This window comes from Anastrepha ludens, chromosome 2 (genome assembly GCF_028408465.1).
Source record: "Anastrepha ludens isolate Willacy chromosome 2, idAnaLude1.1, whole genome shotgun sequence".
In the NCBI taxonomy this organism is placed as follows: Eukaryota; Metazoa; Arthropoda; class Insecta; order Diptera; family Tephritidae; genus Anastrepha; species Anastrepha ludens.
The window spans coordinates 120,134,246-120,278,424 of record NC_071498.1 but is presented as its reverse complement, the minus strand read 5'-3'; the positions used below and the strand labels follow the sequence as shown (position 1 = coordinate 120,278,424).

Sequence of the window (144,179 nt, the reverse complement as noted above, 5' to 3'; positions counted from 1 at the left end):
ATGGAATAGGTCAAGTTAAATTTACACAAACGTGAAAAATGACGAAACATTTATCAAATTCATGAAAGATATGATCAATTTCGATTGTGCATCAGACGTTAATAAGTCAACAACACTTAGAGGCATCATCATCGGTTTGACTTTCTCAAGACACATTACACTTGAAACACTCCCTTTCATTTCCTATTTTTCCTATCATCGTTTATTCTCAACAGAGAATTGGTTCATTACCATGCACACAGGAAGAAGGCATATGCAAATACAAGTACAGTAGAAGCCCGATAAGTACAAATGGAAAATTTCAGCACTGATTGCACTTAGCGAAAAATTGCACTTTTGCGAATTTTCCTGTGGATCGAGGAATACCTAGGGAAAAATATTTTAACTCTATTCAATGCAATTAATGAGCTCAAAAGGTCGATATTCAAGAAAAATGAACACATATTTATTGAAATTAATACAAAGAGATCAATGCGGAAGGACATATGAGTGCATGCTCCAAAATTCAATTATTTTTTTTGGAAAAACTTTGTTATTTTCGATTGCGTTTTCTCGTAACATTTTTCAAGTGCTTTTGATCGGATATCATGCAAACAAGCGATCTGATTGAATGACAGCACATCGTTCTGTTCACCCCATTTCAAAATTGTATTGACACAGCCAAAAATCGATTCATGCTGGACTTTTTCGGTTGTTTCTTCTTGAGTAGTATCTTCGGGTTCATTGGCTTCACCATCACCTTCATCTATTCCTAATTCCAAATCCCAATTGCGGATTTCATCTGTGTCTGCTTCACCCACATAGTTTTGGCATATCGTCTGGATTAGATTCAATAATCGCGTCAACTGTTGGGCTTGTGCCCAATACGCTTTTCCAGCATTTAGCGATCGTTTCAGGGAGCAATTTCCCCCATGCTTGGCTCAACATGATCACGGCGGTTTTCAAATCAATTTTCTTCAATAGTTCATGTAATGAAGAATCTTTTTCACTAATTATGGTTTCCATTAGCAATGTTTTGTATTGAATTTTTGTCAAGTTAATAAAACCTTGATCCATTGGCTGTAAAATCGCTGTGCAATTGGCCGGAAAATACATCACTTCGATCTCACCACAAACTAATTCTTCTTCGGGCGGATGAGATGGGGCTTGATCCAGCAAGAGTAATGCTTTGGGTGGAACATCATTTTCTTTGGCGAATTTTTTCACTTATTCGACAAAATTATCAAAGAACCACTTTTTGAAAATATCCCGCGTCATCCAAGCAGTCTTGTTACTAGCATAATTCACCGGTAGACGAAAATTTTTAAAACAACGCGGATTCATAGATTTGCCGATCGTTAATGGTTTTATTTTGTGGCTGCCATCACCATTTGCACACAAAAGAACACTGATTTGATCTTTTGAAACTTTGTTGCCTGGAGCACTCTTTTCACCTTTCGAAACGTAGGTTTTATTTGGCAAAAGTTTCCAAAAGAGCCCCGTTTCATCAGCATTATATATTTATGATGTTACATATCCTTTTTCAGCGATTTTCGCCGTCAATTTTTCCTTAAATGGCTCAATGGCTTCTGGATCACAAGATAATGATTCACCAGTCACAGTCAAATAGCGAAGTCCGAAGCGTTTCTTGAATCGCGAAAACCATCCATCACTTGCATTGAATTGTTCTCCATCCTTTTTTATTTCAACAAATATTTTTAATGTTTTGCTTTTCAATATCAAGCTAGAAACAGGAGCATTTCGTCGCCGCTGATTCATGAAAAACTGGTACAAACGCTTCTCGAGCTCTGGATGATTGCCAAACCGCAAAGTTTTCCGTTTATTTCCAAGTGAAAATGAATTGTATGCATTTTCTTTTAATGAACGGGATTGTTTTTTTATTCGGCAAATCGTTGCGCAATCAACTTTGTATTCGAATGCAAGATCTCGTTGTTTAACGCCTTTTTCAATTTTTTGGAGAATCTCATCTCTTTCTTTCAATGTAAGAAAATGTAGATTCTTTTTCACTTTTCCCATGATTTTATTTGATGAGAGCAAAAAAAATGATTCAAACTCCGAACGATTGTTTTACTCTCAATAACCAGCTTGAAACTAACGCGTGTTGAATGTCACAAACGATTCGATGCCATATTTTATGATATCAGCGCTACAATTTTACAGTTATTTGTAAAAATCAAAAATCACAAAGTGTTCTCACGCTTTTTGTTCGCAATAATTCCGAGAACCATAACTGTGCATAGCTATAAAGCTGTGTCTTCGCGCGTGATGAACGCAAATACATTGCCGTATTAAGTAAAAAAGAGGTTGTCTGTAAAGTCGGTTTACTGACGATAGTTTAACGTGATAACGTCATAAGAAAATACTGATTGAATGGTTGCATTTTCAAAAGAAAATTTTAATTTTATTTGTTTGATAGATATTTTGTATGGATATAGAGAATAAGTTAACATTAACATAACATAATATACTTTAACATAACATAACATAACATAACATAACACAACACAACACAACACAACACAACACAACACAACACAACACAACACAACACAACACAACACAACACAACACAACATAACACAACACAACACAACACAACACAACACAACACAACACAACACAACACAACACAACACAACACAACACAACACAACACAACACAACACAACACAACACAACACAACACAACACAACACAACACAACACAACACAACACAACACAACACAACACAACACAACACAACACAACACAACACAACATAACATAACATAACATAACATAACATAACATAACATAACATAATATAACATAACATAACATAACATAACATAACATAACATAACATAACATAACATAACATAACATAACATAACATAACATAACATAACATAACATAACATAACATAACATAACATAACATAACATAACATAACATAACATAACATAACATAACATAACATAACATAACATAACATAACATAACATAACATAACATAACATAACATAACATAACATAACATAACATAACATAACATAACATAACATAACATAACATAGCATAACATAACATAACATTACATTACATTACATTACATAACATAACAAATTACCCCGTATTAAAGCACTTATCAACAGCTTTCATTTGATACCCATATTGTACATACACAACCAAAGGTTAGCCGGGTCCACGTTTTGACCTATACCTCGAGACCCCAGTCACGGAGCGGCATGAAAAATACTCTGTACTAAAGCATTCACCAACAGCTTTCATTTGATACCCATATTGTACATACACGTCCGAAGGTTACCCGGGTCCACGTTTTGACCTATATCTTGAGACCCTATCTACCAATAGGTATTCAAACTATACGGAAATCATCTTCAATACCTACTTAACAATGTGTGTAAGTTTGGTTTAATTAGGTTCAAAGACACGGCGGGCCCACGTTTTGGCATATATTTCGAGACCCTAGTTATCAATAGGTATGAAAACTACCCCGTATTAAAGCACTTATCAACAGCTTTCATTTGATACCCATATTGTACATACACAACCAAAGGTTACCCGGGTCCACGTTTTGACCTATATCTCGAGACCCCAGTCACGGAGCGGCATGAAAAATACTCTGTACTAAAGCATTCACCAACAGCTTCAATTTGATATCCATATTGTACAAACACATTCTAGGGTCCACGTTTTGGTCTCTATCTCGAGACCCTAGTCACGGAGCAGCATGAAAAATACTCTGGACTAAAGCATTCACCAACAGCTTCCATTTGATACCCATATTGTACATACACATCCGAAGGTTACCCGGGTCCACGTTTTGACCTATATCTCGAGCCCTATTTCCAAAATAAAATATAATCCATGTTACTCGTGGATGATGTAGCTTTCGAATGGTGAAAGAATTTTTAAAATCGGTCCAGTAGTTTTGAGCCTATTCATTACAAACAAACAAAGTTTTCCTCTTTATAATATTAGTATAGACAACATATCTTATAAGGTATATGGTAAACATTAAAATACATTTTTTCCTTCATATATAATAAAAAAATTAATAATTATAACATTAAAACAACAGGTATTATTAACAAACTTGGTTTTATTTTAAATTCTTCAAGTGAATCAAATTAATAATAATCAATAAGAAGGCATATGCAAATACAAATACGTGAATTTATAATGTACATTTGCGCATATACATACATACATATATACGCTCACTTAAGTAGGAGAGAGCAAGATGTCGAACGTTGCCGTTCGTTTGCTTTGTTTGCTTTGTCGTTCGTTCCGCCCTTTCGCTTGCAGTTCATTCAATGCAATGAGCAAGGTAACGGCAATGAGCAAGGTAACACTAATATGAGCAAGGTAACACTAATGAGCAAGGTAACACTAATATGAGCAAGGTAACACTAATGAGCAAGGTAACTACATATGAGCAAGGTAACGACACATTTTTTCGTGCGTGCAGCCTGTTAAATCGAATTATAAGACGTTATCACGTCAAAATTTCTTCGAACAAGAATTCTTTTGCGCCCGAAAATTGCAATTTTTTATTGCTCTTTTCGAGTTTTCTATGGACTCAAAATCGAATTGTACTTTCCGCGAAATTGCAGTTATCGGTATTGCACTTATCGGGCTTCTACTGTATGTGAATTTATACACCTACATATGCGCATATACATACATATATACGCTCACTTAAGTAGGAGAGAGCAGGATGTCGAACGTTGCCGTTCGTTTGCTTTGTTTGCTTTGTCGTTCGTTCCGCGCTTTCGCTTGCAGTTCATGCAATGCAATGAGCAAGGTAACGACAATGAGCAAGGTAACGACAAATTAGCCAGGTAACGACAAATGAGCAAGGTAACGACAAACGAGCAAGGTAACGACACATTTTTTCGTGCGTGCAGCCGGCTAAATCGAAATATAAGACGTTATCACGTCAAAAAAAATCGAATTTTTGAAACCTCTAAAGCAGGCTCCCCCCTTAATAGATTCGCCGAATTTTTACAAATTGGGAACAAAGTTCGAAACTTTACTTTATATGATTCTTGTTGTGGTAAAAAATAAAACTAAAATTACAAAATAAATAAATTATTAGTTAAAACTTGTAAATAATTGGTGTACACTTTATGTTGACGCTCTCGGTATTTATTCAAACAGCTAGTTCTCGAATTTGGCTTCGAAGCTCAAAAGTTATGCTGCATTAATGGTTTGATAAAGAAAAAAAATGTTAAAACCCTATGGAGGAACTCACTTTTCCGCAAGATGATTAAGCCAAATTCAACTGAAGTTTTATTTGATTCAACTCAACCACCTATCGTGCACTTCACTTCCAAAAAAGATGTTAAAAATTGTTTCTGCATTCATCACAAATATGTTTTTTTCTTTACATTTGCTTTTATTTTGGTATTACCAGAACTTCTTCACATATCCTTTCATTCAACACTTGTTGCCAAGCTGTACAAAATCCCATCATCATACATTCAATTAAGCCCGAAAGTGGGCTCAGAAGCATTTTGCCATTTCAAATTCATCGTCAATATTAGACACTTATGCACTTTTGAGTAACTAATCCTTGCCTGTTCTAAACCAAACTACAATTCCATACACATTTATTTATTCACCTGTGCTTGTATCGATAACCTAAAGGGAGTTCTCGATTCACACCACCCATTTTTGTTCTTGGTTTTCGTTTTTTTTGTGCAAATCACTCCATTTCGCTCCATAAACCTCGTACAAATAGTGTACATATGTATGGGAGTGAGTAAGTGCACACATGTTTACATGGCGGTGTTTGCATGTATGTGTGACTGACTACACTTTTGTGTCAAAGTAGCATATTTGCAATTCCCTTAAGTATATTTGTAAACGTGAGTACGCTAAAAATGCTAAAAACTGTAAATGCGCTTTCTTTGCTTGCATTTCTCATTCAAATGCCAGCATATATGCACTCACAGGGGACTTCTGTTTTTGTGTGCTATATTTAGATGCATAGGTACGTGCATGTAAGGCGTCGTTGAGTGAGTAAGACATGCACACAAATCATACTCACGTACTGTGTGCTTTGGCTCTTGTGCTCTTTCAAGTATTGTTTACTATCGCTCACAAGTCCCGGCAACATTATTTCCAGCCATTCCGTGCATCCATCCATTCATTCATGCATTCGTGTCGTCATTCATCCTTTTGCAATACAACAAGCGTCCACACATCAGTGTCATTTATCAACAGCTTGTACAATTTATTTATTTTAAATGAATTTACTATACTCGCAAGGATATTTATTTGTTGTTATGCTCCTGACACTTGAAATTGTATGTATTTTTATTATTGTAAGTAGTGGTAGAAGCGGTTGTACATACATACTTCTGCAGTTGCAACTAAACAAGTTCCAGTATATTTGTTGTAAATTTTATAGTTCCAATGGTACCAGTAAACGGCGAGAAAGCAATTTTTCTCCCATAGAATGAATAAAGATTTAGTGAAGGACTTTATGTCTGCTTTGAGTTTTGTGACAGTTTGAGTTTTTTTTTTGAAAAGGGGAACATATGGACATCTAAAAAAAAAAACCTTTTTATAAATAAAAATACAGCTACCTATGCTACTAAATTTGTATTCAAAAAAGAGAAGCGCGTGCATAGAAAGTAGAATTCGATCAATAAGACTTTCAGTGTCTTGAGTGATGTGCGATTTAAATTTTATAATTAGAAGACCATCCCAATAAACTTCCCCGAAATCTGCTTCTAAATGAAGGTCACACACGATTGAGAAAAAAAAAACATCTTCAAGTCTGCACTATTTTAATTATCTCATCTCACATGAGAGTTCGTCCCCGAAGGCAATGGAATCTCGGCAGTTCCGATTTCTACAGGCTGGGCCATATAGCGTTTGCTTTTTGAACCACCTATTTTTTGAGAATGGTAACACAAATGACATCTCAAATGAGTTCATAATTTACTTAAAGGTTTGACATTTACGAAATGGGACGCTATGCGCTTGAACCAAATTGGGAAATATTGAAAACCTATTTCCAAAGTGGTGAGTCCTCTTCTTCTTTTCTGATTTTCACATCGGTGGCTACGTCAATAAGCAAAATTGTCGGATTTGGGGCTCAGAAAATCCACACCTTACTGTAGAGAAGCAAATGTATCCACAACGAGTCACTGTTTAGTGCGGTTTTTGGTCTGGCGGCATCATCGGGCCATTTCTTTCGAAAATGAGCGAGGAGCCGCAGTTACAGTAAATGGCGAGCGTTACCGTGACATGCTCAACGAGTTGTTTCCAAAAATTGAAGAGGATGACATGGACGACATTTGGTTTCAACAGGACGGTGCAACTTGTCACACTGCCAAAGTTACACTCGAACTTTTGGCTACCGTTTTTGAAAACCGAATAATCAGCCGAAATTCCGATATCAATTGGCCGCCTCGGAGCTGTGATTTAAACCCGTTGCACAATTTTATTTTGGGGTGCCGTTAAGGACAAATGCTATACGAACCATCCACAGATGATTGATGTTTTAAAGCACGAAATCGAAGTTGCCATTCATGAAATTGGAGCCCAAACAATCGAAAATGTGCTTCAAAATTGGGTTGATCGAATGGCCTACTGTAAAGCCAGTCGTGGCAGTCATTTGAACGATATTCTTTTTCATTCATAAATGGCAATGTTCAATCTTCAAAATAAAAAAAAAAGTTTGAGAAAATATTGATTAGTTTTTTTATAGCCGATTCAAAAAGCAAATTTTACATGGCCCACCCTATAGTACGGCCTCATTGTCACTAATCGTCATTCTTCACTTCCATCACATTCACATCCGATTTAATCATATATGCACATATATATTTCAGCACTAGCACTTAAGATTTGTAAACTTATTGTTAGTTCCTTATACAAGAAATATATATATCAAAATTTATTTTGTTCTGCTTTTTGCTGCGTAATAGTCCCACTCAAGGGCTACGACGCTAGTGAAAATGTGTGGGGAATTATGAAAACGCAGGTTGCCGGAAAGCCAGTCCATGATTTAAACTAAAAACTTAAAACTAGTCCTCTTTGTCGAAGAACTACGCAGAAAAGCTGGTTCAAAGCATGCAGAGAAGATGCCAGGCAATACTCGACAACGATGGACACTACACGGCTTATTTAGTAATTGCAACTCGTAGTTTTGTACATGCTTTCATGTAAACCAAATTTAAATATATATAATATATATTTTATGCTTCATGAATAATAGTGGTTCTTTTTTTCTGAAAAAGACTGTATAAAAATACTTAGTCCTGCCATAAATTCTAGAAGTTAAGTCCGTTATAGATGGGAAACAGTACTAGTTTTTTCAATGAAGCTCGTCTTATTTAATCATGCAAATACTAAACAAAATAATTTAAATTTTCATTCGAATTGGTCACCCTTTTACCCAAGAATTCGAACGACTAGGCAATTCAGCTATTGCAGCACGTACGGTATCCATGGATATTTATGTCGCTACTCGTACCGAAGATTGTTTGTGACTCTCTAAATTTCTGTGAGGTCTTCGACAGCTCATGTTCTCCAATTCGGACCACAACCTGTAGTCCAATGGATTCAGGTCTACACTTCCAGACGGCCAATCTCCCGCGGCCACTGGTGGGTGGTTTTTGCCTTATGGCCTAGAGCGGAATCTTGCTGGAAGATCCAGCGCTCTTTATTAAAGGGTTAGGGGTAGTCAGGGGCCCGAAAAAATTATGACCTTCAATAATTTTTTTTGATAGTCTTTGATAGTATTTGACAAAAAATAAATCATAGCATTAATAGCATGCTTCAACTTGATTTAAGCAAAATCTCAGTGAAAAAAATTAATAATTGAAAAATTTATCGCGTTTGTGTGGAGCCCGTTTCTCCAGAAGTCCCTTGCGGTGATCATCACTAGTCCTTGGAGATTCATCTAAAATCAATTGGACAGGAGAAATTAGTTTTATTAATAGAGAATCTTGTGTCTAATCGAAGCTTTTTTGTTAAAAAATTAACAATATGGCGACCTCGGAAAATATTTTTCAGATCTTCGAGAAAAAGCCGACAATTAATTGTTTAAAAAAAATTAAAATTTTTGAAAAAATCCTTCGAGTTTTCCGTCTAAATTTTATTGAAACCTACCAAGCGATTTTCAAGTTACAGTGATCACCAGTTGAAAAAACATAGTTTTGAGAAAAACGCATTTAAAGTTTTGCTATCGATTTGTGTAGAATTCTACGAATTATTTAATTACTTACACTGTGTCATCTACTCCTGGGCCATATAATAGTTCTTCAGTCGTCATTGCAGTTTCAAAATATCGATTTGTTGTTGCCTACGTAGCATTTTACCTTCTCGAGTGCTATCGTTAGCGCGCTTATCTGCCACCTTCATACGTGCAACATTCTTTTTTTCAGCATATGAACGCTCCGCTTTAATTTTTTGAAAATTCTGACTACCACTAACCCCTTAAAGAGAATACTGTTCAACTGCTTTATAACGTCTTCTAAGACATCCTTCTGGTACACTTTTGTTGCGGTATTAAACCCTTTTTCGCAGAAACAAAGAGATGTAACGCCTTTAAGAGACACTCCCCATCAAACCATTATTTGTTTATTGAAAATTTCTTCAACAGTGAACATTTTCTCATCTGTGAAAAGAATATTTTCATGGCCGTTGACCGCGTGCCACCGAAGAACCTGCTTGCATCTATCGAGCATAATTTTCTTCAAACGCGTTGTGAAATAATGGCCAGTTGGGCGATGGCCAGTTTGTGGAACAACATCAAGACGCACCAAACAAATAGGAGGAGGAGCTCGGCCAAACACTTAACAGAAGTGTACCCGCCAATTATTTATTTTTTTTTTATTTGGGCGACGGAAGGCTTTTATGTGGGGATCATCTCTAATTAGTCTTGACATGGATCTGGTCGATACATTCATTTCCCTGGACATGAGTTTCCACTTTCTAAGGGGAATTATGCAAATTTTTTCTCGAACGGCTTTTATGGCTGCATTGGTTCGAACCTTCTTTTTCTATCTGTCCCATCAGACGTTTTCGAAAATGCGAAATTTGACACGAAACTGATTACAGTTTATGCGTTGACAATGCATACGAACAAAAGCAAAAATAAGGGAAGGTGTTTTTGGAAATTTGTTCTTATTTATGGCGTGCGTCTTGATTTTGTTCCACAAATGGAGGGATCTAATTATTTTGCCACTTCCGAATGGCAAAAAGTTTTTATGAAGAAATTTATCATGGCAGAAATATGTACAGTCGGTGGTTTGCCGAGGACTGACCGCTATTAGAAAAACTTTTTCTATTATTTGGGGTTTCATGCCCGGAAATTCGAACCCGCTCACTATCGAATGGTAATCATATGGTAATGACCACCCATTCTGCTACGGCGGCCGCAAATCGAACTACGTAAGAAAAAAATAGTGCCGTTTTGAGATGAACAATTTTTTGATTTTACCGCCCATTATTATTGATTAGACTTAAATTATTTTCACCTTGATATGGGTAGGGATATGTAAACGTATAACAGCCGAAAATAAAAACTAAGCTAAAACTAACTAAACTGAATCAACTTACATTTTATTGAATTTGCCACTTTAGTTTAGCTTTTAATTTTGAGCAAAGCTTTAAACTGATTTTTTGGTAACTATATTAAGAATGAACATTCTTTTGATTTTAATTAGGCAAAAAGTAGATTCATTTACTTTTATTTTTTATTTTATTTTAATTTTACTATTTTTTTTCGTTTTTTTTGTTTTTTTTTTTTTTGTTTGATTGTCCACACTTTTACTTTCTCCTGTAGGAGCAAAATAAATATACACAAGTACCAAAGTTATGTGATTATTTTCTTTTTCTCATAAAGAACATACGCTGATGTTTAATAAGTAGTGAGGTAACTTCAAAAAGGCGCAAAAGAGACTGCCGCAGAGAAAACAAATTCATGGACAAAGTTTCTTGACTTTTTTGCAGTAAAAGTGTAATAGACCAAACAAACATCGAAGAACAAAAAATTTCCATTCAAAGTATTTTAAGTTTTGCGTACCTGTCAGTGAGAGGGGTTGTGGCACTCACTAAACGTGGGTCAGTAAGCCTTAAAAGAAAGCACAAGGGCACCATTGGCTTTAAGTATACCGTGACAATGAGAAAAACTTTACTACTTACAAGTACAACAAATACGTACATACATACATATACAAGGCAAGGACCATGCACATACCGCATAAAATAAAAGAAACGTTGGTAAGAAAAGTAGAAAAGAAGTTAAACACGTATATAATTTCATGGCTTCCAAACAAACTAGGATTTTATTTAATAGAGTAGTATATGAATTCTCTTTGTTTTCATATGTATGTAATATATGTATATGTGCATATAGAAAAACATATTATTAATTATATTAGTTGTGAATTCAACTACCTCAAATAATATAAAAATATATAAGTTTTGATACTTTAGAACTGTACTCAAACTAAATACTTAAAATAAAAACTTTAGGCTATTACTTTTTGCGTTGACTCAAATAATAATCCAGTTGACGAGCCAAGTCACACAATTAGAAGAAGTACTGTACTAAGAGTGAATTGCTTGCCCTCCGTAGGTTTTTGCATATACCTTTTACTTTGGCCGCCTTTATAAAGGGCGGTTAAAGTTCAAGGGCCGATGTTGCATGTGAACCACACCTAAATGTTAGTTTTTTACCTACATTTTATTTGACATTTTTAAATCTCAGACTAACTCAATTTGAACCATGGAAAGATACATAATCGAGCAACGCGTTAAAGTTATTCAGCCTTAGTATGAAAACGGGCGTTCAAATCTAAATGCATTTCGCGCACTTAGTCTTCAGTGATGAGGCACATTTTCACCTCAGTGGATTCGTCAATAAGCAGAATTGCCGCTTTTGGGCGAATGGTAATCCAAGAGTGATTGCTAAAAAACTAATGCACCCACAAAGAGTGACTGTTTGGTGCGGTTTATGGGCTGGCGGCATCATTGGACCGTATTTTTTCCAAAATAAGGCCGGTCAGGCAGGTAATATGAATAATATTCGCTATCATGAGGTGATAACGAACTTTTTATGTTTCAACAGCACAGTACCACTTGTCACACAGCTAACGAAACAATGCCTCTTTTGCGCGAAATATTTGATGGCCGAATGATCTCACGTCACGGCGATGTCAATTGGCCGCCAAGATCATGTGATTTGACACCGTTGGACTTCTTTCATTGAGGCTCGATAAGCCACCAACAATTCAAGGGCTAAAGCATGAAATAATTCCGCACATTAACGGCATAGAACTTCAATTATGCCTCAGCGTCATCGAAAATTTCGACAATCGGATGGAGGTGTGCCGCCGAGGACGCGGCGGCCATTTGGCCAATATTTTGTTCCTTACGTAATTGAGCCGTACCAATATTATCATAATAAAGAGGAATGACAATAATTTCCTTAAAAAAATTGTATTTTATCCAAAATCAACACCAGCCCTTGAAACTTAACCACCCTTGTTGTGTATATAGAGGGTGTTTTTAATAATGTTAGGCCGGAATCAATTGTCACTACGTTAGATAGACTAGAAGCGGAAAGACCTAGGAACTGTAGGGAAGTTAATGCGATGGCAGGAGGGACTAAAGTCACCATATGTCTTCACAGAGAACGCGGCAGGGTGGTATTGTTTCGCCTCTTTTTTAGCTGGTATTGACGAAGTTCTGACTAAGTCAAATAAGGGCGAGGTTAAACTAGTAGCATACGCCGATGACTTGGTTCTAATGGTATCGGGATCGTTTCCCTCAGTCACGGTTAAGATCTTGGAAAAGTAATTGGCTGTACTCAGTCGCTGGGCTGCAAATCTCGGCTTCAGAGTCAACTCCAATGAAACGGAGCTTATGCTATTTACCAGAAAATAAAAGGGGTTTTCAATAAGGGCGGGTAGATGTTGAAATGGAATAAAATACGTTTGCTGTGTGGTACGTAGCGCCGTCCTGCTGGAACCACATGTCGTCTAGGTCCATATGATTCAGTATGGGCCATAAAAAATTGGAAGAGCCACCACGTCTACCGAAAAATGGGCGCAATGCGCGGAACGTTTGCGTTAATGAACACTCATTTTGATAATAAAGTTTTATCATTTGAACGTGCTGTTCAATCGTGTAACTTGCCATGATGATTTGGCATAAGCAACTGAATAATAAACAAAAGATTTGACAGATGTCACCAAAACAAAATGGCTGCCACAAGGCGCCAAAATCGACCCACGCCAATTGAAAATTTACAATTCCCCACATTTAGATGTCCCAGATTAAATAGCCACGTTCTTCCGCTTTCAACGGAAGTTAAATATCTTGGAGTGATACTTGACTACAAATTCCATTGGAAGCAACACATTGAAAATCGGGTAAAGAAGGTCAGCATAGCTTTCGAATCCTGTAAATCTATATTCGGCAAAAATGGGGACTCAAGGGAAGGGCTGTAATATCACTGAACTGTGTAGGGTGCAAAGGACTGCTTTTTATTGGCTTCACTAGGTGAAAGGAGGTCTTTTAAGGGTATGGTAGCATTTTTGGGCAATTAACACCATATTTCTCTGAAGTTTGAGGGTCGCGCCAAGGGCAACATTTCCAAGTAGGTAGGATTGGAACGAGGGAAAAGCCTGTATCGATGCTGGTACCTCTGTCTTCATTGACGATTCCAAGTAGGAATCGAGATTCTCTAAATTTGCCAATTTATCTATTTTCTTAAAACTACCGAAAACTGCAAGTGTCTGTGAGATCCTGCATGCATGAAGAATGCTTAGGGAACGTTGGAGCGAGGGAGATATCAATATTTTTTCTGATAGTCCAGCCGCGATAAAGGATCTGACGACGTCATGATGCAGAAAGAAAACTGGTCAACTACTGTTAGGAGGAAATTAACTCACATGGGTTTGCAACGAACATTTCTAAGATCTGGGTTCCAGAACATAGGAACATAGAAAGATATGAAATTGCTGATGAGCTTGTAAGGAATAGCTCGATTGAATTGGTATCAGAGACCTACTACCCGGCCATCGGCACCCCCTGACTATCGTTAAAGGTGAATGGCACAACTTATTTCTCAGAAAAGTGCAGAAGAGATGGAGCTTCATTTCTTCGTGTGCTATTTTCAAAACTCTATGACTCAAGTACAATAGACGCAGAACGCAGAAAATTCTGGAGACTCCTCGTCATTCAATTTACAAATTCATAGCTCTGTTTATCGGTTGTTGGACGACAGGCCCACACGCGGAAAAGCTATATTTACCAATTAATACCCGTTGCAATAGCTGTGGGGACGTTTCAAAGAAGAAGACTGTTGACAATTTCTCAATTTGGTATTGTGTTTGGCTGCTAGACGATTAAGGTCACTAGGTGCTTCTTTTCTCGACAGCCTGGACTAGTGATCCAAACTAAATCCCAGCAGCCTTCTCCATTACATCAGCAGATCTGTTGGCTATAGATATTTGCTCGTTGGTCTCGCAATGGTATCACAACGGCGCTTTAGTGCTACTGGGGGAGTATCGTACTGGTACTTCAATAATTTAACCTACTTACAAAGAATAATAAATCAAAATTGTGGGAGTAATTTTGGCTGCCACGTCATCGAGGACTCGGCAAGAAAATTCTGCGCTGTCTTTTCACGCGTCCAATCAGTCGTTGTTCAGACGGCAACGAAGTAGGATAAGCGCAGGCTGTTTTTTTCTTTTTGTGTATCCCCAACATAAGACGCCGTCATAACAGCGGCTGGTAGGTAGAGTCCCTGCAGCACTTCCTTTGAAAATACCTGGCACTTCGAGGAGTTTGCTCTTAATTTTTGAGAAACCATTTTACCTCGCTGGGAGGATTCGATGAGTTCGCTAATGACACCTTGTGGTATAAGAATGTGTAGAGAGTGCGCTGCAGAAATCTTTACTGGGTAAACTCTTTTAAAGAACAGACCGTCTGTCTTAATCTAACCTGTCCTACTTCTCAGATTCAGCTTTGTTGTGAAGTAAATTATGCACAGATGAAGTTTTTAAAGGCCCTCAATGAGTGACCAAAGCTGTGAAGTAAGCCGGATTATTTGTGAAATCCATCTTTGCGAAATTTTTTCAATGGCAAATCTCTGTTTCTATCATAAAAAAATTGCTCATAAAACCATTTACCATTGGGAAGTTGCGTAAAATTACAAGTCTATACATTTTTCGATAAAGCATCAAGACGCATAAAACAAAGGTGTAAACGCCAATTATATATACTTTATATATCGCCCGACTATATTACATCGGCTTAATTTACACTGTGGTGCTTCGCCCTACCTTTACAAATTCACCGAAATGTCAAATAATTTCAGCAATGCGGTCTGTTTAGCAAATTCAGTAAACCCAGCATCTACTTAATTTTCCTTAGCTTAAGCTAAATTGTATACCCCAAAAGGGTAATGGAGTTGTCAGTACTCTATTTATTATAACTCGCTTGCTATTTAATGATTCACGGAAGTAGAGTAATAATGAAAAATCTACTAAGGCGAAATTGACATTAGCTTCGCCTAATTGACAGTCAAGGTTCATCCAACTATGGATTTACTTTCAAGCGCAAATGTATGTATGTTTGCGTGTCTAGTTCGTCTAAACACTAGCATATAAAGATGTATCTCTGTACATGAAGACAGCAGCTAAACAATTTGTTGCAGTAGGTGGATGAGGACACGTGCACTAAATTTCCAATCATCCTTGATTCAATTACCCACAATTCAAAGAATGCTTTTGCTTACACACAATCGGGCATACATACATACATGTATACATACATAAATAAGTACATGTTAATAAATTATAAGATGGGAAGATGGGAAGACGGAAGCTGTCGAGCTATAGGGAAGTGTGCCTCAGTAAATCGTGCATAACGAGAACTACGTACGTGCCAAATATTCTAATTACCTTCCACTGCATAAGTAAATTTTACTTTAAATAGTTGCCGGCACTGAAAATAGCTTCACCTATCCACATAGTCGTATATTGTGTATATGTTTGCATGTTAGTAATTCAACTCAAACTGAAATGTTAAGATCGATTGTACATAACATAGCATGCATAGCACAGCCAGACATAAGTATCTACTTATACATACAGGATTTCCCTGCTTGTGTATTATAAGTAAAATAGTGTTATAATAAATGTAGTCAAACCAAGAATGACAGCGCACAAGATTGTTGTTTCGAAATTTCGGGATTCCATAAAAAATATCCATAAAAACTAAAAAGGGATCCCGATATTTCGAGTATAAATAAAAAATAACTCGAAAAATATCCACAAAAACTAAAGATGGATCCCGAAATGTCGGGATTACAGAATAAATATCCCGAAATATATCCATAAAAAATAAAAAAATGATTGCGAAACTTCGGGATTACATAGAAAACATCCCGAAAAATATCTGTAAAAAATAAAAAAGGGATTCCGCAATTTCGCGATTACATAAAAAACATCCCGGAAACTATCTATAAAAAAATAAAAAAGTGATCTCGAAATTTTGGCCCTCATTTTAATAAATACAATATATTTTTTGTTTTTTATATTAAAAACTTCTTAACAAATCACGCTTTAATACAATATTAAGTAAATTGCTGAAATTTATGACAAATAGGTTTTAATTATAGATAAACTAGCGAAAAACCGCCCGTTCCGCTGGTCGTCTTTAAAAAAATCTAGATTAATTAATTAAATTAAGCCGAAAAATACTGTGTGTATTTTATAAAAATTCTCGTAATGAAAGAAGTTTTAAATAGTAGTAGCAATTAAAAAACGTTTGATGTGATTTACTTTATTACTTTTTTTATTGTAATGCTCTTTGGCATACAATATTCTTCGTTTTTCCATGCGTTGTTGAATAAATGAACAATACCGATGGCTTACCAACTCTTGAGCATGAAACATAAAGTTGGCCATGAGAAAAACATGGGTATTCTAAATCAATACCACAAATTGATAAAGTTTGGCCTTGTGACTTATTAATAGTAATCGCGAATGCAAGGCGAACAGGAAATTGAAGACGTTTGAATTAAAACGGCATATCCGATGGTATCATTGGTATTCGTCTTCACCAGAGTATTTTCCATTCAAGTTTAGCATGCGTGGCGGTAATCCAGGTAAATCAAAGGAATTCAAAAATTCAGTGGGATAATTTACAATATCATCTTGATTTGTAACAGTGTCAATGAATCGATATGTTTGTTCTGGACTTGGTATGTTAGCCAAAATAGCCGCATTCATTTCATTCACATCTTTATTTTTGCCAGCCATGATGGCTCGTTCACTAAGTCAATCATGATTTTTGTAATTTTGAGGCAAATTTGGGAAAATACTTTGAATTAACTGTTCTTTCGTTTGACTTATTTGACAAAAGTTTGGTTGTAAAGACATTAAGCCCGTTAAATTATCGACATTATCTCTGCGAAAAAGCAGAGAAGGAGAAGAGAACTGTTCTATTCCCCCCCGCTTTAACCCAGCTATGTGTTCAGGTGCAAATGACTTTTTTGCGTGAAGTCTGATATAAAATAAGTTCTATTTACTCTTCTTAAATTTATATAAACTTTTCCAGGCGAAATAAAAAAACTGACCAAGGTAATACGTAAATATATGAATGATATAGGTAATATCTCATATTAGCATAACCTTTCTGCAAAAAATTAAGGAAACGATCACCAATCACGCCAGCAATGATACAATGAATTTTTCACTATAACTGATTAACTTTATATAATAAGCGTATATGTAACATTTTAAAATTTGTTTACAATTTTTTTTTTTAATTGTTAATAATAAGTGGTCTTCCTCTTCCTCTTCCTGTAGCTATTCCTTTTCCTCTTCCATCTCCAGCTCCATCTCCTTTCTTTATCCCGGAAACGGGCAGTAAAAATTACTTCACTTAAAAGCTTTCATCAACAGCTTCCATCTGATACCCATATTGTACAAACACATCCTAGGGTTACCCGGGTCCTCGTTTCGGCCTTCGGCAGCGCCACCTGGTGGTGAGTGGAATCAATAAGCATATTATACTAACCTTCACCGTGGAAAAATATATATATATACCAAATTTCATAATAATCGGTCCAGACACACACGACCAAAATGTATTCAATTCTAATGAATGCTATGTGCGGTACAAAAAAATACGTGCGGCAAATAGCAAAAACACACTCACTTAACCCTTTAATGTCAGAATTAAAGTGGGCGCGGTTAAAAATATTTTTACTACGTTAGGTTGATGTTAGAGTCCTAAATATGAACTGATATCAATTTCAAGGCTCTAGGACTTCTGGTTTTACAGTTATGAGAAGTTGCCTATAAGCAACATTTAGCCATAGTGGTATATTTCAAAACACAAAGGAATATTGATATTTTTTTATTACTTTTATTAACTTTTTATGTATGGTATGAAACAAAACAGTTTTTTTTGGGGGTTACAACATAAATGTACCTTACATTTTGAGCATTTGGATTTTGGAATCCCGTTATGGCATAACCTACACCTTCCCTTTGCTCACCATTCAACCCAATGACCGACTTGATCGAGGCGCGTGGATTTTGGAGGTTTAGATATATATGATCGTTTTGTAGATTGCGATGAACCTTGTGATGAAACGTTTGAAATATTTGGTGGTGCTGGAGACAACGGTAATGATGAATCTGAGACTATGCTTGAAAGATCTGCCAATGGGCGACTTCTTTTGCGTTGGTTTACTGGCTCCATATCAGACGCGTGTAAAAGCTCGTTTGATATTATCAGTTGAAAATTTAACAATGACATATGTTTCGTTTTCCCAGCTTGATTTTTTAGGTCCCTTCTATACATCAACCAGCTATTGACTACTGCTGTGCTAAGACACCAGTACACTATACGCATATACCACTTCTTGGAACGGTGGTTGATTTTATACAACTCTAGCAACATATCAGCTAGGTCTACGCCTCCCATATGCTTGTTATAACAGCCAACAATAGCAGGTCTAGCTATATTTATGTACTTTTTTTGCTTACGACACCAGCGTTTGCATTCTGAAACTGGATTTTCAGCTATATAGTTTGATACCAGTTGAATGCTCTTATTGTCGTACCAGCGGCAAGCAACTAAATTATATGTTGCTTTATATTTAAAATCATAAGAACCACGACCTTCTTTCATAAGTTCCTTTTCATCCGTAAGGCAACAGTTTTTCATCCGGTTGCTTCGTATTGGTGCTGCTGCTAATATACCTTTTTCCTTTAGCGCAATCATCAGGCTTATGGAAGCGAACCAATTATCAAAAAACAATTTCTAATTTTTATTTGAGGGAACAGTTGAGGCTAAATGCAATACTATATCTGATGATATCCCTAGTCCAAAAGATGGGCATGTTCCTTCTCCTACATAGAGAGCAAAATCATATACGATACCTGAAACTCCAGCTCTCGTAAACATTTTAAAGCCCCACTTATTGGGCTTCATTGGAAGGTATTGTTTCAAATTGTGACGTCCTTTATATTTGATCGTTTGTTCGTCAATACTTTGCCATTCCTCCTGGCATTCCTCTCAAATTTGGAACTTGTATAATGCCTAAATAAAGAAGTACCCCAAAGATTCGCCTAATTTCGAATGGTGAACAGTTTAGCTCTACTCCTTTAGTTTGCATTGAATACAGATTTGTTTCGTTGCAAACCTTGTTTATTATTTCATCATCGAAGAATTCATTTAAGTATTTGATTGGCACTTTGACTTCTCGACAAACTTGATCTTCTTTCCAAGCAGTTTCAAAAACGGTTAGGCCCGCGTTCCTCCATCTCAATTTCTCCAGATTGATTTTTTTATAACTTACCTCGGCGATATTTTCTGTGTCCGCAACATTTTCAACTTCTTCATACCGTCTATCAAATTTATTTCAACGTTTTCCCCTCTTTCCATTACTTTATCCATCTTTTCTTCAATGAATTTCTCCAGCTTCGAATCATATAACTCTTCTTCTTCTTCCTCATCTTCTCATCATCAGAATTATTCCAATCGAAGTTTATTATCTGTTTTATTTCTAGATCTGTAAGACCTTTTGGACGCATTTCTAAAATAATAAAATACAAAATATTATTGCTACTATGGCCAAATGTTGCCTATAAGCAACATTGTGTTCGCGAAATTCCTGACATAAAACAAAAAACTTTATTTTAGTTTTGTAAACTTTATTTGATTTTCTTACCTGTTATTTATAATAAAATTCACTTTTTATAAAAAAAATCTTACGTATTACGTTTTTATTTGAATTTTTATAGAACGATTATTTTCACTTTTTTTTGCACACGTCAGCACAACACTTCAACTAGCTCGCAAATGAACACCTGTTAAGCTTTTCTCAATATAAATTATCAAGAAAATGCCCACACACATCAGCTACTGTAAAAAAAAAAACCGTTAGCAAAAATAACAACAACTATAGAAACTACGCGTAGAAATATATATTGTTGCCTATAAGCAACATTTGACATTAAAGGGTTAACTGGCGCACCGCACACACACGCGTTATAGGATTTCAACCAAACTTCACAGAAACCTTTGCCAAAGCAACACCAACAATGTGTGAAACTTTCATTGTTTTCCTTACACGCGTTGCTGAGATAACCGGAGACAAATGCACACTTTTTTTCGGCTTAATTTTTATATATGTATATAGATGTGGACCCATACCTGCGTACAAGCAAAAAAATGCTCGGCGCCCACCTCTGAGTCTTAAGTTTGCTTGCAAAGTAATTTTATACTTTGGATAATATCTTCGGCATTTATAGTTGGTATTTAAAGTCCGAATGTCGAGCATTCGTTGTAAGAAGAAAATTCACCAAACCGAAGAAATTACCAAAAATCAATGCAGTTTTTGAGCCACTTACAGCTTGAGTTTTATTTTAACTAAACTCAATGGACTTATAAAACTACGTACCACAAAACTTTTTTACAAATTCTGAATAAAAAATGTAATGGTTAGGTTAGGTTGAACTCGTTGACTGGCAGTCACACATAGACCGGCTCAAGCCATAGCGATACCAAATGGAGTTCATTAGTTATGCGTTTTGAAATAGTCCACCCATAGCAACCATGTTTCTATTGCGAATTTAAAGAGCCATTTCCAACCCACTGCTGAGATATCTTCCAATCCGTCAAACTGTGGCGCCCTAGATGTTTTAGGCGTGTTTTGAATAACGCAGGACAGGCGCAAAGGATATGCGTTATAGTTTCCATTAAGCCCTGCTCCCTATATTTCCTGCATTCTTCGCTGTACCATACGCCTATCAAATAAGCATACGCTGCTACTGGACTATGTCCCGTTAAAACGTCTATCATAGTTCTACAATCTCTTTGTGTTAGTGGTAGTATTAATCGAGTACGACAACTCTACCATAGTATCTTGAATTTTCTGATCATGTTTTCGTCTAGTTCGTTGCATAATATTCGTATTGGCTTTGGTATTTCGCTGACAAAATCTGATCATTTTTCGCTACATCGTCTAGTATATTGTTCTTTTCAATGCCTGGATAATTTTATGACCTACAATTCAATAGAAATGTAGCTTAGAATTCGCTGCCAACCTTTCTACAGCCTCACTGCCCTGAAGAACGATATTGAACGTTATACTAAACGATGTAATTACTTTAATGGATGCCTGACCATCTATGTAAAATTTAACCTTGGAGTTCGTCCCAGTAATAACACAAGCTAAGTCTACTCCTTTTCCAACTGTGAAATCCTCAGCGAGGACTACACTGCTTTAATTTGGAAGCTTATACGATTTCTTTAGGTTTAACACTGAACAATATATCCCTGCGCCTACTCCACTAGCCATTTTAGAACCGTCCGTATAAAAGCTAAGTTTATTGCGAGTGGAGCTAAATCCTTATATGCTATCCTTCTCCTTTGATAGAAATCTTGAACCTTTCTCCGAATTTAAAAACCGGATCCATATAGTTTATATTCAAACTGGAACAATTCTTGAACTATATATGATCATAGGTGCTTTATGAGAGTTCGATTAGGGCTTTTAGCCTTCCTGCAGCTTTCGTGGCAAAGTTTTCTGCAAACAGATTAATCGGTGGTATGTCAAGTATGTATTCGAGGACCGCCGTTGGAGTTATTCTTAGCGCTCCCATAATGCATAAAGCAGCTAATCGCTGAACCATTGTCATAGGTACAATGTATGAAGGTTTTCTTGTCACGGTCCACCACACCAGAGTACCACAGCGAAGTATTGGTTTGACCATTGTTGTGTAGAACTAATGCATCAACGAGGGGGATATACCCGTCGAGCGTGCTAAAGTTTTTGTGAAAAAGAATTAATTCTTTTGCCCAAAGAATTATCAAAGATATTATCAAATAGATGCATACATACGACATCAAAATTAACTTTAATTCAACTATGTTCAACGACAAAATCGATCCAAAAACTGGGTTTTGTTAACTCTGATTATTTGATTGCGTGATGAGTTCTACTGGGAATGTTATCCTTCTGACCTCACAGCAAATAAGTAGTTTTATGTGCCATACAGGAGGTTTTGAGGATGATTATTCATCGACTGAGACTTTAGTTGTGGGGGCGAAACACAGGATTTCTTCAATACTGCTACCGCCACTACCAGCACTACCACCTCACACATTTTTTTTCTCTAAAAGCGCGAATATTCGACCAAAACAATGTTAGAACCGCTGCTCAAGCAAAGTACTGAGCTGGCAATGGCTCTTTGTGACTAAACTCTAAAACTCATAAGCACCGGCAAGTGCATATGTTATATAATAAGGAACCCCTGCAGGTTTGTCAGGGCAGAGATGATTCTCATAGTGCATTCGTTAATGTAAGCTCCTACTTGATTTGCAATTCGTTTCCGAATAAAAGCGATCGTGTATAAAATAAAATTTGTCGAATCCAAAGCATAGAACGAAAATGTATAAAATAAAATTGTTAAAAAAGAAGGTTTACAATAAAACGCGTAAATACAAAACTATAATTTTTTAAAATATTTGAAAAAATATGTCTGTGTCTGGCTAACACCAAAATATGACTAATATTTTCAACTCCAAATTATTGACGTATATTCGAAAGCCATACTAACTTCTTTCCTTCAATATCTCCTCTTCCTTCGATGTTCACTTATGGTATAGTTCCGGTATATACAGGGCCCGCCATCTATCGTTACGGATTTGAACTAGGTATTATTTGAAGAATGGTAACACTTAGCTGTCATCTGATTTGACAGAAAATTAGTTTTATTCTTCTGCTGAACGAAAATGGTTGTGTATACGCTCAAAGAACGCTGGGAATGTGGGGAAGCGTATGTGCGTTACTTTGCGAAAAAAGTAAAAGAAATTGGGTTGCTTATTGTCAAACCAACGCGTGACCGACCAAAAACCGTGCGTACACCTGAAATATTGCTGCTGTGGCCGAGAGTGTTCGTGAATCAACAGGAACATCAGTTCACCGTCGTTCTCAACAATTGGACATTTCGGAGACATCATTGAGACGAATTTTGCGTAAAGACGTTGGTATGACGCCGTAAAAAGTCCAAGCCAAGAGCCATATGAATAAAGTTGTATTCCATCATTAACTGGAAGGATTATACTTCAAAATAAAAAAATCAGTTTGGAAAAATATTGAGTAGTTTCATTTTTATAGCATTTTTAATTCCATAAAGTTATATGGCGGACCCTTTATATCCCAAGTAGGTTGTTTTTCTACGTCTAAGGCATCTTATAAGTTTTCTTTCGCTTCGAAGTTCGCATTTTCAGATTTAAATTGAAATTATGAATTCCTAGAACACTGCCATATTTATTAGTAAAACTCTACTCTAGCCATTTCTATGTGGGATTTAATTTCCATTAATTCATCGTGTTTATCATTAATAAAGCGGCCAAGGTATTTCAATTTATTAATTAAAGAAGGCGATGAAGACATGCTTGAGCAAATGAATTCGGACCCAACGTTTATCCAGCGCATGGTTGACATGGGTATACGAGTATGAGTTTGACATGCAAACCATTCACCAGGCGGTTGAATGGCGCTATCCACATGAGCCGAAACCCAAAAACCCACGTCAAAGTCGGTTAAAAGTGAACTTCATGTTACACGTTTTCTTTGATTGTCATGTTGTTGTACACTCGGAGTTCATTCCAAATGGTTCTACGGCAAATAAAGAATATTATTTGGAAGTTATATGACGTTTGAAAAAGAATGTGCACAGGACACGGTCCACTTTGTGTTAAGAAAACTCATGGATCTTGCACGATGATAACGCACCGTCTCACAAGTCGCATATTGGGAACACTTTTTTGTCCAAAAACTTGACAAACATCATCGAATTACCACGGAATTCACCGGATTTCACCCCCAGTGACTTTTTGCTTTTCCCAAAACTTAAATTGCCACTCCGCGGACGGTGCTTTGAGTCGATAAAGGCCATTAAGAAGAATTCGCTGAAGGAGCTGAAGAAGATCTGTTCAAACGCGTTTAAATGGTGCTTCGATGACTGGAGTAATCGTTGGCATATATGTATTGTTTCGAATGGTGCCTTTTTTTAGGCGACAAAATAAATTTTGATGATTAAACAATTATTTTACGTTTTATTGAACAATTCCCGCTACTTTTTTGACAGAATGTAGACATTCTTACGACTGATCGCATGAATTTTGTCTGTTGGCATTGATTTTTAAACCATATATTTGACTTTGGATTGTCACACTACCGACGAACCTTTGGAGTCCATCCAAGCTGTCTGATATTAAAGTTGTGTCATCGACGTTGTTGTTTATATATGCGCCATTAACTTTAATACCATCCTCAGTGCGAGCCAAGGCCTCTTGGGAAATTGCTTCTTAATAGATGTTAAATAGAACTGGAGATATAATACAACCTTGTCGTACACCTTTGGAAATAAGTACACCATTTCCTTTTTCACTGTCAATAACAATATGTGAGGTTTGATTCCAAAATAAATGTTTTATCACTTGCATGTCTTTTTCTTCAAGATTTAGTGACCTCTGAATGTTGAAGAGTTTTTAATACTGCACATTATGAGAGGCCTTTTCCTAATCATTAAAGCATAGAAAAACGTATTTTTGCACGTCCATGCAATTTTCTCCTAGCACATGAACAGAAACTAATACCTCTCTTGTGCCCATGGCATATCTGAAACCAAATTGTGCTTGTCCCATTGCTTACTCAAAATGTGTATACCATCTTTTATGAATCACTTTCAGAAATGTTTTTAACGAATGACTCATAGGATTCATAAGTCTATATTCGCTGCAGCGTTTTGCGTGTGATTCTTTTTTGGAAGAGTAATAAATGTTGACTTAAGCCAACCCAGTCTAATGCTATAAACATCAATGAAGAGTTGCACTAGAAGTTGAATGTTGGCATCATCAATTAGTTTTAAGGGGGAATACCACTGTCAACGCGTGAAAATTAAGTGATTTTCATGATTTTTTTTATAAGTAGGAATGATTATTTGAGGATCGAACAAATTATAATTTGTTTAACATATGTGACCTGGTCTATGAAAAGGTACCTTACGTGTCAGAAAATCATATTTCACTTTTTTGTTAATTCGAATAGTGTGTGAAAGGCTCTTTAAAATGGTGAAAACCCGAAAGTCATAATTTGCTTAAAAGTTTGTTAAAAGTAAAAAAAAAGAAAAGTAAAAATACGAAAAAGACAGATTTTTTTAGAAGTTTAAACTTTAACTGCTGTTTTCTCGAAAACTTGTTGTCGCACGTAAGGTTCCTTTTCGTAGACCAGGTCACATATATTCAACTGTACTGACACAAATTTTTATTACAAAATATTAAAAATTACAATTGTTTTTAATATTAATGCAATGAGATCTTAAAAAACCGATGCATCCTGCTGGCCACGATACAGCGGTGAAAAATCATCTGAAAGCAAAAAATTAAAAAAAATTCTTAATCTATACTTCAATGGTTATCGTCGTAGGTGGCGTTTTTTTTTTTTTAATTTGTTTGAAGAAAATGGTGCAGGTTTGAAAAATGAGTTTGTGTTTTTACCCTTTTTTTGTTTTCGAAAAGCTTAAAAAAATATTCATTTTTGGAATTTTTAAAAACGGCTATGCACGACTGTAGCCAATAAATGAACAAAAATTAAAAAAAAGAAATTAAAATCGGTTCATAAGTCTTCGAGATTTCGAGGCCACCGTGTTCAGAAAAGTCGTTTTGAGAAAAACGCGTTTAAAGTTTTCATTGGCCGTTGTAACTCACTACCTGCACTTATTGTATTGGGTATAACTTCGTCAATTTTCAAGATTTTAAGTTGAAATTTTTTTACATATTTTTGAATATATGTATATTATCTCCTTTAAGGTAATGCAAAATAAAAATCGTTTTTTTTTTTTTTGAAAAATCACAGTGATGTTCCCCTTAAGCTTTTAGCAGACACTTCATCCGGTCCTGCCGCTTTTCTTTCTTTCATGCTGTTGAGCGCATCTTTACTTACCAGTGTTCCGGATAATGTTTGCGTTCGTGCCAGCTTGCATGATCTGCTGTCGTCAGGAAAAACATCGGATGTGTATTTCTCCCAAATCCTCTATTTTGCATTTGTGGCAAAGATTGTTTCATTATTCGCGTTAACAAGAAAGGAATTATTTGGTTCTTTTCATTAATGGCTAAGTAAAACGGAAACTTGTGCTTTAAGATGACTGTTTTTTGCTCTTTTGATTGAGTCACTAGACTAATTATGGCACCGTATTTGAATTCAGCATATCGCACACCTTCGGAAAAATATACTTTGGTTGTTGGTAAAATATTTTCGCTTAATTTTGTGGCACTTTGTTATTGAACCTCATTCGTTGCATTGAAAATTGTAGAGTACGTTTTGAAGAGAAGTTGCGGTACATCTCCATTTATAAGCCCATATAAATCTTATCTCAATTTAGTACATTTCAATTTGCTCCAAAAGCATTCATAAATGCCTCTAACTGCTGTCCACATGTGTGTGTGCGTACATAGCTGCCACATCTTATTCCGTGTGTCTAGCAAATAAAAAGCAAAATAGTTAAATAAATAAAAATGTTAAAATTCCAATGAATTATACTATCAAAAAGTCAACTGAATGCATACATTATTTTCCCTCTCCCTTTCTATTGCACTTTCACTCTACCTTTGCTGGATAGAGCAGAGTAATAGCGATAATGTGCCCTGCATCGAAACACGATTTCAACGTCGCTGTTGCCGTAACGCCACGGGATGCCCACACACCCCGCTGTGACAGTGACCGCCTTTCATTCGACGGCATTCCCTACATCTTGTGCATTGCCAACATCATCAACAGTAATTGTCGCCGCCGCGTCAGACATTCTTATTTTATACCTGTTCATTATTTTTTAATTTTTTCACTCACTCTCTTTTTTGTTCGCCTTTCGTCTATTGTTTACTCAACAGCAACGTGTTAATTTAGGGTATTTACGCTGCTAAGCGAAGAAAAATATAGAGGCACACAAACACACGCATACATGTATGTATGTAATTACATAGATGTATATGCAGCAGAGATGTGTATGCGCACACACAGTAAATTTTTCCAATCTGTAAAAGTCGGAAAATGTGCTGGACGTGCTCCACAGGTTTAACAAGCGCACGTACACACACATACATAAGTAGGTATGCATGCTTGTGTGTATGGGTGTGTGTATTTCTTGGAGAACTTCGACTTAGACCCACCACGTTAAAATTTGTCCATGTGCGTTTTCTTGTAAGTAAAGTGCAAGTGCAAACACACACATCCTTACATCCTATACATGTTAGTGCATACTAAGGTTACCGCTATTAGCGGAAAATTTTGGTGTCGGGATTTTGGGACATTTTTAGACCAGTCCCGGAATATCGGGACTCATTTAAAGTTTAACTTCGGAAGTAATCGTGGGAAATAACTTTTTTTAATATGAGTAAAAATTTAATAACCGAAACCATTTAAACATAGCTTGAAATAAAACCTTTATCCCATGTCTGGCTGACCTGTCGAGTCTACACTGCAGCTGTCTAGTTCACAAGTGCAAAATATGATTGAAATTCGACATCATTTGCAAAAATTATAAATCTTCCGTTAGGCTGGTCAATTTTACACCCGTGTATATCTTAGCATCTGTCATATTTCTGTTTTGACCTTTTCCGATTTTCTCATATTTCTATCTTAATATTTCAATTTCAAAATGGCATCAAGCAAATCAGTTCGCAGTTACGCCCTTGCAAGTTGGGTACCTGGTCACAGTGGCTTTGCTGGAAACTGCGAAGCCGACGAGCTGGCCAGACAAGGGATCTATTAGGTAGTGTGCCCGCGAAAGGACAGGATCGGGATCCCCTTGACAACCTGCGCTCTACTCCTGGAAGGATGGGCTTTGCACCAACTCAGCGAGCGCTGGGCAAGTACACGAACGTCTAAGGTGGCGAAGTCCTTCTGGCCACGTTTGGATAGGAGGCATCGTGGGCATCCTCACGGGGCACTATCCGCGGGGTATACATGCCGTGAGACTCGGAATTACTCCGAGTCCTTTTTGCGTCAGCTGTATGAAGGATGAGGTGGAATCATCTCAGCACCTGCTCCTTAGCTGCCCAGCTCTGTCGGGACTAAGATTCAAGCATCTTGGTTCTCACTTCTTTTCTGCGCCTGCTGATATAGCAGGTCTTGATAACAAATATCTGATGAACTTCATCAGCAGCATAAAGAGGTTAACACAACCGCAGACTAGTCACCGTTCATAGTCCACAAACACTCAACCCTCCCCATCCCTCTCCCTTTCGTCCCTTTTCCCTTAACCTCTTTTCCCCCTCTTGCAATGGTATCACAAAGGATGAACCAAACTTATTTCGTCCAAGTGGGCCCACTCTCTGGGCAACCATTACTACCTAACCTAGCCTACGCCCTTGCAAAGTGAAAATTTAGTTGCAAAACTACGAAATGGCAGCTGATGTTAAGACAGCGATGACAAAAAAATTCGGTAAGGTGGATATGATTCGCGATCCTCAGAGTTTCGGTTTTAACAGCGATTACTTTTTACCGTAATCTGTAGAAGCTTTAAGAAGATGGGTAAAAAAATACACGCAAATTGTATATAAAAAACCACGAGGTTCAGGAACGGTGACATCAGAAATACACAAAAAAAAATAAGAACAGTGTCGGATAAATTATTATTATTTTTTATCTTGTTCACTCCACTCGGGAGCATAGGGCCTCTACAAGACTCAGTGTTGCGTTGGTTTCGTTAATCTATTTTGCTTTCTGGCAGGGTAGAGGATTGCCAGTCCTAAGTAGTGGAAATACCCACCTGTCGTTGCTTAAGAACAACGCCTTCCCTCTGTTTAGAGCGTCATCTGTGTTTCCCATTTTTCTGTCAGAAAGATCACACACATGGTTGAGGACTTCGCTAAATTTTGGTATGTCTGCACTATTACCGCGATTGCCCGCTTCCTCTTGCTGGCGCCACTGATGCAATGTGTAACTGTATCCTTTTCTTTTTCTTCTTGTTTTTTTTTTGAACTATATTAGGAAAATAGGTACGTTTGGAAAAGTGCGAGAACCGTGCCTTACGTGGGATTCAAACCCACAACGTCTGGGAAGGCAGGCTAGCGCACTTACGCTAGACTACCGAGGCTAAATTATAAGATTTTTAATTTATTGAAGTTTGCTTAGATCGATTTAATAATTTGTGTAACAACAAATCCACGGGAGCTGATGGACTGCCGGCTGAGCTATTCAAACATGGCGGCGAGGAGCGGGTAAGGTGCATGAATCCACTCCCATGCAAAATTTGGTCTGCTAAAAGCATGGCTGCCGATTGGAATTTAAGTGTGCTCTGCCCAATCCACAGGAAGGGTGATACTGCAATCGGTGCCAATTACCGCAGGATTAGTCTATTAAATATCGCCTATAAGGTTATAGCGAGCGCATTGTGTAACTTCAGCCTTTTACACAATACGCTCGCTTTAATCTTATAGCCATCAACCAACTGATTGGACCTTATCAGCGTGGCTTTAGACTGGAAAGTCCACCATCGATCAGATATTCAAAATACGCCAAGTCTTGGAAAATACGCATGAAGGGAGAATCGACACACACCATCTTTTCGTCGACTTCAAAGCTGCATTCGACAGTACGAAAAGGAGTTACTGGAGGAAAATTTGTGAATTTGGTATCCCTGTAAAACTAATATGGCTATGCATAATGACGTTGCTAATTGCCACCAATGCCGTCAGCGTTGGGAAGGACCTCCCCGAGCCGTTTGATGCCAAACGAGGCTTCAGACAGGTGACTCGCTTTCGTGTGACTTCTTAAACCTGATATTGGAAAGGATCGTGCGAGCCGCAGAACTTAATCGCTCAGGCATAATTTTCAATAAAATGATGATTCCAACAAGTGCTACTTTGGACTAAGTAGGCAATTGAGTAGTAAAGTTCTCCCTCTACGAACAAAACTAACATTTTATAAGGCCCTCATCATGCCCGTCCTAGCGTATGGCGCTGAAGCTTCGATGATGGCAAGATTTTTGGACCGTTGCACTTTGGCGAAGACGAGTATCGGAGGCGATGGAACGATGAGCTTTACGACGACATAGACATAGCGTAGCGAATAAAGATCTAGCGGCTGCGCTGGCTGGGTCATGTCGTCCGAATGGATACAAACGCTCCGGCACTGAAAGTACTCGATGTCATACCAGCTGGTGGTAGCAGAGGAAGAGGAAGGGCTCATCTGCGTTGGAAAGATCAGATGGAGAAGGGCTTGGCTTCACCTGGTGTATCCAACTGGCGCCGGTTAGCATGAGAAAGAAACGTCTGGCGCGCTTTGTTACACAAAATCGCGTAAGCGGTTATCGCTAGCATCAGGAAGAAGAAGAGTTAACTTTTCATTAAAACTTCAACTTTCGTTTACATTAGTAACACTTTAAGTAAATTCATATAAATCGCGTTCACAAAAGGCCTCTGGTTGTAATTTAAGTACCTCTTTCTTAAAAGTCGACAAAGATGGTATTGCACAAAAATCGTACTTCAGCTTATGTAGATTAATATTTTGTTTGGATTCGGTAATATATAATAATTTGACGCTGTTTAATGCTTACAATAATTGTATAAATAAATTAAGGGGTCTGAAAAAAATGAATTTTTCAGAACTTTTTCTGCGAAGACATTTAAATTAATTGATCTAAACACTTGTACACTATTATGATATCTGCATTTTAAGGCTTAGAATTAGTAAAAATATTTATTTGAAAAGGCGCTACAGCTGATCTCCGGGAGCTCCTCACAAAAAAGACGTTTTGCGGGTTCCACTATATCTCTGAACTGGATCTTCTGAAATAAAAACCAAACAGATTTCGTTAAAGTAATGTTAAATCTAGTATTTAATCGGAGGAATAAGCAAAATACTACTGACAAAATGGCAGTTCCCCAAAAAAAAATCTGTTTTTGACCAAAATTTCGGCCTTAAATTGTTTATAAAAAAAATATTTATAGGAGACAAAAAATCTTCGATTTATTACTAAAACATATATTTAAGGAGCTCGTGTTAAAATTTGAGACGGTTCAGCCGTTTTCGAGTAATTTTGGTCACCTACTTTGAAAACACCATTTTGAGAAAAACGCGCTGCCGCTTCGGCCTTGTAATAGGACTATGAATAAGTTCGTGCGGTTTTTTTCGAAATTTGAAACTTTATTGACGTAAAATGGTTACAAATTTAATATTCAAAATATTGTCCATCGCTTACTACTACTTTTTCCCATCTTTCTGGCAATTCACGGATTCCCTTTGTGAAAAATTCGGTCGGTTTTGCCGCAATCCACGAATCGATCCATTTTTTGACTTCATCGTAATTACGGAAGTGCTGGTCAGCCAGGCCATGTTGCATCGATCGGAAGAGATAGTAATCGGATGGCGCAAGGTCTGGACTATACGGCGGGTGGGGTAGGACATCCCATTTGAGCGTTTCTAAGTATGTTTTGACCACTTGTGCAACATGTGGCCGAGCATTGTCATGTTGCAAAATAACTTTGTCGTGTCTATCGGCGTATTGCGGCCGTTTTTCTCGCAGTGCTCGGCTCAAACGCATCAATTGTCGTCGGTAGACATCCCCCGTAATCGTTTCATTCGGTTTCAGTACCTCATAATACACAACACCCAGCTGGTCCCACCAGATACACAGCATAACCTTCAGGCCATGAATATTCTGCGCCGACGTCGATGTTGAAGCATGGCCAGGGTATCCATACGTTGCCCGACGTTTTGGATTGTCGTAATGGACCCACTTTTCATCGCCAGTCACAATTCGATGCAAAAAACCCTTTCTTTTGTGCCGTTGAAGCAGTTGTTCGCATGCCATAAAACGGCGTTCAACGTCTCTTGGCTTCAATTCATACGGCACCCAATGGCCTACCTTTCAGATCATTCCCATGGCTTTTAAACGTTTGGAAATGGTTGATTGATCAACTCCCAAAGTTTTTGCAACCTCTTCTTGCGTTTGAGCCGGATCTTGATCGAGCAATTCCTCCAATTCGGTATCCATGAACTTTGGCGGCGCACCCTCGCGTTCTTCGTCTTCCAAGCCAAAATCACCACTTTTAAAGCGTGCAAACCACTTCTGGCACGTTCGCTCAGATAGAGCATGCTCACCATAAACTTCCACCAAGATACGATGACTTTCGGCTGCTTTTTTCTTCATATTAAAATAATGAAGAAGAATTTCCCGCAAAAACACATTATTTGGCACGAAATTCGACATTTTCAAGTGTGGTAAAAATATTGTTGTTTACGCTTCAAATAAAAAACTTATACTGACGTTTGTGCCTTACGACAGTAGCTCTCCAATGAATGTTTGGAAATGTGGATCGATGGAATAATAATCAAGTTACGCCATCTGTTGTAAAACCGCACGAACTTATAAATAGACCTATTACTTTCAAGCACTCTGAAACGCCTTTTCAAATTTGCATGTAACTCCGAAAATATTCACCTGTGTGTATTCTTAAATATATGTACATTAAGAAAAAAAATCCAAAAAAAATAAAAATTGCAGTCTAACGGTTAGACGCGGTAGAAGTGAAACCTTCCGTAAAACAAACTGAGAGAGAATGAGAGGAAACCAGCATTAGGAGCGGGATAATTATAGGTTCATTATAATATTGCTATAAAGTTCATATTTTACTTTCTTCATTTTATTATTATTCATCCTCAATCTTTTCAATTTCAACAAATGATACGAGTGGCTTATGATAGCTAAAATATGATACAAATGCTTTGGTTTCGATGTTGTCAACATATCTTTGAAATACCGCGTCAATTGTTGTTTTTGATCATGTTGTCGATTCAGTGCGATTGTTACACATTTTTAAATTGAATGTTGTATTGAGAAAGTCAATTAAAGGAACCGCTGTGTCCAATACAAAATTTACGTTAAAATCGCCACCTAAAATCATTGGAACTTTATCGTAATCATTTCTAAGTATCCGCGATACTTCTGGTCTATACTTTATTAAATTTTCGTGAATGAATTCCGCGATGATATTTATTGATTGATTCGGTGAAATATAAATTGCCACAATTAAAACTGTTTTTCCATTGCTCAATCTCGTTTCGCATGCACATATTTCTCCCACTTTAGAGAGCTGAACAGACAGTGATTCTAGTTGCTGTGCATTCAGATCTATCTGTGGAGTTACAATACGAGCACCGTCATTTTGATTGTATTAGTATTAGGTACACGTATTAGGTAGTGTAGTATAGGTATACATAGTGCCTTCTCGCTCACCGTGGCTCCGTAATACGCAGGCGCGCACACATACGTACTAGCATACATACAAACATACATACGTATGACGCTTGAACTAAACACCAAAGCAAGTAATAGGCAGTGTAGTATACATACTACAATACTCACTATACTAGCGTGGCTCAGCAGTACACAGCCACACACATATACGTATATCAACATATAACGCTTCGTAGTGTCGCTTTTTCGTTTCATCGACGCTCAAATCACTCCCAACGATTCTAAAGAAGTTTTCACTTCAAAAATCGATTTTTTGAGAATTCGAACTGTATATAACCCCTTAAAACAAGTTTCTTGGAAATGGAGAAGATTTAATTTTAATCAAATTTTTTTAACAATCCAGTTTTTATTTCTTTCAATTCGATATTCAAAATATTTCGGGATAGCGAGATTTTCGGGATTTTCATCTCTATCACTTGCATGTGCATATTGCTGTCGGCGTCCATCCGTTTTGAATTTGCGTGGGAAATGTAAATTTCCGCCAAAAGCAGCAACCAGCAACAGTTCGAATGCCACAGTACAAATACAATTACTTGCATGCATATGTATGTGTGTATGTGTATATATGTATGTCAGTGCGTATGTGTGTAAGTATGTTCCTAAGTATGCACAAGCAAACTACTTTTTCGGATATTCTCTACAGAATTACAAACTGCATAATTCACTATTTCAATTGTGCACACCTGTACAGACACACGCACACACATGCATATCCTCTTCTGTATGCGTACATATGCGCTTGGATGTATGCACACTTTTGAACTCTACCTTTTACTCAATATTTCTGCTCCCACAACTGTTGAGTAATTTAATACTGTATTTTCTTTTGGGCATTCTGCGTCGATCATTGACAGTTTATTTGTTTGAATGTCAAAAATGGATCTTTATTGACTTTACACCGCACGATAAAAGGTAAACGAAAAATATGTTTATATACGTGATGCTTCTAGGCAACTTGTGTGTGTTTGCTAAGCGTATTCTTGCATAATTTAACAAATAAAAAATTCGACACATTTGTCATCTATTACCTGTAGTCAAGGATTGATTTGGGTTTATTTATTTTACCTAATCTCATTTTCGTGACGAAAAGTAAATACCGCGAAGAATTTTTTTACATTTTGATGCTTAGAAATCATTAGGAGACGCTCACCTTTTTTATCGCATCGCTGCCAGGCGCGCTGATGTCACCAGTCGTCATTGTAAAACTCATCTAACAGTAGGTTCAAGAAGCATGCTGTGTTGAAGAGGTGGACCCAAAGGCAGATGGATGATAGGAGATGCTCCCATCGTTTTTGCTTAGTTTAAGATATCTTAATTGCGGGTACTATTACTTTTCCAATATTAAATGATTGAATCACCATTTAGCTCGGGTTTTAAAACTGTATGTCTTTACTAAAGAACATTTTGGAACATTTTTGAATGTACGTGTGGCAAAATATGTTTGTTTTAGTTAATTTCAGATTTTGAGTGTTCACAAAATACACCACCGTAAATGCATCGGTTCGTAAATAAGATTTTTTGAAGTATTTTCGCTGCAGCGCACAATGGGGATTTTTTGACACATTTTGTTCAAATTCGTTCGAATGCTCGTAACTGATTTTACATGATATTGTCTGCGGCTGAATTTAAATTTTTTTAAGTAACCAAACCAGTATGGGCATGAATGCATGGACGAGGCTGTCTATTGTCCATTGACAATCAGTATTACTTTAAAATCAGAAACAAACTTGAAAGAGATACAAGGAGAAGTCTAAAGTGAACAAGACTGAGCTAAAACATAAACGATATTAGCTTTGTTCTGATAACTTCGAGTTTATTTATTCAGAATAGTCCCCTCTGGCCTCGATACACTGTTTTACGCGATCTAAAAGCTTTTCGAAAGAGTTTTTCAGGACATTGACGGAAATGTCCTTCAGTATGTCGGTACAAACCTTTTGGATGGCCTCTACGAACACGAAATATTTTTCCTTTCATGGTAAAATGCAATTTTCCGAACGAATAGAAGTTGGGGCCATATCAGGCAAATATGCTGAGTGATTGATGATTAAAATGCGATTTCTAGTCAAAAAATCAGTCACAAGAGTGGATCGATGAGATGGTGCGTGGACATTATGCTTAAACAAGAGTCAAATTATCGACTTGATATCTAACGAGAACAAATCTTCTTGGTGACCAAATGTAATATTGAATGCAATGTCAGTAGTTCATTGGCTAATTCTGGTGCTTCAAAACCAAAAGTCGAAGTAAGGTGATCAGTGCATTACTGTCTGGATAACTCACGCTAAAAATTGTAATCTATCGTCGCACAAAAATACTAGGTCAGTCCATAAGTTTGTGCGTATTTTACTGATAATTTCACTTTTGTACAATTTTTGCATACAAAAAATTATTCGCGGGATATAACGGAACTATTTATATTTTCTGTGATATATTCTGCATTCACCAAGTGGTTTTAATCGCGGATAGAAGCACGTGTTGTTAAAAAATAAAATGTAATCTTCGAACGCTTATTAGAGGCATATTTTGTATTTTTTTTATAAAAGTGGTAAAAATGCAACAACTGCTGCTGCAGAAAAAAACACTGTTCACGGAAAGGATACCTTGAGTGTAAGGACTGCGCAAAAGTAGTTTTTAAAACTCCGAAGTGGTAACTGCGACATGAGGATGCCCCGCGCGCTGGTCGTCCTGAAGTCTTTAACTCCGACGCCTTGCTCGAATTCGTAGAAGATGAGCCAAATTTGACAATCGATATGATAGCTCAGAGGTTAAATTCATCGCATGGAACAGTTTACAGGCTGCTGGTTCAGTTGGGAAAGGTTTCAAAGCTGAAAAAATGGGTCTCGAATGGATTTTCCTTCGCCAACCTTCAGCAAAGAGTGAATGTGTGTTCTCAGCTGCTGCAACGGCTTGAGAATGAAAGTTTTTTGAACCGTATCGTTACTGGTGATCCAAAATGAGTCCTTTAAAATAATCTTGTTCGCAAACGCCAATGGTTAGATAAATATCACCAAAGAACACCAGAACCAACCCCTAGAGATGAACTTCACCCAAGAAGATTCTCCTGTCTATTTGGTGGGATATGGCCGGTATTGTTTATTATGAACTTCTGGAACCAAACCAGGTGATAACTGCTGATTATTACTTCCATCAGCTATCAAACCTGAATGAGGCATTTAACAAAAATCGACCGTCTTTAGTGAATAGACTCAAAGTTTTGTTTCACCACGACAACGCAAGACCTCATACCGCAAGGCAAACATTAGGCAAGCTGAACGAGCTCGAATGGGAGCTAATGCCGCATCCACCATACTCTCCGGATATTGCACCTTGTGAAAAGGGGTATCGAAGCGTATTTTGGCTCCAAGGACAAACAATTTTTTGAGCAGGGAAATAAAAATTTGCCTAACCGTTGGGAAGACATTGTAAATAATGAAGGAAAATATATTTTTGATTACTAAATACTTTCAACATATTTTTTATTAATTTAAATTAAAAAAATAATTTAAAACCCTTTAAAAAACGCACGAACTTATGGACTGACCTGATATTACTCATACCATAAGTTCTGTTACAAATTAAGTCCGTTATAGATAAGAAACTGTAATAGTTTTTTGAATGAAGTTAGTTTTATTTAATTAGCTAAGTATTAACAGAAAAACATTTAAATTTTCATTCGAAATGGTCACCATTTACTTCTACAAAGCCTTCAAACGATTAGGCCATTCAGCTTTTACAGCACGCATGGTTTCCATTGATTTTGACGTCGCTGCTCGAACCAAATATTGCTTGAGACTCTTCAAATTTCTGTGAGACCTTTGACAGGCCATGTTCTCCAATTCTGACCACAAGCTTTAGTCCAATGGATTCAGATCTAGACTTCCAAACGGCCACTATCCCGCGGCTATGAACCTTAGAATTTTGTTTTTAAGCCAATGCAGGTTGGTTTTCGCCTTATGGGCTGGAACGGTATCTTGCTGGAAGATCGAACGCTGTTTATTAAAGAGAGTACTGCTCAACTGCTCCTACACGCCTTCTAAGATATCCTCCTGGTACACTTTCGCCCCGGTCTTAAGTCCCTTTTCGCAGAAATGAAGAGATGTAACGCGTTTCCAGGACGCTCTAAACCAAACCATTATGGAGGATAGATGGTGGACACGGTAAACACTTGAAACAACATTTTTTGCGTCTTTAGAAGTTTTAGCATGAATTTTGTCCTTTTGTTTATTAAAATTTCTTCATCAGTAGAAATTTTCTCATCTGTGACCGCGTGCCACCGAAGGAGCTGTTTGCATTTATCGAGTCTAATTTTCTTCAAGCGCGTTGTCAAAAGATGACCAATTGAACGACGGAAAGCTTTTATGTGGGGATCACCTCTAATTAGTCTTGACATGGATCTGCTCGATATTCATTATCCTGGACATGATTTTCTGCTATCTAACGGATTTCTGCGAATTCTTTCTCGAACGGCTTTTACGGCTACACTGGAGCGAACCACGCCAGGACGACCACTTATCTTTCTGTCGGTCAATTCAGACATTTGGGTCGAACGACTGATCGTGCGGTAAACAAACATAATCGGAATATTAAGTTTCCGACAATTCGTAAATCTCACTACACCTAAGTAATGCAATCACTGCAATGCGATGTTCCTTAGCTCCCCACTCCATTGTTATCAAGCGAAATTTGCCACGAAACTGAATATAATTTATAAGTAAAACAATGCTTACTAGCAAATGTAAAAATAACGGAACTTTTTCTGCAAATTTGTTCGCGCCGTATGCATTGTAAAATTTGTCACAGAACTTATGGCGAGACCGGTGCGAAGAGCCAAATATTAACCGATTACAGCATTGCTTTTATTTTCTTTAAGGGAAATTTTTCCATTGCAACCTTTACTTATTCGAAATTTCTCTTGTTCTTAAGATTATAAGCCAATCTATTCAAAAACCTGAAAGCAATAACTGTAAAGGGTGTGTGAGGAAAATCTCCCATGAAAGCACAAAAGCCGACCAAACCATTTCTTCAAAGTAGCGGGAGCTTCGATGGGTGTAACATATTAAGGAAGTTTTGTTTATTTGAATAAAATGTAAACGGAAATTATTTTATAACCTTCAGCACACACACACACACCCGCACAGCTGCGCTCATTAAGGCACGTCATGTATGTGTCTGAGACCTGCACATCCGGAAAAAAGTTGTCTACGTGCACACGCATATCTACCAGGTTTACATATACATATGCACGCACATACAAGTATAGCTCCTTGTGATACATATTAGCCCTTTTGCCGGTCGATGCTGGCGCATAGCAAAAGTTTCCTAACCGCACTTTAGTTTGTAAACAAACATCGAGAGGTGATTGCACTTCGCTACCAAAAACAAAAAAGGCGGCTAGAAACAACCCATTCTAACCTATTCATTCGCACCAGCCCAAACAATAGCAGCAAACACATGTAGCCTACACCAACAAACGCTACCCACCACCACCAATTGAGCACACACACACTTACAAACTCGCAGAGCAATGCAATCGTCGCATCAGAAATTTGTGTGCTATCTTTGCTTTTGGGAAAACAATCATTAAACTTGCGATTGTTGTTATTCTTGCTTTTGCTCTACTCATACGCATTGTTGTTGCTTTTTATTTTTGATTATACCTACATAGTTTTTGTGCTAGGCGCACTTTTGATTTTATACTCGTACTCAACGTGCTTTTTCTTGCGTTTTCTCTATTTTTGTTCTTGTTTTTGTTTTTACATTTTGGTTTTACCTTTTATTAAATTTTATTTGATGCCGTTTTTTGTTTTGAAAATACAGATTTAACCGACTAAAAAACTTTCGGCAAACCCTGTGCATTGGTGTGAGTGTCCAAGTTTGTTGTAGATTTGTGAAGGTTTTTGAGTAGCCGGAGTGCACGAGTGTGCTAGATGTACGAAGTAAGCTGAGAGTTTCAAGCGGGCGCATGCGTGTAAATGTTCGCTTCATGCTGTTGTTTTAGTCTCGTTTAGCCACTTTCGCGAGCATCGATGCGCGAAGCACATCAACGAAATTTGTTGCACCAGTTGCAAAACGATTTTCGCACGCAATGGTTGGCTAGCGGTTGGCTATTGCTGTTATACGGTTACCTTTATTGGCGTATTCAGTAGTAGCAATAAGTTGAATTTTTTCGCAAGTCGTCTTTTAAAGCAAGCAAACACTTTAGAGGCCAGCAGGGTCACAATTGGCTAACGAACTGGGACTGAGTGTTGGGAAATTAATTGAAATTGCATTGCATTAATTAATTGGTGCATGAGGAAACAGTCTAAAGTATGCAATGTAGACTGCAGTCAGGGGCTAGTCAGCTCATGAGTCGTGGAATGCAATGGTAGAGGTCTGCGGTGTTTATTGCTTTGTTATTGCATTGGAGTAGATTATAAAAAATTAAAAATTTATTTAAATGCTGTTGCAATAAATTAAATATATTTTCGAAGTCAATGGAAATAAAGTTTCTCAACAACAAATAATTTCACTTAGCGAATGTTGCGTTAATACTTAAAACTATTATTAATACAGACTTGTTGTTTTCAGAAGCATATTTGTTGTTGTTTTCTATTAACAATTCATTGTATCTACTGAAATAGTACTTTGTTCTTAATTTTGATGAACAAATTAAGTAATTATTCGCAAAGTTTTTGGTCAAGGTGAAGGCTAACTAAAATATCACTCCGATTTACCTCCTCTCTATTTGAAGCGTTTAAATTCACTTAACTTCAGAATTATATTAAAGCATTGAATATTCTTCAAAATAGGACCCTTGAGCGTCAATACACCGCTGGTAGCGGTCCTTCCACAGCAGGAAACATTTTTTAAACTCATCCACCGGAATCGCGTTCAATTCGGCTGTCACAGTTTTTTAGATCGCCTCGATGAAGTCGAAACGCCTCCCCTTCAGCTTTCTTTTCAGGCGCGGGAACAAGAAGAAGTCCGAAGGGGACAGGTATGGGCTGTAGGGAGGGTAGGGAGGGTTGGGAAGCACCGGAACCCCCATCTTGGCCAATGCAGTCAAAACCTTTGGAACCACTTTGGCACACACTTTGCGCATTTCAAGTTTTCCGGTCACGATTTCCCGCACATTGTAATAAGTTAAATTTAACTCTTCACTGATCTCACGTAGCCTAGCACGACGGTGAATGTTCAAAAATTAACGAACCCGGTTCACATCTTCGTCTGTTTGCATTGTCGAAGGCCTTCCAGATCTCTGTTCGTCTTTGACGTCCTCCCGCCCTTCCTTGAACGACTTGTGCGACCCTTTTTTCCTGGGCACTGGACAGAGATTGGTCCCCGTAAGCCTGCTTGAGTAGCCCAATGGTTTCGGTACTCGTTTTGTTTAGCTTTACGCAAAATTTAATCGAGTAACGTTGCTCCAACGATCGCTGCATTTTCGCTACAGCAAAATCCTAACACACTTTTAAAACAACTTTCACGCGCGGAGCGATGTTGACTGCACTGCTGTTGCCAGCGAACTGGGACCGGTTTCTAGTGGAAGGGGAAGGTCCAACGAGCATTTTCCCGCACCCACCCGATTCGGTTGATCGCTTGGCAGACGCTCCGCGCGGGAAGGCTCATTACTTTTCAATCAAACCCTGCAGTAACCGTCGCTACTACGTGTGTGGTGATTCCACTAAATATATTATATTTCTCATTTTCTCTTGGATTTTTCCCTACACCCCGGGACTGCTTCCGCATTGCTTTGAGGTAGAGGGCCAAGACGGCGTCCTAAGAAGGACACTTACTTACTCACCCCGCGTCCAGGGTCGCCAGTTTTGAGAAACCTACGCTCAATGCTCTTCAGCATAACTTTACATTTCACGCTTCTTTTTTCGGATAATATCCTCCACAAAATTTGCGACGGATTTCCATTTGTCTTCGCTTATCATCATTTTCTCGATCACTTCTTCAGGTGTAAATACACCAATACCTCGTTGCAGAGCTGTTCTCTCTATGTTCCACCACTCGCATTTAAAGAAGGTGTGCTCCGCATCATCATACTCAGTATCTCCGTATATGCAGTTTGGTAGGCTCTCTTTTCCCATTCGCCAAAAGTACTTGGGAAAGGACCCATGTCCGGACAAAAACTGTGTGAGGTTATAATTAACCTCACCTCTTTCTACCCACTTTTTTAGATCGGGCTTTAGTCTCGCTGTCCATCTGGCGCAACGTTCAGAATTCCATCTTGCCTGCCAAAGTATGAGCGTTCACAATCGAATTCATGGAAATAAATTTAGTTTAATTTATTAAAAATGCAGTTTGGAATTAATTTAGTTTAATTTATTAAAAATGCAGTTTGGAATTAATTTAGTTTAATTTAAAGAAATTACTGAGAATTAATGCTGAGAATTTTGTTTTATTGAAATAAAATTAAATTTTTAGCCTATCTCTTTTCACATATTTTCTAGTTTCGATTAAATTTAATTTATTTTTATTTATATAAAATAAAATTTATAGCTTAATTTATTTACTTTAAATCTAATTTTTGGATCATTTTCAAATAAATTTTTATTTTTAAATAATTTTAATTTATGTGAATTTAAGTAAAATTAAATGTTTAATTTATTTTATTTTATTTCAACCTAATTTTTAAATAATTTTCGTGTAATTTCTGTTATTTGATATAAATTAAATTTTAAGCTTGTTTTACCTACTTTTATATAATTTTTAGTTTTTTCTTTAATCTAATTTATTTTGATTCAAATAAAATAAAATTTTTAGCTGAATTTATTTAATTGGAAACTATTTTTTAGTAATTTAGTAGTTTTTAGTTAGCAATTTTATTTAAGGGGGTATTCTAGTCTAGAAATTTGAAAAAATCGAAAATTTTTTTTTTTCAAAATTCGATAGTTTAAATATTCAAAAATATCTCCCTAAAAGGATTTTTCAAAGTTCGAATTATTTTCGAAGTTACAACTATGTTAGTGACGCGACAGCTAGACTGGTTTGAGCGGACGGCGAACTTTAAACGTGTTTTTCTCGAAACTACTTCTTTCGATATGGTCGTCACGATATCTCAAGTTCTAATCAACCGATTTGCTTGAAGCTTATCATGAGTATTCTTTAAATATATCTTTATCGGATGAAGCACGAAAAACTGGGAATTTAAGTTTTTAATATGTGTAAACAACTCGAGAAAGCTTAAAAATTAGGGGAATATCGAGTTCAATTTTTGAGTAGCCGCCATTTAATGGAAAAAATATTTTCCCTTTTTCTCTGCGTCATACGATAATGACATTCATATTAATTAAGAATTTGTCATCGTTTTTTTTTCAGATGAGCACAAGGGTAGAAATCGTGACGACGAAGACACTGCCTTTTGTTTTCCCCTTCCACATAATTCCATGAATTTTTTTTGTTTTAATTCATTTCGTGTGCTCTTAATATATAAATAAATAAATGATAATAAAAATGGATAGTAAAAATAGCAATAGGTTTTTTTTTATTCACCGTCAAAAAATGCTCGCAGTTCGGGCCTTTAGACTAGAATACCCCCTTAATTTAGCTTAATTTAAATATATTTGAATTTTAAATATAACTAATTTTTACACAAAATTTTGGTTTACCCTATTTATTTTCAAACTCATTTTTATATACTTTTCAAGTAATTTCTAGTTTAATATAATTTTTAAAGTGGTTTAATTTAAATATAATTAAATTTCTGGCTGAATTAATTTATTTCCAAATTCACTTCATTTATTTTATTTTTATTTTATTTTATTTGAGCTTAATTCATCTCGGCTATTGCCGGAGATTACACATCCCGGATAAAATTTTCAAGGGATTGTGCTCTGGTGGAGCGTAGTCCAAGTTCTACGCCCATGCGATTATTATTGCTTAAATACAGGGTGGCTGATGAATTTTGCTACATTAAGAAACTCAAATAACTTTTTTTAGTGTATGGAATTCATTTATTTTTTTTTTCAAGTTGAAGGTCATTAAATTTTATTAAATGTAGCTTAACTATATTAGTTTTAAAAATAATTGAATTTAAATGCCCCCCATGCTCGTTGACACAAGTGCGGCATCTTAGTAAAAAGTTGTTCATTGCTGCTTTGAGAGTTGCGACAGGAATAGCCGCAATTGCTGCCCGAATGGATTGTTTTAGTTCATCCAAATTTGTTGGCTTTGTTTTATAAACTTCTTGTTTACATAAACCCCACAAGAAAAAGTCAGGTACAGTAAGGTCAGGCGACCTGGGGGGCCAACGAAATTCGGAGTTTCTTGAAATCAGTTTATTGGGAAATTTTCGTCGCAACTCTGTCATAACAGTCTGGGCTATGTGAGACGTTGCCCCATCTTGTTGAAACCACACAGAGTTGAAAGGAATTCTCTTTCGGCGTAGTTCTGGATAGAAAAATTCTTTCAGCATTTTCAAATAACGGTCTCCAGTAACCGTAACGGTGTGACCATTTTCTTCAAAAAAATAAGGCCCGACAATACAGCGTGAAGAAACCGCACACCACACTGTCACGCGAAGAGGATGCAATTCCGTCTCGTGGAGTATCTGTGGGTTAGAAGTACTCCATATTCGACAATTTTGTTTGTTCACATTGCCGTTTAAATCGAAATGGGCCTCATCAGACATGAAAAGGCAGTTTAACATGTTTTGGTCTTCTTCCACCATTTGCAGGATCTTCTGGCAAAATTCCAAGCGAATCGGCAAGTCTGCTGCATTCAGTTTGTTAACGATTTGAATTTTGTAGGGAAATAAGTCTAAATCTTTGTGCATTATTGTTTGCAAAGACTGTCGGCTGACACCAAGTTGAGCAGATAAGCTTCTTGTTGGAACCCTTGGATTGCTTTGTATAGCTGCAGCTACAGCAGCGATCGTTTCCTCCGTCCGAACTGGTGGGTTTCGATGATAAGGCCTTCTTGCGACTGTTCCTTGCTCAGCAAAATTATTCACCAGTCTCATTATGGTCCATCTGCTCGGGGGATCGCCGCCAAACATCCGCCTGTACTCTCTCTGTACCAAAATTACGGACTCCAGTGCGTGATAGCGGCGGACTATCCAAATTCTTGTTTGCGTGTCCCAGTTATCCATTTTAATAAATTTTAAAGATCAATCTGCAAACTAAAACAAAAATGGAACAGATAACTTAAAAAGAAAAAAAGTTATTCAATTTTTTTTTGGTAGCGGCTTTCATCAGCCACCCTGTATTTAAAAATCTACGAACTATTGCACATGTGTCCAGTATGGTCGACTTCTGCATGTCTTCTAAGAGGTGCTGGCAGTCATACTTCTTCAAGTTTTTTATTAAATGCTTAGGCACTAATCCAGTGGAAGATATAATTATTGGTACTATATTTACTTTCCTCGCTTTGTACATCCGTTTAAGTTCTATGGCCAAAGCTGCATACTTCGATACTTTGGTGGAGTATGTGCTTTGGATGTTGCGATTAAGGGGCACCGCTATATCGGTTACTTCGATCGTTTTATTTGTCTTGTCGAACAAGATAATGTCAGGTTTGTTGGCAGCTGCTATTTGATCTGTGGATATAAATCTATCCCAGTGCAGTTTAAAACTCGCATTTTCCAATATTGCCTTTGGTTCATATTTAAAATGTAAGACTTCTGCTTGTAAGAGACCGTGTTTTATCGCAAAGTGTTGGTGGAGGATCTTTGCTATATTGTTATGTCTCATATTGGCTTTGGAACTTTTTTATTATATATAATATATTATTATATATTATATATATTTTATTTTATTTTATTTTACTTTACTTTTTTATATCATTTTATTTTATTTTAAATAAGTTTGTTTAATTTTACTTTTGCTTAATTTAATTTACTTTATTTGAATTAAGTTTTACCTGAATTTTTAGTATAAATAATTTCCAGATAATTTTCATGTCCATTTTGGTTTTTAATTTCATTAATATTTTTCATTCTATTTTATTGTCTTATAAAACATTTTATTTCGTTTTAATACATTATGTTCTTTTAATTTAATTTATTTAAAATTTATTTTATTTTATTTAGTTTTATTTTATTTGAATTTGTTTGATTTCACTTTTTTCTAATTTAATTTAAGGTGCTGTAATTTAGTTAAATTTTATTATGTTTGTATATTGTAATTTGTTTAAGTCTATCTTACTATATTTTTGTTTTATTACCTATTATATATATATATATATTTTTTAAATTTATTTTAATGTAATTTATTTCACATTAATTTAATTTTATTCAATGCTGTTATATTTTATTTTATTTAATTTTGTGCCAATTCTTTTACCTGTTTTGTAATTTAAGTTACCGCATTTTATTTGATATAAACTGACTTTTTAGTTGGTTTAATTTTATTTAGTTTGATTTAACTCGATTGTGATGTCGTTTGGTTTATTTTAAGTTACTGCAATGTAATTCACTTTAACATTTTTTTTTTGAGTTAATTTCATTTTTTTTTAGTTCATTTCTTATTTTATGTTAGTTTATTTTATATTTTTTTTATCTTATTTATGTTTTTTCATTATATATTGCTTAATATTAGTGAATTTTACTACTTTAATTTTATTTAATTTACGCCATTTTATTATATTTTAGTTAATTTTATTTAATTTTTCTTTAATTCATTTAATTTTATTTTACATTTTTTTTTTTCAAATAATTTTTTTCTCACTTTATTTAATTTTTCGTTAATTCATTTAATTTGGGCTTTTATGTGATTTTCATATAATTTTTTTCTTATTTTATTTAATTTTTCTTAAATTAATTCCATTTTAGTTTTTTATTTTAATTTCATTTAATTTTTTTTTCATTTTATTTAAATTTATTTACGTTTCTTACTTATCAGAGCGACAAAGTTAAAGCATATCCTCACACCAATTCAAGTCCATATGCTCTGCAATATTTTTTTTATTTTTTTTTCAAATAATTTTTTCTCACTTTATTTAATTTTTCTTTAATTCATTTAATTTGGGCTTTTATGTGATTTTCATATAATATTTTTCTTATTTTATTTAATTTTTCTTAAATTAATTCCATTTTAGTTTTTTATTTTAATTTCATTTAATTTTTTTTTTCATTTTATTTAATTTTATTTACGTTTCTTACTTATCAGAGCGACAAAGTTAAAGCATATCCTCACACCAATGCAAGTCCATATGCTCTGCAATATTTCCCAAAAACAAAGGTAAACAAACTCTCTGCATAGCCTTTGCACCGAGCAATCATATTTACTTTGCACCAGCGCTCCAACAATATTTCTATCGCATGCGATAAAAAACTTAGTAGAGCGCTAAATGGGCTTGCTGCAATACACTCTCTTTACTAACAACCATACATGCATGCGCACACATGCTCACGAGAATCGCCTGCCTCAACACAGATACAACTCCAAACGATTGAAAACGAGTAGATCGGTACGTTGGCAACCACGTCAAAAATTGTCTTCTTTTACTTTGCCATATTTTGTTGTGTTTGGCGCTCTGGATGGCGCATTCGTTCGTTTATCAACTGACTTACTGGTCGGTGTATTATTATTTGGTTTGTCGCCGTTTCAGTTGCCTATGAGACGTCGTTGCGGTAATGTTTGTAGGCGGATTATTTTAATCGGTAGTGAAATTAAATTTACTTGAATTTTCGCTCACGGTATTGGCTCTAAATATTCGACGCGTGCTTTTTTAACATGTTTTGGATGGCGCGGATTGTAAACGTGTAATAAAATAACACAAAACAAAGCGCGTGAAATGAAAAAAAGTGCTAATAATTTAGACGGGAAAGTGTTTTGAAATTTTAGGGGTTTTTACCAAAATATTTACACGCGAAGTGTAGTTAAAGAAATATATTTATATGTGCACATTTGTTTGTGTATTTGTGCGAGTCAAAGTGAAGTGTGAAAATAAAGTGAAGTAAGGTGAATAGCTAGCGAATAACTGGCATGCAAACAACGGCTAAGCCATACGCAAAATGAAATAAAACGAAAGGAAAAAAAAATACAACGTCAAAACGTCAGCGTAGTGTTTATTTTTCGTTTTATTAGGACGAGTTGAAGTGTGGCCTGCACGAATGCGAAAATATCAAACTAAAATTGAAGATTGAATTTAATAATTCTACTGCTGTTGCTAGGAAAAGTTGCTGCAAATATCGCCACAAATCTGCTTGACAATTGGTAATAATATTACAGACATACATCTGTACAAAGTATGGGTTTTACACGTCTCAGCTGCACTTGTGCACATTTTCTTTTGGCAGTAGCTTAATTTGTGTGGGTGTGTATGTGTGCTTGTTTTTGTGTAGTCATGTGCGTGTATCGGCATCGGTTTGTCCCGCTTCAGCTTATGTTGTAAAGCGAGTTCACACTTATTTGCCAAACGCAGCTCAAAAGCTGAGCTTAAAATGCGTTCTCCTGCCTTGCCAGGCCCCGCATCCAGTAGCTATGATTGTGCGCGCTTAAATTTGTTTAGCCGCTAGAGACGTTGTGCGGTATTACGCGATGTTAAATGGCTTTTGTTTTTACAATTGTTTATACCACTAGTCAACAAAGAGATAATACATTTTTCTGTGAAAGGCAATTCTCGAATTGAAAACAATTTATTTTGGCACCAATGCTGACCATTGAATAAGAGGTTTCATGAAAATGAGCGATGAAATTTGAATTAAAAAAAATTAAATATGTATTTGTATATACAAAAAGGGCCCATCAAAACAAATTTAAAGCGATTTTCAACAATGATAAGTCGGATAATATTAAGAAAATTCGTTGTCAAGAAAGGTTGTGGTCTTTTTTCTTAAAATTTTGTTTTTCGGGCTTGCCGTGCTCTACTTCAGCGGTACAATCCAGCCAATATTTCTATTTTTTATTTTTTTTTTTTTTGTTCTTTATATTTTTATATTTTTTTGATTTTTTTTTTTTTTGACACCGCGCTCCACTTCAGCAGAAAACCCCAGTAAATATATTTTTTTTTATTTCTATTTTTAGTATTTTATATTTTCATTCTTTTATATTTTTTATTTTTATTCATTTTTATTTTTTTTCCGCGCTCCACTTCAGCAGTACAATTCAGCAAATTTTTATATTTTTTTATTTCTATTTTTAGTATTTGGTATTTTCATTCTTTTATAGTTTTAATATTTTTATTTTTATTTTTTTTTTTTTACCGCGCTCTACTTCAGCAGGAAAATTTAACAAACATATTTTTAAAAATTGTTTGTAATATTTTTTATTTATTTCTCCTTTTTGTTTATTTATTTATTTTTTTCGTACTTTACTTCAGCTGCACAATCCAGCAAATATTCTGTAAATAATTCAAAGTTTCCCCAACACAACTCCTGCGCAACGGGAATAACTGCCAAAATGCGGGCGTAGCCATCCCCTATCAATGCACTTTCACCTTGTCTGCCTTTCTGACTGTCGATCTGTCGCCATTCTATGAAATAATATTCCATTTGACCCTTCACGTTGGTATTTGCCGTTCATTGTTTGCAGTCATCGTCGTTGTTTTCGTTGTTTTTATTGTTGTGCAACCAGTGACAATCACATTTTGTGCTTTCGCAAATGACGATATCGGCGACAGAGAAAACACAATACTGCTATGTAAAAGTAGAGTGCAGCAGCAACTGAGCAGCAGCATCCAGCACAAAAGTGGCTGGAGAACAAAAAAGCATCAGTAACTGCAACTGAGATCGTCCAGCAGTCTAACCTTATCTAAACCGGTTTTCATAAGCTTTGTTTTTTCTCGCAATACATTTCTATAAATCAGCTTCGTTATTTGTTTTTGTTTTTGTTTTATTTGTTATTATTTCTTTTTAATAATTTTTTTTGTACTTTATTTTCTGTATTTATTTTGCTCTTTAATTTTAATCCATCCATTCGGTAATACGCATTTAAATTCTCCAAAGCTTTGTCTGCTACTCTTCTTCTTCTTTGACTTTGGGTGTTTGCCTTTTATTTTTGCTTACTGCTTGTTGTTACTGTTTGCAATTTTACTACAATTTTTCGCGTTTTGTTCGACGGCCTGTTGCTTTCCGTTTCCGTTCTTCGTCGCGTTCGCTTCGTTGAGTGCACATTTAAATTTGATATTTTGCTTTCAATTTGATAAGAATATATTTTTCTTCATGCCCTTCGACGATGTCTCGCTTAAAGTGATTTAATTAAATCGAAAATAAATTACAAAATTAAATTTGTATATGACTTTATTGCTAGCGAAGAGGGCAGTTGATAAGCCACTCACAGCCAATCATCGAACAAATGGTATTGCATATACAAGGTGGCGTAAAATTAATAATTTTAATAAATACTTGTGTGAGGCGTAAACGCTGGAGGTGGTAGAGAGTTAGTGGCGCAGGTGGCGCAAAATTAATCATCCGTTTTTGTTTTTAATAACTTTTTTAATAAATAAAAAAAAAGTTTTTTCCAATGATGGAAATCTTTGTTTTGGCCTTTAGGCACTGCATTGCTTGGCTGTTCTTATACTGAAGGTGTATAGTTCACAAGTGTCAAATAGAAAAAAAAAATAAAAATTTTTAGTTAGTCTATTATTAGTTTGGGGGAAAATAAATCCATCCAAATAAGTAGAATTTTTGCACAATTGGTTAAAACTGTTTTCTAGTCGATCTTTAACTGCTTTGCGATGCTACGACTATTAATATGCCGGTCAACTTCGATTATTTCTGTGATTTTCTCGACATTTTCCCTATTACCAACATGTTTTTATCATAAAAAATGCCTGAAAGTAATCGGCGAAACGAAAATTACGACCTGGCTTGCATTTTCGCCTCTATCAAAAAAACACTGTAAAATTTACCGAATTTTCTTTTTGTTGATTTCCATTGTTGGCGCCCTGTAACTCACAACTGGATTGAGTAAACAGAAAACGCCAAACGATTTCTTTATAGTATGAAATGTCACCTTGACAACGAGCATAAACTTTAAATTGTTTGAACGGTACTTTACGAAATATCGATCACTGCAGCCATCTACCGAGAAAATAATGGATTTCATTTCTCTCAAACAAATTTAATTAACGTACAAAGCCATTTGCAAAGATTTTAAGTACTCCATTGGGCGCTTAATTTTGCGCCACCTTGTACATACACATATGTACGTAGCTGTGTGTCATTCCATGAAAATGTAATAAATTAAAATTACACATTTTGAGTTCATTACAAGATAATGAATTGTAAAAAGTTGTAAACTGACAGCGCTCAAATACAGAGAATATTGAAATTATCATTGTGTCGTGAACTGAATATGAAAAGTTTTCTACTAAATTGACATTTTTTTTGTTTGAAGTTTTTAGTGCTTAATAAAAATAAACAAAAACTAAAATTTCAGTGCTTAGAATGCTCAGTTATCGCTCATTTGTGAGGGAAATATGCATTGAACTGTGATCCGTGGCTAATTAAGTAGTGCATGCAACAGATTAGAAAAAACATGTTTTGTTTTTTTTATTTTATTTTTATTTTTTTTTTTGCTTTCATCGGAAAAATATAACCGAAAGACTTTTTGATAAGGAAACGTCAACTAATTTACCCCTAATCCAGTGAATTGTCAGCCATTTTTAATTTCAAACTGATGCAACTTTTGAAATTTTCCTCTCAGAAACGTCAACTAATTTACCCCTAATCCAGTGTTCGAGTGAATTGTCAGCCATTTTTATTTGCATGCTAATGCAAAATTTGTCTCTCAGAACTAAGAAACTTTTGTGCATTTGTGCCAAATTTCTATGAATTTTAAGTTGCATCTACTAGATTTTGATTTCGATCACGAAAAAGTTTAAATTAAACATTTTTTCATCCATGTAGAAATTTCACCTGTGCAGAAAAATAATCTGACGCAGCCAAGCAAATGCTTATACAAAATATTTTCAAATGTAGAATCAGCGTTTGCAATCAAATTTTCAAGCTCAGTCACATAGCTTCTTGGTAGTTTTCAAATTCCTTTTCAAATTCAGTTGTCTGAATAGCAAAGACTGCTGCTTTCAGTTCAAGTGGTTGTGTGTCAACAGGTGTTCAAAGTGTATCGTCGGTTAAAGTGTTTTCTGTGAACTTTAAATTTCGTTACATTCATTTCGGGTGATTTTTTTAGCTGCTTGTGGTTCATAACAAAAACGGGTTTGTGAGTCCTAATCAAGTTGCCTTTAAAAAGCTCCACATCACCATGGAAGGTCTTATTCCCCTGCAACACTCAAAGCAGATGCTCTTTCTTCAACAAATCACGTAACATTAATGTCGACAGATTTTGAAAAGGCCTTTGACCGCATTGGAGTCCATGTTGTTCGTGAACAACTTGCAGCGTGGCATATTGGTCCGAAAATTTACCAGTTGGTAAAGTCGTTCTTAACGAATCGTACATTTCAAATCAAAACCTATGGTGTAGCTTCCTCAATGCACTGCCTTGAAAACGGTATACCCCAAGGCTCCCCCTTTCAGTGATACTCTTTATTATAGCTTTCGAGGAAATAAATAAAATTGCCTCCAAACAAAAAAGTTTAGACTTCCGGATATATGCTGACGATGCTTTCACATACTACACAAAAGTCAAACACATCAATAAAGTACAATCAATATTCGAAAAGCTGTTTGGCGTTATTAGCTCCTGGAGTAAACTTTCGAGAGCAATTTTATCATACAGCAAATGAAAGACACTGTAAATCTGCTGGAAGAAACGATGTCCACAAATACAAATTAACCATCAAAATACAAATATAGCTGAGGCTAATGCGGTGGCCGCCGTAGCCGAATGGGTTGGTGCGTGATTACCATTCGGATTTCACAGAGAGAACGTCGGTTCGAATCTCGGTGAAACACCAAAATTAAGAAAAATATTTTTCTAATAGCGGCCGCCCCTCGGCAGGCAATGTCAAACCTCCGAGTGTATTTCTGCCAGGAAAAAGCTCCTCATAAAAATATTGCCGTTCGGAGTCAGCTTGAAACTGTAGATCCCTCCATTTGTGGAACAACATCAAGACGCACACCACAAATAGGAGGAGGAGCTCGGCCAAACACCCAAAAAGGGTGTACGCGCCAATTATAAAAAAAAATTAAAATGCGCTAAAGATACTTGGTATTGTATTCGACAACAAATACACTTTTAGAGAACATTGTCTGCACCTCTGGAATAGTCTTACTACCCGACTTAACATCATCAAATACCTCTCATCTAAGCACCTTCATATCCTCACAAACACTCCAATTAACATAACTAAAGCTTTATTAGTACGAAAAATAGACTATGGACTGCCTATTTATGGCATTTGCGTAATTTCGAACCTAAAATTACTAAACAAGCCTTACCATACCGCAGATCGTACAAGAAGCAATGAACTTTGTTGTGGGAAACAAATGGAGAGGCAGATGTATGTACTATATGTGCTTGCAGCGACAGCCAAGCTGCGCTTATGGCATTAGATAGCCCACTAGCCACTTCAAGGGTAGTCGAGTCCTGTAAATCCAGGCTCAACTATGATGGTAGACATAATATCCTGATTCTAACATGGGTCCCAGGACACATGGGAATCGTGGGTAACGATTTTTTGGTACTCCTTTCTGCAGCCATCAAAGCCTCGGTTAGCAAACGGGTTACTCTGACCCAAAAGCGAGCTTGACAGGCTGAAAGAGGCTGCAGATGGACAAAACTGATGTTACCTGCATTGTTCGACCGACAGTCGCAGTTCCTCCTGTCTCTAAGCAGAGAGGACTGTGGGAGGCTAGTTGGGCTGATGACGGGCCACTTTCTTTTGGGCGAAGCACATGGAAAATGTGGGCATCTCAGACAGTGCACTCTGTCCAGCATGTGGAGAGGAGGATGAGACGGCGGGCCACTTTCTGTGCTTGTGGTCTTTGGCACTGATATGTTAAGAAGCGACCCGCTTGGCCCCTTGGCACCATAAGATCTACTCAAATTACTTCGGAGGTCGAGTATATTGTAAAAAGGGAGTCCGAGTGGAGTACAATGGACTTAATTGTGTCTGAGTGATGTACCAGCTAGTTTGTCCCTACAAAAAAGAATGTGTAGTGAGAAATTCCCATTTTAGCTGCTTGTTCCCCGATAGAGCAGAAGTCAGTTATCACCGACGTAAATCTAGAGACATTCCATGAGTTGTAGATATCTTAAGGAAATTTCATTCTTGTTTGCACCCAGTGATTTGAGTACCGATTCTGGAAGAATTTTATTCATGGCTGAGCCAGATGGGGCAAATGTATTTTGCAACAGAAATGAATATATGCGTCCTATGAAAATGTTTCGTTCGATAAACAGCCGTCGTTTTTTCGTAGCATTTGTCCAGTCTAGCAATAAAATTGACCCTTCTACCGTTGAGTTGCTAGATGTAAACCGATTTGGTCCAGAGCCTGCTTACGGATAAATGAGTGTTCACATGTTGGTCGGAAATTTCTGATTTAAGATCAGTTTCTATTCTACAGAGCTCATTCGCGATGCAATTTTCAGCAACTTCTCTCCGTCCAGGAACTCAGGCAACGTTCGTGGTTCAACGCTTAGTTAGCTCATTTAGTATAGATCTAAAGTCGATGCCACATCTGATGAAGTTTTATTGAATTGCAGATTTTGTATGCCAGTTTGACTCTCAGAGTGGGTAGAGATAGTGGTCGGTTATGCCGCAACAGACGAGTTCCAGACGCACAATGCAGCCTGCTTCATAGCTATTAACTCAGCTTGAAAAACGCTGCAGTAGTCAGGTAGCTGTAGAGCTAAGTTCGGTGGCAGCACTTTTGAGTGGATGCCATTTGTTGCTTAGAAGTTCAAAAAATGTATTTAAATTATTTTAAAAAATTTAATTATGATATTTTAATTAAAATAAAGTTACTAAAATAAATTAAAAAAAAAACCTAAAAAAACAAACTGAAATAAAATTTAGTTAAAATAAATAAAAATATAATTTTTTTTTGCATACAATTAAATATTTTTGTACTCAGTCTGCAAATTCTGAATGCTTGAAATGTTACCCACCCATTTCAACTTTTTCCAAGCGAAAAGTAACCCACTTTGTGAATTTCTGACACATCGCGGATGTTATTTTCGCTGCTTTACATATTGATGTGCATGGCGCAAAATTAATCATCAATTTTTTGATTTTGAATAACCTTTTTAATAAATAAAAAAAATTATTGTGATTGATGGAAATCTTTATTTTCAGATCATTCCATTTCTTCTCAATTTGTATACTCGAGCAATCCAGCTCACAAGTGTCAAATATAATAAACGTACGACACCATTTGCAAAAATTATAAATCTTCCGTTAGCGTGATTAATTTGTGCCACCTTGTATTTGGCGTGGACACACTTTGTTGGTTGCTTAGCAGAACTTTTCTAATTTTTGTTTGGGCTCTGGGAGTTTTCCTACAAATTTCTTATGCGTATGAAATTTGTAGAAAAGTACTCGATTTGGGATCACAAGTGGATTTCACATTTTCACTCCACTCATTTCGAGTTTACTTTTGTGGTTACTTCATTTTTGGTTTTTTGTTTTTTGTTTTGTAGATCTTACACGGTTTACGGCTATCTACTCCTCAAAACACATTTCCACAATTCTAATTAAAAGTCGCTTGTACGAAAAACACCTGCACTCCACACCAACTTTTAAAAATATGAGTAATTTCTATTTGCCGAAATGTTAATCACTGCTAATTCTCAAGCGGCTTAAAAAATCCATTACAATCGTGCAAGGCGAATGTTTGCTGCGAGTACTAGCAGCGCTACCAACGGCATACCCAATAATTCCTCTCCAATATCCACTTGTCTCCTTCTCTATCCCCAACTCACCCCTCTTAAGTAGTTGTTGTTTAATGAAATTCACACCACATAACAAGAACAAGTGATAACAACCATAAAGTGTAAATATAACTTGTCCCCTAGCGAAATGTAAAGTGTGGGTGTTTGAGAGCAGATTAATTGCACGAATAAGTGGCGCACAATTTCGTAAACATAAACAATAATAAAATAATAATAAAAATGCACGCAAGTCTGTATGTATGTACATTGGGCCAATAATAAAAAATAACCACTTGCTCATATGGCCACTCATTTGGGCTGTGGGTAATGTGTATCGCATGACTTCTTAGAAAAAGTAGCTACGTATAGTCAATCTCCAATACAGCTGGGATCAGCAATTAGATTGTCGAATGCTCAATTAAAAGACGCACTTATCGCCTGAGGTTTAATTGCTCTTGCAACACACACACCCGGTTGGACAAGCAAGTATTTGTTGAATAGGTGCAACTGGATTTCAACCCGTTGAAATGAGATATACTCGTACAGGCGTTGGATTAGGAAAAGTTGACAATTACTAAATTGTCTTTAAGTAAAAAAATATTACGTTTAATATTTTAATATTCATTTATGAGGAAAATATTTCTAATAATCATTTTTAAGCGTCTATGTGTGAGTTTTATTAACTAAAATTGCAAGTTTTATATTTCGTTGTTTGATGAAAAATAAATCAATTATTTTCTCGGTATATGGGTGTAGTGTTCGGTATTTTGTAATTTCGATACTCCAACAGCCAATTAGGTGCAACTTTGGGTTCGCAGATTTCGTTCAGGTTTTTTTTTGGATTTTAAGGACAAAGTTGAAAATGTCGATCAAATCATAGAAATAATCAAAGTTGATTGGCATTTCAGTGGTCGTAGCATCGTCCAGAAGCCAAAGATCGACCATAAAACAGTTTTGAACTATTTGCTCAAAATAAAAACTAAAAAAAAACTGGATTTCTTTTTCCTCGAACTATATTAATATAATTGAAACTAATTTACTGTATATACTATATAACAGTATATACTATATAACAGCGAACTACTGTTGCTACAACTAAAGGGTGATCTTTAAGAGCTTAAGAATTTGAAATACTAAAATAATACAAAACAGAAAAATTGTTGAAATAATTTATTTTTTTATTATCTGGTAGATAATTTTATAGCATTTATTTTTTGCAAACGATATCCGGCATATGACCGCAACGGCTACGATTTGCTCTCCAATTCTTGATTACTTTTTCCAATAAACCTGAATAATAAATCTGAATAATAAACCTAAATGAATGAAAATGAGCTTATAGGCACGCAAGCCAAGATCCTTACGTAAAATTTTCCGCGTAGTCAAAGGGCAAAGGCTAAAAGTTGAGAACGAGAACGAGTCCACATTTCGGCGTCTTCTTCAACACTTCGCTCAATGAACTTCACGAACAAATTTTTTTTCAAAGCAAATTTCGGCAATTTGGAAGCGTTGTTCAGGCATTAAAAAAATCTTGATGACTTGGCAAACCTCTCTTAACGGAAATGTCAACACAGTTTGCTATTCTCCGCTGTTAAACCTTAGTTATCGACATCCATAGTTCTCGTGCAGCTAAAAAAACTGATTTATATACTAAAGGGAGAATTAGTAGCAAACTAATAAATAGAGAAAGCTAAGCTCTGAAAGCATATTTTGGGTAGTTTTGCTTTCGAAACAAGTTTAATACAGGTTATAAATTATAAAAATTATATTATTCGAAATAAAAAGAAAGTAGCGACAGCACAGCCTTTCTTCCTTGAGGTTTTTTAAGGGCACCGCAATCCGTCAGTTTTAATTTCTGGTGACCTTTTTCTAATGAGGAGACATACATGTGTATGTAATTTTTTTTTTTGTTTTTGCTACATCGATTCATGCAGAAACTGGCATATTTTATTTCTATAAATTAAAATTTTTAGAAAATATTAAAAAAAAAATTTGAAAAATTATGTATAAAAAAACGTACCCAATATTATTTATATGGAAAAAAGTTCACTGGCAGAATTTTATTGTAAGCACACAGTTAAAGTTTCCCGTCAATTGATTAAGATATGCGGGTTTACGGGTCTAAACCACTTGAAAAATGTAGTTTCATAAAAAAAATGTGCTTAAAATTTTCAAAACACTGCGCATTGAATTGAATGAGAGGGGCCAGGCAACAAAGGAATTGTTCATATATTAGAGCACATCCTAAGCAAACCAAACCAGAAAAACTATTTTTTAAATGCCTGCAAAGTGAGATATTTCAGACTTTTATTAATGAAACACTTAAATTTTTCAATTATATATTTTTTGGGCATAATATTAGAGTTTACTTAAGTATTTGCTGTTGTCCTGATCTCCTCATGGAACCAAAGGCCTGCACAACAAATCTAAATCTAAATTTTATTATATGCAGCACTGCAAATGTCATTGTAGTTGTAATTTGTGGCGTCGAGTTCCCTATTGATGGTTCTGCGCCAAGTGTTTGCTTGAGCGCCAGGACACCTGGAACCCTGGAGATCCTATTTCAGCGGCTGCCGAGTATGTGACTGACTCAGCGCTATTTATGCCTCCTAATCTCAATCGGTACAGTTTATTGTTGGGTACGATTCCATACATCTTCGTTTCTTAATTCTTCCTGCCTTGTTATACAAATTATTATTTTATTTATTTATTAACAAATGTTTGCAAAGAATACCTGGTATATTATATTAACGCTCGAGTGCGGTGGCATGCTCGAAAAACTGTAAAAAGTTATCAAAAGTGGATTTAGCAGCTGAAGTTCTTCTACGTAGCCTCTTTTGCTTGCATCAGACACAAATGTAGTTGCTTTCTACTAATAATAAAGATCAAATATTTAGTTAATTATTCTCCGACTGTTGGCGCTATGCCACCGCAACAACGCGGTTTTTTGTGCGGCTATAAACAGTCACTTCATCAGCATTTTCCCAAAAACATCAACTATTCAAAATTCAGCAATAAAACTAGAATTGCATAAATAAAAAAAGAATGAGGCAACATTTTATGTATTATAAATACGTAAATTTAAACCTCTTCACTCCGAATTCCATAGAAGACCACCAGTTGGAACTAATCGATTTTCCTGCTGGGTACTCATTTATAGTCTTCAAATACTCATAAAATATAATTGTGTATAAATGTGGCACGCAAATGGATAAGCCATAAAATCCTAAATCACACACCCATGCACACATATGTGGCTTATAGGAATTTGTGTACATGAGTATGCGAGTAAATTTATGTCTGTAGGTCTCCAACTTCAGTTTGAGAGCGCTTTTGATGAGTCGTGTACCCAAAGAATTATGCAATTTCTCTTCATGTCATTCCTTTTATCTCGCCTTGTATTTTGCTTCCTTGTTTTGACATGCATTGCTTTTGTTTTTTGTGCTGTTAGTTTTGTTTTGTTTTTCCCCCGCTAGGTGAGATTGAATTAAGCGCATCGCTCTTGGAGTTTGAAGTAGTATGTTGTTAGTCAGCTCAATCCTTCTAATTTCGTTTCCACACTAGGAACATAATCTAATGGAGCTCGTAAAATTTCTGAATACTAATTTATTTTTGGTTATTCCTTTTGTTTTTCATATATTTTGTTTGTTTGTTTTCTTGTTGACTGAGAATGAAGCAAAAGACTTTTTGTTGCTGCACAGATTGGGAGAATTAAGGGTTAACTGTTTTTGTTGACAGAGAAATTTGGGTCAGTTCAGATTCAGGAGAATCAACAATAACAAAAAAACAGAAAATGACAAAATAGAGTAAGGCAATACACACATACATCAGCATAATAAACATGACATGGTATACACAAACAAACACACGCATTTATGTGATCACTCAAATACGTATGGCCTCTGCATTATCAGAGCGCAAGAAGTTTATGATAGTTAATTACTAATTGAGCAAAATAAAATTAAATAAAATAATAATACTAGTAATAATTGTAGCTGGAATGGTCAATATCCGAAATTCTATTATGCCAAATTTAAATAATTTTATTTTATTTTTTATTTTAGTTTTTCTATTTAAGTTTTTTCATTTTACAAATATTTTTTTTTAATTTTTCATCTTTCTCAAATTTTTTTGATTATTTTGTTTTTTTATTTCACTATTTATTTATTTATTTTTATTTTAATTTTATTTATTGATTTTTAATTTTAAATTTGTTTTATTTTATTACATATTTTTTCATTTTTTATCTTTCTTTATTTTTTTAAATTATTTTGTTTTTTTATTTCTTTATTTTTATTTTAAATTTATTTAAATATTTTTTTTTTATTTTAGGTTTTTATTTAATTTTTTTATTCTATTATATTTATTATATTTTTGAATTATTTTCATTTTTTTTTACTTATTTTTATTTTTTTATTTTTATTTTTTTTTTCAGTGTTCTTGCCAGAACATCATTTCGAGTAACTAACATGTGGTGGCGCAAATTTAATCATCCAATTTCGAGTTTGAATAACTTTATTACTAAATAAAAGGAAATGATTTTGGGAAATCTTTATTTTGACTTTCACCTACTATGCATTGTTTATATATATACTTAATTGGCTCGTACACCCTGTTTGGGTGTTTGGCCGAGCTCCTCCTCATATTTGTGGTGTGCGTCTTGATGTTGTTCCACAAATGGTTGCATTGTTTATACCAAACAAAAAAAAACTATTTATGATCTTGAGAGATTTTTAGTTTTACCTCTACACGCTCCATTGCTTGTCTGTTTGTATACTACAGCTGGCTAGTTCACAAGTGTCACATACATATGATTGCGTCACCTTGTATATATAGACTTCAAATCTTCATATCCATTCAATTGTTCATATCCCTAACATGATTGACTTGCTGCTGAACTGTTGCATACACACTTTCTGGTACTGATCTCGCGTTAGCAATAACACAAACATTTATCTTTCCTATAAAAAAATAAGAGAAAACACGATCGATAGACTTTAAGTGCTAAAAAAAGTTGGCAAAAAATATATTCCTTTCAATTTATTTCCAATATTATTTACATTTAAAGAAGAAAAACGCCCTTTAACTCAAAAAAGTTGGCAAATAACGTCAGCCTCTTAATAATTAAATGTCGATCCTTTGCATTGGACAATAGCGGTGCATGTTCAGGGCACCAAATTAGCCAGTCGATCTCGCAGTGCCTGTTTAATGTTCTACTAGTAGAGCTTCCACTTCACAATCCTCCATAAATTTTCAATAGAATTGTGATGGAGGCTCTGGGGCTCTAATAAATAATTAAACATAAAAATTTGTAAAAAAAAATAATGCGCCACCTCATAGTCCGTTGCTTCATTCTGCTGCATTCATAAGCATCATACAAAAACAAATCGAATACAACTCAAGTACTGTGCCAATTAACTCAACTGGCAACGTCTCGTTCTACCGGTGTCGTTCTACTGGATCAACTCAAAAAACTACTCCATATTCCGTGCCATTAGTCTCGCGAGTCATATTTTCTGATAGTGCTGAGATGGTTGTTGTTGTTGTTGTAGCAGCATAGACACTTCTCTTCATACACGAGGAATGCTGCTGAAGTGACAGTCTTTGGCCGGATATAAATCCGAGTCGTTCCGGTTACGTAGAACCGACTGTCGTGGAAACGAGTGCTGAGATGGTCGCTGGGTTCGCTTCTTAGACTATACTTTTGAGGTACAAGATATGCCATCGAAATGGCTTATCAGTTTGTTAACGAAGAAATCACGCAGAGTCTTTGGACGTGTGCGGCATGGCGCCAAACTCCTGAAACCTGGTTTAATAGTCGAATTTTTCCTCTAGGTGACCAATAACGGCACTTTCTTTCAAATAAAAATTAGCTCCATCACTCCAAAAGACAGTGTTTACTGTACAAAATCGCTCCAATATCATCTAACAGAAATTCTTACGAAAACTGTAATCGTTAGGTTGAAGCGCTTGCTCGATTTGAATTTTGAAGGAGTAAAGTCTAAGATGCCTCCTCAATGTATCAGCACAATAGTTTTTGGAAATCCAGGGCATCCTAATCAGCGTTCACTCTGTAAAAACACATACCAGTGAGTATTTTGTCAGCGATCTCGAAAATTTTAAAAATTACGTTTTAAAGGAATAAATTAAATGGAACGGTTGAAAAATGAGTGCAAGGCGAATTATTACACATCAATGTTGGCAGTTATAGATTTAAAGTAATATAGTAGAAAACTTCATATTCTTTAGAACACGCATTAACAGCTATAACAAAGTTAGACTTGGAATCTAACGATGAATCTCACTCTTGTTAACAAATGGATCAAAATCCTTTCGATGACGAATGAAAACCACATTCCACTAACCCCTCATCAACCGCGTACTTTTGCATGGCTCAAAAACAGGAATAGATGAGACGACCCAAAAGCAAAATTCTGCAAAAGTATGCACACCTGTTTGTAACTAGAAATATTCAAGGCCAGTCATACAGTTTGCAATGACAAAGGCAGAGTTCAAATAATTAAAATGCAGTGATGCCGCTGGTTAGGTACACTTTGAAAGTAATCGAGGCGTAACCTACTTCTTGGTGATACCAAGTGAATATTCCCTTTTTTGGAATCTACCCTTTCTTTACTTTGGAAGACTCGATAGAAAGAAGATAAAAATTGGTTCTAATAAGGCGTTTGTAATTTTTGTTTTTGAACGAAAAACCTTATTTTTAAGGTGACGAAGGTCCATTTAGGAAAAAGTAGAGAGGTTACATTTCTCAAATTTGCATTGAAGCCGACAACGATTTGCGGTTTGCCTTTGACTATTTCGCCGTTGAGGGCATATGGTTAATTTTACAAAGTTAGTGGTGAAAGAAAATAGCACTGAATTGCCTGAGTTAATATTAATGAGAATAAAAAAAGAACGAAAACAGATCCCTCCTCGAATGATCTTTGAAAATTGTCAAGTTTTATAAAGGCAATTTTTGACTACTTTTTCGAATAAATCTGGCCGTATGCCGCCAATGTCGCTTGAATATTGCAATAAATCGATAACGCCGCCACCGTGTAAACCGCGCTAAATGATTCATGATGACTTGCCAAACCTTACTGAATAGAAATGTCAACACAGTTTGCTATTCTGCGCTGTGAAGCCTCAGTTCTCATGCAGCTAAAAAAAACACCCGATACATTGCTTGTCCACATTTTGAAGACGCGTGTGTGCGCAAAGTTTAATGGTGAATGCACACAACTGAGAAGTTTTAGTGAGCTCGACGAACGTTCATGCGTAGGCCCTTTGCTTCAGTTGAGTGAACTTGAGTTGGCTTGGAACTGGCCTAAGCTGGGCTTGGCCGCCCTCCAGTTGCCGTTACTGCGGAAGTAATTCAACATTTTATTTCACCAGTAACCATTTACTCCTCTGTTATTTACCTTTTCAACGTTTTCGTATTGCTTTTGTATTTTTATCTCTTCGTTTTCTGCTATGCTTTCAGAAGTTGGACAGTGCGAGGTAAGGCAAAATACGCCAAACCAATGGGTATGAACCTGAAAGGTGCCAACTTTAAAACATTTTACATTCGCCACTTTTCACTGTTGCCTCTTTTATTTGGATTTGTTATTATTTGCAGTTTACTTTAAATGGTTAAATCTTTTATTTTTCCAACGAAATAGGTATTGTTGTTGTTGTTGTAGCAGTTTACCAAGCGTTGCTTGGTATGGTAAAATGTTAATATTGCTTGGGCAAATGGGAAAAAATAAAAATTCATGCATGACACCGAATTTTGTGCTGCATAAATGAGCGCTGGCCATTTTCAAGCAGCGGCTTTTACTGTACAAACCTGGCCTGGTTTTTAACTTTTTCGCACAATAACGGAATAAGTCGCATTAAAAACACATGAATTGGTATGGATGAATGGATATATGTGGATGTATATGTATGGAGATATGTACATTCCGCGTCAAAGCGATAGCACATTAACCATTTAAACTTATTTTTTGTGAATGTTCAATATTTTTGTATAAAAGTATAGTTCATTGTCTAACAAAAAACATTACACATGACCCATAAAGTCTGCGTGCAGCTTACAAATATTTTTACATTTATTAAAAACACAATATAAATTTATGATTGAAGACATATTTTGTTGGGTTGTCCGGAAAGAAATTGCCGATTTTTTAAAAGAAAGCTAATAAATTTTTATTAAAACTTAGAATGAACTTTAATCAATTACTTATTTTCCATTTTGTTCGATAACTTTTGCCATATTTCCGGCAAATTCATTAGTCCGCGCTCATAGAACTTCTGGCCTTTATTTGCGAAAATCTCAACAAAGTGCGTTTTTATCGCCTCATCATTGCCGAAAGTTTTACCATTTAAGAAGCTCTGCAAAGACCGAAACAAATGGTAGTCTGACGGCGCAAAGTCAGGGCTATATGGTGGATGCATCAAAAGTTCCCAGCCAAGCTCACTCGGTTTTTGGCGGGTGACCAAAGATGTATGCGGTTTAGCGTTGTCCTGATAAAATATGAGACCTTTACGATTGATCAATTCTGGTCGCTTCTCGTTAAAGGCTGTATTCAATTTGTCCAATTGTTGGTAGTAGACATCCAAATTAATCATTTGGTTCCTCTGAAGCAGCTCAAAATATACCACACCCTTCCAGTCCCACCAAACTGGCAGCATAATCTTCTTTTGGTGAATATCAGCCTTTGAAGTGGTTTGTGGCGCTTCATCATGCTTGCACCATGATCGTTTCGATTGACGTTATTGTAAAGAATCCATTTTTCATCCACCAGTGATAATCTGCTTCAAAAACGGATCGACATCATTGCGTTTAAGATGTAGGTATATCACAAGCGTTGATTCGGTTTGTTAAATGAATTTCTTATAATTCATGTGGTACCCAAATATCAAGCTCTTTTACAAGTCCAAGACTCTTTATATGCTCATGAACGGTTGGTTTTAGTATATTTAACTTTTCTCCAATCTTACGCAAGGTTACATGACGATCCAATCCGATTAAAGCATGGATAACGTCAGCATCAACATCACTTGGTCGACCTGAACGTGGCTCATCTTTAAGTGAAAAATCTCCGGAACAGAATTTGATAAACCAATTTCGACACTGTCTTTCTTTTAAGGCTTTATCACCATACAAAGCACGCAACTTTTTAGCAACCTTCTCTGCGCTTTTTCCTTTAAGAACACAATAAAGTAAAATATGACAAAAATGCTCTTTTGTGGGCTCCATATTAAAATTCACGCCAAAGAAACAAATATAAACAAAATTACCCGCACTTTTTTTCAAAAGCAAGCTAATAACTGTCAGAAGAAAAATTAAAATTATTAGTCATAAGCTTTTCAAAGCAATTATCAACGCCGTCTATACGTAAAATCGGCAATTAATTTCTAGATAACCCAATATTTATTTATTCTTTCATTACACTCTTGAGTTACAAAACCAAAAGAAAATAACAAGATTCCTCACCAGAAAGTCTGCGTACAGTTTTAGAAAATCTGGAGAAAGCTTCACAAATAATACACAAATGCGAAAATTACTATTTTGTTGGATAGCCACGATCTTTTAGGACTTCACTCAGTCAATTTGGAACCGATCTCACTAACTTCTCTGTTTCCTGAGTTGTAATCTTAGCCCATTCTGGACGCATAACACTTCGCAAAGCCTCCTTATTTGTAGAATTTGTTTTTCTAACATATCCCAGAGATGCTCAACGGGATTGAGACTCGACGACTATGGGGGTATTTTGATTTGAGCGTTGGTCGAGAGCCTGAGGCTGTGTGTTTTGGGTAATTATCTTGTTGGAACTAAAACATTTTTGATAAGCCAAGATTTTCGGCACTCTGTTACAAATTCCTTTACTAAAGGCTTAATGAATGCACATCCAATTTTTAAATTTTACGTAAAAAAAAAAAGAAAAATTTCCTAAGTTTAGCATCAGAATTCCACGATTTTAACTGTAATTTTTAGAAAGATTTTCGATGTGCAGTTTTACAGTTTAATAAATTTTAGGTCATGCTGGCGCAAAATTAATCATCCAACGTTATTTTTGAATAATTTTCAAAAAAAATGTTTGCATAAAATACTAAAAAAAATTTTTGAGTGATGGAAATCTTTATTTTGACCTTTAAACGCTCCACTGCTTGTCTGTTCACAAGTGTCAAATAAGATTGACGCACAACGCCATTTGCAAAAATCTTCTGTTACGGTGATTCATTTTGCGCTACCTGCATAATACAGTGCTTATTTGAAGTTGCTTAAAGTTGATTTTTTAGGAATCTTTTCCGCTAATGTTTTAAGAATTTTTTCCACCCTAAATTTGGATTTATATGGTTTTTGAACTATAATTTTCTAAAAAAAATTATGAGCATCAGAGCCAGAATGATAAGATTACCAGGTTTGCTATTTAGCTATGGTGGAAAAGAAAATTATGAGAGAACTTTGACTGCCACGTCACTTGGTAGATTCGGCAGTCGAATTATTGACGATCACCCCACTCGTTCAATAAGTCCTTTTTCTATCGCAACGAATCAACTTGAACGAAAACTGTGTTGATCATTCCCATGGCAGCCAGTTCACGTTACCGGAATGACTCGAATTTTTCCCGACCAAGGACTGCCGCTCCAATAAACTAGCCCTGCCTAGTGTATCGTACCCTACCCCAAGACTGTGTTGATTTTTTTTTCGTATATCACAAACACAATCTTATCGCCAGCCGAATTCTGCACGATCATTTCACATGCATTTACACACTCGTCCCAGCAGTCATTGGTCAGATGGCAACGGAGTGCCATTGGTTGATTTTTTTTTTTCATATATCACAAACACAATTTCAGTTTTTTTGTAAATACACCCCAAGTGACGTGAGTCCATCAGCTGATTTTGTCAAATTCGCGGAGAGCCGAATAACGGTCTGCTAAATAGCGCACCTCTAAAACTCTTTTCACCACGAAAAAAAATAATCAAAACTGGTCAAAATGTTGGTGTGTCAGCATTTGTCGCGGTCTGTACCCAGGTACTAACGCAAACGTTTGCTTATTTTTTTTATGTTGAGGAAGCGAAAAATGTGAGAAAAGTGGCTTAAAGCGAACAAACCGCAGTTATTATTTAATGCTTAGTTAATTTTTTTTATACATCAATTTTTTTCTCGCTTTCCAAGTGTCAGTCGTCAGTCTTGAAATTTTTTATGTGCAAACTCGAGCACTTTTTTAATTTCGTTCACTGGTTTTTTGTGTGTTTTTTGAGTAGTTGGCAATTTTTCTGATTATGTTTTTTACACCGTTACTTCTTTAGTGGAATTAGCGCTTTTTCTTTTTCCTTTGTTTGCTGCGCTGCTGGTGGGTGTACAGTTAAGGGCATTATGTCCGAAATACAGCCAATTTTTTCTCATGCCACAGCTTTCAAGTCCATTCCCGCGTGATGCCAACGATGCGTGTCAAGTTTTGGATTGCCACAGTGCACCCCACGCGCAGACCTACACATGCAAATGTCACCATTTGATTGCCTTATTTTTTGTTGTTGATTTTTTTAATGTTTTCTTTTTGGGGACTATTGCTATTACCTCTTACATTTTGGGTGAAATAAAATCTTAATTAGTATTTAATTGCATAATATTTATGCTTATTTAATGCGCTGATGTGTGTTGTGGGTGTTGTTGTTTGTTAGTATTCAAGTACATTTGTATGTACATATAGGTACATATACTCGTGCATACATTTATTTTTTGCTGTGGTAAAAGTTGATCTACTTATGCGCTGAAGCGCACTTATGTAGCTATGATTTACGAACTCTTTTGTTTGAACTGTTTTAGCTACTTCTTTTTTACACAGCCATCTGTAGTTTATACACAAATACATGCGCATGTGCGTGCTTAGTATTGTTCGCTAACCGTTTTCAATGCTTGAATTTCCCATTACAAAAGTTTTGTTGCGGTGACACTTGTCAAACCAGCGAAGCTTGAAAGCGCTTGTTTCGTTTCCCCCTCAAACGTTTTTGTATTCAATTGCAGTTTTAAACAGTTCAACAAAAAATAAGTGTATCTGTGTACGTAAGTAATACGAGGGTTGCTGTGTATATATCTGGCCTAAGAATGGAAAAATGAAAATTGTGAACGGAAACTGTTTTATGGTTTTTCTAAATATTCTCAACACACTTTTGCATTCGTTTGAATCAATTTTAGCAGCACTTTGTCCAGTCGTGTTTCGTAGGCGTTTTTCATATTGGGATCAAGCGCGTACACACCTCAGTGAGGCTGGACGAAGCTTCATACCTGCCAAAACATTGCATTAAGGACCGCGAGAGGATGTCTTACGATATCACCAATACAACACCTACACGTTGAGGCCCTTAGCGCTGCCTGTTAAGCAGCATAACAAATTGCTCAGTAAGCAGTTTCTGCTAGGGTGTCACCGCAGGCCTCACCCTTGCAGATACCTGCTCGAGCCAGAGCCACCTCCCCGCACGACACTAACCACCTTTCTACATGCTCCATTAAACCCACTCATCTAACACCCCTCTCCCTCTGGACCCAACCCGTCGAAACAGCTAGTTTCCTGGGCTTACCGTTAGATGAGCTAGACGAAGACGACCGTTGAATACGCTACACTGACAGGGCAGAGGTACTGATACAATAACAACAACGATCTTACTCAATCATTGCACGCACAGTATCGATATTTTCTGACACATCAATTGATTTTGGCCGAAATTCCCGAAATTTGTCAGCGGGTGAACAGCGACCAAGAGAAAATGCATTGTACCAGGTTTTTATACTGCTAAAGTAGATGCTTGCTCGCTGAGTAATGAATTAGTTTATCGTGGCCTTTTTGCCTTGTTAATCCATATCGAAAGTTGTTAAAAATAGTCATTGTAAAAAAAAAACTAATATAGCTCACATATCAAAATATTCTACGGATATTTTTGGTCAAATATGTCAAAATTTCCAACGGAAATGTCCTGAAAACACTAAAAAATATCCGACGACAGAAATAAAAATAGCAACCCTCGTACACGTTTATAATTGTAATTTTTTATTTAAAAATTTTCCCATTCGCGTGCTTTCTGATTTAATTGAGATCGAGTATGATCGTTAGTAGACAACGCATTTATAAGGGCGTACTTACATACGAGGTATGGCTATTAAATAACGAGACTGAAGTTGCGAAACATTTGACTTTGATTTAATGGAAAAAGAAGAAGAAGATTTAATCCATATATATCCACATACCTTGTGACAAATATATTCAGTCTCACTATATAAATATATATTTGGAGCTAACATCCCTCGTCCTTCTCCGAATGGTGCGTTCTATACTTGCTATATATGCCACCCCCGAAAGTCAGATGGTCTTTGTGAAAAGCTTTTTCATAGCAAAAAAGGTACCCAGTGAAATTGTAAGGTCGAGACCTACGGAGTAGCAGTCACTTACAAACCTACTCCGCTACGACGATCGCCAGATAGTATCACTTTTAATATATACACCCCCTCTATGCCCCACAACGCCTCGAGCAAATCGAAATTTGCAGTTTATAATTAAAATATGGAAAATTTAACTTCAAAAACCAAGGGTATTGAAGCAAATTGATGGTAATTTTTTAGACAGCAAACAAAGATTTAAACAGCCTCAGTTGATATGTCTTCTCCTACCAGTTTTTGCAAGAGATGGCAAAGTTTCCGTTCATTAACTTTTTAGAACGTGTGGAACATGCCCCACGTGTACAACATACCCCGCTGCCGCCCTTAACGTCATTCTGCACTTACTTCCCGTTGATCTCCAGAGGTTGGCCCTTAGATGCAATCTCCTCCATGGTAGCATTTTGAGACAGATTTATCTTTCTTTCTCTGTACTTCGTACAGATTTCTTCATCCGCAAATTGGGTTTTGAGGGTTGTGCTAGAGCTATATTTCCAAGTAGGCTGGATTGGAAGTAGAAGAGAGTCTGCACGGCCGTAGGTACCTTTGTTTTCACCGACGGATCCAATATGGAATTTTTGGAATGGTTTTTTCTAAGACAGCCAATATTTCAGTCTTCTTTAAACTGCAGAGATCTTCGCGTAGATCTTCGCGATGCTGCAGGCATGCAAAATGTTTAGGAATCGCTGTTGGGAGGGAATCATAAATATCTTTTCCGATAGACAAGCTGCGATCAAAACCCTGTCATCACCATATTGCAGCTCTCTTCTGATCAACTCCCGTAAAGAAGAGATCTTGAATGTGCAGGAAACATTTATCTTATCTGAGTTCGAGGGCATAGAAACATAGTGGCAAATGAGCCGATGAGCTTGCCAAGAAGGGCTCTTCAGAATCGGTTTCAGTTGTCCCCATCTTAGACATCGATGTCCGCTTGAACGTTTTCAAAGGGAAACTGCACGATTTCTTTCTTAGAAAAGCACAAGATAGATGGGTTTCTATCTTATCGTTCGTTATCGCAAAAAAACTTTGGCCTCCGCTTTCCCAAATTTCGCACCATTCAATTTTTACATTTATATCGGTGGTCACCGGACTTTCGTACAAACCCCATTGTAGAAGCTGTGGGGATCCGGCAGAAATACAGAGTGTTCAACACTTCCTTTGCAAATGTCCGGATCTGACGGCTAGGCGCTAAGGTTCCTTAATGTACCTTTCGGGAATAGCCGGAGGCAGTTCTCCAGCCTAGATCCAATTTCTCTCTTCCACTACATCAACAGCACTGGAAGACTGTTGATGGTTTTTCTTCCTTTAAGTTTTTGAACTTTTTCGCAGGCAGTGGTCTACATTATGGTATCAAAACGGCACTCTAGTGCTACTCGAAATGTACCCGTGGTGCCTACTCTTGCCATCTAATACACCTTTCTGCTTTTTCTTCTCTTTGAGGTAGAACTTTTGCTTACGCTCTTGACTTGAAGTGAAGTGTTGAAGTGTTATTATTGAACACAACTATTTTCGATAGCATTTAATGTTTTGGTAGACTTATTTTATGAAGCTTCTGTTTAAATGGTTGTTGATCTTTTCCTATACTTAAAATTTTTCGCAATTAAAAAACAAATAAAATTAAGCGAATTACTCGTACTCTGATTTGCTTACAGGAACGAGTGTAACTGCTTTCGAAAGCGAATGTTTCCCAGTTAATTGCGGGGCATCTTTTGCTGATACAGCAACAACAATATTGTGACTGCCTTTCAACAACTATGGCTAATGTGAGAATACACGGAAAATTCGTGTGAAATAATTATTTCCAGAATTATATGAACTCGCTCTTAGTAATCTTATCAGAGCATTCTCCCCTTAAATGTCTCTCTTCGGTTTTCTCAAATAAATTTTAATACCTGAATATCTCAAAACCAGTTTTCATTTCTAGCGGCTCGGAATTGTCATTAAAAGAAATATTTTTTAAATCCACATGAATATTGAACGGTGTATGTGCATATGTATGTATTAGGGCGGGCCGATTTCAAAATCGCTCATTGTTCTGTGAAAATCGTATTCTAGGGATCAAAATAAGAAACTTTGCCGAAGGAACCATACCTCTAAAACGAATTCTGGTGTCCCCCAATTTCAAAATATCACCATTTTTGGCCTTTACATGAAAAAATCAGCTAAATGGCTATGTTTTTTGTTTATTTTTATTTATTTATAATAATATCTATTTTTTCTCTTAAGAAATTTATTTAGTCAGAACATATGTAAATGAAAAAATTAATTTAAGTGAGTTATAGAAAAGAAACTAAAAAGTTCGACCCAAATTGGGGGACATCAGTATTCGTTTTAGAGGTATGGTTCCTTCGGCAAAGTTTCTTATTTTGATCCCTAGAATATGATTTTCACAGAGCAATGGGCAATTTTTTTGCCTCCCCACAAATCGACCCGGCCTAGTATGTATGCATTCTGATAGCAAAGATACTCTGTAGGAATGTATACTAGCACTGGTTTAAAACCTCTCTTCTGACAACTAATGTAATAACATACGAGGGCAGTTCAATAAGTTCCCGTGTTTGATGACAGAAGGCGTTCCTGAGGGAAGTTGGTGATAGCATCGTGTGCTGTCATCTATCGAACAACGGCAAAACAAATTTTAGACTGATTGATAAATTTGGATTTCGCAGGTATGGTATTTGAGTAAGTCATGTTTCGTGATTTTGGTTAATATGGAACAAGGTCAGTATTGCTCGGTAATTCGCTGATTGTTTTTGGATGGGAAAAAATGGGAGGAGGTAAAAGCCAAGTTCGATGCTGTCTATGGGTACGCTTCGTCATCTATGACCAAAGTTAGATATTGGTTCAACTAATTTAAACGTGGGCGAACATCCGCTTCTGATGAGGAGTGACCAGTACGCCCGGCAGACGTGGTTACCGAGGAAGTCATTCAAAAAGTCCACCACATGATTCTCGCTGATCGATGTACGAAAGTGCGCGAAGGCCGAAATGTCGACAGAGGTCATAGATGTGGCGACCGGAACGGCAATTAATATTTTACATGATAAGTTGGCGATGAAAAAATTGTCGGCTCGATGTGTGCCGCGATTGTTCAAGCGGATGCGGCTGTTAACTTCGAAGCAGTGTTTAGAGCAATTTAAGCGAGATCCGAAGGAATTTTTGCATCGAGTTATCACCGTTGATGAAACCTGGATTCATCATTACACACCAGAAACTAAGCAACAATCAAAACGATGGATTTCTCCCGGTGAATCTGCTCCAAAGAAGGCGAAGACAGTCCTATTGGCCGGAAAGGTCATGGCGACAATTTTTTGGGATGCGAACGGCGTCATCCTCATGGATTTTTTAGAAAAAGGAAGCACGATCACTGGAGTTATTGGACCGCTTTCACGAAAGATTGAAGGAGACATGGCCGCATTTAGCGAAGAAGAAGGTGATGTTTCATCACGATAACGTACCAGCGCTTGCGTCCGGCATTGTCGCCGCCAAACGGCATGAATTGTGTTATGAATTGCTGCCACACCTCCCATATTCATCCGATCTGGCTCTCTGCAACATTTTCTTGTTCCCCAACATGAAGAAATGCCTCACGGGGAAAAAATCTAGCTGAAACGAGGAAGTCATCGCTAGGACAGAGGCGTGTTTTGGAGAGCTCGACAAATCCTATTTGTTGAAGGGGTTATAAAAATGGCCAGAGCGTTGGGAGAAGTTTATCTTTCTAAAAGGGGATAATGTTGAAAAATATTTTTTTTTTTTTTAAAGGTTTCTTTATTTCCAATACGAGTGCTTATTGAAACCCCCACGTATACCTATATTTTTCAAATTATTCAAATGCAAAACCTTGAATATCGCCATATAAAATAAAAAACACCTAAACCACTTTTAAAGAAATCGGCTCATATGTATTGTAAGTAACGAAGTGTTTCGCAATTGAAAAAAGCATTCTAGTTTTGAACTAAAATTATTCCACTACTTCAGGTTTTCCCTACAGGGCATACAGAGAGTCCCAAAAGCGATACTCTCTGACTTACACGAGTATAAAAAATGGGGAATATTAACTAACATTAAGCGGTTTAGAAATTCATTAGAAATTCCAACTGGTTTGTATTTCAGATTAGTGATTAATAAAAGTTGTAACTTGGGAGTGTTATCTCGGGGATGATGGAAAATTTGCATCTCAGCACAGTTGAGCAGCTTCATACTGTACACTAAGCAAAAAATACATTTTTCTACCGCAGTTATACACAACACTAACTTAGGAAAGAACCTGTTTTAATAAAAATAGTCTAGCAAATTACAGTTTGTTACTTACTGTGAACTCATTAGTATAATTCTTGCTGAGGTGAAATGGGTTTTTTTGTGCAAAAAAGTTTAATAAATTTAATTTTAGTCCCTTACGTTATAATCATCTATTTGAAGCGCTTTTAAGCGCTGCCAAGGGAGGAGAGTTAAATTTTGTTTTTTATTATAATTTAATAAAAGCAAGTAAGTCGTGCTTATAAACTCAACTGATGCATTACAAGTTTATTCTCTACCTCTCAGTGAGTTAGACAATATTCTTATTATTCTTTCATCTTATTTCATTATTTATTTAATTTTTCATTATCCAACGAAAGAAGTCCGACCAAAAGCCGAGGCGGATAACGAACAGCATCAAAAACCTAACCACACGTTTGTGGTCTTTATTAAAACTTGTAGATTATTTGATGAGATGTGGCTTAGCCACAAGTTGTCACCTATTTTTCTTGATTGGCGCGATTTTGGCTGAGTTTAACCGAGCGCTCCAGTCGCTTCTTTGTCATGCTAACCGGCGCTTGTTGCACGCGAGTGAAGCCAAGTCCTCCTCCATCTCATCTTTCGAACGCAGAGCAGGCCTCTTCCTCTACCACCACCAGCTGATACCGCATCGAACACTTTCAGAGCCGGAGCGTTTGCATCTATTCGAACGACATGAGTCAGCAAACGAAGCCGCTGGATCTTTATTCTCAGCGCTATGTCTATGTCGTCGTAAAGCTCATATAGTTCATTGTTTCATCGCTGTTGTCAACGTTCAAAGACAAGAAATCTTCCCAGAACCTTTCTCTCAAACACTCCAAGCGTCGCTTCATCGGGTGTTGTCATCGTCCAAGTTTCTCCGCCATACGTTAGGACGGGCACGATGAAAGCCTTGTAGAGTGTAAGTTCTGTTCGTCGAGAGCGGACTTTACTACTCATTTGCCTACTTAGTTCAAAGTAGCACTTGTTGGCAAGAGAGTAGCACTACGTTGGATTTCTAGGCTGGTTTTGTTATAGGTGTTAATGGTGGTTGCTACATAAACGAAATCCTTTACTACTTCAAACTCATAACTCAACAGTTATGTGGGTGTCGATTGTATATTTAATAACATAAGTTACTTCGTCTTGTCCTCGTTCTTCAGCAACCTAAAATTATGACCAATATTTTATGCAGTCACAATAGCGTCTTGTTCAAGGAAAAAAAATCGATGGCTAAGATCCACACAGGAGGCCTCATTGAGTTAAAATTCGAGGCAAATGTTCAAAAACGACCACGCAGAATCTTTTGTAGTGACGCCAGTTGCAGTTTTCTCAAGGCAGTCGGTACTACGTTACCGGAACGATCTGGACTTAAATCCCATCAAGAATTTTCATTCCAGCAGCATTCCCAAAATATTTATGGGGAATTTTTATGCTGTCACAACAACAACAACACAAGTATTAATTTCAAACCGTCTTATATTAATGTGATTTATACAAAAAAAAATGTAAAGCATAGAAGTTGAAGCCTGGCAATGCCAGAAAGCTTATATAAACTGTATCACAAGTACTTTCTGCACGCCACAAGACAAGTAGCATTTCTGAGAACGAAAAATTGGCCAATTTTGACAGGCTTAAATGTAGAAAACTTCATGTCATGCGCATCGATCCCACCTCATCGACTTCGAAGTCAAATATCCATTGAGCGATGGTGCTACTGTGCTGTTGGTGCCATGAAAAAATGATGTTAAACTAAGAGCCAATAAATATTACGAAACTAGCACGTGAAAATTGTGTCGTCAATAATTAAAATATTCGAAACAAGCATTGGCAGAAAAGCTATCGAAATATCCGTCTGCACACGATAGCGCAACTTTTCTGAATGAGTGACTCGGCTCATGCAGCTATACCGCTTAGACACTATTTAGATAACTGTAGATGGAAATCTTAAGGCACTCGGCATAAACAAAAGGCCTGGCCTCTCCAGATAGTTGTTTTTGATGGCCAATTCGAAATGGTTTTTCAGAAATTCATTTCGATTCAATTGAAAACACCAAAAAGCGCTTTATTATATTATGGACTTAGAATGGTTTGCTTTTGCATATGGAAATGCTTTGATGGAAAATAATCAGAGCTTCCAAAGAAAAATATTGAGTAAAGTATGATATTTACTGATGTATAACTCACTTAAAAAAATGAAAACATTGTTCCTCCTTTGTTAGGTGTTTCATCATCATCATCATAGTTTCTCGAGCTCCGTTGCGGAGTATATGGCTAAAGCAAAATGTGTCCACTCCGTTTTGTTTCCTGATTTTGCTTGCTACCATTTCAGGTTTTTGCTCACAGCTTTTACCTCACTTTCGATGAAACGACACCATGAGCCCCTAGGTCTGCTTCGGTTTCGCTTACGAAGTGGGCTCCAGTCTAGTGCTTGCATGCTGATCTCCCTCCGTATCTCCCTTGCGCAGTGTATGACCGAACCACCTCCACTTGCCCTCTTTGATTTCTTGCGCGAGTGGTTTTTTTTTGTCATCGTCGGTTTAAGTCGGTGCTCGATATCCAATTGCCTGGCCACCAAATGCGCAGGATGTACCCCAAGCTGCGGTTTACAAACACTTGCTGCTTTTGAACGGTTTCTGCTTGTAGACACCAGTTTCACAAGCATAGAGAAGGACAAACTGAACATTTGAATTAAAGATTCGAAGTTTGGTGGACCCGCTGATTTGTTTTAACAGGTACGCTGGTCAGAGGCTTCCGTTGCTTGCTTTCTTCAGCCTTGTGAAAGCATCTACTCGTATTTTGCATCCCTAGTCTGCCGTGAATGGGTTCTCTCCAATATTGAAGGGCGCGTCATTCACATTTATCTCCAAATATTTTATTTTCTTTGGTTTTGAGTCTAGTAATGTTAGAGTGCCTTACAAGGACGATCAGTTTGCTTTCTTGTCTGATCTGCGCTGAGAAAGTAGTACTACACCGTCGGCAAAATCTAAATTTTTAAGATATTCCATTGAAGTACGGAACCTCAACAATGCTCTTCTTTCTATGTTATCAATTGAATGTGTTAGAATTTCATCAATAACGACCAGAAAAAGAAGCGCTGATAAAATGCGGTCCTGCCTCACGGCGGCTCTGACAAGATTGCGTAATGCAAAATTTGGCATTCAAAAGCTTCGTATGGCGCCTGGATTAAGTCATCAATCTTGTAACGAACTTCTTTGCGTAGTAAGGCATACCATATATAATATAAGCTTATATAATATTACTGTAAAGTGTGTTCGTAGTACAAACACAATCGTAAATTTTCGAAAAACAAAAACCAAAAAAAAAAATAAAAGAAAAATGAACCACTATTTATATACATCAGTATACAGGGTTGCCCATATTCGATGGACCCATGTGTTTTTTGGGTCCATTCCTATCGACGAGGCTTGTCCGCAGGCAACAATCTTTGCGTCAATTGAATCTTATACGGGAATAAATGCAAATCAATGCGGATAATTCGTTGTAAAGTGGTCCGAGCAATGCCCAACTGTTGAGAACGGCGATTTTGGGATGTCCTTGGCGACGTCTCAACACTGGCCCGTACAAGAGCAATATTCTGATCCGATCGGCTTGGTTCTACAAACCTTGGTCGTACCTTTCGTACAAACGTTTAATGGTGTTCTTAGAAGGCGCACTTTTGACATTATTTAATTTTTTATACGCACGTTGAGTTTTCACAATTGACTTCTTTTGTTGAATGTAAATTTTAACAATTTGGGAGCGCTCGCATGGCGTGTACTGTCCCATGGTAAAAATTTGCTTGGACTGACGCTTCCAACGCGGTATGTCATTAAGCGATCTGACGTCTCTGTCAAAAGATACAGGGTTGGTAGATGGGTCCGTCGAATATTGGCTACCCTGTAGAGGACTGTCCGTGTTAATTGTATAGTTTAGAGATTAGAAACTGATTATTTTGCATGAAAGATCTATCTCTTTCAGTTCTCAAAAACTTCTCTCCTACAACTCAGACTATCTTTTATAATAATAAAAAGTTTCTATAGCCCAAATTAATAGAAATGGGTAATTTCGCGAACCTCTTGCCTATACATATTTTCGTAGCTCAAACATTTTTCGGCTCTACTGTAAAGCGCAATAATGGCACTTAGTAAATATATAAGAATATATTTATTTGTTTGATTTTTCAACTGACAATTTCTTTGAATTATTTCTTATCTCTAACTTGTTTTCTTGTTTTTTACAGTTCCGGTTGCATGAGGTCAAAAAGCTGATACTTTTCTGAGAAAATCGGAATCAAAAATTCCAAATCATAATTAAATGAATATGAAAAATTAATTGATAATTACATAGAAGAGAAGGGAAATACCCTAAACAAAATACAAATAATTTAATTTCTCAGTAAATAAATAAAACAAAAAAAATTAAGAGTAACTCTTCGCTGGAATTGGTGAAATTTTAAAGGTGAGTTATTTTTATGTATACTTTTTATTAAAATGTATTACGCGAGAAAGTGAGGGCTATTGTAATTATTTTAACCGAATATAACTTATTGTAATTTGTTAAAAAAAATATTGAACAAAAGAGGTAAAAAACTTATTTAAGGAATTGCCTAGAAATATTACAATTTGGTATGCAAGGGACTATTTGCTTAACAGTTAATTGTAGAAAATGCTGGCTGGAAAGGAAATCTAATATCCTCGCCAGCCTTTAGTCATAATTTATGGCGATTGCATTATGAACAAAAAGAAAGGGAAATTTTAAATACGCGGGCTCATAAATTCTGGCAGTCTTGTTTTAGGTTGATAATTTGCATCAAATTCCATGTCAATATTAACATTCGTTCGAAGTGGCGAACCTGTTTTATAAAGAATAACGAAATTAAAAATATATGAAATTTTTTATTTTATTTGCGACATCAAGCTTCTGCTGCAGAAACAGCAGTCCTGCCTTCGGTAGTCTGCTTATGTCACACCAATTTTTTACAAATTTTACGTTCCCCGGATGGTCTGCTCCACGTTAACGGAACGACCCGGACTTATAACCGGCTAAGTACTATTACTCTAGCAGCATTCCCCCCTGCATGTATGTGGCATGTTAGTGCTGCTATAATGACAACAACAAATTTTACAAATAATTCAATGATAATAAAGCGTGAGGACGAAGTTCTCCCCGTTAATAAAGTCAAAGACCTCGAGCTCAAAAATCATCGATTAATAATTGGAGACCTCGGTTATACTGTTAACATATCACTTTGAGTTTTGAAAGTGTTGCATTTTAATATAAAAAATTAGGGTTTTGTTGAATGGTGTAACTTTTTTATTTTAAATAAGTAGATTTAAATTGATGCAAACACTCTGGCTCTGAAAGTATTCGATGCGGTGCCAGCTGGTGGTAGCAGAGGAAGAGGAGACCTTTCCCTCTGCGTAGGAAAGATCAGTTGAAGAGAGATTTGGCTTTACTTGGCGTGACCAACTGGCACCGGTTAGCACGAGAAAGAGGAGGTCAAACTGTTCCTCAAGGTAAAAGTCGATGACACAGCAATTCCGTCTGTAAGCAATCCCAAAATTTTGGGCGTAACAGTTTGCTCTCCTTCCCAGCGCACACAACCGCAATTGCCAGTAAAGTCCAAAAACCGCAACAAGGTCCTCAAATCGCTTGCCGGCAGCACTTGGGGCAAAGACAAAGAACTGTTGCTATCAACCTTTAAGACAATTGTTCGCCCGGTTCTAAACTTTGCTACGCCTGTCTGGTCGCCTGGAACTAGTGACACGCTGTCGATAAAGCTGCAGACTTGCCAAAATACTGCCATTTGAACACCGACAGGTTGCATCCTGATGCCCCCTATTCAACACCTTTACAATTAGGCTCAAATGCTCCTTGTAATGGAGCACAATAAACTGCTCAGCAAGCAGTTCCTGCTACGGTGCTACCGTAGGTTTCATCCTTGCAGACACCTGCTTGAGCTAGAGCCGCCTTCTAGGCACGTCAGGAAACACCTTTTAAACGATGCCGACGAGATCCAGGACAAAACTGACAGAAATCTACTGGACCAGACAGTGTTTAGTGTTTATTAGTTAGTAAACGACCTTTGTGAAGGTACCCCGCACGACAGTAACCACCTTTTCACTTGCCCTCTAAAACCTACACCAGCACCCCTCTCCCTCTGGACCCAACCCGTCGAAACAGCATGCTATACTCTACACTGACGGGGCTTCTATTTCTGTCAAAACAACAACAACAAGCACGAGAAAGAAGTGACTGGCGCACTTTATTAAGCCCGCCAATCAAGAAGAAGAAGATTTGCTTTTTTTTATTTTTATTTCAAAGGGAGTTGGATTTAGTTGCATAGCTTAATTTCCGGTAATTTTTTAATTTCAAGAGTTAAATTTTGCTGCACAGTGTAGCTTCTTTATTTTGAAAATAGATGGATTTTGTTTTACGCTGTTTCATTTTTTAGTTTAAAAAGGTGGAATTTTGTTGTGCGTTGTAATGCTATTATTTTGGAAAAAGTAGGTTTTTGTTCTACAGTGAAACTTTTTTATTTTAGAAAAAGTTAGGTTGTTTTCAGCAGTGTTGGTCGTGTTACGATATTATTTTAGAAAAATTCCGATTTTGTTGTAGTACGCAACTTTTTTATTTCGGAATAGTTGGTTTTTGTAGCACAGTGTATTTTTTTATTTTAGAAAAAGTTTAGTTTTGTTCCATAACGTAATTTGAGGATATATTGTATGTAAACATACTTTAATAAGTTAAATTAGTTGTATAGTGTAACCTTATTATTTTAGAAAAAATTCAATTTTGTTGCAGTGTGTAACTTTTTTATTTCAGAAAAGTTGGATTTTGGGTTTACAGTGCAACTTTTTTATTTTGAAAAATTTGATTTTTGTTTCACGGTGTTACTTTAATTAAAGAGTTAAATTTTGTTGTACAGTTTAAGTTTGCTATTTTGAAAAGATTGGTTTTTCTCGTATAGTCTAATTTTTTTATTTTGGAAAAAGTTGTTTTTTGTTGTGCAGTGTAACTTTCTAATTTCAAAATAGTGTATTTTGTTATACGGTGTAACTCCTCCATTGGTTTTTTTTTTTTAAGAAACTTAAATTGTGTTGTGTAGTGTAACATTTTTAATTTAAAAAGTTTTAGGTCTCGCTGTAAATTGTAACTTTTTACAATATATTGTGTTACTTTTTTGATGTAAATAAAAAATGGATTTTGTTGTACAGTGTAACTTTTTTGATATGAATTTTTTTTATTTTTCCATGCGAGTTTACAAATAATAACAAATAAGATTAATTTTGAATGACTTTTTACAAATATATTGTAGTAGCAGAAATTAGAAACTTTTTGAAAGACGTTGTGGTTAAAACTATGAAAATTTATAATTAAAAACTAACTGAATTATTAGCTGCCCAGTTGTGTAGGCGGCCGCCGTAACCGAATGGTTTGGTGCGTGACTACCATTCCGGTTTCATAGAGAACTTAGGTTCGAATCTCGTTGAAACACCAAAATTAACAAAAAGTGCACACCACAAATAGAAGGAGAAGCTCAACACATGGTTGTACGCGCCAATTATATTATATATACATACATATATATGTAGTTTTCGGAATTTTTCAAATCATATTGCCATTAGACCCAAATCGGCTTTTACCACAGTATTAATATTCCTACCAATAAACCTATGACATATTCCGTCGATAGAATTCGTTTTTCCAAAAATTGTGTTTTTGTATGCATGTGTATTGCGCTTGAACCAAAACCATTTTCAGAAAACTTATTTCAATGTCAAAATACTACTGAGTACAAATTTAATACTCTGAATACAAATTTAGTTTAAATTAAAATTGATTCCGCTTACTTATTGGTGGCACAACTACAAAGTGTGGGGCTGCTTCTGATTTTGTACAAACATTTTCTTTGATTTTACACTCTTTCTGAAATTTACTACAATCAAAAGTCTTTCACTTGCACAATTTGCACCTCAGCACGATTACACTAGAATTTCGCGCATATTTCAAGGTGGTTATTGCAAATTTTTTAACTTCAATCAACTGACACAAATGAAACATGGCATCATTATTCATATTTGCCCCTGAAGAAAACTTATGGAAAAGTAAAAATCTAACGCAAAGTTTCTTACAACTGAACACCGGCACATGTTAACTTCAGCTGCTTCGCATACCATATGATTGCCGCCGTAGCCAGTTTAAAGAGTCACCTTCCGAGAAGTGCACACGTGTGTTGGTGTGCTCATTGCGGAGTGTTTTATTTAACCACATTTTTGCTATCATTTTGCAAGCTATGCAGACGCACAGCTTCGTTGCGCAAGGAACTTTCAGATTGTTCAACAGGAAGGCAAGACGGTGATGATACTTCCCCGCTAAGGCAAGCCAAATTTTCCTTGTGCATGGCACTGCAGCTGAATTCACTGCGCTCACACACTCACGCCCTCTGCCTCTGTCCCCGTTTCTTTCCGATAGTTCTTCCAGGTGCATGCATCTACGCAAGCCATATTTCTTCTATCTCAAGCGTTGTAAGATTAATGGCACCTCAGCTTGAAACTAGTAGCGACTGCTGTTGCTACACTTGTGTGACTTGGTATCAACTTTTGCATGTGTATGTGTACATTAACATTTGTTTGCGCCGCGCATATCACCTTCCTTTTTGTTGTAAATGTTCATATATTCGGTTGAGTCATAAATTATGTTACAGTTTCAATCACTGAAATATGGACAACTAAAATATAATCTCTTTTAGAGACATAACATATGAATTGAATTTTTTCTTAAATATATAAAGGGGTTTTTAATATGAGGTGTTATTTTGATATTCGAAGAAAAATGCTATTTTTTAATATAAATGATCGGATATTTATTTCATTACAAAGAGGAAGGTATGCCGTTAATAGTGGAAAATAACATCAGGCAGATGACCACAACAACCACGCTTACCGGACAATATCCTTTTCATTAAATTTTCCATAACCGAATTGAAAAGTGGCTGCCCCATATCCTCGATAGCCTCACGAATGCCATCTTTGAGGTCTTGAATCGACCCTGGGCGGTTGGCGTAGACTTTCTCTATCACGTGGCCCCAAAGAAAAAAGTCACAAGGTGTTAAATCACAAGATTTTGGTGGCCAATTGTGATCACCTCTTCGAGAGATAACAGGGTCCGAAAACTTTTCCCGTAAAAGATCAATGGTTTCGTTGCTTGTGTGACACGTAGCGCCGTGTTGTTGAAAATAAACGTTGTCCAGATCAATACCAACCAATTTCGGTCACAAAAAATCCTTAATCATCTCTCGATAGTCTGTTATTGAAAAACCCTTATATATTTTTTTAAATTTATTTATTTAGGATATATTTAATACATATAAGAAATATTTAAGCCTATTTTTTCAAATTAATATTGTAAAAATTATCTTAAATTGTAAAATGTGGAGAATATAAGACGTTACCCGAATGAACCGGATTTTTATCCCTCTAAGGGCTCCAGCACTCCAGCAGCATTATAGGAAATATTTTATAGCGTAAATCTGTTCGTACAATAACAACAAGAACCAATATTATTATTGTCGTCGTAGCCGAATGGTAGAACCCAGTTTCGAGACACGCTGTGGGCAATAAAAACCGAAATGATAGAAGGTTCCTGTAAGAACAAAGACGGCGATCTGGTGACTGACGTACAAAGCAATCTTAAATTGTGGAGGGAACACTTCTCGAACCTGTTAATCAGTAACAGCTGCGCATATCATAGAGAATGTGAAGATCCCGATACCCCAATCGTTGACGACGGAATTGTCGTTCCGTTACCCGACCATGACGAGGTGAGAATAGCAATATCACGGCTAAAGAACAACAAAGCCGCGGGCGCCGACGGACTGCCGGCCGAGCTATTCAAACATGGCGGCGAGGAGCTGGTAAGGTGCATGCATCAGCTCCTATGCAAAATATGGTCGGATGAAAGCATGCCTGCCGATTGGAATTTAAGTGTGCTCTGCCCAATCCATAAAAAGGGCGATCCTGCAATTTGTGCCAATTACCGCGGGATTAGTCTTCTAAATATCGCCTATAAGGTTCTAGCGAGCGTATTGTGTGAAAGGCTGAAGCCCACCGTCAACCAACTGATTGGACCTTATCAGTGTGGCTTCAGACCTGGAAAGTCTACCATCGACCAAATATTCACAATACGCCAAATCTTGGAAAAGACCCATGATAGGAGAATCGACACATACCATCTTTTCGTCGACTTCAAAGCTGCATTCGACAGTACGGAAAGGAGTTACCTGTATGCCGCGTTGTCTTAATTTGGTATCCCCGCAAAACTAATACGGCTATGTAAGATGACGTTGCTCAACACCAGCAGCGCCGTCAGAATTGGGAAGGACCTCTCCGAGCCGTTTGATACCAAACGAGGTTTCAGACAGGGTGACTCGCTGTTGTGTGACTTCTTTAACCTGATGTTGGAGAGCATCGTACGAGCCGCAGAACTTAATCGCTCAGGCACAATATTTTATAAGAGCGTACAATTGTTGGCGTATGCCGATGTTATCGACAACATCGGCCTTAACAACCGCGCTGTTAGTTCTGCCTTCTCCAAACTGGATAAAGAGGCAAAGCGAATGGGTTTGGTGGTGAACGAGGACAAAACGAAGTACCTCCTGTCTTCAAACAAACAGTCGGCGCACTCGCGTATCGGCACCCATGTCACTGCAGACAGTTATAATTTCGAGGTTGTAAAAGACCTCGTTTATTTAGGAACCAGCATTAACACCGATAACAATGTCCGCCTTGAAATCCAACGTAGAACCTCTCTTGCCAACAAGTGCTACTTTGGACTAAGTAGGCAACTGAGCAGCAAAGTCCTCTCTCGACGAACAAAACTAACACTCTACAAGACTCTCATCATGCCCGTCCTAACGTATGGCGCAGAAGCTTGGACGATGACAACATCCGATGAAGCGACGCTTGGAGTGTTCGAGAGAAAGATTCTGCGTAAGATTTTTGGACCTTTGCACGTTGGCAATGGCGAATATCGCAGACGATGGAACGATGGGCTGTATGAGCTTTACGACGACATAGACATAGCGCAGCGAATAAAGATCCAGCGGCTTCGTTGGCTAGGTCATGTCTTCCGAATGGATACAAACGCTCCGGCTTTGAAAGTATTCGACGCGGTACCAGCTGATGGTAGTAGAGGAAGAGGAAGGCCTCCCCTGCGTTGGAAAGATCAGGTGGAGAAGGACTTGGCTTCACTTGGTGTGTCCAATTGGCGCCGGTTAGCACGAGAAAGAAACGACTAGCGCGCTTTGTTAAACTCGGCCAAAATCGCGTGAGCGGTTATCGCGCCAATTAATAATATCTAAATAAAAAAATAACTAACCTCCGATTGTATTTCGGCCATGAAAACGTTCCTCCTAAAAAAATATCTGCCGTTCCGACGCGGATTAAAACTTTAGGTTCCTCCATACGTGGAGAAACATTCAGACGAACACCACAATGTCAGGAGTCCGTGATTATTAACTGCTTGTTCATAGATAATTTGATGCAGTCCCTAAAGGGTATTGGTCCCATGATCTTAAAGTGCTCTGATTTAGTTAAATTTAATTCAATTGTGATATCATTTAGTTTAAATAAAAAAATAATTGGCGCATCCACTTCTGTTATGTGTTTTCCCGAACTTCTCCTCCTATTTGTGGCATGCGTCTTGATATTGTTCCACAAATGGAGGAACCTACAGTTTTAAGCCGACTCCGAACGGCAGATAATTTTTTATGAGAAACATTTTCATGACAGAAATACACTCAGAGGTTTGAATTGCCTCCCAATCTTTTAGCGAGATGAATACTTCTCCTTGATGGAGTTCTATCTTATCGTCTGCTATCTCAATTCAATTACCAAACTCATAGCGGGGATGACCGGTCACTGGGTGATCGGAACTCATGCGGAAACGCTTGGACTTCCGTAGCACCCCCATTGCAGAAGTTGTGGGAATCCGGTGGAGAATGAAACTGTTAATCACTTACTTTGCAAATGTCCGGATCTCACGGCGAGGCGCTTGAGGTTCCTTAACGTGCCTTTCGGGGATAGCCTGAGGCAGTTTTAAATCCCGTTTCTCTCCTTCACTACCTCAAAAGCACTAGATGACTGTAGGCGGTTTTTCTTCCTTTAAGTTTGTGAGATTTTTTGCGGGTAGTGGTCTACATTATAGTATCAAAATGACACTCATGTGCTACTTGTAGTATACCCGTGGTGCTCTTGCCATCTTGCCTACCTATCTACCTAATCGAACTAAGTATCATTTTTTAAGTCAAAAATTGTTTGTTTGTACGACTTATGATTGCCATGCCAATTTCTACAACAATGTTTTTCATAAATTTCCCTCTGTTTTTAGCACTTTTAAAGCAATACTGTGAGCTAATTCGCAGCAATAGTTCATCTCTCCTAGAACTTTCCTTTTCGTGGTTGCTGAGTCCATTTTTCATTTACTTAATCCAACACTGTTTTAGGTTAGGTTAAGTTAATCAAGTTGCTTGTTTAACACAATACACTGGGTGGTCCTAAGACCCATTGTGATACCTGCATTTGTTTTCCTTCCACTGCAGTTAGCAGTCAGAGACTACCTTCTACTGGTTTCTGCGATTACGCTCAGGTCAATCGTAGTATATAACATGTTTAGAAGAATGCTCTTGCCCTCTGCCTCTCGTTGAAGGTCAAACTTAGAGCCTACACTTGCACACTCATCCGCCTTTTCATTTCTCTCCACTCCAGAGTGGCCGCGAACCCAACAAAGTGTGGTGTTGTGTTGTTGGATGAGCGAGAGCGACCTCCTGCATTCTCTAACACATCTTGAGTTGATACGCGTTGAAGCCAGTACGCTGATCGCAGCTTGACTATCAACAGAAATGGTAGGTTCGCTGAAGGTAAGTCTATCAGTCTTATCGTTTTTGCTGCTTGGTCGAAGCGTAGATCTCAGCTTGGTAGACGCTGCGCTCTCACTGTCTTCATTTGTTCAAGAAAATCTTGCCAACTTTTCCACTATCCTAACCTAAATACTGATTTTTTTTTTAAGCTAATTCAAAATTTAGTTATTTTATTTTAATTTACAATATAATTCATACATTTTGCATGCTGCAAATTTCCAATCACTTACCGCGAAAGATTTACCAATAATGACTTTCCACACTTGCCCACTAAATATTCTTATTTCAGTATTCGCAACTGTATAGTTTTGCACAAAGCGGGAATATATTTTCTAGGACTTGAATGCCTGCAGGCATCGCTACCTGATATACTAGGCGAGCCATAGCAAATTCACAGCTGCCTTTCCCTTTTGCATATTATTCCGCTTTAGTTTTGTAGTTTATTTTAGCTTTTACTTAAATGGTAGCTTAAAAGTTTATGATGGGCATCATTGTGGAGAGAGGCACTTGTAGCTAAAAGAGTGAAAGTGTAATAATTTCATTATTTTATGCTGCCGTGTGCATATTTCTACTTTTATCATTCATATCTGAAAATAAATCTATCTGCTTGCATTTAGGTAGGTATATATGTATGTGGTTGTGTACATGTGCGCCTTTAATAGCGGCACTAATGTAAGCGTACGCTTTTAATTTCCCTATTTTTTACTAGAAATGCAGCTCTTAGCAACTTTTGGTAACAAAAAAAATAATAATTCATTGTAGCTATGGAAACAATAAAGTTACCATTCACATTTTATATGCCTGCATGTTTTACTTTAAACCATTTTTGGTAAATTGTGCCATAGTTAGTGCATTTTTTTTAAGGTTTTACAAAATAAACTTTAATCATTTTAACGACTTAGTTTCACTGCTTGTTAAAAAAAAACTAATTTTTGCAACATTAGGCTTTTTTTGCACTTGAAATACACAAACAAAAATAAAATAACTCTAAAATGTGAAAAATATATAACTATTTTCATTTATATTTAGATTTGCTTTTTTAGAAGATTTCCATTTAATATTTTAAAACGGGCAATTTTATTGGCAATAGTATTCTTAGTGAAAAGTGAGTGAGCTTCAGTTAAGAAAATAATTTATTTATCAAAGTTTGCTTTACTTTGTTTTAAGTAATTACTTTTAGTGGTAAAAATAAATATGGTTTTTATATTTTCGTATGCGTATTTTGAAGTAATATTTTTTGTTTGTTTCTCCAATCGCTTATGGTTTCATTTTTCCCTCTCTTATGTACACAAACACCACGTTGCTAAATTCTACAGACATTTCAATTTCATTTAAAAATTCTTTTTCTACAAAATTTATTTTATCTCCTTGGAAGATACGCCAAATCTCAGCATAAACTTCTCAATTTACAGACTCATAAAATTTTGCATAAATGCAGCAAAAAAGTTAGATAGAGAGAATAACATACAAAGGCACTTTTAGCATGCAAAAGGCAGCGGTCATCAATATTCTATACTTCTACGCAACCTAACACACCTACTGTATCTATCCAACTTATTAGACACGATGTGCAAATATTACTAATTACCAGTGGTCGACTGTTCTCGTTTCCCTCTGTATGTATTCAGTTTGTGATTTCCATCATGGCTTCAAAGCAACTTTCGTCGCTAAAGTTGATTTGTAAAAAAGAAACGACTTCAATACATCGTTTTTTGATATAAAGGTCTATAATAGTAGTTTTCAATAATTTTACTTGCCTTCCAATAGGTTGAGAAGTCGTAGTGTGTATGAAGTTAAGCTCACCATAAACGCTTTGGTCTTAACAAATCAGTGCATTTCGCCTTTCGTGCTGGATTTTAAAAATTGTTTCTTTTTTTTCTTTTGTCGGACGTTCGCGATTACATACATACGTATACTAGTGGCCACGCAAACCTTACCAACTCAGTTTTTTTCTAATTACTGCGGTTCAACTTCTCAGGTCTTTCTGAAAATGAAAGCCGTGTCAAAAGAGAAAGTAATACCTCATAAATTAATACTTTATTATTTGTTAACTGTGGAGATAATTTTTCTGTTATAAGCAACCGAAAGAATTTCCTGATCACGCAATATGCGATATTCTGAGGTAAGCAACAATTTTCTGAGCCCATCAGAATCAAAAGAAAGCGACAGATGAAACTGTTATTAACCATAAACTTTAGGATACATCGGCGATTAAATATTAAATTAGAACTTTTCGAATTAAACCGATGGCATTGGTGCAAAGTCGTCCCGAAAGATGGCTTCACAAGTATGCCCATATTGTTCTTGTACGACGGCACGATAAAATTGGTTACAGATTCTTTAAAATGTTTCGCTGGAAATCGATAGGCATAAACGATCGTTGCAGTGCAAATTAAATCCATTTTACTGGTACAAATGAAATCTACTTTCACCAAGGGCCAGTTACGAATGTCTTTTTTTTTTTTTTGTTTTGTGTATTCATATTTTTTGCTATTCTCTCAAATTCATTATTGCCCCTTGTTTTTTGTCTTTCAATTCTTTTATTGGTTATAGGTCTGCCCATAATTTTCTGCTGACCAACCGTTCAATTTTTCTTCTTTCAGCATATTGCACCTCGCAAAAGCACCTTGATCAAAATGTTCCCGGAACAACCGTCAGGGGACGATCTAAGTCATATATTTTAGTAGTTGTCTCGTACTCTGCCCTTTCCATAATATAAAGTTATTCTATATTTTATCCATCCTTTTTTTTTTTTACATTTGTAGCACCTCATTTCGGAAGCAAATGTTTTACATCCATATAAAAGAGGGTCGGCCACACATAATATTTAAGAAATCTATTTTCTAGCTAAATAATTTTGTCTTGATTTTTCAGTGCATTTTTTATGCTATTAAATCCTGCTATTTCTATTCTGTCGTTGATTTCGTTTTCATTTTCCCAATTGTTATTCAGCCAGCTGCTAAGATATTTGAAGTTTTGTAGTCTCTCGCCTTCTTCTTCATCTTGTTCTTGTTCTTCTTGATAGGTTCGATAATCGCTTAAGGGATTTTGACTGAGTTTAACAAATCACGCCAGTCTTTCCAAAGCAAAGAAGGCACTCCTCTTCCTTTCAGAACTCCGGCTCTCCGCCTCTCCGCCTTGAACGTCATGTTCTAGCCAGTGGTGCCGCTTGGTGTGTATTCACCGCGCCATATTTATCCTCATTTGTGGAACAACATCAAGATGCATACCACTAATAGGAAGAGGAGCTCTACCAAACACCCGAAATGGGTGTAAGCATCGCTATAAGCCTCATTCCATCGCCTGCGATACTCGCCATTGCCAACGTGCAAAAGTCCAAAAAATCTTGCTCAGAATCTTTCTCTCGAATACTCCAAGAGACGACTCATCGGATGTTGTTAACGTCCAAACTTCTATCCTATGCAATAGGATGGGTATGATGACAAACTTATAAAGTGTTTGTTTTGTTCATCGAGAGATGACTTCACTAGTCAATTGCCTACTTACTCCAAAGTACAGGAAAAGCCCCAGCCTTCAAACCTATTGAAAGCTGAACTGATACAATATTTTTTTATCCTGCTTACTCCTTTGAGGAGAATAGAGCCTCTACAAGACTTCTCCAACGTACGCGATTAGATGCTATTGTCTTAGCATTGTCGCATCTTATATTTACGGAGGATAAGTAATGGAGGATGGTACAAATTTACATAAACATAAGAACACGTCTTGATTTCCGTGCTTGCTTCTTGCTTTTTTTTTGGAAAAGCAAAGTTCCCACGTCAGTCAATTCTACGTTACCGGAATGACCTGGATTTATATCTGGCCAAAGACTGTCACTTCGGCGGCATTCGCCGTACACGTATGGAGAATGTTTATGCTGCTACAACAACAACAACAACAATCATATCTTGATAGGCGTCTCGACCTCTTTGGATAGGCATTTGTGTGTGAAATAGAACCTCTCTTGTTCCTAGGCCTTTTCTAAACCTAAAAACCTAAACTAAGAGAGATGCAGTTCTTCATATAATGTGAATTTTATAATAAACTCTTCTTCTATCCTTCTCCTTGATTCGGACGATAACTGCTTACGCGATTTTGTCCGAGTGTAACAAAGAGCGCCTGTCGTTTCTTTCTCGTGCTAATTGGCGCCAGTTGGACACACCAAGTGAAGCCAAGTCCTTCTCCACCTGTTCTTTCCAACGCAGAGGAGGCCTTCTCCTTCCTCTGCTACCACCAGCTGGAATCGCGTCGAATTCTTTCATAGCCGGAGCATTTGCATCCATTCGGACGACATGGCTCAGCCGCTAGACCTTTATTCGCTGCGTTATGTCTATATAATAAGTTCTACCATTCTTAATTCGTTAGCCAGATACTGTAATTGTACAGAGATTTGCATGAAAATGTTGCATATCTCTCAAAAAACTTCGTCATCAGAGCTTCAGGCTGCATAAAATGATTGTACGTATATATATATGTATATACTATAAATATATATATAGATATATATAGAAAAGTTCCACTAACGTGTGCCATGCATTCGTTTTTATTTCTTTTTTTTCCTATTTTACATATTTTTAATACCAAGCTCACCCATTCTCATGTTTTTGCTTTCTTTCTTTGCCCCTTCATTTGTTTTTCTCTACTTTTTTCGTTTTATTTGTGTCATCTTCGTATCAGGCTGTGATATTATTTGTAGTGCAGCTTTTTTGACGCGCTATTGCGCCTCTATTTCGTATGAATAACCTGCATGAATACTTATTATTTCGAGCTATTTGTTGATGCTTTTATTATTCTATAGCAATAGGTTTACCGTGCTTACTTTTTTTTGCTCTTTCGTGCTCTGCTTTCCAGATTTTTACCTAGTTTAGGTTTTGTTTGGATCTCCTTGGTTTCTCCTTCTATCTGCCCTGCTGATGGTTTTGTCTTTGTCGAAAAAACCTAGCCTTCATCAGCTCTCGCAACAACTGTGGGCGCTGCCGCACCGCTGCCGAACCGCTGCCCCTCATCACTCATTCCCCAGTCGCGGCGCTCCATTCGTCTCATTTGCACGTAAACTATTGTTACTTGCTCTTTTTTGAGCTGCTGTTTTTTTTTATCCGCTTACTTTCTTTATTTTCGCTTGCATGCAATACACCGAGCAGCCGACCGACCGACCGACCGACCGACCGACCTGCTTCTATATTTATTTGTTTTCACTACTAACACGCTTCTATTATTATTTATTTATTGGAGCATTCCATACACGTAACACTCAGGTATGGTGTGGTGTGTGTGTAGGTATGTGTGAATATTTTTTAGCGACTATTCATTCAACCTTTGTTCGAGAGAAAATAGAGCTACTCAAACCACTTTGCCATTAGCCTGATTCTATTTGGGTATTCGATTTACTTACAAACATGCATTCCGCCCGAACATATTTACAATGGGATTGAGACATCTATGTATATATTTATAAGCTCTTACATACATACATACATACGTGCATACATAAATACTTACACTTTAGTTGTGTGGTTACAATGGCTTGCACGCTTAGAAAAGGCTGCCCTCCCCTAGCCGCCGTTAGTAGTGCAACTACTGCTGCTGCTTATTCTCTTCGCTCTTTCACTTTTTCACCTTTACCCCTCTAATTCTCTTCATTCTCACCGTGAAATACCTGCACTATACATTTGGTCACACCCATACACACATACACATATGTACATATGCACACAATGTCTATATTTACCTTTTTTGTTATTTACGTACTTTTATGGCTATGTTTAGGTTGCAAGATGAGCATTCTTACAAGCTTGTAAGCAGCAAGAAATTGCAAAGGATGTTTGCACACATTTACAAATACATCATACTTGCATAGATACTCACACACTTATATTGTGATAGAATCCCTAAACATGCCGGAAGTTATTCTATGCAGCTTTTGTGTTGTGTTACTCTTAGGTAATGTATTTTCAGGTTTATCCTTTGCATATGTATGCGTATGTGTGTGTGTATATTTATGTTGGCATTGCTTTAAGGTTAATTTTTGTTCCAATTGCTGCTTCCTTTAATATTCCTTAAGTTGATTTGTTTGCTTGCGTGTGTGTGTGGCGTCTGTGTTTGTTGTTTAATATAAAATATCCAGCAGGCATTTGAAGAATGTGTGAAATCTCACATAAAAGCATGCGACACAAGTGCTCTTGAACCTACTATTGTATATTATTAAGGAAATATAAAATTTCACACAATATTGCTTGACTTACTTCATTTTCTATTCATGGAATTAGGTAAACTGAATTTTGAGAGGTTTATGATTGAAAATGACTCCCTTTTCTTGCATACATTTTTCAATTACAGTTCTGTTCATTGAATTACGAGCGATAAGAAAAAATTAAGTCACACGAAAAGTTTTGAGCATTTTTTCAATTTATTTCGTAGCTGCAATTAGAAACCCCGGCCGCCGTAGACCAATTAGGTGATGCGTGACTAGCATTCGGAGCTTCGAATCTCCGTGCATGAAAAATAAAGGTTTTTCTAATGGTCGTTCGAAGTCGGCTTTAAACTGTAGGTCTCTCCATTTGGAGAACAACTTTAGGGCGCACACCTAACAGAAGTGGAGGCACCAATTATTTATTTACTAACTAACAACACCAAAATTAAAAAAAGTTTTAGCGGTCGCCCCTCGCAAGGCAATGGCGAACCTCCGAGTGCATCTATGCCATGAAAAAGCTCCTCATAAAAAATATCTGCCGTTCGGAATCCCTCCATTTGTGGAACAACAATAGGACGCACGCCACAAATAGGAGGAGGAGCTCGACCAAACACGTAATAGAAGTGAACGCACCAATTATTTATTGATCAATTAACAACCCCGGACACGAAGCACCAAAAATGTTTTTTTTTTGGAACGTTTTTTTCTAATAGCATTTGACCATCGGTAGGCAATAAGCCTCCGAGCTTATTCCTGCCATGAAAAGCCATTTGTCGCTCGTAGTAGACTTAAAACTGTAAGTCCTAATAAACCAAATATCCAATAAAGGGTGTGAGCGCCATTTATATATAAAACTAACAAAGATAGAAGAAGAAGAATAAAGAAGATTCACCTCTAACATCCACCTTTCTTCAATAATTTGTGCCCCATTTTGAAGAGAATTTCATAACTCTGTGATGGAAGAAGTTCTTGTTATAATCGGTGAAAAAACAGGATCCATTTTTACAAGCTTCTCTTGGTGAAGAAAAATTTTCTAATGACCGATGCCAGTTCTGGATTATACAGCGAATGCGGCGCAACCTTCTATCCTAGCTGTAGAAGCTTCTAGCGCTTCGTTAAAAGTGTGCGGGGCCTGTGTGATGACACACAACGAACTTTCTATTAGCTGACTCTGGTGGCTTCTGATTGATTTCCTACTTCAATATTGCCAGCTATTGACAGTAGCGGTCTGAGATTAGTGTTTGGGTGAATCGGAGTAGCTCATGGTGGACGATTCAATTCGAATCCCACCAAGCACAGGACCTTAAAAAAACTAATTCGAGCATTGGTATTGTTGTTGTAGCAGTTTATCAAGCTCTGCCCTGCCGGCACGGTGAAGCCGTCCTCAGTCTCATCTAACGATAGGCTCAGGAGACAAACGGATTCGGTGGGACCGACATGATGAGCGCTTAGGCCGGCACACCGCATTTTACCAGCGATCTTTTTCGGCTGTGCTTCTCGTAGCAGATCAAATTTTCAACTTCGTTAAGTTTCAGCAAAAAATCGAAAAAAGGATTAATATCTGTATATAGTGAATTTAAGGTGTCAAATTTGTTTGCTTGTTTGTATTACAAAAAAGCTACATGTACCTTCTGCTCAAATATGAACGAGACTGATTTAATAAAACACAAACGGTAAATTATTGTTCAATTTTTATTTTATCTCCTTCAAAGTAATCACCATTGGAGGCGATACACATATGCCAACGTTTTTTCCAATCATCATAGCATTTCTGGAAGGCCGATTTCGGTATGGATTGCAGTGCCTTCTTCGAATTCTCTTTTATGACTTCAATTGTCTCAAAATGTTTTCCACGGAGCGGCAACTTGAGCTTGGGAAACAGGAAAAAGTTACATGGAGCCATATCAGGCGTATACGGTGCTTGCGGAACGATATTAACATTATTTTTGTTCAAATAATCGCGAACAAGACGTGATGTGTGAGCTGGTGCATTATCGTGATGCAAGAACCATGACTTGTTGCCCCACAATTCCTTCCTTTTAAGACGAATGTTCTCGCGCCAACGCTTTAAAACGTCTAAATAATATTCAGTGTTAACCGATTTTGCGATTTGTGCGATTTTCAAGCACAATTTCCTTTACTTTTCCGATGTTTTCGTCGTTTACTGATGTTGCTGGATGACGTTCATGACGCAAGTATTCAACCGATGTACGGCCCTCTTTGAATGATCTGTACCACTGGAAAACACGTGCACGCGATAGAGCAGAGTCCCCATAGGTTGTCTGCAACATTTTTAAGGCGTCTGAAGCCGAAATTTTGTTGGAATAACAAAATTTCAAACAAATTATTTGTTCAACTTGAATTTCCATCGTTAAATTCGAAGAACACACTCGAGCTTGACTTGTTTACAGTAGCACAGAAAACAAACTATGTGACATATCACGCTGAAATTTGCCATGTAAGCTTAAAAGAGTCCTACCATCTAACAAAAAATGTATTTTATTTTTTTTCATCCGCGGACCGTTTTATTGATAAAGTCTCGTTCTCGACGTACAAGATCCAAAGAACGAATCACCTGTTAGGATGTTTTCGACCAAGCATTTGACGCATCACTGCAACCCTTACAGTTCATTGGAAGGTAGGGAATCATGTAACCAACCTCAACTTCCTCTTCAATCCCATCTGCAGAAACTGTCAAGCGGAAGGGATGAAGGAAAGTCTTTTCCACTACTTATGTGAATGTCCAGGGCTATCTAGGAGATCTCAGACATCGAAATAAAGAATTTGCTGCTATACTTGGATCTCACTAAATGGATCTGACTGAAAAAAAATAAACCAGACACGATTACACGAGAGCAGTGGTAGTAAAACGGTGCTGGTCGGTAATTAGGATTATTTCAGTAGAAATGCTGAACCACTTCAACAACAACAACAAAGCATATTTATGATAATTCTGTTATTAAAATTAACTAAAATCAAAATATGTGCCCCTAGAATTATCACACACCTATGAAATCTTACGATATGTAAAAACATAGCTGCTCTATCTCAGTGAATGTATGTATGTATATGCATGCATGCACACACCGCGAGTTAATTTATTTTACTTAAAACATCCATACTCGAACGATATCTCATATAAGATTACACTTCAATCCAGCTTCACACGCGTAAAATCTCATTTTGTAAAACAACGAAAAAAAAGAAAACACAACGAAAAACAAAACTCATCCACTCCCAGAAAGATTTTCACCACAAATTACTTCATTCGTGGCTAGTAACAAAACCCAAAAAAAGCAGACTAAATACGCCGCCCATGGGACCAATTAGCTATGTGGTTCACAAAGAAAGTCTACAAAAAGTCTACCTTTAATGGTAACCGCAAGACAAAAACAAAAAGAAAAAACAACTGAAGACGCTCCGGCCGGCGCCCGTTGTTTTGATTAGTCTCTCTCGCCCTACTGGCCAGCCGTCTATTTGCCGCAAAGCACATTCCATTTAAAGCGCTCGCAAATGAAGCGAAACATCTTTAAGTGGGCGCAGCAAAGGCGAAAACAACAATAACAACTACAACGGCAGTACTTATACTTGTACACAGCTTCAAAGGTAGCTATGGCTTTAGGCCTAATGACCATCTTTTTTCTTAATTTTTTTGATTTTTTTCTTCCGCTTTTGGGGGAGCGACGCCCAGCCACAGCAGTTGCACTCAACCCAAAAAGCTAAACATATTTACAATTTTCTTCGCTGCTTCTGTTGTTACTATTTACCTTTATGCTTAATATGCTTTAATTTTTTACATGACGCTACCTACACGTTTCCTCCTGCAAAGTGTGGAAAATGTGAAAATATTCCCATCGTTTATGCTGGGAAATTTAGTTGCCTGTAATGAGTGGGCGTTTTTATTTGTATTTTTTTGTTAATTTTTTTGTTAATTTTTTTGTTTTTTCTTCTACTGAAGTAATAGCTTTCCATTCCACTTGCCGTCGGTAATGGCATACACCTACACACATACTTACGCGTACATTGTATTTAAGTACATGCGAGTGCTTTTGTGCCAAGGCAAGGCAGCACCTAAGCACCTGAGCGCCTAAGCTTATTTGTAATGCTTGTAAAGAATTTTCTTTCAAACTGCTCGCTCCAGCGCATAATTTGCCTGAAATGTAACAAAGTGAAAATAAATTCCACTGTGTGTTGTTTAAAATATCGGTGAATAAGGTGCATATTAATTTTTTATTAACTCCAAACAGGCGGTTAAGCTTGAAGGGCAGCGTCTTGTGGTTTAGCATGACCAGCGGCATATTGTAATTAAAAATAAAATGTAATTATAAGGATGTACATTTGCAGACATGAGTGCGTGTGTGTTGGTACGTGTACATTAGGATGGTTTAAAAACATTTTTTTTCTTGATGTTACTCTCTATATTTTGTTCTATGGTCAATGATTTGTGACATCAATTTTTTAGTTTTCAAGTTTTTGTTTTATAGCTGTTAGTGCATATTTTTTAAGCAACTTATTTGTAGCATTTATTTAGATATAAACTGTATATATTAGTAATAATGGAAATAACGGAAAATCGATAGGGATTAAAGAAAATATGCCCAGTTGTTGGAGCACAGCACCTATAATACCGGTACTTAAAAAGTTTGTCGCCACAAAGGACCGGATTTACTTCTCGACACAGCTTGCAAATTACTTGCAAATATTAAAAAGGAAATACTTTCTAATAACGTGCAAACATGTTCAACAAGAGACTTATTAATTACGGCGAAAAAGTTCTACCAGAACATTATCTGAAACCATTCCGACTAGGAAAATCGACAGACCAAATATTCTCTTTGAAGCAGTCAATGGAAAATTGATATACTTATGAATGATGTTCTTTGACTTTAAATAAGCATTTGACAGCATAAGTAAAATGACTATCCTCGTAATATTAGAACGATGAGAGAATACACAAAAATTAACGCGCATGGCAGTGAAGGAATCAAAAGAATTGATATAAATCAATTTATCTGAATGTTCACAATATAGTCCGGGGTAAAACAAGGTGATAACTTTCTTCAACTATCCTCAATCTTTTACTATGCTACTCAATATATAAAGTAACTGATGCAAAAAGAACAGGGCATATACTAAACAGAACAACACAAATACTTATACACGCATACGCTGACGACATTGCGATAATCAGCAAAAACATAAGTGCTCTATAAAATATTTTTATGAAACATATGCATTTGAGGCAGTGAAAACTTTTACCCATATATGGGATCTAAACTAAGTTAAGACAACTCAATGAGCAGCACAATCGACGAAAGAATACAAGCAGCCAATGGAGCATGCTTCTCTCTAACAAAACTCTGTTTGGTAGACCGTGCAAAATTACGATGTATAAATCTGTAGTACGACCAGTTTTGTGCTGCGGATGAAAGTCGTGGACATTAAGTGAAAAGGACAAAGCGAAACTGCAAATATTGAATGTTGTGCGCTTCATCAAACCCCTAAGCCTTTCATAAGCTTTCAAGTCATGTCATGAGAATGGACTTAACGAAGGCTGAACGAAAAATTATTGACGCTAAAACATTTACAACGAAAGCAAAAAGTACAATAGACCAAGATCAATATGGCTTGACGAACTGGAGGTTAATATGAGGAAACTCAAAGTAAACAACTGGAAGGAATTATCCAAAGATGCGCTCAAATTATGGCATTTCGTTCGACAGGCCAAAGCTCGCACAGAGCTGTAGCGCAAAACGATAATGTTGATAGGATAATAATACTGTTTTTCTTCATTGTTTATTTAATATTTTTACGTGCCGTGAACGCTTTGAAAATTACCATTAAATTTCCATGGAACGAATGCACTACTACAATTTTTTTTATAAAATGTTTCGAAATTGTTGTTGTTTTATCAACTCTATTAATTCATTCCCTTTAAAAATACCCAAAAAAATGGTGCCGTTTGGTTGGCTAAAGAAACTAAAATTTTAACTATTTTTTTATGGTCACCCTGAAAGCACACCAAAATATCAAAAATGTTACGAAAAAAAAAAAATTATATCGTTTTTCTATTTTTCATAAAATTTTTTGAGCATTTGGGATGAGAATTAAATAATATTGATCTGTAAGCATTAAAAAATTAAATTAAAAAAATTAAAATTTTCTTGGAAAAGTGCATTTTTTTGCTAATTTATTAGTAATTTTCAAAGGGTCAAATTATTAATCCTTAACTGCGCAGCAGACTTTCATAACGTATCTGGCCCATGGGAACCAGCAGATATACTAAATAAATAAAAGACATTTTCGTAAAAAATAGAGGTATTTTGATTGCATAAAATATTTTAGTTTAATATTCTTAAATATACTCACTTCTCTTTATTACCAGTTCATTTGCTGATTTTACGAGTACAAAGACATTTTGAACACAAAAAATATATTCCTAAATATAATATATCTCAATATTTAAATCTGTATGATATTTATAAGTACATACATGGTGCAAAGATTTGCAGAGGTGTGACCAAGAAACGACCGTTGATGGGCTCTCAGAGAATTTGAAGGGATCAGCTGATTGGCTAACGTCACACGGGTCGTGACAAGAGTTTATTTACGAAAAAACTGCGATTGTGTTGGCAATATATGGAAACAAATGACAAAAGTCCCTCCTACGATGGTTCGTTCGACTGATTGGACGAGTGTGCTAACTGCTAATCCCTAACCGAATCCCTTCACCTAACAATTTACTTTTTCACCATAGTTAAAGAGCAAATCTGATAATCTACCATCCCTGATTTACTTATTGGGTTGGTGAGTTATTATTTTTCTACATTAGTTATAAATATAAATACATTTATGTTAAAAATATTTGAATTTCACGTTTAGATGCAAATACCCAAATTCGATAAAGTGGTTTTTTGTAAAAATAAATAATTTACATTTTACACGTAAATAAACTTAAGAGTATGTCCCCGAGACACTTGTATGTTGCTAAGGGTTAGATAAGAAAAATATTTATAAGTGAATAATTTTTTTAATCGTATAAAAAATGTCATTTATATAAGAATTTTATTTGATGTTAGCCCCAAGAAACACAATTTTTTCATTTATTTTATTTTTTTTTTAATTTTTGTCTTATTTTTTTTGCTTTTTTATTTATATTATTATTATTTTTTTGTTTTAGCTTGCTTATGTTATATTTTTATTATTTTTTTTTTTGTATTATTTATTTTTTATTAAATTTTTTTTGTTTAACCATACTAGTGTACGTGATAATTTAAGCGCTTCTACGCAAGTAAGCTTAGAAGTCTGTCCGCGAGACTGTTGAGGATTTCTAAAGGTTAAAAATCAATGTAGATGAATAATTTTTTTGGTCATATAAAAAATTTATTAATTTATATACGCATTTTATTTTATGCTAGCCACAAAAAAAAACAATTTTTTTTATTTAGATTTTTTTTCTCTTAATTTTTTTTTATAATATTTTATTTCTTAGTCATTTTTGTTTTTAATTTATATTTTATTGTTTTTTTTAACCATCCTGGTGTACGTGTAAATTTTTATTTTTTTTATTTTTTGTTTATTATCTTTTTTATATATTATTTTTTATTTTTGTTTTTTTTTAATTTTTTTTATATTTTCTTAATGTTTTTGTTTTTTTTCATATATTTTTTCGAACATCCTAGCGTACGTGATAAATTTGTGTATGTTTAAATTTTTTTTTAATTTTTTATTTTTTTATATTTTATTTTCTACTTTTGTTTTTATGCATTTTTTTATATTTTCTTTATGTTTTTGTTTTTTTTTCATATATTTTTTCGACCATCCTAGTGTACGTGATAAATTTATTTTTGTTTTTTTTTTTTTTTTTTGTTTTTTTTTTATATTTTTTTTTTATTTAATTTTTTTTTTTTTTTGAATTTTTTCATATTTTTTTATGTTTTCGTTTTTTATATATTTGTTCGGTCATCCTAGTGTACGTGGTAGTAATTTACGCGCTTCTACTTTACCACACCACGTGCAAGAGCCTTCTTTCCGCCAACATGGCATTCATGCTGGCGTAGCGCCCACGTTTCCTCCAACCACTTCTAACAACCATAATTACATAAAAAAAACTATTTCATATCGAAATGTGCTTAATAATAAATATGTGCTGGCTATTACTTTATATCATCATTTCGAATAAGAGCCAAATCGAAAGAAACTATGTAAAAAGGCAAAACAAAGAGAGGAGCGACGCATGAAAGCGAGAAGACAGCAACCGAGCCAACGGCAAGGACAAAAAGCAATTATTATGCTTAGATTGGCGTAGCCACAGTAACCAGCGCCAACGCAACTGATAAGCATCCCAAGCACCCTAACAACTCTTGGCGGTAGAAAATGAATGAAAAATAATAATCTCATTTTTTCTCTTTGCTTGCACATTTCTTCGTACACATGCATGCACATACATACATACATACTTGTATATACCTACATATTAAATGTTACGCTTGCTGCACGCTGCGCATGCGTGGGCCCACAGCTGAGTCGCTTGCGACCCTAATGCGTTGGCCGGTTCTTTCCGGTGCTGATTCTCAAGTGTTTTTGCATTTGCGTGCCACTGCAATGTTCTAAACGCAGTGTCCGACAAGTGTTTTTTCCTTTTGTTGTTAGAAGGTAGGCGCGCTCAAGTGCTTCTTGCCTACTGATGCACCAATTGTTTTCTAGAATAGACAATTTTATTGTGCTCTTGAATGGGTAAGCGATAGCATCAGTTCATATTTCCTGAAGTCTTTTGGCTGTAAGCCGTTTTTGTTTTTCTTCGTTTTTTCTTCCTTTTTTTTGTTTGCCGGATATTTGAGACTATTTACACAAACAGTGGCTGATCTGTGGTTGCAGATGTCGAAACATATGCGAGTGATGATTTCCTATAGAATTTACAAACTGTTGAAATGTCGTTTTTGACTGCACATAAATTTTAATTTCTTGAAATTCGTGTAATTTGTTGCATCAATTAAATATGTGGGTATGTGTGTGTGTGTGTGTGTACTTGGGCGACAATAATTGTTTAATAGTCATACGTGTACGCGGCGCTTACAGTACTAAGTAATCGTCACGAACTGCTGTAGTACTTGGAATTGCTATTGGAGGAAGATTGCGGTATTTTTTTAAATTTTTTATTAATATTCATAATTTCCGTTGAGAATAGTTAGAGGTTAGTCAGCTCATATATGAAGCTGTGTATTTGAGCGCCATACATATATGCTAGATACAGTTGTGTTCAAATAATAGGAGCGCCAAGAATTACTAAGCTTTAACAAATTTGTTTAATACATTTTTTTATTTTTTTAAATTAAAAAAACAAATGTTTTTTTTTCATTAATTTTTTTTTGTGTTTTTATAAATCAATCAAAACGGAAAAACTTAAAGTTCAAACCTTTGTACAAAATTCACACAAATTTTATGAATTACAAAAAAAATACAACAAAATTTATACATTTTTATTCCCAATTTTTAGAAAAATTCTGGTTATGCAGTTTAAAAGTCCAATATATTCTGTTGTAGTATTACAAAGGGCAGGTTTCAAGTGACAAAAAATTCTTTTGCATTTCTGCTAATTCACAAAAATTTTAAAAATTAAAATTTTATAAATTTCAAAAAAAAAAAACAATTTACACTTTTTATTGATAATTTAAAAAAAATTCAGGGCAAGTTTCAAGTGACAAAAAACTCTTTCGGGTTTTCCTCAAATTTTCAAATTTCACATAACTTTTATAAATTCAAAAATAAAAAACATCAAAACTTCTTGCTTTTTATTTTTTGAAAAATCACGAAAATTTTATGAATTTCAAAAAAAAGAAACAAAAAACATAAAAAATGTCTTACTTTTCATTCCAAATTTGTAAAAAAATTATAGCTGTACAATTTTATAGCCCACTCTAGTTTATTATAACAAAAGGTCAGTTTCAAATAACAAAAAATTCGTTTGAATTCTTGAAAATTCACAAAAGTTTTATAAATTAAAACAAAACAAAAACACATTAAAATATCTAATATTTTCTTTATAATATATAGAAAAAATCTGGGTAAGCAGTTTTAGAGTGTAAATTTCAACCAACAAAAAAATGTCGTTGATTTTTAAACTTTTTTCGCTGAGGCTTAACACCTGATTTTCTTTCGTATAAAACATTTTCGAACTTCTGCTTTGTATAGAAAGAAATTCTCAGCATTGCATGCAAAAAAAATTGTCAAAAATCAACGCAATTTTTCAACGACTTCGAGCTTTCTTTTTATTAATCCAGGTAGGTGGATATAAATGGATATTGATAATTATGGTGCGACAGCTGAGAATGGAAATGTGTTGACAATCTGTTCCACAAGGCTTGGCAAGTCATCATGAATCGTTTAACGCCAGAACAACGCTTCCAAATTGTGGAAACGTACTTTGAAAAAACAAAACAAAAAACGTCCGTTCATTGAGCGAAGTGTTGCAGAAGACAGCGAAATATCGATTCGTCGCTATTCTCAAATTTTTGTCTTGCGTGCCTATAAAGAAATTGAAGCCAAATGACCATCGTTTGCGTCGAATTTTTGCTCATTGGGCTTATTTAGATTTCTTATTCAGGTTTATTGGAAAAAGTTGTAAAAAATTGAACTGCAACTCGTAGCCGCGGCGAACATATGCCGAATATCGTTTTGAAAAAATAAATGCCATGTAATTATCTGCCTACCAGATTATTAAAAATTCAATCCAACAATTTAGGTTTTTTTATTATTATGTACTTTCAGTTTTCAAGTTCTTAAAAAAACACCATTTACTAACAATATTTCTGTTTTATATTATCATTTTAAATCCTCGAACTCCCAAAAAACACGCTTTGCTAAAATTAAATGGTCAATGAAACTGCACACCTCGAATTTTTCTAAAGACTGACTGAAAGTTGAAAATTTTGAAGATGTTTTTTTTTATTTTTAAATTTTTATGAATTTCGTAAAAAGTTTGAAGCTTTCAGTTGTGTGGTTTTTGTTGTACCAAGAACTATTCTTCAGAGCAAAAACATAAAAAAATTGAGGAAAAAAATAGCTTTAGCTTCGCGTAATTCGTCACGCTCTTATTATTTTCAATACAGGTGTATACGTCTATGTAATCAAACACTTATTTCTTACACTAATTGCATGAGATCTCTTCTTAGTAAAAGCAACGGAAAGCAATTTCGTGCGTTACTTATTACTATAATTTTTTTTTTTTATTATTATCTGAAGTCGAAGAAGAAATCTCGTACGCGCTATTCGTTAGAAATTCACTAGGCAAACTGCTAATCATTTATATATTACTTTAAAAGGAATAAATTTGTGATTTGACGCAGACGTCACTCTTATCAGTGACTTATAGATAGGGACTTAAGTCTAAATACAACAGCATATTTTCTTCTTTCACAAAGGATATACAAAATTGAAAAATTTGGAGATGTAGTTTTTTTCGCAGTTCATATTTATTCATAAATTCACACAAATTTAATTATTTCACTTGCTTTCATACAAATAAAATTAACAAGTCAACAAAATAGTGGTATGACAAAAGCCCGCATACAGTGGAATTACCTTAAAAAAAAAAATAAAAAAAGCATTGATTCATTTTAAAACCAGTTGTATGGTTCAAGTCAAATTTTTCTTTAATAGAGTTCATCAGGGGGAGATTTTTTTTTTGAAGAGAGTTCAAAAAGTACATTATACGTATACCGATTGTGTAGAAAAAAATTAGGCGATTCACGAACAAAACGATGGCACATTTATATTTTGACAAATTTTCTTATTTTTCTTATCTTTTTCCTTTTTTTTTTTTGAGTGATAACGTCTTATAATTCGCTGTTGCCGGCTGCATGCACCAAAAAATGCGTCGTTAACTTGCTTGAACTGCAAGCGAGAGCGCGGAAGGAACGACAAAGAGGCACAATCGGGCCACGCGTTCGGCAGCGTTCGACATCTGGCTCTCTCCTACTTAAGTGTATGTATATGCGCATATGTATATAAATTCACATATTTGTTTTTGCATATGCCTTCTTCCTGTGTGCAAGGTAATGAACCATTTCTTTGTTGAGAATAGGACGATGATAGGAAAAGTAGGAAATTAAAGAGAGTGTTTTGAGTGTAATGTGTCTTGAAAAAGTTAAATCGATGATGGTGCCTCTTAGTGTTGTTGACTTATTAACGTCTGATGCACAATCGAAATTGAACATATCTTTCATAAATTTGATAAATGTTTCGTAATTTTTCACGTTTGTGTGAATGTAACTTGATCAATTCCATTGCGATTCCATTAACCTTCTTCTCTATATCTTTACAAAATATCTATCAAACAAATAAAATTAAAATTTTCTTTTGAAAAATGCAACCATTCCATTAGTATTTTCTTATGCGGTTGTCACGTTAAACTATCGTCAGTAAACCGACTTTACAACCACTTTTTTTTTCATAAAATAATTATTCATTGTGTAGCCCAATACCATAGAAATCTACTTTCAACACAAAAATTAAAATTTCCCCTACTTCTCATTTTCAACCAAACATTTCGAAAATTTTTAGTTTTAAGTTCAATAAACGATAGGGGTTTTTAATTGGAAATTTTCTGGTATACAGTTTCATAGCCCATTAAATTTTAGTATAGCAAAGTGCAAGTTTAAAGTTTGCCGAAAATTTCGTTGATTTTTTAGAATTATTTTCCTTCACTCTGCTGCATATTTTCTCCATATAAAAAATGTGGTGCATTTGTTTATAAGAAATCACTGAGCATTCCGAAAAAACCAAAAACAAAAAAAACTGCTCACAATTTTTCCAAAAATGTTCTACCATTTGTCACGGGCTCTACATCGACTCATGTCTAACTTCATTAAAATTATTATTAATAAATCGTCTCTTAAAACCATTTAAATGGAATTGGTGAAGCGGAATTGGTAGCTGTTTACGTTCACATAATAATGTATCATCTCGGCGGCCAAGAATTGTGAGTGAATTTCTGTGAAAAAAAAATTGTTTCTTTGCACCATTTGCCATACTCACCTGATTTGGCAGCCTGCGACTGTTATCTGTTCGAGAAAGTGGATTTGGATGATTAAAGTAAAGCGGCTCAAAAGGGTGTGCGACTTCGTCGTGTCTAATGCTAAAATGTCTCTCGCAAGGGGTGTGCGACTTCGCTGTTTCTAATGCCAACACACTCGAACGACCGATTGAGGATCCAAACAATTTATTTTTATTTTTATTTCTTTAACCTTTGCTGCAATTTAAGTTTATAGTAAACCACTTCACGCTCTCTTGCAGTTATGCAATGGTCAAAAGCAGACTCCTCACGCTCTACTTTCATACGCTCTCCTCTATGAGAATACAAGCAAAAAACAAAAAAATACAAATCTACATTTAATTTGAAAACCTCATTCTGCCATAGCTAAGGTAGTATGTATGTATGCTACCATTTAACCTCATCAAATATCCCACGTTTACACATTCGTTTTATACCCTCCATAATTCGTTAACACCTGGGTTGCTCATAACTTTGGTTAATTAACTGGGCCAGATAGCATCTAAATAGCTTTATGCGTTCATTATACCCAACTCGCCCCCACCAACTTACATTGTCAGGATTCAAATAGCTTAATGACAGCTTAGAATTAAGGTAAGACCTTGTTTCCGGTTGCTGCCCTTTGTAGTAATTTCCATAATAGGGTGATAGGAAAAAACATGCACCCCAAAAAATTTCAACCTAAGCGGAAACAAAAAACTGCGCAAAAAATGTTCTATGATTTTAGTATACAAAATAAGCTGGCCGAAAAAGATATCCAACAGCTGAAGCAGGAAAGCGGCTGCCAACCAAATGCGGATAACTACACTCGTGCTAAAAAAATGGGCGAATTTATTTTGTACAGCTGTCATCACATTCTCGGTGAAAAATTAAATAGATTATTCTTTGAAGTGTTCAAGTGTTTGTTAAGATTCTGTTTCAGTGAAGTAAGTAAAGGGATTTTCCAGTTGTGTTTTCAACTTCATTGTATTTGAAATTTGAAAAAGGCGAGCCAAGAAGCGCATTGCATTCGAAGTTCTGTAAAGTAAAAAGGTAGATAGTCAAGGAGGAAAGCAAGAAAGGAGATAAAAAGAGATGTGATAGATTGAAGGCAGAGGCAGAGATACCTAGTCCAGTGAGAATTTCCCAGATTCTTTGGCACATCTGAAAATATCCTCCGGTTGAGATAACGATTATTACTCAATCTCATAAGATCGGAACCTAAAATTCGTAGACTTGCAATAGCACAGGCAGGACACTCACAGCGAAAATGTTCAATGTTATCCACCTCCTCTGAGTAAGACAGTCAAATCGGGTCATCAATGATTCCAATGGTGATCATATGGTGACCCCATGGGTTGTCTATTGAAACAATACCGACCATCAAGCGTACGTCTTTTCTACCAAGAAGTTTGACAGTTTTCTGCTCGGGCTTGTCACAAAACACTTAGCAGTTCTACAGCGTTCTAGACCGAACCATAGCTCTTTATGTAAGTTGCATACATAATCGCTAATCCAATTAAAGATTCCTGCAGAACCAATTCCGATTATTGGCTCTGATCCCTGTGGGGAACTGATCCACAGTTGAGCAATTCATCATTAATTTTATTTCCATGAACACCACATTACCCTGTAATCCATATAAGTACAAGTTTATTGCGTCGTGCAAGATAGGTGAGCTTCTTGATTAATTCTTGAACAATCTTTGGGGTTTGTTTTGCGTCCTCCAGGGCTTTCAGTGCATCCTGGCTGTCACTTCATGTTCAAACTTCAATCTGTTCCCCGCTCCACCTCTTACTAATTATCCGTTCTGGAACTTTCCGAATGGCAAACATTTCCGTTTGGAAAACAGTTGCCGTTTTCTCATGAACAAGACTATGGTAATTTTGTTCGGATTGACGAAAAAACCTTGTCTCGTGCAACAGTCATCGATTTTATATAGAATTCTTTGAACTTTCATATAAAACCTTCTCAGGGACTTATCGGATGTAAGCGCACAAAGATCGTCCGCATGTGCCTGGACATGAAATCCGTGTTCTTGCATCTCCGTCAGCAAAGAGTTTATGACGAAGCACAACAGGAACGGAGAGAGAATACCCCCCTTAGAGCCATCCTTACTGGGCTCTAATATGTTTCTCTACCACTCGTTCTAGACTTTTCAATAACAACGATGTCAAACTTATTGGTCTAAAACATTTAGCTCTTCCTGCTTTGGAAACAAATACTACTCTTACGCATCACCATTGGGTAGTCACATACCATCCCAATGACGAGCAAGACAGGCTGGAAAGATTCTTTTCAAGCACTCAATCAGCTTCTCTCCTCCTTTCTTTAGCATTACAGGTCATATTCCCTCAAGTGCAAGGGACTTCAAGTTATCGAAGGAAGATAAGGAAAAGCTTATCGACTCCTCTGTCACTATTTGACAAACAATATTCCAGCTAAACCTAGAGGCTCTACCATCGCTACAGTTTATGTCAATGCTGCTTTCTACTTCCAGAAGCGTTCTACTACCCGGGAAATGGGTTTCAAGTAGAGCATTAAACGTTTCCGATTTGGAAGTGGTACATGAACCGTCGGGTTTTTGAATATAATCCAGCCTTACTGAGCGGTCGGATTAATGGACCTTAAAAAGTCTAGCTGTTTCCCTCGTTTCTTCGACATTACTACAGACATTTTTACATTTACATACATACATTACATACAGACATTTTAGATTCAAGTTTAGTTTGCTTCACTTTTTTCAGATATTTTCTCTGTGTAAGTCAACGATTGCTGCAGTCAACTTTATTAGTTTAAAGATTATATTTTTATTAAATTTTAATGTAAAAGCAAAGCTAAACAAAAAAAAAATTTCACTTCGAAACAATGCTTCTCTAGCCTTGCTTATTTATCTGCTTATTTAAATATTATTTCAGTTCTTATTCATTGCAAAAATTTAATTATTTGCCTACTAACAGCTGCGACCGTCATATGCCCTCAGCTCTATAATTGAAAAGGCATGCTTTCTTATTATTTTTTTTTAGTTCTGATGAAATTTCATATACCAAGTAAACAAAAGATTTCCTTCAATTTTCAAATACAGGTAGGTTGAAAAGTAGTGAATGCGGTATCAATTTATTTCATTTTGATACTTCATTTTTTATTTGAAGACGCAAACAAAATTATTTCGATCTGTCAATTCATTCTTTCTTTATAAGATTGCGATTATATTGCATAGAGAATAACCGAACTTCAATTTCAGTTTCGGCCATGTTCGGTCACAAAAGTTTAGTTCGCTTTTGGTTCCGCTTCATCATAAAGTTTGAATTAGAGGTGCCATATCCATAACAACATAAATCTGATGATCGAACCAACCCATGGGTAAGACCGTAATCGATTAGAGGTCACATGCCGTAATCATAACCGTAAACGTACAGTTTTGCTTTTAACGTACCCATGAACAGCTGATTGCTGATTGACAGCGTAAAGGTCAAAATAAAGCTGTCCAACACTCCAAGTATATTTTTATATTTAGTAAAAAAGTTATTCAAGAATAAAATTGGATGAAAAATTTTGCGCCACCTTGTATTTATATGAAGATATATCGTAGATTCAGGTTTGCAAAAATACAATAAAATTCGTGTTGATTTTTGAGTGTTCGGATTTCAGAGTCGCTTTTTTATTCATACGAGAGTCGTTTGAAGAGTCAGCACAGGAACAAAAACTACTTAATGGCTTGGAGTAAGCCTTTTTTTCTTCTCTTAGGCTTATGCACTTCGTCTATAGCTGTTTCAGTTTGTTGATCCCTTCTGAATAATAGGATTTGTTCTAGTCTGAAAATTAGCCATTCGTTTCACACGGAAGTGATTCCTCATTTGAATAAAATCTTTTTCCCGCCTGCCATTTCTTCAAGTTGAGAAACAAAAGGAAAATCACTCGACTTCCTCTATTCAAACGGATGCCAAACACAAAATATGAGTATACCGATCTGCCTGAAACCTGGTGTGTGTTTCATATTTCTATTAATTTCAAGTTAAAAAAAATAATTACAGTTTTTACAGACCACTTAAAGTTAATCTGAGCTTAAATTATTACTGATAGTTAATTAAGTGAATTAAAACAGAGTTTAGAAATTTATAAAATTCATTCTATGATACCGAAAAGTCAATTGTCTTAGAGCGCAGGCAATAGGAGCATTACGCGTATAATTCGTCTCAAGAGATCTAGTGGAGACGTGAAAGTGAATACTCCATTCATCCAAGAGCTGCTACATAACTTCGCTGCGTGCCAGCAGTGCCATCTGGCTGACTATGCACGGATTTTTCAAATGACCCTCGTACATGTGTAGGTGTATTTGTGAGTGTTTCAGTCTTTCTTCCTATCTCAGCAAATTTTACAATATTAGTTTTCGCCCAGCCGTCCTTTGAATTTTCAATGTAACTTTTTATTCAATACGAACAACAAGTAAATTGCACCGTCGCACAATTTCAGACAGTTTTTGGCACAAAAAAGGAGAAAATAGTTTTTTATGGCAATCACATGCAACAAATTGGTAGCGCTGCGGCACGGCCCAAAAGCGAAGTGCTCAGAAGATAGCAATGGCCAGTTTTGGTATACACTACTAATACAAAACGGCATACAAGCAACAGCACGTGTGTGTGTGTGTGTGGCTTGTTTACTGGTATGCGATTTGTACACACAAAGCCAAGTGCTTTTGTATATTAACTCAGATATTTTATTCGTATCCTTTAAGCTGGAAGTGTTTCAGGCTCGGGCAAGCTCAGTTGAGTTTGGCACTTAACTTTTCAGCATCACAGCTGGTGAAAGAGAAGAAAATGTGGAAGGTCTAGAATGCACCGAAAGTAGGTAAGGGCAGAGTGTGTAGCATGCGGTAGGTAATCCTGTTACGGGTGTAAAAAGTAATCCGATAAATGCAACATAATACACAAGCAAATAAATACAAGTATTTATATGGTTATATATATACATATATATGTGTGTATGTGAGTATGTATTTGCTTTTGCCCAACGTGTTGGTAGTGTTGCACCGAAATGCTGCTACTTGGCTGGCTGTATTGGTTTCACAACAAACTAAACACGTTTTCCCAGGCGTTCAACTTTTAGTGTACTGGCCATAACGCCACCGCCACCACACAACATTTCCTTCATTCGCTTTCTTCTTTCACGCCTTCTACATACACTCGATTTGCTTAACTGTGCGCACACACTCATGTGTGCATACATACATACACATATTCAGCTCCTTTTATGAGCCATACTCGCTTTTATCCGTAGCCGCCGCCACCCAAAGTGCTGCTTAGCACTTTTTCGCCTGTTGAGACATTCATAAATTGCCTGCTCCTTAAAGTAGGTTTGTTTGTGTGTGTATGTGTGCATGCAGTACTCGTAAGCAGCGACAGCGGCACATTACCGACGCTCCGTTTTGCCATCCAGCACTTTGAGTACGCGTTGCATTTAGAAAATTGCTACTTTTGCAAATTTGCAGACGCTTCGTGTGTAGTGCCAACAGCGTTTACTGTCTCCTGTCTGCTTACAATACTCGTACGTAGCGTGCAGGCCTGCTTTCTCGCCTCACTCTCCCTTGATTGCTTTAAATCCATCTATTTCTGGAGGCAGCATTTATGCATTTATGCAACACTCTTTCAACGTCCTGCTGTGAGTTGTAATCATGTGGCAACCTGGTAGTGCGCGCCCCTTCTCTAGTCCACCCGTCGAACAGAGTGGTGAGTGATTCAACTACTATTAGAGTAATAGATAGTTGGGCGTTCACAGTGCTTGGTTGGTTGCCGCTGCGGCACTGTGCTGTGTGTCTGTCTGTCTACATACCTGCGAACGTTTGGCATGTGATGACAGCCAGCCTGGCCATAGGTTATAATCTATGGCACTAAATTTTTCTTCGTCTTCAATATTCTTTTGATTTATGGTGCATTATTTTGCTCTACTTAGTTGCTACGTCTCCAAATATTGGCTGAGGGTGTGGCGTAGAAATACAGTAAAACAAAACTGAGATGAATTTATATTTTCCGGTCGCTGTCGAATGGAAAATCGCGTTTGCATGTAAATAATTTTATTCTTTTGGCATTGCTACAGTTTATGTGCCGGCACAAAAATTTGTTGATTCTCCTTTTTTTGTTTTTCCTTTTTGATTTCCCTCTGTTGCTAATATTTTCGCTGCTGCCTTTCATGGAGACGCTTCTTGCTTTTGTTTGCTGCTTGCCAACAAATAACCTCGTCTGAATTTGCGCCGGAGTTGGATGAAACTTTTCGCCACAACTTCAGCACTTTGGCTATTTTCACACACACACACACACATATATATAGATGCACGCTAGCGTGAACACAGGTCTCGCCAACGATTATGCAATATGGCAATTAATCAAGAAATAATAAAAACATAAAAATAGTGAAGGAAAATTGCAAAATAAAGTCACCGCATATATTCGTGGCAGTTCGGCGAAAAACCATAAATCATAACAGAAATTGCGAAATAGTTTGAATACGATTGTTTTAAGGAGGCTTTTGTTCACGAATTCACATAGCATGCAAATATAGCCAAAGGAAAATTCCGCATTAGTGGGCCAACATGAGCTTGGGAGATGTAAATATGTTCGCAGAGCAGTAAAGAACTTACCTATGATTGAACCCGCATGCATTTTTACTGGCCGGCAATCAACAAGCGAGTTGGCTAATTTAATAAACCGTAAAAATACGCGGGTCTTCGCTGTACTCAGCACCGATAGACTACCAAAGCAGTTTTGAAAATAAGGAAGATAATTTAAAAATAGTTTTACTCGCTTTCGATTTTTTTAGTTTTCACAGCAGCTGTGCCAGTAACTGTTCGAAGACACACCCATCGCAAAGGGTGATCAATTCAGAGATATCGTACTTTAAATTGAAATAAAACAACAAAAATTCAAACGGATTAGGGAATCTCTATTATTATTGTGTACAACCATTCATGACATTTATTTTTGTTAATAATCACTTTCAAATGTTGGCCGCAATCCCGCCATCCGTAAACATCAATCTTGAATGACTCGCTAGAGGACTTCGGTCGGTATCCCGTGAATAACTTTAGTAATGTTGTCTTCTAACGGCTCAATCGAAACTGGTTTCTCCTTAGAGTATTTACACTTTATATGCTCCACAAGTAAAAGTCCAAAGATCTGATACCACATGATCTTGGTAGCCAATCCACTGGTACGACACGACGCAGCAAATCCATTGTTTCACGGGCGGTAGTAGCTCCGTCTTTTTAGAACCAAACGTTATGGAGATCACTTCTTAAATTTCCAGGATCAAAAAGTCGTTTATCATGGCGCGACTTGTAAACGTTGTCGAGGCGTAAGCTTTTCCATGATGAAATGTCAACGAATATGCATTTAATTTGACGGTAGTCACGCCTCATCCTGCACCTGCAATCTTACAGCCCTTTACTAGTATACCTTTCCGCTATGCAGTGACCGGTAATAATTTCAGCCAAAGAAGTGGGCGTCCTAAGTTAATGGGCCTCCGTGCTGCGTTCCAAGAGGGTTCTGCCGACGATTGTTAGACTGTTGAAGTTAGTTTGTCTTAGGCCTTAGTTTAAAAGAAAATAGGGGGTGCAATCACAAGATTGGCCTGATATCCAAACTATTCGTGTGCCTCATTCTAAAATGTCATGCCTTTCTCGCCTGCCCAAACTTAAGGGGGTATTCTGGTTTAGAAATTTGAAAAAAATCGATTTTTTTTGGATACTTTCAAATTTTATATCTTTAAAAATATGTCCTTTAACGGATTTTTCAGCATTCGAATTATTTTCGGAGATACAGCGGATTTTGTGACGTGCCGAGTGGAGCGAATCGCACAATGAACGGCAGATGTTGCCGGACGACTTGAGATCGAGACCAGAAAATCTTTTGTATCCCAAACAACCTTTATTTATTCTATACATATATATATACTTTATACTACTATAATATACACCTGGAAATATATCGCCGAATAATCCAACGTGAGTATTAAATATTATGATCTAAATTATTCTATTGGAATTGTTGCTCAAACTTCAAACGCGATTTTCTCAAAATTCCTTTTTTGAGATGGTCGTCATGATATCTCAAGTTCTACTTGACCGATCGCTTTGAAGTTTCATAAGAATTTTTTATTAAACATCTGTCTATCGCGCCTGCCTCGGATTTAAAAAAAAAGTTAAGTTCGAAGTATTTTTAAAAAATTTGAAAAGGTAAAAAAGGGAGTATCAAAATTTTTTTTGTCAAATTGACGTCATTTTGTGATTTTTTTTCTTTGATTTGGCGTAATCTGATAGCGACATCCTAACTAATGAAGAGTTTTTTTAATTTGTTTGTTTTAGACCACTACAAGGGTTGGAATCATGTCAACCATGGAGCACCGTTTTTTATGTAGCCCCCACTCCGCTGGCCTGTAATTCCACGATTTTTTAATTTTTCTTTTTATTTATATTTTTTATAATATACTTTTCCAATATGAATAAAAACCATTAAAAATGGATAGTAAAAATGTTTTTCGTTGTTTTTTATCTTAGTTTTAAAAATAACTAAAATTAAGGCGTGTAAACCAGAATACCTCCTTAAGGGCGCAACTCTCATTGCAAATTTCAAAAAATTATTTTTTTTTAATTTTCTTAGAGCTTATTTATTTACTTATTCTTGGTCCGAGAAAATTGTTTGCCTTAAGTCGAACTGCTGCTGTTCAAATCGAATATGATAATCCAATGATTAATCGATGCATTTTTTATGCAAATGTCTTTTTCTTGATTGACACAATAACCAAGTTTAACAAAGCGCGCCAGTATTTTCTCCCTAGTGCTAATTGGCGCCAATTCACTAAATTAAGTGAAACTAGCCCCTACTCCACCTGATATTTCCAATGAAAATGGAGTCTTCCTTTGTTTTACAACCCCCAGTAGCATACTTTGGAGCGTTTGTGTTCATTCGGACGATATGAGCCAGCCAAAGTAGCCACTGGAACTTTATTCGCTGCGCTATGTCTAGGTCGTCGTAAATCTTATACAGCTCATTGTTCCATCGCAAAGGCCCAAAAACGGTAAATCCATTTGCTAATTAGACGGATTAAACTTCCAAAATATTAATCAATGCAAAACAAATTTTTCCCGAGGACGTCACTTTGATCGCACTTAACTTCTACTTTTTCACATCTTTCACTTCACCTTTTAAGCTCAAATTTCGAACTTTTGCATAGTAGGTGAATCGTTAATATAAAAATATGTAATATTTTGTGAAAAAAGTATAATATATTGAAGATTCCAGATCGAACGAAATCAAAGAAATTTCTGATACTGTAACCTTGCATTGCATGCTAACTTAAATGAAATACTTTTATAAAACCGTTTTTGTATTTTTCTTGTTTTTCGCGCCCAGTGTTTTTGAGCATTTAATTTGTTATTCTAAAGTATTATTATTGTTATTATTAGGTCACATTGAATTGACTCGTATCATACTCCAATGCGGTACTTGACTGCAAGCCTTAATTAAAATGCCTCGTCAGGTATGTGAGAAACCTGTCTCTGGGATGCGGTAACCAACTCTTGTGCAGTCGCAAGGCATTTCAGAAAGAGAGAATGCACTAAAGCAAGCGGCATCTGTTCAACAGGAAATGCGGCTGCATTTTGCTGTTTAAATGCGTATATGAAATTCAAATCCAAGATCCTTGTACGCTGAGCATGGGACACTTTTCAATGAATACAACAACAAAATACTGGAGAAGAATTTCCCCCCTTTTGATGACGACTATGAAAAACGTATTAAATCGGTCAAAATCGTTAAAGCGGTTATAGCGCCAAACAAGAAGAAGCAGATCAGCAGTTTCAGACGATTTTGACGCCTGGGCCCGAATAACATCGCAGAAATAGTGAAAAATTGTAAATAATTATGGCACAAGGCATCGATGTACTTAAACACTTTGTGCTCAAAAACCAATCCTACTTTTTCAAATTAATTTGCTGTCAGCCACTACCATTTCAAGTACCATTAAAAGTTCGATGGCCCAAAGCAAATTGTTGCCATTTTTTCTATAAATTTGTAAATCTCCGCATAATTGCTAGACGTCAACATACTTTGTACTTTATATGTTTTGAATATCAGATACAATGCGCTTATTATGCGCAACGTTTTTATAGCATCCCTGCAGGAAATCCGCTAATAGGAGTTGGTTTGCGTAAAATAAATTTAGAACCGTAACCAATTTGCTTTTTTTTCTTTGGTGGAATTTGCATCTTTTTCGAAACATTTCTAATTTGTACAATAAATTAAACAGCACATTATCCCCAATACGTCGCACAGTGGAACGCGTATGCTTAAAAGTATTGAAAACGAAAGTGGTAAATTTATGATAGTAATAATTTTTGTTTTAAGGACTGATCAGAAATACTCTGGTTAAAGGAGCATAAAGGTTTTTCACAATTTCCTTTTATAATATTTATAAAAAAATCGCCTTCAAATGCTGCATAAATTTAAAAAAATATATTTTTACTTAACGGCTTACAAATTTTTAGATAATTTTTTTATCTGTAATCAACTCCACATGTACTTAGCGCTCAATAGTTTTTCTCATATTTAGATGACGCTCCTTCGTCAAATCGATTGTATGCTGGAAATTCTAAAGGGGTTCCAATTAAAAACATTTCATTTGTATGTGAAATAAGATTGCTTATGGAAGTTTCATTTCAAAAAATGTAGATATAGAATTTAAAATTGTACGTATTGTGGAACTGTCAGTGGCCTACATACAATCTCGTGTAAAATTAGTCACCCTACCAAAATTTATAATTCTGACTTACCTCAATCATATTTGAGACTTGTGAACTAGACGGCTATAGTAGACGAACAGGCAACCAATGGAGCGCTATACTCCGCAACAGTGGAATAATTGTGTCGATTTTTTTGATCACTAACCGATCGGTGGTCTTGGCACAGCGTGAATGTCGACGTTGATTTTTTAATCGTGTCGCGCCGACTGGGAAACATTCGATTCGAACAGATTAGAACCAGACGAGAGAGAATATCGCTACTGCGGCTGCCGAAGTCGTTGAGAACGAATAAGCATCAACCAGATGACGGGCCACGCATACTCAGATAGACCCTAAAGTGAATTTTAGTGAAAGGCTTACACAATTCATTCACAACAGTGCATCAATTAATGCCGGCTGACTGTCAGTCGCATGTGAATTACTGTTAAGCCATCCTCAACCTCAACAACGAAGAGGACGATTTTGAGGCGATTAGGCGTACCAAACCAAATTGCCCAATTTAACCATCCCAGACTTCTTTTTTAATGCTAGTTGAAGTCGCCAGTTTATGCCAACAAATCTCAGATAATCGAGGAAATGAAGAGAACGTTCGCCAGTACTGCGAACAGTTAGCACCTGAAATCTGCAGGAAGTCATGGGAAATGTGATAAAATGGACTCAAATGTGTATCAACACTGGAAACCATTTTGTCCTTTTAACAGAAAACTTGAAAAGGTCCAAAACATTTTTTTGTATTTAGTTACTCAAAAGCATTAATTAATTTTTTATTTAATACATAAATATTGAGGATATGGAAAGTGTTTCCCGATGTATTATTGAGGACAAGCCCACATTTCATCAAAATGAGACAATTTTTAAGATATGGAGTTAAATTTTGTATGGGCAGTGGGCTTGCTTCTGGGCCAGTCCTCACTATGTTCCTGATTTATGCGTTTACAATTAAAATACTTATGCAAATATACTTTAATCAGTAGGCAATTCCTTACCATATTTCATATTTCCTGCGTTAAAATCGCAAGATGATTATTATTTTTGGCCGCCTCTTATATGGGGACGCTACTCTGTGCATTGTATGAGAAGTTCCTTTCTTTGCATTAACTTTTCTACTTTGACACAATCACATCTTGAAGATATGCTCGTATGTCGCTATTGGCGTCACGAGTCGGGAAGTGATTTGCAAGTGTCGAAAATGGAATGGTTCTGAACCAACTCACTTATTAGAGGCTTTAGTTAAGGCTTTACCTGCAGGGATGGAGTTCGAGATGTGTGTGTATGCGCACGTGCTTTTATATACACCTACAATATGTGAATAGCAGCAACGCCCCTAAAAAGTGATTTTTAAAAAATGCAAATTACATCGAAAATGACATCAGGAATTGAGAGGATGGAAAACAAACAATTTACTGTCGTAAATACAAAAAGTTTAACAAGCAGAAATTAGTTTTTTCTTTTGCTTTTTTTCCTGACATACTCAGGTCTTCGTTTATTGCATACCTATGGTTATTTAAATGTAATGTCATTATGTTTATGTCAATATGCTTGTGTGTGTATATACATATCTATACATAAATCTGCGCGTGTACATGATTGCTAACACAGAAGTAGACAAGGAAAAGTGAAAAATGTGTCAATAAAAAAAAGTACCGTAAAATTACATGAGGTAATAGAATATGTTCAATAAAGTACATCTTTAAAAGAGGTGAGCAAAAATATGCCAAGGTAAATATTGTAGAGGGACCCATCATAAACCAATTACACAAATAACTATAATAAAGTTTGAAGGGAATACAGATATAGAAATAATTTGAAAGTGATTTTATTGAAATGCAAATGAAAAGGTGTTTTTTGCTTGCATAAGAAGGCCGGCCTTTCATTTCCTTCTTCAACACCAGCAGGTATCGCATAGAATACTTCCAGGGTCGAAGCTTTTTATTTCTTTAGCAGTTGTTTCTACGTGGCAGATGCCAAATCCAATGTGGGATGTCTTATTTTTAGAACGATTTTTTTCCACTATCACGTCCATTCAACCGAGTTAAGAATCATATTTGCAAATAATAGAAGATGGCAGAAAATTTATTTTGCCATATTCGTTAATATCAAAAAAAAAAAGAGCACAACACACAAAGAACGCAAAAACAAAAACATGCCATAAATCAATATCAAACCAACGAAATTATTTGCAGCAATGAAATGTGATGTTTGACATAAAAAATCATTTCCATAACCTAAATTGCCTGCAGTAAAAATGGTCGAAGTTGGGAAGCATTTCGCCAAGCAGGCATCACAAATTCAAATGCCAAGTATGTGTGCACTCCACACACGCATTGCTGGCGATAATAAATTTTAGCCAAAGTAACTCCCATCAAATTTGATCGCTTTGATTTGTCAAAACCAAGCATTACATAAAAATTGATTTTGGTAATCAAGCCACAGCAGTGGTACCACCAGCAGCAACACTGGCATAGCCGGTGATCGTAGCTAACAGACGAAACGACTGATGAGTGGAAATAAAAACCACAAGTGGTATATTTTACTGCAATAACGGTTAAAATAACATAACATAACATCACATAGGACAATAAGAATTGTAGAGTAGAGTAGAAACTTTGCTTATGAGCGTTTTTCGAAATTTGTGGTATGGTAAATACAATAATAACAGATACATATGTGTGAGTATGTGGCAAGCAGGCAGCAACTAGAGAATAACTGAGCTACATATGTGCATACCCTATACTCAAATGTACCAGCTGAAAACTAGTTCACAACTAGTATGATTCGCATACCCAAATAGTCAGGCAACTGTCGCCTTTCAAAAAATAAAATAAATACAGAAATAAAAGAAAATTCAGAAATAAAATATATTCTCAATTGTCAGATTTCGATTAGAAATTACTAGTTCAAAATAGACAATAACTATACTAGTCCTATTCTGGATCAAAAGAACTAATTTGAGCTTAAAAAGAGGAATTAAAAAATAAAATTAATTTTAAATTGTCAATTTCGATCAGAAATTTATCAGTCTCCTACTAGTTCAAAATAGACAAAAACTATACTAGTCCACTTATTGACCAAAATCATTAGCTTGAGATTAAAAGGGGTAATTCAAAAATAACATAAATTTTTTATTGTCAATTTCGAGCAGAAATATACCAGTCTCAGACTACTTCAAAATAGACAAAAACTAAACGAGTCCACTTATGCACCAAAATCATTAGTTTGAGATTAAAAAGGGTAATTCAAAAATAATACTCGTATTAATTTTCAAATGTCGATTTCGAGCAGAATTATACTAGTTTCAGACTAGTCCAAAATAGACAAAAACTATACTAGTCTAAATATGAACAAAAGCCACTAAATTGAGCTTAAAATTGAAAATTAAAAAATAAAATTAATTTTCAATTGTCAATTTCGATCAGAAATAAACCATCCTCCTACTATTTCAAAATAGACAAAAACTATACTAGTCCACTTATTGACCAAAATCATTAGCTTGAGATTAAAAGGGGTAATTTAAAAAGTAACATAATTTTTTTATTGTCAATTTCGAGCAGAAATATACCGGTCTCAGACTAGTTCCAAATATACAAAAACTATACTAGTCCAATTATGAACCAACACCTTTAGTTTGAGATTAAAATTGAGAATTAAAAAATAAATTTTCAATAGTCAATTTCGATCAGAAATATTCCAGTCTTATGCTACTCCAAAATAGACTAATAAATATTACAAAATTGGCGACATTCCAAAATAAAAATAAATAAAAGCACTTTTCTATGTATTTTATCCAAAAATAAAAGCTTTCAATTACGATAACTAATATTTTTTATCTTTTCCAATAATATTAAATATGTTCGCGAAGCGACGGTATACCTAATCAATTGCATGCAATTTCAAATCGAAGTTAACTAAAATCTTGAAGCCAAATAAAATAGGCATAAATAAACTATTTTATAATCGGTACAAATCTGGTCCCTTTCGGACTAGTCCAATTTCATTTGCGAAATTCTAGTTGTAAACTAGTACTTTTCTAACCAGTTTATTGCTTCACTGCAGTGTGCCAGTAGTATGCACATACCTATACATACATACGTACGTGTGTATAGGTATGATAATGAGGCAAACAGAGAGTAGATTGCGGACCAATTAAGCCGGCATAGAAAACACATTTCCTTCATGGCTGCACTGAATTGGGTCACGCCGCAGCACAGGAACACGCGCGAATGGGAGATGGAATAGTTAATTATAAAAAATGATTGGATTAAAATACAGCCTAGAGCTTTTGAGAGCTCAGAACTGTTTTGTTTGTTAAAAATAGTTGTTTGGAATTAGTCATTCCGCGCAGTATTTTAGAAGACTTTTTTATCAGCGTTTGAAAAATTACCATAAAAAAAACAGTAAATAAAATAAATAAGAAAATTCAAGTATAGAAGAAAGTATCTATTCAAAGTTCATTTGTATGTAGAAATGGTTGCGCATAAATTATAACACGAAGAACAAAAAAATAATTTTTATGACCAAAAAACGCCAAACATAGTAGATAATCCATTTGAAAGTCAACAATAAAAAGACAGCAAAAAAAAACGAACAACAAGAAAGGTGAACGCACTGACAACCCGCACTCGTAGCACTCGGCTCATAGAACACTCGTATGTAGACAAGGTGCTAAGCTCTATAAAGCCAACGGCATTAATAAAACGTAATGTAATAAAATCTTCTTGAATTAAAAAGTATCTAATGTGTGGCCATGTGCCGCTTACGGCACGAAAATAGCGTTCGCCTCTAACGAGTTACATACTTGCATACTCAGACATACCTACATATGTATAGGTGCATACACACAAACAAACCAGCTCGCGTTAGCAAAGCAAAGCAACACAATAAGCAATTAAGTTTTGGTTTTAGATTGTGGTTAAGTTTCTGGAATTCTCAATGCTGTTGCTTACCAATACTTCAATTGGTGAGTCAATCTTAGTATTCCATCCGTCTAAATGGGCCTTATTTGCATGGTAATCCATGCGTACAGCTTCTAGCAACATATTATTTTCCATGTATTCCATACTTTTCTACGAGGGCTCTAATTTAAGTTTTGAATTACAGAGACATCAATGTAAATACGTTCAATCTAACACTGAAAGCGTAACGCTTGACTTTTTTGATGTCACGCCTACACAGAAAGTTTTTTGACACGAGTGCAAATATAAAAAAAAAAGTCGTGCCTTTGTTATATGGAGGAAAAGTGTAACACCTCAGCGAAAAAAATTTAAAAACTTAATATATTTTAATTTAATTTAACTGTATATTTACTTTTTTGCAACAAAATTCAATAAGCTATTATAAAAAACTGCGTCCTAAAAATCTTTCTAGAAATTATAATTAAAACATTTAGAATTAGGATGACAATTTTGTAGAATTTTTCTAATTTTTGTATTGCTTAGTATAAACAATATAAAGTTTGAAAATTGGATTTATATATGTAGTAAAAAAATAAAAAATTTATGCAGTCAAAAAATAATGAAAAAGTAAAAAAAATGGTAAAAACTGGTCAATATAAATTATCTTTCAAAATTGAGGCTTAGACGTCAGTAGGGAATAATTCCTAGACGGTGCCTTTCTCGAGTTAAAGTTCAACATTTGTCAGCTGTATAATTTTGCAAGAAAGGAAAATGTGCTAAAATTATTGAAATTTATTATTAAAATGGTCGATATTTAAGAACAACAAATCGAAAAATCACGAATTTCGGTGAGAATAATCGTTTAAGGGGTTACGCCACTCTAGCTACTGCAAAAAAAAACAGTTTTTTAAGGATTTTTTTTACATTGAAAGAAAGGTGCTAGGAAAAAACTTTTTAAGTATATTATTAAGCATATATTTAAGTGTAGTTACAAATATTTTTATTGAAAAATATTACAAAATGGCGCCTTTGGAGTGAATCTCTGAACGCGCCCTGCGAAAAAGGCACTTCACGGCACGCAGTACAACTGACGTAAATGTCCACCTAAACCAAATTAAAAAAATTCTTCTCAATCGACGTGAGTATAGCTGTAGAAATACGTACGGGATTTTAGAAATATTGAAATTTGTGTATTTTGCAGATGTTTGAAGTCAAAAGTAGAATTTTTCATCTAAAATGGAACCGTTAATTGTTTATAAAAATTTGTCTAATTAATTAATAAAAAAATCCGTACGTATTTCAGTGCGGAATAATGTTCTAAAGATCCTTGTACAATTACAAGTGAAAATATTAAAAATTGTTTGTGTTATGCTGCGTGCAGTTTTGAAAAATCACGTTTTGAGATAAACACGGTTTAAATTTGAAATAGTTGTGTCAGAGACGTCAGAGGCGCTCGCGCAAAAGTGCGAAATATTAGAGATAAACATTTTTTTCACGCATAGGACTTTTTGTTTTATATTCTAAAGAGTCTAAAGCATCTTTTAAGCAAAAAAAAAAAATTTCGATATTTTGAAAATCCTAGAGTGGCCTAACCCCTTAAATCAGTAGACAATTCAAAGATTGGCGAAAAAATTTTAATAAATTGGTTCTGTGGAGTATAAAAAAGGACTGGTAGAATAAAAACTTGACCTTCTTTGAGAATGTTGCTGCTGTAGCGCAAAGTGCTTCTGAATAACCTTCAAAATCGATATCTCGACGTCATCAACTATTAGGTATTCAAGAATCGACTGCTTGGTGGATTTTGCCTGTACACGTGAGCATTTAACTGAGTTCATTTTTCACATACAATATAATAAAAATAGTGGCACTTGAAAGAATATAAATTAAATTTTGCATTATTTATTGGTAAAAAAGTCGGCACACTTATTTCATGATTTTTCGGAGTGCAATGGAGCGCTCATTGCTTGTCTGTTCGTATACTTCAGCTGCTAGTTCACAAGCGTCAAATATGATTGACGTCCGATGCGATTTGCAAAAAATATAGCATCTTCCGATAGGGAGATCAATTTTGCACCACCTTATATAGCAAACCAAAAACCAACTCATTCCGACTTTTGGTTATGAAGCATCATTTCAAAGGGTTTTGTTTGTTTCTCAATCATAATCGCATTTCGCTACTGAACAAATTTCGTGAAGGCCGCCCAAAAAAATAGGTTTTTGCACTAGAAAAAATCCACACTGTGCACGCACAGTTATTGCAAGATCATCATGTAGCACACCCTAAGACTGAAGCATGCTCGGGTCTCATAAATTTCGACTCCATTCATTCAATATTTCATACTTACTTGACTGTTTTAAAACTTGAATCTGCTACTCTCTCAGAGCTCTTGACCAAATAAGCATCACGAATCTATGAAAAGACAAAAAAAAAGGGATTTAGGGAGGGTCTAAGAGAAACCCCTTTTCTTGCCCTTCATTTAGAAGAAAAGACTAATTATGAAATATTTCTCGCCCATTACAAATATTAAGAGGCGTAGGAGGCTCCAGAGATTTAGAGAGTTTTACATCGACTGGCATTATAAACTTGCACAAAAGCAGTCGATGTTAAATAAGGTTAAGCACCCCGTGTTACTCATTGGCTCTATACTTCTGTAATTAGGCCAATCTTAATATATGAAATACTTGTATGGTGGTCAGCTGCTTAAAAGCCGAGTTGCGCTAAAATCATGAGTATGCACCTCTGGTACTTTAACGACTTGCCCAAAGGAAGCGCTGGAAGTGCTAATCAACTTGCCTGCACGAAATCTTGTAGGGAAAAACATAACCGTCGTTTCGGGCATACCGTGAAGAAGAGAGTGGCAAATACCAAAGCCAACGATGTATTTTTATACAGATGCTTCCAAGCTAGTCGAAAAGTTTGGCTATGGAGTATTTTCGAAGGAATTATGACTGGAACTAGCTTGTGACATCGGCAACGAATGCAAAGCTACAAGCGTTTATAAACAGATGTCTGCGTAATATACTTAAGATATGATGGCCAAGAGTTATAACAAACGAGTAAAATAAAGAAAAGAAAATATGGATGGATAGGGCATAATCTGCAAAAGCCTTATGAGGAAATACCGCATGCCGCTTTGACTTGGAACCCGCAAGGAACGAGAAGAAGAGGCAGACCAGTGATGACTTGGCAAAGGACTATCCACAATAAAAATAAAAAATAAATAATTGGCGCGTACACTTCTGTTAGGTGTTTGGCCGAGCTCCTCCTCCTATTTGTGGTGTGCGTGTAGATGTTGTTCCACAAATGGAGGGACCTACAGTTTCAAGCCGACTCCGAACGGCAGACATTTTTATGAGGAGCTTTTTCATGGCAGAAATACACTCGGAGGTTTGCCATTGCCTGCCGAGGGGCGACCGCTATTAGAAAAATGTTTTTATTAATTTTGCTTTCACCGAGATTCGAACCGACGTCTCTCTGTGAATTCCGAATGGTAATCACGCACCAACCCATTCGGCTACGGCGGACTATCCACAATGAAAGTGGAAAATCGTTTAATGAACTGAGATTTATGTCTAGAAATAGAAATGTTTGGAATACTTTTGTTGAATCCTTAAGCTCCTAAAGGAGTATGGAATAATAATAATAATATGACTGGAACTATCCGTTCAACTACCAGACTACTGCAGCGTCTATCAGGCAGAAGTATAATCGAGTATTTGATGTTTGGTAGACATTCCTTGAGACTAGAAGTTATCTCCCATGCATACTGTAGAAGTTTTAGAGATGAGGAAGCGGGAAAAAGAGTTGCGCACTTCCTTTGCAATTGTTCACCCTCAGCTAAAATACGAGCAGGTTTTATAGGAAAATATTTTTTCAATTCTCTTATGGAACTATCTGGCGTGGAGATGAGGCCAGTTCTGCTCTTCATAAAAGCCACAAAATTGTACCACTAAGAAAAATAAATGAGATTCCCGTGTAAGGTCTACCCGAGTTGGTCGTACAGACTGACTACCACCATAACCTAATTTAGATCGACTGGAGATTAATGCACAATATTAACTAAAAAAATCTAAATTTCTTAAGTTTGAATATTGATTATAGAATTTCAAATGCTTCAGAGATTTGAGATCGTTTAGGAAAATTATTAATTTATCAAAGTTTCAAGAGCAATTGGAGAAGCAAAATTTCATAAAAGGTTTGATGAGACCAATTCGAGAGTGATGCTCAAATTTGCTTAAAATTCAAATTTTCAGTTTATTTTAATTTTTTCTAAAACTCGAGATCAATTAGATAAACATAAACTCCTGAAGGGGTTCGATGCGTATTAGAGACGAATGTTAGCTACTCAAAGGTTGAAAAATGTATTTTTGCTGCTTGTTGGGAAGCAAAAATAATTTAAGCAACTATCTGGTGGTACATGCATGGATGCAAGTAGCGAAAATAACATGGGCCGCATTAGCATAAAACACGGGCAACAACAAAAACAATAGCATGTCTGTTTAAACTAGTCAGCAACGGCTGACTAACAGCACCGGCGAGCGAAACAACAAGGCAGCCACCCAACCAACCAACCAATCGACCCAACAGCCACGATTTACAGTTGTTTGCTCTTTGTTTTTGTTTTTTTTTGTTGCATGCTGAATTTTTAACAGCAAATGCATATTTCTAATATTCATAATGGCGCGACACATAATTTCGTTTGATAACTCTAACGCCTTGTGTGCAATGTAACGGAATTAACTGTCGAACAGTCGCAATGTGCGGTTGTTGCAGCTAAGCACAGTATGAATAAAGGTATATATATATTCGAAAATATTTGTTAATGTCTATTTAATCATATGCACACATACATACATGCATACACACACGCATATGCACCTAAAATCGCTATGCGCTAGCCACATTTCGAATTAGTCGTAATGAAGCAACAGGTTTATTGCTCATGCCGCAATTGGTGATGCACGTCGAGGCTCACACGTCCGCAGCACATATATATGTATCATACGCGTACCTATGTATGTATGTATGTATGTATATAGAGTGCATATGCGATGGAAAAGCACCGGCAGTCGCCTTTTGCTACTGCCACAGCTGCTGTTGTTGAAGAATTGTAGAAAAGCAATTTGTGTCATAATGAGATTTATCATGTGCTGAGTCGCACAAATCTCATGATTTCGTAACTTCTTACTCTACACACACGATACTAATGCATAATAAGCGCACACACACCTCATTGAGGTTGGAAGCTGAGGCAAGCCCCAATATCACTGCTGGGAACATTGTGAATTGCTTGCCAGGAAAAAACAAAAAACTAAAAAAAAAAACAGAACTATGTGTAAATCACAACGTAAGCTATTAATATATTTATGGCGGTTATTAATGATCCTGTAATGTAACTAACGCTGGCATTTCGAGTGTTGCAATCCATATTGGTGAGGCGCTCACTGCGCTGTGTGTGAAGTAATTGACAGTGCGTTTTGCGCGAGTTTTCTTGACAATAAATATTAATCTTTATAAAATGTTAATTTATAATATTTTTGTCGCTCATATGCGGCAATTGCATGCAACAATAAGTAATAATTTCATTTGGAATTGATAAGTAATACATTTTTGGCGTAATGCGTATTTGCTTAAATGCGTATTTGGTAACACTTGGCTATATATTTTTTCATTACACCGTTACGCGCTATTTTATTATTCAACTTCAAAATCGCATTTGTTATTTAGTTATTGATTTTTGGGAAACGTTTTCTTATTTATTTTTTTATTTTTTATATTTCAAAGGTATCAATCATCATTTAACGGTGGGGGGTCATTTTTCCCAAAATCACTTTCCCAAAAAAATTTTTTGCCAAATTTTTTTTTCCCAAAAAATAATTTTCCCAATATTTTTTTTCCCAAAAATATTTTTTCCCGCTTTATTGTTTTTTCCCGAATGCATGTTTTCCCAAAATAACTTTTTTCCAATAGATAGCTTTCCCGAACAAATACTACTGAAATTAATTTTTATTATTCTACTATTTCACATTTTTCGACGATTCCGACAATATGAGTGTATATAATAATCAAAAATCTTATACTTAAGTAATCGAAAAAGATTCGAAAAAGTTTTTCAATATACATTTTTCAATTCGGATAAAAAGACAAGGTAACGAATGTATCCAACTTCACTCATATAAACAAGTTTTTTCACGTCATTCTTTTCGTGTCAAAATTTCATGAGCCAAAATTTGCTGCCTAAAGTCAAAATTTCTAATTATGGCGGAATTAATTGAATGCAAAAAATCATTTCTTTTCAAATAATAAAAAATGTACTCGCCCATTCATTGCAAATGTATATGCGATATTTTACAGACGAACGATATTTTGGGAAAAATATTTTATGGGAAAATTTATTGGGAAATTTTTAGTTTGGGAAAAATGGCATTGGGAAAATTATTTTTTGGGAAAAAAAAATTTGGGAAAAAATTTTTTTGGGAAAGTGATTTTGGGAAAATTGTACCCCAATCTCATTTAACATACATACAGACATACATTCAGTTATTTCAAACAACTTTGATTTTTTCTCACTAGCTTTTTACCAGAAAATATAAACATCAACGTTCTCCCTCTTTCATCGGAAGTTAGGCATCTTGGAGTGATACTTGACTCCAAACTCCATTAGAAGCTACACATAGAAAATCGGGTAAAGAAGGCCAGTATAGATTCCTACTCCGGCAAATCTACAACGTGAAGTCTAAAATAATGAACGCTGAGCTAAAATAGAAAAACAGGAGATTTGTTCTGACTACTTCGAGTTTATTTATTCAAAATAGTCTCCTCTGGCCTCGATACACTGTTTTGCGTGATCTAAAAGCTTTTCGAAAGAGTTTTTCAGGTCATTCACCGGAATATCCTGCAGGCCTTTTGGATGGCCTCTACAGACGCAAAACGTCTTCCTATCCTGGCCAAATGCAATTTTCCGAATAGGTAGAAGTCACAGGGGGCCATATCCGGCGAACTCGGTGAGTGATTGATGATTAAAATGCGATTTCTAGTCAAAAAATCAGTCACAAGAGCAGATCGATGAGATGGTGCATTATCATGCAATAAGCGCCAGCTTCCTCCTTCGCGGTATTCAGGGCGAATTCGACGAATGCGATGCAACAAACGCTTCAAAACGACAAGATAGAAAATTGCATTGACGGTTTGGTCCATTCGCACAAACAATGTAGACATTCCCTTGGAATAATAAAAACAAATGAGCATCGAATTGATTTTTGACTTCTCCAAACGCTATTTTTGGGTGATTTTGGATGCCTGGCTGGATCAGAAGCTCTTCGGAGGAGCTATAATATTCATCGTAAAACAGGGCATGCTCTGAATGTTGTTTTGCACTTACTTCACATTGACTTTGACGTTATTTCAATCGCTGCTCAAAGAGCAATCAGGTTAGAGGAGCCTGGTTCTTAGAGGCATTCTCTCAACGTATATGGTAGAATTTATAGGCAGTTAACACTGTAAGAAAAAGAAAGAACGAAACTGTTTTTTTCTAATAGCGGTCGCCCCTCGGCAGGCAATGGCAAACCTTCGAATGCATATCTGCCATTTATATATGTAACACCGCTTCGGACAGATCTCTCTATTCGCTAACTGGCCTTCCTTAAATCAGCCAATTTATCTATTTCTTTAAAACTGCGGAATACTGACATTGTTTTTCAGGCAGAAGTCTTTGCGATCCTGCAGGCATAAAATGTTTGGGAAAGGTGGGGGCGAAGGAGATATTAACATTTGTTCCAATATTCAAGCTTCAATCAAGTCACTGATGATGCCATGGTGCAGATCCAAAATAATTAAGTTCTGTAAGGCGAAGATCAAATCTCTTGGGTGTGCAGGTAACATTTCTCTGAACTGGGTTCTAGGGATCTGGAATATAGAAACATAGAGGGAAATGAAACAGCTGATGTGCTTGCCAGGAAGGGGTGGACTGGATTGGTCTCAGAGGCCTAATACTCAGACATCGACATCCTCTTGACTGTTGTTAAAGGAGAATTGTACAACTTGTTTCTCGGTAAAGCACAGATCAGATAGAGCTCCATTTCTTCATGTGCTGTTTTGAAAACCCTTGGCCCCAGTAAAATAGACGCAGGACTTAGAAAGTCCAGGGAAGTCTGGGCCATTCAATTTGCAAATTTGCAGAAAAAAGCTAGGGCTACCATTTAAGCGAAACAGTGCTTTCGTGTTACTTGGAGGGAGCCAGAGTGGTACTTCAACCATTGTACCTACCTTCACCTACCTTTGTTACTAGCTACATATTTCCTTTACATATAAGTAAATATATAAAAAAAAACAGAAAACATAAAAAATATAAAAAATAAAATAAAAATAAACAAAACAAAAATTTAAAGAAAATGTAACATTCTTAACGTGATTTTTTCACCCTAAAAATAGATACTTAAAAGCCTCTGGAATCTTTTTTATCGCATATTTATTATCTCATATATGCTCTTACTTTGCTGGATCTAACCAAGGCGAATCGATTAAAGGTGGTATCGGTAAATCAGATGATCTGTTTTTTTCTTTCACAAGTCAAATTCATTCTTTGTTTTCTACTTTGCCAATACTTTGCTTTGACAATGAGACGCGCAAGGCATTGTTATTGGTCTAATACCTCCACCTTTAATGAATGTGCCTTGGATCTAACCTACAGCGGATATTGCAGTAATATACTTATACTTACTTTCTTCTTATAATATTCTATAACCATTTCCGTGCTAGAATTAAGCATATTTACTCCCTTCGTTTGCAAAGTCACGCCAACTATTCATATCAACTGTAAATTGATTAGCCTGAGCTTTATCCATCCCTACATTCATTGTGCTGATTCAAATATTCTGTTTACTGGAAAATCATCGTGAATTTCAACTTCATAGTAAAGCCAACTAAGCTACATACCTTTGATGATTTAATCCACTGAAAAAGCTCAGAATGAAAAAGTGTAGTCAAAAGAAGTTTATAAGAGAGGTAGTCAAAAGCTTTTAAGGAACCCGTATAGTTGGTATCAAACTAAAACTGCCTTCGAACTGAAATGCTTTCTTTGCAAAAGTACAATGATTTTGGCAAGCCTTTATTTACAGCAAATAGTGTGGAAAGAACTGAGATATGGTGGGTACTTAAAGTGAATGAACTTTGGAACAAAATAAAATTGCCTTCTGCAGACAAAAACATCGGCATGTAATACTTTGAAATATAAAAGACATTCAAGGTTCGGCCAAAAAACAAAATTATTTTTTCAAAATAGCTTTGCAAAAATTCTTAAAAATCTGGAGTGCATGCGAAATTCGTGAAATATATTATTTATGATTTATACTTTCTAAACTATATTTAATATTTAGTTTCCGAACGGAGTTGGATGAGGTGCCGCCGCCAAAGTAATGAGAAAAACTTTTGTGTATGTCATTGGGTTTTTTTTTTTCAATTTATTAAATCTGTAAAATTTCGACACTTAGAAGTTTCTCTAACAATTATAAAAATATTATATAAGGGTAACATTAAATCTTTATTTAAAGTACATCTCTTTTTATCTTATGACATAAAACGCAAATTAGATTCAAATAAGAATTATAGCTGATATCTGTTTCATTGATGTAGTATCTGTTAGAGCTGTCGGAGTTATTCGTTTTATTCTTCGTTTTTGCAGTTCTGAATGTGGCATTTTCAATATATCTTCGTTTGTGTGAGTTAGTATGCTGTGTGTTTAAGATGTAAAAAAAATGTTATTTTCACACAAATCTAACAAATCTAAAAAAGGAGGAAACAAGCGATACCAGAAACGCCCGCAAGTCCAAGACCTTTATATAAGAAGATGAATGACAAAAACTGTCAAGTTTTATTACTCACTTGATTTGATAATCCTCAAATAGTCTATAGTCAAATTAAAAAGAATTTTTTTATGCATTTTTCCAATGTATTCAGGTTAAAGACAACTTAGCGTTGTACTAAAAGTTTCTTTCTGTAATCAGTAGCCATAAACTCTTCAAAATAACAATTCTCTTCATTCACATACATATACATACACCTGCATATATAATTAATGTAAATATTTCAAATGTAAATTAGCAGTTTTGTTGGAAAACCTTAGCGGCAGGTGAACAAAGAACTTAAATAATAACAAAATATGCTAAACCTAACAAAAATAGCTGGCTGAAGTGCTGGCTAAGAGCTTCTTACACAGCAGTGAAACAACAAAAATGGAACAACAACCGAATTGAATTGGCTACTCGTTTTGGGTGAGTCGTTTAAATGTCTCAATACTTGTTGAACAAAGCTTGTGCTCTTAGAGCCGAGGAGCTGCGATTTTAACTGTTGCTTCGTTGAGCTTTTTGTTATTTTTTATTTATCTACTTATGAATAGTCTACTGCTGTCTAAGTATGAGTAGTCTACTGATTTAATTTCTGGGGCTTTTGTACGAAACCAGAATTATGAGCGGTAAGCCAGATAACGAAAATAAAGAACAAAAGCAACTTTATGTAGATACTCATCTGCTTTTTGATTACAAGGTAGACCATTGACAAAAATCAGTCTTTATTCTTCTTTCAGCATAAATTCATTTAAGGGGTCCCGGTGGTCTAGAATTTTCAAAAAATCAATTTTTTTTTTTGATATTTCGAAAGTACGAGTATATGTTTTTATGCATATACTGTCAAATTCTTGGAAGGATATTCCCAGTATTTTCGATACAACCGTTACGCAGCGGCATGAATCGTCGCATTTAAATAGTCAAAACTTTAAACTCTATTATCTGAAAACTATTGTACTTTTTTCGGTCTGGCGTTGACAAAAAAACCAAAAAAACTATTCAACCGAATCGGCTGAAATTTTAATATGCTGTTCACAATCAGCAGCTATCGCTTGTACTAGAATCATATTCAAGGGGGGATACTGCTTTAAAGGCTTAAGGCCGGCGGGCCAATTAGATGTCCTAAATTCAGTAGTTTTCGCGAAGCGTTGTAGGATGAGAAAAAAAACAATTAGCCAAATGAAGTTTTGGGGATAGTTTAATATATATTTGAACTAAAAAAAAAATTTGTACAATCTCCAACAATATATTGTAAGCCGAGTTATCAATAGATTCCCAGAGCGCCTTGCCACTGAAGTATCCAACTTCTGTACAAGATACAACTTGCAATTTTCATCTGAAAACAAAAAAAAAAAAAGATTATTAATTTTGATGTAATTATCTTCGATGTGAACTAAGAAAATTGGGAGAAACACGTAAAATTCGAATTTTTGGGGAAGGTAGAAAAAAAAAGTGGGTTTTCAAGGAAAAAAAAACTCTTCAGCTGGGTAAAAAAGTCGCTTAAAAAAGTTTTTGGATGTTTTCTAGTTCACATCGAAGATAATTACATCAAAATTAATAATCTTTTTTTTTTTGTTTTCAGATGAAAATTAATTTTAATTTTTTTGGAATAAACAAATTCACTTTAGATTGTTTAAAAAGAGGGTTAACCATAACTTTCTTAAGGTTTTTTAGGTTCAACTAAAAGAGAATTTAATTCCGAATACAATCAATGTTATCTCATTTCGATAGGACGTTTAACCTTTTCCCTATCTTTCCCGCCAATTAGGAAAAATCGTAAAAATAAAAAGCCGAAAAATCGCACCTGCTCGACGCTTGCTTCTGAAATTTTGACTACAAATTTTTGGATAGTTTGGAAAGGCATTTATGCAAAAAAAAAATCGATTTTTCGAAGCTTCTAAAGCAGGCTGCCCCCTCAAGGAAACCACTGCAAAAAAACAACAAGATTTTTAGAGTATCAAATTCAAAACCGCAATTTTGTAAATGTTTTTCTTTTTTTTGTTTGTATTCTAGTACGGAACATAGCTAATGTTATACTGATTAATACATTGTTTTGGTTTTTGCGTTTCAGATAAATAGTAGAGCCAAAATGGACCACACCGTCCATGTCTAATTTTTCGGTAGGGTGAACTTCAGCGCCACTTTTAAAAGTATTAAATAAAAAAAAAATTGTTTTTCATTTTTGTATGTAAAAGAAGTTGAATAAAAAGCTCAAAAAATTTAAATATCGTTTTTCATTTTTTTTATTGAAAAAAAAATAATTGCTGAAAATACCCTAAATTGTCAAGCTCTCGTCCATCGACGCCTTAGAAGTTTCACTTGACAAATATGTTGCAGTTATACCAAATTTAATTACTCCTTTTGAGAACCGAGTGATTGAGCTGCGTGTAAATGCTGCTACATTATAACTTTCCACAATGGATTTCTGAATAACAGTACACACAAATATGTCTTATAATAGGAAAATTTTGTATATAATTTAATAGAATTTTTTTTCAAAGTGAAATTCTTTAATTATACGAGAAGACTGAGATTTTAGTAAATTACATGAACGCCATCTTCATTTGTCAGCGCACAAGTTGTAATTTAAAAAGTTTTTAATTAAAATTCACTAACCTCATTCCGCTTTGGACCCTTTCAAAAATATACGCAACGAACGGCGGAAGGAAAGGCAAACTTTGACAGCAGCGGTGATTTCTTTTATCTAACAAAGATCAGCAGTATATATGTATGTTTATGCCGGCCAACAGCTGTGCGCCACTCTCCTAACTACCAATTATAATCAAAACTTATTTATAATTCTTCTGATTACTTTCATCTTTCATCTGTAGCCACGCACCCGACCAGCCACTACTCAACAAAATGCACACGCAACTGCTTTTCCAGCCCACAACTTTCCATTACGTAAATCTTGAGAAAATGTGCGTCAAACATGCGTTTCATGCAAAACTTTCTCACTTTTGTGCGACTACCTACTACTATTACACGAGTAACTGACATCAGCTGCCCGCTGTGCGAACTTCCGAGCTACTTGGTAAGCGGCTTAAGGTGATATGTACGTACACACGCTTGAATGTAGTAGAAATCTTCACTTCGCCCACTTCTTGTACGCATAACAAATGTGCGGGAATAAATGTGAAAAGTTTTTCGCCGCCTCACGCAGGCTCAAATGTCAGCGTTCATTAAAAACTACTGCATTCTTCTACTCAAAATCTCTTCCTGCCGCGCTTACTGAACAATCAGTTTCCACAAAGTTTTCACACTCACTATTGTCCCCTATTTGCTGCATAATACACTGTGAATGTCACTAAAACTGTATAGTTTACTTTTCACGTCCGTTCTGGCATATGGCCTTTTCGCTGAGTGGCAAATGGGAAGTGCAAAATTCTAGCCTTCAGCAATAGTCACTATGTTGTATGCCATGCCACAAATGGCAGCATAGTGAACATCACTTTTTGCATTTGTTGTACGCTGCTGCTTGCCTTTTGCTTTATTTTCTGTGAATTTTGCTTTAGCATTTGCGTATTGGATCATTATTTCCACATGTTCTCAGCCACTTATTTCCAACACCTGTGCCACCGCTAGGGCTGACAGTGACTATCTTCGCTTATACGGGTATTAAATATATGTTTGTGTGTGTATGTAGATATTTAGGTTTATTTTCTAAGTGGTTTCGTTTTGCAGTTCGCGAAGTTGAGAAACATCGTTGAACTTTGGGGCTAGCAAAAAAAGTTAGACGCGAAAATTACAGATAGGCGCTAATTATGTGAAACATGAAGAATTTGTTCCGCATGAGAAATGGCTGATGGTTGCTTGATAATAATGGGTATACCTGAATGAGTATTATATCTATGTACATACATAGATAACTATAATGTAAGTAATGCCCTTACGAATAATTATAGGCGAAAATCATACAAACAACTCTTATAGCATATGTCACAATCCGATTTACAGGGTCACTTAAGTTCGAACTCTCTTTTTCTTTTGCTTTTTTAATTGATTTTTTAAAACTGCTAACAGCTAATATAACTACATACAGCTAAAACAAAATCAGGTACGCCCTCTATAAGCCATTAACTTTTAGCAATTTTAGTAAAGGGTGATCACTTTCTAGGTATCGGACTTTAAATTGAAATAAAATAACAAAAATTTAAATTGATTGGGCAATCTTTATTGTTTTTGTGTAGAACCATTCATCACATTTATTTTTCAAAAATAATCACTTTCAAATGCTGACCGCACCTGCACCGTCATTCGGCCATCCGTAAACACCAATTATGAATGACTCGCTGGAGGACTTCGGTCGGTATCTCGTGAATAACTTTAGTAAAGTTGGCTTCCATCGCTTCAATCAAAGCTGGTTTATCCAAAAAACATTTAGACTTTACACACCCCCACAAATAAAAGTCCAAAGGTATGATATCACACGATCTTGGTGGCCAATACACTGGTCCGAGACGAGCGATAAATTGCTCACCGAAACGACGACGGACGACGCAGTAAATCCATTGTTTCACGGGCTGTTTGGCAAGTAGCCGCAGTGACCATCTTGTCCAAACTAAATGTTCCGGCATCAGACCATCAAAAAGTAAACTTTGTGGAGGCTCAAGTCTTTCCGTGATGAAGTGTCAATGAACACTGAAAAAAAGTATGTATTTAGTTTGTTAGTAGTCACACCTGATCCCTATTGGGAAAAGTACCCCCAAAGATGTACCTTTTATAATAAAACGATAATTTAAAGAGGCTTAAAATTCTCATTAGTTTTTGTTAATTTGTTTGTCGAAAATGCTATGTATCTTTTTCCATATAAAGTATACCTAATTTTTTTTATACGGAGAAAATGCAAAACACAGTCGGACAAAAAAATGATCAAAAAACAGCAAAAATTTTGCCCGAATCCAAACTTTCACCTTTTTCTACTAAAGCTTGGGTTATACTTACAAACTTAAAATGGGTTATAAAAGAATGTACCCAACTATTGTTTTTAATTCTGTTTAAAGAATTTGTGTTTTTTTTTTTGTCGAATATATAGGTTATTGCTATGAAATGAGACTTTCAGCTATTAGTCCATAGATGTCGCTAGGAGTACTTTTAAACCTTCCCAAATGTTTTGTTTTTTTCGTCTGTCATCTGTCAACAATATTAAGTTCATTGTTTGTTATGTTTCATACAACAATACATTTTTGTCGCTCTTAAATATGTCGAATTGCGTGCCTTCAAATACGATTTGCGGACATCGTTGATTTTCTGAAAGACATGGGCATGATTTTAAAGGTCGGAAGATGAGTGACAATGCACCGCCACATCGAACAAGAGCGACCCGGGAATTGGTGGAGACGTACGATTGAGAACCGCTGGTGCACGCGGCTTACTCACCAGACTTGGCGCCTTCCGATTATCATTTGTTTACATCGATGGGCCACGCACTTTCCGCGCAGCGCTTCAATTCTCACGTAGAAGCCAAAGAATGGCTCGATGATTGGTTTGCGGCCAAAGACGGCCAATTTTTTGGCGCAGAGTTCACAAATTGCCCGAGAGATGGGAAAAATGTGTCGCTAGCGATGGCTATTATTTTGAAGATTAAATTTGTCGTCGGCTTAAAATTGTAACACATTTACTGAAAAGTCCGGGGCCTAACAAAGAAAAGACGTTGTTTTGTTTTTTTTTTTATTCAAAATTAGCTTACCAACGTAATTTCCATCAAGAACAACGCCATCACTCCAGCTCTGCTCTAACATTTCAAAACCACTTTTGTGGAACGATTTATCTTTTGCCTCAAAATAGGCCTCAGTTTCAGCGATAACCTCCTCATTCTAGCGGAATTTCTTACCTGTGACCACTGTTTAGGTCTGCGAACAGCCAGTAGTCGCTGGGAGCCAAATCTGGTGAATATGGAGGATGTGGAAGCAATTCGAAGTTCAATTCATGTAGTTATGCCATTCTTTTGATTGACTTGTGACACGGTTTAGTTGTCTTGATGAAACAAAACAGTGAACAAACGCGGCACCCTCTTTGAACAGAGGTTTCTTATAGTGATACGATATCAGCTAACGCAGCAACTTCACATTTCGATAATTCAAGACGATTTTGGGCAGTTTTTTTTATGTCTTCTGGTGTTGCCGCCTGATTTGTGCGGCCACTGCGTCGTGTATCGTCTCCGTGCATGAAACACAAAAATAATAGAAAAAGTTTTTTCTAATAGCGGTCAGCCCTCGGCAGGCAAGCCTCCGAGTCTATTTTTGCCATGAAAAGCTTCTCATAGAAACTATTTGCCATTCGGAGTACACTTAAAACTGTAGGTCACTTCATACGTGGAACAACATCAAGACGCGCAATAAATACATAAATAATTATTCATTAATTTTTTTAAAGCGCAAGTTAGACACTTGACCAAAAACTCTCGTTGCCTTTTGACAATTTATGTTTTGGGAAAATGTTGAGAATTTTCTTCCATATAAACGACTTTCGAGTCTGTGCATTCTATGGAAGAAAATTCTACATATTGTATGCAAAAAAAAAAATTGTCAAAAATCAACGCGATTTTCGACCGACTTCTAGCCTACACTTTATTATGCTAAAATTTAATTTGCTATAAATCTGCATACTTTGAAGTTTTTCAGAGATTCTTATATGATTTGAAATTTATAAAATTTTTGTGAAGTTTATATGAAGCTTAGAACTTAGAGTTAAGTGGTTTTTGTTGTTGAGCGCACCATACAGGTACATTTATGAAATCGTGGGAAAAATTATATACAGAAAAGAAGAAATTAGCACTTGGTAATTCGTCGAACGTGAACACAGTCCTATTTATTTATTAATTTAAGAATATTTGCATATTATAATAAAATACAAAGGAAATTGTTCAAATGAGCATGAATCATATTCATACGTATTATATCTGCGTCATCTATATAAATACATCACTAAATTTCCGTTTTCATTATTCTCTTTTCAGGTAAATTAAATAATACTCTTTGCTATTCATCCAATTTCCAAGTACTCGTAAGTGCCACACACTTCAAAGCATCTCAATTACGAATATTTATTTATGCGCATTCACAGAAGACTGCGTTTCCTGCCCATCAAAACAAAAGTAAATCAAATCTAAGAATAAATATCCGAACATGCACACATATCATATAATATTTCTCATTACATATCATTTGCAAGCAAGCAAATCAAAAAAAAAGAAAAAGAAATTCAACAAATATTTTATGCACAACGCAAATTTGAATTTCTCACACATGACTGGGCCAGTTCCACATAAGCATGTCCTTTTGTTATAGCTTATCCTTATTATCTGCTGCTCAAAAGAACAAAGCGAACCCAAACTCAGGCTTTATCAACAAATCTTATTGCATAAAAAAAATAAGCGAAACCATTCGTAAATGACATAAGAGGACCAGCATTAAACAAAAGTACAGATTCACAACCGAGAACCTAATACGGGAATAAGTAAGTACTGGGTAGTCGCACAAAACCATGGGAAATAAAGTATTACAAAAGCCAGCGAGACAGTGAAGAAAAAAATGTGAACTCTTAGCCGCCTGTTTTGGTTGACCACAACTCGCATTAGTTGTTCAAGCAAAGCAGGATTCAGCCAACTCATCTGTGTGTATACCTTTTGGGTTCATGCAATATCACCACTGACTTAAGTACGAATTCCAGCTTGTCTCTTTAACATCCTCTTGAATGGGCACACATCCACACTTACATACATATGACATTGTATGTGTTACAGGTCCTTTTCGGTTAGTTGGTTAGGATTTGAATAGCGTACGAGTATTCACGTAATATGTTTATGGCTCCATACTTCAGGTACACTTCATTTTGTGTGTATGTGGGTGAGCGTGGGCGCGCGTGATTGTATGTAGTGAGATATGAATATTGCGCGCTTACTTATTCTACTTAAAAGATGATGATGATGATGATGCTGGTGATGGTGATCTCGACTCGCATGTAGTCGGGCGGAAAATTAAAAGGCATAAAAACGTACATGCATACATACGTACATAAATTTATTTTTCTACATACACAAATGTGAATGCAGGCTACACCTACACCCATACGCCCATCCGCCCATGCGCCCATATCCCCATATGTGCAATTATCATATAGTGAAGCTATGTAATATATGGCTGAACTCGATTAAGAGCTTTTGCTCCCTTTTACTCGTAAGTACTTCATAATAAGCTAAATTATTTAATAGAGCGGTTGGAAGGTAGGAAAAATAATTGCACTTAAAGTGGAAGCTCCGACGTGTGTGAGATATTCAGCAAAATTTAATGTACTTTAATTACGTAGTAGGTATTTAAACACAATTTAATTTTCTCTTTCTCTACATAAATTTTCAATATAAGTATACACCTGCTGATTCATGTACAATATGCGATAGGTGGTCAAAAAGTTCGCAGAATGAAGTGATATTAAATAGTAAGTAATTTTCTTTCGATATAGTCTCGTTTTTAGCCTCAGATCTTGCACAAAATTTACTTATAAATAGAAATTTCTAAAAAAATTAAAAGAAAAAGACTTCCTCCAGAGAAACACAAATAAGATGAGGATAATGAGGAGGAAGGTGAAGACAACTCACCTCATTATTATCAGTTCACTTTTTCTCTTGAGAAAGCTCTTTTTCTGCAAATTTTTTTCTAACTTAGATAGCAATAAAAATAGGCTACAGAATGCGGAATTATAATGCGTATAGTTAATTGTTTTGAAAACAAGCTCTGGTCTCGTTACCGTCGAGACTCTTGTAAATGAGACTCCTTAAAATGTACCCACCTTGAACCTACTTTCGCCTCCGTTTTTCCTTAAAGGTATCTCCTAGGTTTGCCAAGCGTGTAACTTATACCAATGATGATTGATGATAGAAGATTTGACAATCTGAGGCAAAACTGTGTAAGTAAATGCGGCTGCCACGCCATCGGGGATTCCGCAGCTGAAAAAGTTGCCTGAATATGTTCAGAAAATTCAAAAAGTTTACAGCGCACTTATGCCAGCGTTTGATCCAGCATTCGAAATATTTCTGGCATTACATTTTCGGTATAACCAGCAAAGCCGTCTTCGATTTTTCCATATCTTCCTTTCGGCTGTTAAAACGCCGAAGTGGTTGCCCTTAGCGGTTTGTGACTCGAAAGAAAAAAAATAGCATGGAGCCAAATCAGGTGAATTTGATGGCTGTTGAATGGTGTTCGTTTCGTTCCTGGTTGAAAATTTACGAATACTGATGGCGCTCAACGACAATGCATTATCATGATGTAAAATCCTCGAATTATTTATCCATAAATCCTTTTTTCTGACAAATTTCGTCAGATGAACGTCTCATAATGCCCAAATAATAGTCTCTACGAACTGACTGTCTTCCTGGCAAAAATTGGCGGCGTAGAATGACGTTGTAATCCATAAAAACCGTGAGCATCGTTTTTTTTTTTTTGACGAAAAACTACGTTGTTTATTTGGTCTTGGTTCATTCGGAGCTTTCCACTCACGCGCCTGATATCTGGATTGCGTGTCGTACTCTTAAATCCACGTGTCCTCTCCAGTAATGGCGCGTTTGATGAATGTTGAGTGCGCTCAGTCTTGGAACTCATGTCCTTGGTTTTCATTAGATTTCGAGGTCGACGACCTGCCACTACGTTCATGATCCTCTCTTCTGAAGCGTTCATGCCACTGGAAAATGGCTATTTGCATTGGAGTATCATTAAGGAAAAATGTCCCAACATTTCTAAGGTTTTCGCACCATTGAACTTATTTTTAACACGAAAGTTAATACTAATTCAAATCCATTTTTAATACTGTGAAAAGACGGAACACATGCAGAGATATATTTACTCAAGACGATGTAACTTTTAAAAATTTTAAGCAATGGCGATACAATTTTTACATGAATTTCAATCCCAGATGTGGCAACCTACACAAAAAAATAACTCAAATCAGTTGACTTAGAGCATCACCTGGCGGCTGTTCTGAGAACTTTTCGATCAAGGTGATATTTTTACGTTCTTCTAATCAGTCGTTGTTCGGATGGCAACGAAGTAATAATATGAGTTTAGAATGTGTTGATTTTTTCGTAGATAACCAACATAATTTCACTCTTGCCGAGCTCTATCGTAAACAAACCACCATCACATCTCATGTGACGTCAGCAAATCAGCTTATTTCTTCACATTCCTGCTGAGAGCCAGTTCACGGTGAGAGATGAAGTGGTTTCACCACATAGGGAGTTTAAGGGGGAACTTCAGTCTAAACTATTGGTATCTCTAGTGACGCTTATAAAGAGCGGCAACTACTGAAATCTAATCCAATCCAACCTAATGCAAATTTAAGAGGATAACCTATATTACCCAAAACGTTTTTCTTTGTACATACTCATATGGTTATTATAGAGTAAGATTCAAGCTTTAATTTAAATACAAGCGGAAGCATCCAGTAAGAATAAAACACCAAAAGCACGTTTTTCTCAAAATCTTGCGATAATAGAAACATTTGAATTCCGGAATCGTGTTCAGCGAAGAAAAATACATCACTAACCAGTCTCTATATACATAAAGTTTGAATAATACTAAGTATAAGAGAACCTCTATTTCACAAATTTTTAATGAATAAAACTATCCCCTATCAGTAGGCAATGATAACGAACTAACATAAGCCGCTCCACAACCGCTTAACCATTAAAAACTTGTAAACAAGAAATCTTTTTATTTCATAACTTTGAGGTCAAAAACCGTAAAACAAATATGTATATAACACGGTGTGACAAAAAAAAAAGTTAAATATACTTTTATGGAGACCTAGCACAACTTGTGGGCATAGAAAAACTAAAAAAAATGGTATAGGAGAAATTTCCAATACACCCCCAAAATCTCATTTTATGGCCATAAAACCGTTTTTCAGTAGGTTGATGTGAAGAATCACTCCTAACTTCGCCAATTTCTATCCGATTTCGAATTTGTTTTTTTAGTTCGAAAGAACAAAAACAAGCCTTTTTGACAGTATGTTGACAATTTTTCTGAAATGACAACTGACGAGACTGTAGACGGAAGTATTTGGAATTTTTTTATTTTTTCTCTATTTTTTCAACTTTGACATAATTTTTACGATGTTATCCGATATTGAGGATTTTTTTTAGTACCCTACTGTTATAGTAAATTTAATTTTGCGTCAAATGAGCTATATTTGACTTTAATTGAATTAAAATTAATAGAGTTGTATGGGTTTTAAGATATTATATTTTTTTTAGTAATTTGGTATGTAGGTAAAATGAGATTTTGGGGGTGTATTGGAAATTTCTCCTATACCATTTTTCTTAGTTTTTCAAAACCTACAAGTTGTACTAGGTCTCCATAAAAGTATAATTTCACTGTCGCACAGTGTAATTCAAAATTCATATAAAAAAGGAGGAGTGACCGCAAAAAATGTAAAAATGTATTAGTAGTTGAGGTTGGGTTTGATAAGTAGAAAACGACGCTGACCACGAAAGGGGTTATGAAACTCCGACGTTATCTCAATAAGGTGACTGAGATATTTCATTTTGGATTTCCGGACATTACCGCATAATTACTAACTCTTCAATAGGTAAAGTGGTGCCAACCCAATATTAACTTTATAGATTCCCAAGTTAGCCCCTTGCAAGTCTACAAACTTTTAGTTAAGTTGTTTGCGCACGCAGGTGTGAAATTGCTTGATAACTTTGGCCAATCAAAAGTGCTCAAAATATTACAAAACCTGAACTGACTCTTACTATGCCGAACATTTGCTTAATCAATTCGGCCTTTATTTTATGAAGAACAGTCTTCTTTTGTAAGAAGTTCTGTAGCACTTGTTGAGAAGGAGGAAATTATACAACAGTTTCTCTGCTGCTGTCCGCTATTATCTGAACCGATGAGCTTAAACGATCGGTCGAAACTATTTACTTGAATAAACTATGAATAAAGTTGAGTTCCACTACGTTCCTCACTAAGTAAGCTAGACCCACCCGCTATTTCCTATGAAAAATAGTTAATAATTTTAGGAATAGGCAGTTTAAACAATCAATTAGGAACCTAACTGTGTTTAGTTCTTCTAGGCCAAACCTATCTGATTATCTCACAAGTGGGCTCCATTTTTCATCTGGCGTTGGCTTGCGCCCTCTGTACCGACCTGCTCCAAAGCCTACTTGAGGATATAGGAATGGAAACATGTTGAGCAAAACGGATTTATATAAGATCAGCTTCGATCGGCTTGAAAGACGCTTCAGTACTTGAGTAGCCGTAGACCTAGGTTCAGCTGCAGCAGTTCTGAGTGGATTCCATTACCGACTCCAGCGTTTAGTCCTAAACCACCAGTGCATATCAAAATATCCATTAATTACGATCGAGTTCAAAATTATTAAAATAAAATTATACTCGCTCATAACAATGGATGCTGGAGGGTTTTCGAGGTCGCTAACTACAATTCAGGTTTAGGTTTTCGAGATTTTCAAAATTTAGCTAAGGTCATCAAACTAAACATTCTGATATTTTTCGAGTCGCTAATATCGAGTTTATAATCACTCACTCCAAAAACCCGATTATCTACTTTTATGAACCATGTCGGGGTCGCTTCTGAAGAAGGAGGATCTCGGCCCGACGGAATATCGTGAAAGTAATCGGACTCCAATCACGAAACTCGAGAGGCGAGAGGTAAGAGACTCCCGATAAATGCCGCCTGGTGGTACCTTCAGAAATCGTTTGCTGCTCATCCTTAACTGGAAGCATAGTAGCCTCTCTGTGAAGTTGTTGTAAACGGGATATCAGGTAACATCCCATAGCTGCTCTTATAACAGGATTTTGGCCGGCTTGGAGCTTCATTCTCTAAATAGATTACATCACAGTGGCTGTCGGTAGAGCTTTATTACCATTGAAATTACATCACGATAAAAGGCGACTGCATTTATTGCATCGCACATCTTATTTAAGGAGCCTGAACCCAGAAGACAATTTCTGTTGAGTTGAGCACTGTGAATTTTTTTCTTATAACTTCCAACTGAACCAAAGCAGACAATGACAAACCTTCGAGCATATTTATGGCACGAAAATACTGTTCTTACTCAAAAAAATAAATTTTGATGTAATAAAGTGCAAATTAAAAGTGGCTCGAAAATCGCGTTAATTTTTGATAATTTGTTGTGCTGGCAGTTTTTTGCATTTTCTGTATATAATGAATGCTCGACATTTACTGGATTATAAAATTGCATACCCGATATTTTCCCTAAAATTCTGAATAAAAGGGTGGCACAAAATTAATCATCCTACCGGAAGATTTCTAATTTTTGCAAATGCCGTC

At 36.1% G+C, this 144,179-nt stretch overlaps 1 long non-coding RNA gene across 2 annotated transcripts; it reads left to right on the top strand.

The window, feature by feature from the left end:
• The first annotated feature begins 47,316 nt into the window (after positions 1-47,316).
• Positions 47,317-138,782, top strand: LOC128855228 (uncharacterized). Of its 2 annotated transcripts, none has more exons than XR_008453700.1 (3): positions 47,317-47,973; positions 77,449-77,666; positions 137,830-138,782. It is a non-coding gene; the product is annotated as an uncharacterized LOC128855228 (long non-coding RNA). The 2 variants fall into 2 exon arrangements; XR_008453701.1 differs by lacking the exon at positions 137,830-138,782 and adding an exon at positions 113,136-113,284.
• The last annotated feature ends 5,397 nt before the right edge of the window (positions 138,783-144,179 follow it).